This window comes from Tauraco erythrolophus, chromosome 6 (assembly GCF_009769465.1).
Source record: "Tauraco erythrolophus isolate bTauEry1 chromosome 6, bTauEry1.pri, whole genome shotgun sequence".
In the NCBI taxonomy this organism is placed as follows: domain Eukaryota; kingdom Metazoa; phylum Chordata; class Aves; order Musophagiformes; family Musophagidae; genus Tauraco; species Tauraco erythrolophus.
In genome coordinates this window covers 3,606,712-3,750,890 of record NC_141470.1, presented here as the reverse complement: position 1 = coordinate 3,750,890, position 144,179 = coordinate 3,606,712, and the positions used below count along the sequence as shown (strand labels likewise).

At 44.1% G+C, this 144,179-nt stretch overlaps 2 protein-coding genes across 3 annotated transcripts; both read right to left on the bottom strand.

Annotated features, from left to right (window-relative positions):
- Window positions 1–38,595: 38,595 nt before the first annotated feature.
- Window positions 38,596–94,106, bottom strand: TTC17 (tetratricopeptide repeat domain 17). The gene is given in 26 exon segments (XM_086613371.1): window positions 38,596–39,645; window positions 41,999–42,142; window positions 43,448–43,567; window positions 44,846–44,929; window positions 45,821–45,980; window positions 46,312–46,432; window positions 49,419–49,584; window positions 50,570–50,820; window positions 51,484–51,654; window positions 66,449–66,635; window positions 68,844–69,068; window positions 71,070–71,147; window positions 71,750–71,924; window positions 73,432–73,547; window positions 73,987–74,127; window positions 76,180–76,292; window positions 76,608–76,768; window positions 77,012–77,151; window positions 77,519–77,663; window positions 77,950–78,059; window positions 78,774–78,905; window positions 80,033–80,144; window positions 81,116–81,285; window positions 82,492–82,581; window positions 93,899–94,070; window positions 94,072–94,106. Coding segments are annotated over 26 exon segments (3,651 nt in total). The 3' UTR covers window positions 38,596–39,513.
- Window positions 94,107–96,851: 2,745 nt separating this feature from the next.
- API5 (apoptosis inhibitor 5) lies at window positions 96,852–111,516 on the bottom strand. Of its 2 annotated transcripts, XM_086613396.1 has the most exons (14): window positions 111,408–111,516; window positions 107,535–107,696; window positions 106,496–106,589; window positions 105,436–105,501; window positions 104,920–105,071; window positions 103,460–103,666; window positions 102,818–102,922; window positions 102,045–102,134; window positions 101,301–101,482; window positions 100,993–101,086; window positions 100,263–100,319; window positions 99,306–99,382; window positions 99,027–99,163; window positions 96,852–97,431 (listed from the first exon to the last, which is right to left on the bottom strand). In XM_086613396.1, the coding sequence occupies exons 1-14, from the start codon at window positions 111,474–111,476 to the stop codon at window positions 97,352–97,354; spliced, it is 1,572 nt and encodes a 523-aa protein (XP_086469522.1). In that variant the 5' UTR covers window positions 111,477–111,516; the 3' UTR covers window positions 96,852–97,351. The 2 variants fall into 2 exon arrangements, with proteins under 2 accessions (XP_086469522.1, XP_086469523.1); XM_086613397.1 differs by lacking the exons at window positions 107,535–107,696; window positions 111,408–111,516 and adding an exon at window positions 107,379–107,460.
- Window positions 111,517–144,179: the final 32,663 nt, after the last annotated feature.

The window sequence follows — 144,179 nt, the reverse complement described above, 5'->3', positions numbered from 1 at the left end:
GGGAGAGCAGAAGACGACCGGAAACGGAATGAAGCGCCACCAAGATAGATCAGGAACTCACAAAACTTCTCAGCTCTTTGAATATAGCTCATCTTGTATCAGGGCCATCAACAACTTATACCAGTTAACTCTTGTTACAGGAAAATACAGTACCCACCAGAGGAAAGAGCAATCACATTGAAATGGAAATAAATTAGAGCGACATCTATTCAACAATCTAGTGGCTATTATCGGTGGCAAAGTGTAAGCTAGTGACTTGAAGAAGAGTAATTGCTAGTTAAAACAGAGGATTAGGACCTAGATATTCCCCTTCTAATCACAAATTTGCTTCAACAAGTGTTGATCTGAAATTTCTCATGGAAAGGCTTTTTCCTTGAGTATTTTTGAGGTTCTCCTCAAATTTCAGGTGAAGTGCCCGTTGCTTTATGCTTAGTTTATCCACCCATGAAACGAAGATAAGACGATACCTACTTACCTAACCAGGATGTTCTTGAAGATATCTATAGCATCGAGATAATCAATAAAAGTCATCAGTAAGAAGACAATATTATAAATAATCAGAGAGATCAGAGCATACAAGGAAGCACAAGGAGGGAAAGGGTGCTTTTCCTCCAACGTCAGAACGAAAGGCTGTGCAGTATGTTAGTAAAGAAAATCTCACCTGTGTCAGAAGATCAAGGACTTATTAAGACTTCAGTTTATGGAATTTTTGCAGAATCAGGATGCACAGACCAGGAAACCAACAACATGGACAACTCGTGCTAATGTCATCTCACACTTTGAACAGTTGGGGGTTGAAATGCCAGTATACTTGGGTTGCTTTGTTATCTTTAGCTTTTCTGTTTACATTATAGAGAGATATCATGGCTATAACACGTGAAAGGACAGAAACTGGATCTTCCTCCAATGGTTGCAAAATCAGACCCCAGAGACATACTTCTGTGTAACAGGGGTGAAAAGAAGAAAACCATTAGCATAATGAAGCTGGTGGAAAAGAGTGCTGAAGTCTCAATATTGAGGATGATATTGAAAGAAAATCACACTACTTTTATTAAAAAGTTGAACCTATGGAAGAAATACAGTGAATAGGCATTACACGTCAGATACATGGAGCATAACCTTTGAGGAATCTTGCTACGAATTTGATGAGCCTTTACACTAAGATTTGATTTTCATTCGCCTTCGAAATGCAACTTTTCACGAATAAGACCCATGACCTCTAACATAACGTGCACACATATCTGGCAACCACCTTAAAGAAAGAGTTATAAACAAGAACAAAAGGATAAGACAACGCTTTGAGGTGCATTATACAGGATCTTGTACTGGTAGGAAAAAAAAAAGAGAAAGCAGTGATGAAGAAATGCCAAAAATCTGTGTCAGTCTTAACCTCACGCTAGCCAGTATCACAGCCAGTGAGAGAGAATGGGATATGGAGTGGGGTGATACTAAAGTAATTTAGGAAGAACTTATTTACTGAGATAACAGAACATGCAGCCAAGGGATCCAATCAAAGAAAAAAAAATCAAGTTCTCTCAAGGAAGAAGAAGACAGTGGGGTGGAAAAAAGAAAATACATTCATTTAGCTGCATTTCATAGATGACGAGGTGAAAGACAAGGTGAGATGCCTAGGGTTATGAAGACATGGCTTTGTGAGCTCTTATCCTGACCTATGATGCTCCTGTAACACTGTTTTTTCCTGGTTTGTTGCCTCTGATTTGTTCTTCCCTATGATGTAGTTCAATCTAGCTATCAAAAATTACAACATGAAATTGCTACTCAGCCAGAAAATCCAATGGATACTCAAACCAGGACAGGATGGCAATTTTACCAGTCACTTCTCCACTTACCTTTTGGGGTAAGAGAATCTCAAATTCACACCAGGCAGTGGTTCTGGCATTCCTATCTATCTAGAACCCAAACTTCCAGAAATCCACTTTCAGGAGGGCAGAAACATCTGGCAAAGTGGTTTCCAGTAACATGAGGGAAGATTAAAACATGAATGGAGCACAAGATCTAGATCACATACGGCTTTTTGTCTGAACATCTATTTTTATCATCAGTTCACATTTATGTACTGCGTGCTAATAGCAAGTTCAACTCTATAAACGGCACCAAGATCCAAGCTGTTTCTGCTTGGATCCAAGCTGTCTTTGCCATGCAGACTTCACAAATTAAGCCACCAGTAGCCTGACTGTGACTGGTAAACCATCGCTGTGTATAGAACTTGTGGAGGTCCCAAGAAGACCAGCTGGCCAAGCAGCAATGGCTTTTGTTTTCCCAGCTGCTGAATCTTCTCTAGAGAAACTTGGAACACTTCACGTCCTTTTACTTTGCCAAATAAATGACTATGGCTATTGGTACACGGCGTTATTTGATCACGGGTCAGAAGGAGGTAATTCACGTGACTGTGCATGGGAGTGGAAACATCTACAAGTTTTTACTGTTAAGACATGCTTCAGCTCCCCTAGGGAAAACTGTGACAGCTGCTGGACTAACAGCTATCACCGAGAAGACAGGATGTGCCATGAAATTAGCAGGAAGAAGGACACACTTCAATACTGGGAAGAGTGTAGGCCCTTAAGATGGTCTTCAGAAACACCACTGCATCGCATACACCTGATCACACCACCACCTTTAGCCAACGGGTGGCCAAAAGCGTGTAGTGGGACCACAGTGGCTTTCTCCGTGTTGTCCCCTCGTCAGCGGGCCCACCGAAGCAAAGGATGGGCAGCAGCTGTGTCCTCGCTGCAGCTACATTTGCGTTCTCTTAACGTCAGAAGATGCGTGTTAATACTTACCCAGCTCATCATGTGAACTGGATGGGGAAGTGAGCATCGTACATGACTTGCTGAGTATTAGTAGAATGTCTGGAGATCCATGGATGAGCAACAGAGAAGTGCAGGCTATTATCATACTGCTACAAACGCCTGCTGCAGAGCCAGCTGATGAAACACGTATACCTCTGCAAATCCCTCACAGCTCATCGTTTTGGTGCCACTTTTGCAGTAATTGCAAGTATTGTAGGACTATATGAACAGAGATACAAAGTCTGAATTATATTCCACGTAATGATTTTCTGAGCAGTTCAAGGTTTGCATATAAAAGCTGTCCTGAGTTGTTGTTCAAGACTGACAATGAGCACTTAGCTAAATTTAGAAACGTGTTTTTTTTTTTTTTTTCACTTCAATATCGTATCAGTTGATTGCTCCTTACATTAGCAACACGTGTCACAAGTTAAACTTTCAGGCACAAGCCTTATTATTATATATTGGCAATCACAGTCTAAGATCCCATTCTGTTGGGGTGCTGTGCAAACACAGAATCAAAAAGTAACCACGTGGGACATTTTAGCTCGGAGCCAACACCCGAAAACAGAGGTTGGGGCATTAAAACAAAACTGATCCTCATTCAGGTGGGGAAAAAAAAATAAAAATAATGACAGATTATGTCATTGTTACTTAACCACTCATGGTGTGGTGGATATTGTACAAAATAATGAACAAGACACAGTACCTGCCCCGTGAGGTTGAAATCCAAATGGAAGGGCACAAAACAAAGACTGAGCGCCATGAAGAACCGAGGAAAATGACTCATGTCCTGGCGTGGTTTTGTATTTTGGAAAAGATGTGGATAAATGAAATGGGGTATTTGCAGAAAGGTGTTCCCGCTGCGCAGATCATTTTTGTAAGGTTGCAGTGAGACAGACACAAAGTTGATAAGGGTAGAACAAAGAGGAGTGGAAAGTCACAAGTGGCCAAAATGAGATGCTCAGCCTCACAGTTGATCTCATTGTGGGAGTCAACGAGAAGCTGGTGACTAAACTTGAAATGTAGAAGCAGCTGAAGCTTCTACACACCGAGAATTTGCAAAAACGCATTGCAATAAGGCAAGTATCAGGAGTGAGAAAATCTTACAATCTTATTTGTGATCCTGGTGTTTCGGAGGACAAAATGTCATGGAGTATCGAAAATACTCCACTGAGTACGTGGATGAGTGGAGCCACTCATCTTGGCTTGATACTAGTTTTCCAAATGTGAAAGTAGAGGTGAACTAACCCGGCAGTGAGACTGCGCACGGGTGTCAATGAAATTTGGAGTGTCTGAGAGAGGTCTGCAATTAAATTGAGCCAGGGCAATACTTTGCTAGACAGTTCGTGGGCTTGTGCCCTATTCTTCATTTTTCTATAAACTAAAGGTGAGTCCAAGCAATAAACTGTTTTGATCTTCCATTTATCCACTCATAAAGTACAATATTTAGCACAAGCCTGATTGATCAATGGTCATAAACCAGCATATGATGTCTGATGAAAGAACAAAATATAGTTCCACCTCACCAGCGTTGACTTTTTGTCCAGTCCTTCTACTACACACATAGTCGAGTAGAAGGGAGAGTTTTGCTTCTCATTCCTAGAGAATGTATGGTAGCGTGGCATTGCCTCTCTGAAGGTTTCTCATGTAAAAGTGCTAGTTCAGCTGCCCATTTACTATGAAGACGACTGTATCTAGATCTCCAAGAGTATTATGCAACTATTTTTAAGATAATCCAGAGCAGTACTGTGAGAAGAAATGCAGGATTTTCATCTACATGGCTGTCCACCTGACACTCTTAATATGTTGCATGGTGGCATGTGCTACCACCATCTTGAATAAAAACTTCATTTTAGATTAAGCTCATGCGACCTCCTTGAGGTAAGTGGCATCACGGGACACAGTTTGAGATGAGAAAATCAAGACTAGCAGAAGAACACACTAAGCAGGAGGAGCCTTAATAAACAATATCCTTCAGCACAAGCATCTCAACCTAGATAAGCACTTTCAGGGGAAGATCCTGTGTTGATGCAGTCCTGTTCATTGTTGGACTAAGAGGAGAGGAAAGTAGAGAGAAAGGAGAGGTCAGAAAAAGAGGTAGTGGTTAGCTCTTTCAACACAGAGAACCCTTCTAAACCTGACATGAAAAGACACAGCATCTGGAATGCTGCAGGAAGGTAGAAGAGCTGCGTGCAAGCTGGAGAATTCCCTCTATCGCACAAGCTATGCAAATGTAATTGTAGGCTAGAAAGTGCAGTGACTCATAGGTGAAGTGGATGTGAGAATATCTGGGTTAAAAAGAGAGTTTGTACTGAGAAGACCATGTGTAGGACCTCAGAAGTTCCCGGAGAAGAGGAAGGGAAAGGAGTTAATGAAAACTCATTACAAATGGTCATCCTGTCACACACGGTTTCATTGAAGCAGCAAGCGAGGAGCTCCTGAAGCTGTTTAAACCTGGTGGCATTTCAAAGCACTCAGACATCCAGATCAGTCAAAGATTTTGGGGTGGGGTGCGAGGAGCAGACAAAAGAAAAGAGATGAAGCTCAAACCTCAGAAAACAAGGTTTGGGAACAACTTGCTTTCTTTTTTTTGGCAGGAGATGATACAGGTCATTGAACCAGCAATCAGAGGCACTAATGCATGTTATGAGGGCACAGGTTGGACCTAACCCAGCACCCCCAGGTGATGGACTCCAGCTGTTGCAATGCTATGCAGAGGAAAGAAGAGAGTGGCAGTGCCTCGTGGTGCTTCACCTCCTGCAGTTCTCACTAATCAGATGACCCCGATGACGTACACATCGAGATTCACAGCGATAAACCACAGGATTTCCACCTTTTCTCAGCTGGATAGGCAAATGACAGATCAGGGGTGAACAGATGGCAGTAGAGGTGAGTCAAGGCCAAGCTAACTTAAGATCTCCATATTTCTGCAGAGGAGGTGGACCGATGGTGCAACAGGCAGGAGAATTGAGAGATGAGGGCTCTGTAACTCCCGGCCCATTCCTGACAGATCTGCGCTTCGTGATAACGAGTGAAATTAGTGCACGAGCAAGCCAGAAGGGAAAATGCTGCCTCCAAACCACATCACTTTTGACTTTCTGCACCACCTGCCACGGCTTTGACTCCCAGTGCCACCTCACACTTCTGAGGCGTTTGGCCATCACCCTGCAACTGCATGTTGGGTCCCCTCTGAGGTCCACTGAGAGCCCTGAGGTTCCTCAGAAGAAGAGGCACCACATGAGGTGTGGAACATTACTCACACCGTGCCCTGTGTCAGTTATCACGTGGTGTTAGTTACTACTCTCTTGGTTACACCGAAGTTGAGCAGGGTTCTCTGAGGGGAAAAGGCTTTCCACTGGTTAGAGCAGTCGGTCCTCACAGCTATTTCGGAAACCTTCCCCCTCAGACGGTGAAGACCATCCAACTTTTCCTGATTAATAAACCCGCTTGAAATTAGCAATAAATCAAACCCACTCTTCTCAGGCAAGACATCTGTTGATAACCACGGTGAGTGCAGCAGCATGAAAGAAAACCAGGACATGCACCACAGATGGCTGCAGCCAAGGTGGAGACTAAGGCTCCGTAGCTGCTAAATCCTAGTTTCTCCCCAAGCTAAGAGGCTCTGCAATTTGCAAGCCCCCGAGAATTAGCCCAGCAGCTTGGCATCCTGGCGTGCACATTGCAGAGCAGCAAAGTTTGGAACACGTAATTCTCTTTAGTTTCTCTATAGATCAGCTATCAGAAATTACTATGTATAAAGATTTCCCTCTACAGGTGGTTAGAGCTTGTAACAGCCTCTCACTTTCCTGCATCACTTTAATTAGTATTTTGTCTCATCATTTATTTTCTTATTATTTTGCCTATCCCCCCCCCTCCCCTCCGCCCCCCACGGGCTTTCAGCCTATTCCCAGTGGTAGCAAATTCTCTATGCAAGAAATGTCAACTCCCCTCCACCCTCCTCAAGCTTTAACGCTGCTGACTATGACTCTTCTTTGCAATTAAAATTTAATTTGCAAGCTCGTTACCCGAGTGAGTCGATGCCTTCCTTCTCCCCCCACCCCTAAAATGTGACAAAGTGAAAGTTGCAACCTCTGCAAAAAGTGTAGGGGAGGGGTGGGGGGTGTCTTAAATACATAGCTCCCTGGCTGCAGTTTGAGCTCCCAAACTAGCATGCTTTCCTGCAGGAACATCAAATACACAGGACACACGACACGACAGCCGAGAGAACTCTTTTGCAAGGAGGGGGAACGCAACGTTGTCCAGTCTTTTCAAAGGCAAACAGCAGAACAAATCAGAAAAGTCTACTTCTGGTAAAAGCATCTCACAACTGAAAGCAGAAAACTTTGCGAAAAGCAAAAGCAAAACACCTGCACACGCACACACACGCACACATACGCGCACGCACACACAGAGGAACCTACCTTGCAAAATCTTCTTCACTTATTTTTGTATGCAAAGAAAAAAAAAAAGAAAAACAAGAAAAAAAAAAGCCCCAAACCAAAACAATCCCCAAACAAAACAAAAATAAATAATTCCCTCCCTTCCAAAACCACTTTCCCCTCTTCCCCACGCCTTAGCTGGATTTCTAGGGAATTTGGGGACGGGTGGGAAGAGCCGAGGGTGGAGGGGCTGTATAAATAAACTAGAGCGTTTCGAGCTGTGTATCGCGAAAGGCTGTGGGTTTCGCGTAATGTGTGCCTGCACTCTTCCAGGAGAAAGGCAAAAAAAAAAAAAAAAAAAAAAAAAGCTTTTTTAAAAAAAAAAAAAGAGGGGAAAAAAAAAAAGGCATCAAAAAAAAAAAAAAAAAAAAAAGCGCCAGTTCGTGTTCAGAGCCTGACTTGGAGACAGGGAGAAGCAGCTCCCTCCCTCCCTCCCTCCCTCCCTCCCTCCCCCGCTCCCCCCCGCCCCGCCGCCCACGCACCACCCCCGCACCGCCGAGCCCGGCACCTCCGGAGCGGCTGGAATCGCGCAGCCCCCGCGCCCCCGCCGCTATTTATAGCCCCGGCCGGGCACACGCGTGTCCCTGCCTGCCTCCGTGTGCGGGCACCGCCACCACCGCGCTGCCTTTCACAGGTAGCGAGGTGGTTTTGTGTTTTTTTTTTTTTTAATTTTTTTTCCCCGCTGCACTGCGTCTCGTAATATTTTTTTTTTTTTTTTTTTTTTTGGAGGTGGGGGGGATGCTTCGAAACGGCCCGCGGGGTGCGGAGGGAGGCGGCGGTGGGGGGGTGGTGGTGGTGGGGGGTGCGTGTGCGGGGAGCCGGGGTGTTGGAGCGGGCTCCCAGCCCTTGGCTCCCGGTAGCACAGTCAGTTCCTCCAGTGTGTGCTATTGACCTGCATTGACGTCATTGCGTCATTAGGTCTCCCTTAGAAACACTGACTTTCAAAAATAGTATCAAATTAATTCAACTGGCAGAGAGAAGCCACTAGCTGGAATGAGCCATAAAACTCCAGAATCTTCAGCCCGGCTTTGCTGTGCCGGCCCCCTCCCCCCCAATACCCCCCCCCAGCTGAGCGGGCAGAAATCAGATTGTATGGAAAATACCACCGATGGAATAAAAAAAGAGAGAAAGAAAGGGGGGGGGGGGGAGAGACCAAATTAGATTGCAAACCCTAGACCAGCCTCTCTCCCTCTCTTTCCTTTCTCTCCCTCTCTCTCTCTCCCCTCCTTTCCCTTTTCTGATCTAAAAATATCCCCCCTGCTTGAGCTGACTGCGGTATCTTTTGTGTTGCATCTTTCTGTTTTTAGCCTTTGCATGAGCCATTGAAGGGTGGCCCGCAAGAGATCAGGAGCACAAGATATTGATCTATCGATACCCTCTGGGGCCAAGAATTAATTTTTAAATGAAAAAGCTGCACCTTGATTTTTTTTTTTTGGCAGAGGGTGGGTGGGTGGGGTAGATGACAGGGGTTATTTTAGGATACCATACACATTCTCTGAAGCCGCAGCTTCCACTTTCTCCCTCTAGATTCATTTTAAAAATATCCTTCCTTCCTCACCCCACCTCTCTCACGTGGACCTGTGGGCAAGCACATGTCACCCCCATTCATACAAACACAATGCAACGGAGCAGCGGTAATTCGCAGAGATGGTACATTCACAAACAGCAGCCCAGTCCCTTTAATGCAGGTTGATTTCACAGAAAGGACACCGCACGCAGCCCAGAGGAATTCGATTAGGCTGGTGATTTAAATTTGCAAGCTGCTTACTGGGTTCCTTATTGTCTTCACCCTAACTTCGCAAAACTGATTTAATCTCTCTTTCTTTAGAAAGAAATAGGAGAAAAATTCCATTTACACTGTAGATGGGAGACCGAAATCTTAGAACCAGTGGTAAAGGACAGTAAAAAACCATGGATGGTGGTCAGCTTCTGAGTGCTTTGCATCAGAGCCTTAAGCAGGCACACACCCATGGAAAGGCACAGCTCTCTCTCTCCATGACCTCTGCTATGCAGAGCTGTGTGGACGTACCATACAGCAGATCTAATCCTGCAACGTTCACAATTCAGGAGAGCGTTCGAGGCTTTTTTTTTTTTTTTTTTTTTTTTTTCCTTCCCCTCATCGGTGGAACTATTCAGGAACAGAAGCACTGTGCTAGACAGTAATAATTTGCAAGATCGGGCCATAAATAGGGCTCTCACCCTGCAAACATTTATTCACGTGCCAAGTGTTAAGACTGTGACTAATCTAATTTGAAATCAAGGGGATTACTCATAGTAGTAACATTAAACTCATGCATGTTTGCAGGATCAGGGCCTAAATGATTAATCACCACTGCAGATAGGCACTATTGGGTACACCACCTCTTACTTACAGTACTCCAGCACTACACACGCTCAGATCCATCCCGGAGAGCGTGCATCTCCTGCTGGAGTGAGGAATGAGCACCGTATTCTGCTTAACGAGGAAGCACGCAACACAGCTCGATGTTTGTACGCCCCATCCCATTTCTGCCATGCGGATGAGCCTCCCAGAGGCCCTGGCAAATACCTCTCGGGGCAAATTTGGAGCCTTTTGAGTAAGAAGTTCTGGCTGCGCAGCCTGCCTCAGATGGGCATCTCACGTGTCAATTTTTTTTCCCACGTATGGTGGCTGCAACTGTATCTGCAGACTGATTACTTCAAGTTTAGCATGGATGGATGTGCACAGAGGCTCCACCCTTAGTTCTGAGGGGAAAAATCAGGGAGAAGAATGAAAGCATGGCCGTTACGTGAATCATTCATTCATGCATTCATTCATCTTTGTATTACTGTTGATATTATTACTATTTTGCAAAAGATGGTTTGGTCCTGTTCGGACTAATCCGTTCTCTGGCATTCATTTCTGCTGGTGCTCAGCACCCAGTGATGACACTCTACTGGAAAAGTGACTGACCTTTGAGCTTGAGTCCCCACATCAGCTTGTGGCCAGCTATCGAGTCAAAGAAAGCGAAGTGCACATGGGCAGTAAGACATTTGATGAGGCAAGAACGTTTCCAGGCAGCTTTCCAGTAAAACAACCGGGGTATTCCAGGTGACACGGGGTGTTGGTTGAACCTGAGCTGCACCCCGTGCCCTGTGCAGGTGACTTCACCTCTCGGCAGCTTTGGGGAGTGGAGTGATGGACACGTTTCTTGCATTTTACAAGGGAGCCTTTTGTCCAAACCCTGCTATCTCTGGTTGAAAAACAATGTTTGCGAGTTCTCTGAAATAAACAGTCCAATGTTGTTTTAGAAACAGAAGTAGTCAGGAAAAAGCAGTAATGACTAACTGAAGGAAGATAGTGAAAAAAAAAAAAAACAGGATTAAGTTACCTGGAGCATGGAAAGTGAATGCAGTCAAAGAAAAACAAGCAACTTGGTCATCTGCCCCAATAAGTCACTGATACAAAATCCCTTTAGCACAAACTGTTCTGGAGTTTCTAAATTTTATTTTGTTTTGGAGGTGGTGGTGGTGATCAGGGGGAAGGACCTGGGGCATGTGCACTGACTGAACAGGGGCAGGGTGGGTTGGTTGGATGCGGAGGGAAGAGGGTCTGGAGGAGAGTCTAGGGCTCCGGAGAGGTGAAAGGATTAGAAATGGGGGATTAAAAGGTGGCAGGAAATGAAGGCGAGGGAGCAGAGCTAGGGGCCTGGGCCCAGAATCGTGATGGGAGACTCGGTGGAGAATGAAGGCCAGGTGAGCAGTGGAGAGAGCGAGTTAGAAACTCTCTCCCTTCCCACCACTTAAGCAGAATAGGTTAGTCAAGGGGGAAATCCACATCCGTCTTGCTGCCCTTCTGCTGGGCATCAAGCCCGTCTCCAGCCAGGGCCACTTGGAGCTGTGCAGTGTTTCCCTTCATGCAGCGTTTTTGTCTGACCGAGAATGAATCTGAACTTCCATGGCTGTCAACCCCCTTCCCAATGCACCAGGAGCAGCCTGGGGCTGGACCTTGGCTCTCATTCCCTGTTCTGCCGCCCTGCACCTGGTACAATCATGCCTCATTATGCTGCCGTGATCCTACTTGTCCACAGGTCTCTCAAATTACCCCTGAGTGTGGGGTGGGAAGAAGTGGTAAAGCTGAGATGGACATGTGGGAGGAAAAGAGGGATGGGAGCTGCAAATAGTGCATGCACGGAGACGGAGAGGAAGGTGTCAGAAGACACAGAGGTACAAAGTATGGATGTGGTGGACGGGATTTCAGAGGAGCTGGAGAACCGTAGGAGAGTAAAAAGAGCCCGAAGGAACATAGTGGATGAAAGCAGTGAAGGGGAATGGGAGAAGCTGAGCAGTTGGGCTTCACCAACTTCACAACCAATGGCCATACCTCACGAGGCTTTGGAGTGCTTTGTCTCAGGTCTCCTACTCGTTGTACACGCTCCCTTCATGTTTGTCCTCTCCACCTTTCCAAGTGAGCTCAGTGGCTTCAGGCTACTCCCCAGTCCTTCCCCATCTCCTCTGTGGGGCTGCACGCTGGTACCTGCAAACACAGGAGGATGAAGAAGAGGGAAGCAACGCAGTGAACCAAACTCAGGGTGGGAAGCTGGGGTCTGCACACAGAAAAGGTCACTTTTTTTGGGGAAGGGACGCGACGACTGAAGAAGATGGAACGTTCCAAAACTTTGCTTACAAGGAATTAGATTTCCTTAATTTCCTTTCAGGAAGTAGAGAAGCAGCGAGTGGCTGAGAGCAAGCGCGGAAACCCTGGAGATACAGAACTGCGTTGCTCACGCTGTTCCCAGTGCGGCTTCAACTCCGCCACAGCAGGGCCCTCACCCCCACACCAGCACCCTCCCTCACCCGTGCTGGAAACAAGCACAGAGGGCTCCTGGACAAAGTCTAACGTCTCTCTTGCTGTGGCAAAACGCAGGGGAAGGTCACGGACGGCGAACGGGCACAAGCTAGGCTTGGCCCACGTTCACCCTGCTCACCTCTCCCAACGATCAGGAGATCACAGTGATGTACACCATCAGGGTGCAGATGGTTCCTGCAGCGAGAGATTACGACGGGCACATCGGCCGAGCCTCTGTTGGCAAACCAAATAACCTGCACTCCATCTCTCAACGTAGACCTTGCACCGTATCATGATATCAGCTTTTCCAAGCTGCCCCAACGGTTAATCAATACAGCTACAGTCAACACAGTTAACACACTCGGAATAGGTGCAGATAAATGCCGGATTTCCAATTTGTTGTCTGTGATTCTAATAATAGCACACCCAAAGACACTGTTTCAGGTCTATTTATTGGGCTCTTTGCTTTTTGCTGTGCCATTCCGAGGAGCTAATGACAGCAGGACACAGTGAAGATTGTGCTGGGGAGGGACATTTCTTTCAGCGTTTCGTTGCTGACTTCTCAGGCATTGCAGACCTGGGAGCATCAGAGTTTTCTAGAAGAGCAGGGAGACACCACATGAACTGTGCAGCAACAAACGTTCCGAGCACTAAACAATGGTGAAAGAAGGCGGTTCGGCGCGCACAGTGCTTTATGGTCAAGCATAGGAGAGCATCCTGTGCACAAGGAGATTACAGTCTAAACGAGGAACCACACAAAGAAGAACAATTAGAAAAGGGGAGGGAGGATAGACAAGGTAAATTACCAAATTTAACTGTAGGTGGGACAGACGCATCTTGCTATTTTCAGCTTTTTCATCAAATTGACGTCTTGTGTTTGAAGGCTACTAGGACTTACTGCAGAAGGTTCAGTCCTAGAAGAAGAACCAGGAGATTTTCAGTCTGGACAGGCTGCGTGGCACATGGGTTTAGGGGTATTAGAGGCCACAGGCATCAGAGCACACGAGCAAGTGGCTGTGTCTAGCTCCAGGTCAAAGGAAGATGTCTTTTTCCCATGTAAGGGAGGGCTACCTTTGCAACTCCAAGTCCAGAGGGAAATTTCTGGTCTGCACAGAGTGAAGGAGTTTGAGAGATGGGGGATTTATCTGGAATTTAACCAAAGCAAAATCATGATCAGCTATGGCACTACCAAAGCCCTGGTGAAGTTGTAACACAGTGAAAGGCGTCTGTCCTGCATCCCAGCTAACCAAACACGTCTCAGGGGTGACCTGGACTTCCCAAAGCTTTGCCCACGCCACACATAAAATATTGAACGGCATGGTGTTGCTGTCAGCATCACGAAATGGTCACACAGGTTCTGTCAGGAGACTCCTGTGCAGCAGCCTTGGATATGACGTCCCAGGCTTTGGCATATTTCAGGCTGAGTTTGTTTCTGCTGACCTCCCCAACAATTTTATCACGCACGCACATCACTCGAGCGTCAGAGCATCGTTCAGGACAGAAAGCCCTTTGCAGGTTCATTTCTACCTCCACTGCATTGTAGCTCAAAGTCTCAGAAAGGCCATTTTGGGCAAACTCATTCAAGAGCTAAATCTGTTTGGTATCCCAGGTAGATCCAGCCTGCTTCCCCTCTTTGTGTACAAAACCTCGCAGCACCTATGCCCAGCTTGTACCCGTGCAAGGGGAGAGACGGAGCCAGAGGGCAAGGTTGCCTTCTGACCTGCGTGACAGGGGCCTTCTGCCTTTTATAGGTGAGATGAAGAGAACTGAAGGCTGAATTGCTGAAGCTGAATAACGGTGGCTGTAGGTCTGGTCCTCCCCTGTGTGGTTACTGTAGGAGGTGCTCCCTGTGACGCACCAACTCGTCACTATGGAGCAATCCCATCTCTCCCCTCCGTGTGCTGTGGGGACAGCACTGGTACTTTTTCACTCTGCCTGGCTTTTTCCCTCCCCCTGGCCATCAAAGAGAGGGAAGGGAGGCAGGAAACAATTCAGAGAGTGGGGTCAGGCTCGCCCTTCTCAACCCTGCCCCTCATTGCAGTGCGGTCTGGTGGAAGAGCCCTCGACTGCACCCACGGTGGGTGATCCGACTGCTTTGCTCCGACACTTGGAGGGAAGGAGTTGCAGTGGACAGGCACGGGCTCACAGGGCAGGCAGAAGTGAGGGCTGCTTACCTGTACCTGATGCTGCTTAGGACTGTCCCGACCACTCCTCTGTGCCAAATCCGTCCTCGACTGAACTGCACTGCAGTCACTGGAGTTGCAGGCGGTGTGCTGCACGTTTTGACTCATATCCTGTCAAGTTATAAACTGACTCCCAGCACATCTGGCTCCATTTTGGATCGAGAGGATAGGAGCCTAAAAAGCCAACAAAACCACTATTTACTGTTAGATGCCCAGCCAGAAAAGCACCTGCTCATCTCACATTTTCTTTTATCCGTTGCATTGGGAAATCTGTTTGAAAGCAAGACTCTGCAGTGGTCATCAGCAGTTTCTAGTCCTTCAGCTCATCAGAGCACTCGCAGGCACCTGATGAGACTGTAGCAGAGCTGAGCTAAAGCATCCCCAGGGGTCCAGGGACCCTGTTCAGTGCTCAGCCCCACTTCTCATCCCTCTATACTCTGGTTGCCCTTTGGTGCAGCCCCCCAAACCCCGACAGAGTGCCGGAGGGCAGGAAGAGACAGGAGAAGCTGGGGAACTTACCACGATGAGGATGGGTTCAGTCACACCAGGCTAGGAGATGAAGGTGGGCGTCGAGTCTGCTTAGAAATAAATATTTTGCGTGTAAACATTCTTCTTAGCCATTAGTCTGCTCTTCTGTCTTGCCTAGCGGAGGAATTAAAAACGCTTGGCAGCTGAGCACATTTGCTACAAAACCTTAAAAAAAAAGACCAAAAAAGCATCCCCAGGGCCAGCTAAGGCTCGAGCCCGTGACTATCACTAACATCCTCCCGGCTTCGGCGTTACTGCCGTCGTTATTTTCGGTGGAGCCTGGGAGCAGAATTAGGCTCCCTGCCTCTCCCCCCACCAGCAGGAGAGAGCTACAGAGAGGCCACAGGTGCATTTATGGGCCCCCATTGCTCCTCCACGTCCTCCCCATTTCCCAGTAGACAAGCCCCACGGCCGAGCTCCCCCGTCACTCCCCGCGTGTTCTCCAGCTGCATTAACTTATGCACACACCATTCACCGGTTGTTCAGCGGTTTTTGTCAATGAAGGCACATTTTGTGAATTGGAAGAGCACATGCCCTCTTGTGGCTCGCCTTCCCTCCCTGCTCCACACCGCCAGCCCCCCCCCGCCTCCACACCCCCCATTCCTGCAAGGAGATGCTTGGGTGAAACCTGCACGTGGGTTAAAAATAGCCCACGGCACCCGAAGAGATGGCCGGAGTGTTTGAATGATGAGCTGAAAGGACAGCATGCAAGGAAAAAAAAAAAAAGAAAGAAAGAAAGAAAAGCCAAGCAGTTGCTTGAGGAGTAAAGGGATATTTATCTCTCCAGGGTTTTAAGAAGGGTTTAGCTAATTGAATTGAACTGCAAAGCGAGGCGGCTGACACATATGCAGAATGCAGTCCCCTGTTTCATCCATGGAGCAGGTACAGCCCAGCAAATGGCTCCTGCCTGACCTAGATGGCTCACACACTCGCTAGAGAACACAAGTGGAGCTGATTCTTCACAGCCTTTTCTCTCCTCCCCCCTTCCAGTCCCTAACATGGGATTTTCTGGGGTTGGCTATGGTAGCAGTTTAATCATCATTTAATTTAAACCATTTTTTTACTGACCTAATCCACAGACGGACTCCTGAGAGGACCTGGGTGCAACACTTTGATTTGGGGAATACAAGATGGAAGATGGAATACTCCTCATACCCACCAGAGGAGAAGAGGCAACACCATCAGTGCGGAGCCCACCCATGGACCTCATTTGCAAGTAGGGTCACATCCTGTGGCCATTATTCACGGCAAAACCCAAAGAGACAGAAGCCACAACAAACCTCCCAAGCCGGTGAGCGTCCTGGCGTCACAGGTTGTGGGATTTCTGTCTCCAGGACTGTGGCTGGGGTTAGGAACTGGGAATGCCAGGGCTCCGATCCCAGCTATCACATCACTCCTTTCTTAGGCAAGTCTCTGTAAAATGAGTAGTTAGTTCTCCACCTCCTGGGGGCTATGTGGCTGAATTATTGATGGTAGAAGGTGAAAAGCAATAAACAAGAAATCAGCCAAATTGCTAGCGTGAGGGAAGAACAGGTATTAATATAATTACGAAAAATAAAATCTTTGTTTCTGCCAACGTGGGAAGGAGTGCAGTCTCATGGTTACCGGAGACGGAGAGGCAGGACTCCTGGACTGCAATGCCGGCGTGTGCGTGGCAGCTCGTTAGGCTTGGACTAAACACTCGGGTCGGTTTGGTCTTTACTTGCAGCTGCACGTTCTTTGGTCGGGGATTTCCTTGCTACTTTTGGGGAAGCATCCAGCACTGTGGGGCCCACGGGGAATATTACGAAGAGATGGGATGCTAGACATAAGACACACACACACACACTCTTGTGCATGTATATTGGCGACCCCTATCCTGCATAACCACCTGTGTACATCATTAAAAGCATTTTGGGGGGGGCACCTTACCTTTACATCTGCACACACAAGGACCTCGATCATGATTAGGGCCTCTGAGAACGGACATAATAAGAGTTTAAAAATATATACGGTAGTGGGTGTTAGGAGTGACCTTTGTTTCTTCTGCCTTAGACAGAAAGCCTTGTTTTTCAGTAAGCCTTACACAGTCTTATATAGCTCGTGGGATTTTTTTACTTCATGTGGCTGTCAGTTTAAAATACTCGGGTGGAATATTTAACTTGAATGCTTTCCACCTTCTCCTCTCGCTTTTTGCATGAACCGGCACAGGTTTCTTCTCCTGAGTGAGCAGAACGTCTCTAATAAAAACTATGGCAGTTAAATCTGGGATTGCTGTGTATTGTCTTTCACAGGTCTTGGTTCAAAACATTCAGTCTTGCAGAGAAAGCCCCTTCACACACAGGGAGATGTAGAGCAGCCAGTAAACTAGATCATCACTCTTTCCTCCTCAGGAATGCAGAAGAAGAAAGCAGCTTGCTAAGATGTCTTTCCTGGGACCAGGGCCCAGCTCCCCTGGCTCCCGAAAAGAGAAGGGGAGTCAGGACTTGGAGAGAAACTTGTAACTGTCACCTGTTCACAGGAGAAAATTACCAGGACTGCAACCCAAATTTCTCTGTGATGCTTTCCAAAGGTATAACACACAAGATGCTATCCAGGAGAAGGCAAAGATGCTTTTGCCCTGCTGGATTTGGAGCTCCTCTTAGAGATGTCTGCAGGGTTACTCTAGTTAGCAAAAGCATCCTAAGGATCTGATACAGCCCCAAATACCTTTGGTGCTCCATGATACAGAGACATCAGCTCTGTTAAGTCCCTTGTCTCATGCCCACTAAAAGAGTGAGGAAATTAATACGATGATGCTTCTGCTGAGATACAATTCTTCCCTGATGTTGCTGGTGCCTCTCCTTGCCTTGTTTTCCAACAGAAGTGGGGGTGTAGGAGCGAGGTTGAGGGATTTTCTCCTCTGTTGACTGGAGTGGAATAACCTGCCCCTTTGAAGGAAAGAGTATTTTTCACCTGCATTTCCTCCTGCCCAGGCCTGAACCCCCATCAGGCTGACCTGCTGCAACGGGAGCTGGGGGGGGCTCAAGGCTGGTTGTTTGCTGGGGAGAGGTCTAGTCCTGCCGCTGCTGGCCACCACCGCTCCCAAGCGCAGTCCAAAGCAGTCCAAAGGTTCTTGCTCACCACGTTTGCTCTGCTGTGGACACCGTACACCAGGCACCCCGTCCCCTCTTTGTGCTGTTCTCCTGGGATGGCCAAGGTAAGACTCCTTGCCCACCCATGTTGAAGCAAAGGTGCTCTCCACAAGGAAATTTGCTCTCCCCTGCCCATGTCGCTGGCACACCTGGTAGCACCCAAGGGGTGATGCTCTCCAGGTCTTTGCATCGATGCAGCCTTAAACAGGGGGTGGGACGAAGCCGTCTGGCGATGGGCTGCAGAGCTCTTTGTAGCGATGATAGAAATGATGAATCCAGGTGGTTCATTCGTTCCCTACTCAGCGTTAGGAGAGTGGATGGCAAGAAAGCGCCGCAGAAACTGGGCAAAGCTACAAGCGTGGAGGATAAAACTGCCACTACCTGTTACCCTGCTGTAAACCCCAGTGGGGTGGGCGCAGCTGTATTGCCACAGCCCACCAAAGAACCAGAGCTGTGTTTTGGGATTTTCCTTCCTTCCTAGCTCCTTGTCACGGTGGGGATGTCATCAGGGGCAGGAAGGGGCACCAAGCACCGGGGCCGGCGGTGAGGAGGGGGGCTGCAGCGAAGCCCACCGCGCTTTCCCACCCCGCCACATTCACCTCGGGCATCCCCGACGTTTTTAACGGGGCCGTTTGGAGCTTACCCCCCCCCCCCCCCCCCCCCCGCCCCAGTTGTTGGGCTTACGTGCCCGCGCTTAAACACAAGACTCAGCTCGCCGAGCCCCCCAGTTTTGGGGAGGAGGGCAGAGGCGGAGCGCATCCCCCTCGCCCCCCCGCATCAGCCTGCCCGGTGCCGCGGGGGCGCGGACGGGGGCGCGCAGGCGGCGGGCTGGCTCCGTGCGCGGGGGGCACGCGGAGCCGCCCCCGCAAGGTTGGGGGGGAGGGGGCGGGGTGGCGGGGGGTGCGTGGGCGTCAGGAGGCGGGGGGGGGAGAGGGGGGAGCGTGGAGAGGGGGGGTACGGCCGAGCTGCGCTGAACCCCTTCCCAAAAATCTGCAGTTTGGTGTCTTAAGTGGGTTTTTATTTCTCTCTCTCCCGTTCCTCCCTCGCCCCGGAGTTCTGTAGTAGCCCTGAATTAGCATGTCACGTGTACGGCATGTGGAAATGAATCAGGGGCATGTGAGGAGGAGGAGGAGGACGCCTGTGTCTGTGTTTGCATCCAAGGATCTCCTCTCACTCGGTGTTTGCGTAGGTGTCTAGCTCCCTTCTCCCCCCCCCCCTCCCATCCCTGCCTCCCTCCCATCCCTCCATCTGGCCAGCCCAGCTCTCCCCTGCCAGCACAACCAATACCTCAAGCAGAAACTGCAGCTTTTTCCCTGCACCCCTTTAGGAAAATAGGGTAGCCCCGGACTCCGGACACGTACTCCCAAATGCGGGCTCCTTTCCCCCCTCCCACCCCCCTTTTCCCAGATTTTTGCTCCTTAGCACCTCAAGCCCTGCAGACACGCTCCAAGGGCGAGCTGATGAACGCTAACAACAAACCAGCCGCCAACCGAGCCCCAGAACCCGCCTCTGTTACCGGGCAGGTCGCCCTCACCCCCTCGGAGGGAGCTGCCGCTGGCACACGGCTGTCTGCACATCCAGCCCGGCACGAATCGAACCCACCCACGGGCAGGGAGGGGAAACGTCCCCGGTGGGGTGCGGGAAGCCGGCAGGAACCCCGGGGAGAGGGGCCAGGTGGGGAGCGGAGGGGGCGCCGAGACCCTCTCGGGGGGGGGGGGGGGTTGGCGGCTCTGCCCCTCGCTGTGCAATTTCCCCAGCCAAGGTCAGAGCCTGGCACCCCAAACCAGGGATGGATGCTGGGGAAGGGGTGAGGAAGCACACCCTGCACCCAGTCCCCTGTGGCAACCGGCCCCACAAGCCCAGAGTCCCCTCGTCCCAGTTAGGACTCTCACTGGACCAGTCGTCCCCTCCCCATGGCCCAAACCCCACTGCTGCTCTTTTTTAAACCTCTGCACTGGGCGAGCTGGGACGTTTCTGCATCCCCCAAACCCTCTTCCCAAGAGGCAGCTCTCCCTCTGACCAGCTCCCGAGCACTCCCACATCTCAGGCAAGAATTGCCCCAAGACACTTCCATTCCAAGCCGCCTTCCTAACCTGGGAATACCCTCCTCCAATCTCCCCCAAAAGCGATTTTGGATGTTTTCAGCTTCCATCCATCCCCCTGCCAAGCGCCCGAGACGGCTCCTCTGGGCTCTGCTCCTCTCCCTCCTCCTTGCACGCCGTGCCCCTCCGCTTCTCCTACCTCCTCTGCTCCTCTCCCTGCCCCTCCTTTCCCTTCCAGGCTTTCCCCCTGCCCTCCTCTCCTTGCCCGGGCCCCCGCACCCTGCCCTGCCCCATGGCCGCCCCGTCCCGTCCGGTCCTCCCCGGGGGCGGCCGCTGCTGCCGCCCGAGGTGCAGCCCGGTGTGCCGGGAGACTATAAATAGCTCCGTGAGCTCCCGTTGACACCGTTTGGACAGAGGATGGAAAAATAAACAAAGGAAACTCCCGTTGGAGCCGGGCTGCAAGAGGCAGCCGCATTCCTCGTGCTAAATCGTAACAGATTTGCCACGCCAAGGTGTGTGGGCAACACACAGATTGGCATATGGGGGGGGGGGGGGGGGGGAGAGCAGGAATCAAACCAAATTATCCACACCCAGTGCATGTCAATATTTTGGTCCCTCTCATGGTGCCCTGTAGTAGTTAAGCACACGCAGATTGTCTATATTTAGAAAAGGGTATATTTTTAAATGCTCCCGAGATGGAGATTGTTTCCATTAATAATGGTGGAGCGCGCTGGGGGAGGCAGACCTGGCCAGGAGCTGTCGAATGTTGCTTTAGTGACATATAGAGGCCTGAGAGATAAAGGACAGGGCAGGAGCAGAACAAATATTTTGAAATCAAGCAGTGATTACCCTGAAGTTTGCAGTTGTGTTGCTATTTTTACACAGGGGGCTGTTTGCACTGGGAGATTATTCACAGTTCCCTGGTGCAGAGGCTCAGGCAGTGGGAAAAGAATTACATTACCAGGGGTTTATTTCATTTTGTGGTGCTTTTTTTCCTTTTTTTTTTTTAATTGAGGACAGTATTCTGCAGCAGAAAGGTTCAGCTCAGAATGGCTGAAAGCAGGGAAGGACACACAAAAAAAGTAGCATTTATTACTCAATTTGGGGATGCTAACTCAGCCTGGCTTAGGAAGGGCAGTTCCTGTATTTTAACAAAATCTTTTATTTTTTTTTTTTCCCTTACCATCCTGTCCTTCCCAAAATAACCTCTCCCAATCTCAGTGTTCCTACAGGGATTTTATTAGTGAATTTTCGTTTATATCATGGGAGGAGGCAAACAACCAAAGAAGATCTGCACCAAAACATGCTAGGAGCTATATATGCCTGGTATTACGAGACTGCCCAAGAACCTTCATACGTGAAAAGAGAAGAAAGAGAAGACAAAGAAAATAAAGACAAAAGAAAAAAACTCAAATCTTTACCCTTACTTTGTAGCTGGATAAATGAAAGTTGGGTGACTCACCCAAGGCTGTAGAATCATAGAATCATATAGGTTGGAAGAGATCTTGAAGATCATTGAATCCAACTCTTAACACTGCCAAGTCCACCACTAAACCATGTCCCTGTGCACCACATCTACACATCTTAAACACCTCCAGGGATGGGGACTCCACCACTTCCCTGGGCAGCCTGTTCCAATGCTTGACAACCCTTTGGGTGAAGAAATTTTTCCTACTGGCTGATCTAAACCTCCCCTGGTGCAACCTGAAGCCATTTCCTCTTGTCCTATCTCTTGTTACTTGGGAGAAGAGACCGGCACCCACCTCACTAGAGCCTCCTTTCGGGTAGCTGTTCACAGTGACAAGGTCTCCCCCGAGCCTCCTTTTCTCCAGGCTAAACAGTCCTAGTTCCCTCAGCTGCTCCTCATAAGACTTGTGCTCTAGAGGGGGCCTGTGGCATTGCTGAGATGCAAAGACAGCTTTTCCATCTTAGCACAACACCCTTCATGTCATCGAGAAGATGCTTTAACTTTTTTTTCACCTCTATATTTTTGCGTAGCTATTTCACAAGTGGACAGGTTTCCAGAAGCAGAAATTCCAGCAATTTTCCTATTACTCTCTAACAGAGAGACATGTACCAGTTGGAGCCGCTGTCCTCAGCTCAGGCCCAGCATGGTGCAGGGGGACACCCCAAGCAGATTTCAGGGCCCCCTCCAAGTTACAGTCACTCCCACCCTCAGTCTGGCCAGGTGGGGGAAAATCCACTCGTGAGGGGCCATGACCCATGTCCCATCCCCACCTCCCAGTCAGGGCTCAGCCTCGCTCCCCAGCCACACCAGGTGGGGATGGTCATCTTCCTCAGTGGCCTTCCTAGGAGGGAGCCAGCCTTCACCACCCGTGGCAGCTCCAACCATGCAAAGATCTATCAGATCTGTGCTTGCAAATACAGCCCTACCTCCTGGCAAAACCCATTCAGGCACCGAGTTTTCCTCACACTTGTGTGCACAGAGAACAGACATGGCCTGACAAGTAGGAAAGCGCTGGGAGCAGATGCTCCTCAGGCTTTCTCTTGCTTCTGCCAGAGTCTGACCCAGGTTAAGGCGTGCTACCCTTACCCAGGATAGAGCAGGAGTAGCTGGGGAGGCTGCATGACGAGATTAATCCATGTCTTGCAAATGCTTCTGAACTCTGGGTAGATGAAAATGAGGTGATGGAAGATGTTGAAGAGTTTGGGAACGTGGGGGAGCTCCCAACTAGAGGCTTTCTTAACCTGCCCTGCACCACACATGCGCCCTTGCTGCTGGGAAAGGACTAAGCCCTTCCCCTTCTTCAGCTGGTCTTCACCAGCACTGGTGTGAACCTCAAGCTGTCAGTTCACTTGTGAGGATCTTGGCGGTTTTTTGGTTTTGTTACCTTTTTTTTTTTTTTTTTTTATCTTGGAGCGCTCAGCCCACATCTTTGAGCATTTCCCTCCCAACTTTCTTACAAACAGATGCGGTGAGAGGCAATAGAACCCTCAGAGGGAGAGGGATGGATAGAGTTGGGCATTTCAGGCTAAGCCTACTACACTCACTGAAAAAACTTCCCTTTAAATACATGTGTGGAGTCCAAATCTATCTTCAGCTAAACCTTTGAACAAGAAAATAAGCCGACAGCCTTGTTCCACCCATCTGATGCACACCCCCCTACACGAGCTAGGGATTTTTGGGGGAGAAGCAGTGGAGGGATTCCCATTAAGGAAACCCCACTCACTGTCTGCTCGGGTAAGACGCGGGGGAGGGCTCCTCTCCTTCCCAGCGCTACGAACATGAGATCAGTTGCCTCACAGTTGCATAATTCCCTCACTCATTTGGGAATTCATGTATTACTCCCATTTAGAGCCACTAAGAAGAGCCCCCATTTTTGGGGGATTAGGGGTTGAGGAGCGTGGTTTGAGCGATGTAAATGGGCTTGTGCTGACACCGTCCATCTGGCACCTCGAGCAAGCTCTTCCCTCTTCCAGGCTTCCTTCCTCAAGGGAATTGGCTGCTTCACCTGGGGCTGGAGGTGGGGGTGAGTTGGCACGTGTGGAGCCCCAGCAAGGGAACGGAATGAATTTGATCTTTTAGCACAACAGGGCTGCGATGTCAGCGTGCTGGTAAAGAACGGCGTAGAGAAGACCAGCTATTTCTGAAAAACTCATCTTGCCCTGGCAAACTCCCTCCGTCCTGCTCCTTGGCAACAGAGGGTGGGATGAGATGGACCCTGGTCTCAAATATGGCACAGTCCCAACTTTTGTATTTGCGATATATCCGTACCTACACCATCGGAGGTTTGGAAGTACACTAATTTACTGCAAGTCCTCTTCCCAAACCAAAAAAAGGCTCTTGCCTCCTTTTATGTTTTGGTCATGAAGGCTCATCAAGCTAATGGTGGTGGAAACGGCTCTAAGGGGGTCTTCACAGAGCAGCAGAGCTGAAGGGCACCTGTATTACTTACCTAATCCATCCTGCTAGCTGGAGCAGAGTCAACCACAGCCAGTGTCATTCCCAGCAGATGTCAGTTCAACCTTTTTAAAGGCTTTGCCAATATCCGTTACGCCACCATCTCCATTTCACAGAGGACCTCTCTGTGCTGCAGAGAGCAAGCACCATGGTTAAGCACTGGCCACACTCATGTCCCCAAATGGAGAACCTGACCAAGGTCTGTGGTCACATCACTTTAAAGGGACTTCATGGCCATGCATCGGATTGTTAATCCTGGCAGGTGGCAACCAGCTTCCCTACTAGCCCAGAAACATGAAGGCAAGAGTAGGTTGAACTCACACTGCAGAGCTGTTACAGCTGTGGCCAATATAACTGAGAGCAAGAGACTCGGGCACCGACTATGACTTCTTTTGAAAACTCTTTTCAGATCATGAAAATCCAACTGGGGTGTAAAGGCAATGAAGAGAAATACATCTATGGAAGATGGCTCCGAGGAAGACTTGCAATAGGAGGCTGGGGCGTAGGATGACTCTTACCCGCGCACCAGGACTAAGATTTCTATTTGCCTCGATGACAATAAGCCTCTAGCTGACAACGCAGGCTGCTGTTATGCTCTGAGATATCTACAGGGACAGTGGCACCACGCCAGCTGGGTGTTTTATTCATACTTTGCTACTCTTATAAAGATAGGCTCAAGTGACTCATATGTCACTGGCCACACACCATACATTTAAACTCATTGTCATGGGTTTGATTTCTGGGGGTTAGGTCGTTGTCGTTTTCCTTCTTTTTCTTTTTTTTTTAAAAAAAATTAATTCCTTTCCCTCCGCTCTCCTCAATTTAATTATGGCTGTGTAATCTGGAGATCTGTAAGGCTCTAGCATGAGGTCTCTGGCTATCGAGTTTCCATGTTCACAATTAGCAAATGGAGACAACAAGAAGATCAGCACTGGAAGGGAGGGGTTTTAACTTAAGATCCTTAAGAGGATCTGTGATGCTCTGGTCTCATCACTAACAGGAGGACCATAGAAGAGGAAGGTTTTAGGCTTCAAGCACAAGTTTCGAGACACTTAAACCAATATGAAACCCAGCCTTTGTTGGAATTCCTAGGGCTAAATGAACGTTAAGCAATTAGGAGCACTAAAGGGATATCAAGCCTTCCTCTGTAGTGTTAAAGAAACACTGAACCACAGTGGTGCCTGCTTGATCTTAGCTGAGAAGCTCTCATTTCTGGTCAGATGCCACCAAACAGTGGCTTTTGAGCAACACAACCCTGAAAGTAGTGGTTTTTTCACATTCTGATTGCCAGGGGCTGCTTTCTCCCTCTTTTCTTCCCCATCTCATGCCACAACACTCTCAGAGACTTCTGCCTCAAACTTTGCACTTGCTCCTAGGCAGATCCTCGTGGAGGGCGAGAGCCTTAGGCACAGTCAAGAGAAAGCAAAGAGGCTCAGAAAAGTCCAGGATGCCACCTTTGGTGCTTCCTCCAACACTTCTTCTACACTATAATGACGCGTGGAGAGCACAAATGCATTAAACATGAGGCAAACTGGTTAGCAAGATCAGCCAGAAACTTGCTGGTATGAAACTTGCTGGCATGATTCCTTATGGAATCCTTATAGCTGGAATTCCTTATCAGTCCACCATACTTCTCATACCATATAACACCTGGATATCTCATATGACATTCCTGCAAGGCTAACTCGGCATCTTCGACCTAGTGTTATGTTATTTTTGGATCAACTCAAAAGTATAGATTCAGAATGGTACCATCCCAGAATTAAGAAAAGTAGAGGTGGTGTTTTGGGAAAAGATTTCAATTAAGTGATTGGATACAGCTCATGAACATTTTCCATTTCTAGAACAGATGTGCAGACATGAGGAATGCCCTACCATAAATCCCTCCTCCCCAAGGAGCCATTTCCCCCCCTTCTTTTGAGGGAGAAATTTAAATTTCTTTTTTTTTTAATCTTCTTTTAAGTGAAAACTAGCAAATACTTTTCACTTGGCTTTCTCAAGGAAAACATCATATCTGTTACGACCTACCTGTCTCCAAGGATCTACCCTCTGTCACAAGAGTTTCACCACCATCTCAGATGCTATGGATCCTCTTGCTCAGGTCCTGTGCTGTACCACTGTAACTGGTTATCAGGGAAAGAGAGAGGAGATGTCTACATGTCTCCCATGCCGATACCAGTCAGGCACCTCAAGACGATACTCGTGTCCAGTCAGACCTGAAAGTAAAAAAAAAAAAAAAAAAGAGAACTCAAAATTTGCTGATTATGGTGAGGACAAGCTCATTTAGGCAATGTCGTGTCTTAATTGTCATGGCAATGGAAAAATTCTTCTACACTGTTCCAAATTTTTCTTGCTGCAGCCACAGATGAGCCCTGCTATGGGCGAGGGCTGCACCCCTGCGCAGGTGGTCCCGTGGTGAGACTTTGAATTGCTCACAGAGGCAGGGAAAAAAAAGGGAAATGGGAGTAGGTGGTACATCAGGAGAAACGTCAGCCCTTCTCACTGTGCCCAAACATGGGACAGATGCAGCGACACAGTACCCGAAGCAAGTCGTTTCTGTGTCATTCCCTCCTCAGCGATGATGCTCCTTTCTAGAAATAAAGGATAATGCAGATGATAGCCAAAAGCATGGATCTCCTAGTCCAGCTTTCTAAACAGCAACCTCCTAGAAAGGCAAGTGAGGGTATGGAGGCTTGCAGGCTGCACGTCCCTCCACCCCGGTGTGGTACCAAAGATGGCAAGAAGATGGAGGATGCTGTTGCACGTTTGATGCTGCAGTGGTCTGGCACTGCATGTTTGGGGAAAGGAGGAGACCTGACTTGAAGGTTAAAGTGAAAACTAAGAATGCCACCTCCTAATTTCTGTGCCAGGTGCTGCCTGTAAGGTGGCTTTACACAAATGCCCCCCTGTGGCTCACGGCCCCTCTTTGTATACGGGGGGTTAATAACACCAGCTATCTCCTAGGTGGGGGTACCCGAAACTGAACGAAGCAGGGGCTGCAAAGGGCTTTAGGAACCTCAGTGAGGGTAGCAAAATATTAACTGGTTGGTAATAGCCATGCAATAGCCTCCCTTCTGCATATTTGCTACGGGAAAGCAAAGGGGAAAATGACTCCAAGAGCTTCTCCTTTTTGTTTTGCTTTAGACTTCTGCTGCCTATGTCTTGCATCTGCTTCACAAGGGAAATTTCTTTGGATCTGTCATACAGGCAGAAAAATCGTGGACCAGGGTTGTGTTTTTGGTTTTTTGGGTGGAGGCAACTGCAGATAGGTACTAAGCCTGTACCTTTTAATCTCCCTATCTGGCTAGATTAAATACATTTATAGCACACAGAAGGTGCTGCAAAGTAGAAACTAGAAGGCTGGCTTTGCTGGGCAGGAGAGAGTTAATCCCTATGGGGTGCTCATGTACGTCAGAGCAGGTTCCTGTCTGTGCAGTGCTCAGCTAGGATTGAGAGCTTTTGTTCCTTGTTGTTTTTCATGATTTCTTTGCATTTAATAGTGTTTGGATTTTTTTTTTTTTAATACATTTTAAAGAGCATTTCAAGCTGGCAAATGGGGGGCAGACTGAAAGCCCTGTAGACTGCAGTTCCCTACGCATCCTAAGATATTCAAGAACATCATAAACACGAGCAGGACAAGTCCCCACCATGGCCATGGCTCGGGTACTTCAGCCTTTAGTGCCTGTGCCACACCCTGCAGGGGCAAAATTCCAGTTCATCTCCCATCGCCTTCCAGGGGTCTAAACAGGAACTAATAAATGGTGATGGGACTTGAGGTGGTGATGCTTGCACCACCTCTCCATCTCCGCCCCTCTAGGTCTCCAAACAGGCAGCCGTTACCTGTCTCAGAGGGACTGGTGTCCAACAGATGAGAAGCCTCCATGTTTCTCTCCCAGGTCCTCAGACAAGCCCGACTTGGGCTGTGGGGAAAAAAAAAAAAAAAAAATCTCTTTGATTTTTGGCTGAATTTAAATCAGCTGCAAGAAAGTGGTGTCATTGTTCTCCGAGTATGGATCCAGCCCAAAAGGTTTGAAGCTAACAGAGCCTGAGGTGGCTTCTGGTCTGAATTACAGACGTTTTCAGGACGGATCCAGTGCTGGATAATGCCTCTGGCTGCTCCAGAGGCAGGAAAGGTGAGCAGGGAACTCCCTGCACAGGGGCTGTCCCTGAGCTCTGGAGAGGTAGGCTGGTGTGAGAAGCTGGAGGGCACGCAGAGGTGAGGGACTGATCTGGTAAAGGAGCTGAGGAGGGTCATCTTGAAAGGCAAGATCGTGAAAGACATCTAGATTAGCCCAGCTGGAGGTAAGGTTTGGGCCAAAACAACAACCCACGGGGAAAGGCGAGGGAATTGCACAAAGGACGGATCGGCGTGAGGCTGCACAACGCAGCATTTCGGTGGGCTGGGAGATTCGCCAGGAGCATTCTCCTGATGGACACACACCTTCCCCTTGCAGATCTCGAGCTGAAGTGGGCAAAGCCCCTCAGAAATACGGTGCTGGACACGCACCTGCCCGGGAGGGGATCGCCGGTAACACCGCGCCGCCTCCGCGTTTCCACCGCCGGTGTCTTTTGGGCTGGATTCGTACTCGGAGAACAATGACACCACTTTCTTCCAACTGATTTAAATTCAGTTCCCCGCATCCCCCGCCTTAACAGCCCCGGTTTTCAGACGGCGTGGGCGGGAGGGAAGGTTCTCCCTCAGCCGCCCGGGGCCCTGCAGTGCCCGCGGGGGACCCCCGGCCGCCCCCGGGGCCGTTCGGGGAGGCGGGGGCGAGGCAGGAGGTTTCCCCGCAGCCAGAGCTGGCACCGAAGCCGGGATTTCCAGCCTGGCTGGGGGGCCACCGCCCGCCCGCCCGCCCCCGCGCTCCTCGTCCGTCCCGTCGCGGCGGCGGGGAGCGGCCGGCGGCCCCGCCGAGCTACCGGAGGGGCCGCGGGGTTTTTCAGCCTAAGGAGCTCCTCACACCGGGACCCCCGGGGCTGACGGAGCCGCTAACGCTGCTCGACCCGCCACACAGCTGCTCCTGGAGGGGGGCGAGATGAACGCAGCGCGCAGCCCCCCGCAGGGTGGGTCTCAGAAACACCACGGCAAAGCCTGGTTTCCCCCACAGCAGTGCCCACTGGCTCTTCCGTCGCTAAAAAGAGCCGACAGTGCCTCAGACCCACCCCCGACCCCGAAATGCCAGCGGGACAACCCAGGCCGAGGGGGGCACCCGTCGGGCGAGCGCACCTCGGTCCCGGAGGGGAGCGGGGGGGGCGGCAGCCGCCCGGAGCCGCTCTCCGAGGGCAGCCCGTTCTCGCCTCCGCTTTGGGCCGCGGATTTCGGACCTGCTGAGATTTCGGACCCCGGAAGGACCCGCGAACCAAGTTTCGGGGAAGCGCTCGGTGAGGAGGGGGCTGAGCACGGCAGAGGGACAAACCGACGGCAGCCGGGGTCCGGCGGCGCCGCGGAGGCGGGCACCTCCACCCCACTAGCCCGGAGGGATTGGGGGGGTCCCGCCGCCCGAGGGGCGCAGACAGCGGGCGGGCCCGGCGGCGGGGGCACGACGGGGCGTCCGGTGCCGCCGTGCCCGGCTGGGACGCGCTGCCCCGCCCGGGCCGGCCCCGCTGCCGCCGCCGCCGCAAGCCGGGCTCCGGCTGCCACCTGCAGGCAGCGCCGGGCGAGAGCATCTCCGCGCCGCCCCCGACTCTGCCACGGGCTCCCGGACGAGAGCGGGGGCAAATCGGGGCATCTGCGACATGATGCTGCCCACCCCCCTCCTCCACCCCCAGCGTGAAAGGCTCCTGCCCAGGGTGTGAGTTTACCCCAAAGCTGGGGGCACCGGGGAGGCGTCGCGACCGTCGCTGCGTTGCCCCCGATTGAGAATGTCCCGCTGGCAAAGGGTGGCCAGGAAAGAAATACAGGGGAAAGACAGAGCATCTCCACCCGGGGACCCCCTGGATGGGCGAGGAGGGGATTGTGTGGGTATCTAGGAGGCTCCAGAGGTGTAGGCACACAACTGCACTTCCAGGGAGTCACAGGGCTGGAGCTGGCACGCAGAGACAGGCAGCGTGAAAACTGGGACCTGAGAAACAGAAGCCAGTGGAGATCCAGACTGTGGTGGCAGAGGAGAAGGAGAAGTAGCACGACTGCAGGTTGGAAAAGCAGCTCAGGAAACCCGATGCTCCCAGATGGGCACAGAGCTGCAAGGCCCTCATGTCACACGGAGTCCCCAGGGAAGATACTGGGTCAGTCTGTGGGATAGGACAGGTGTACTGGTATGGGACAATTCTTACCTGCTCCTAGTAGGATGGACCATCAATCCATGTCCAGATATGCCTGGAGAGGAGGCAATAATAATTTTATCCTCGGGCACGTCTCATCTTTGCTTCAGCTGCCCACTCGGTAGAGGTATGGGGAGTAAGACAATGACAGTGCTGGAGTGGTTCTGTTTCAGTAACAGCTCCTTTCCTGGCATGGACAAATGCAGAAACATGGGAAGGGTGAGGGAGGTGGGGAGATGGACCCACAACCCACTGCTCACACCACTACCTGCTCCTCAGCCCCTTCCAGCTAACAGGTGGGTAACGAGCACGGCTGGATGGGGCTGCGAAAGGGAGCAGGCAGTGAGGCTGGCTCTCAGCCCCCAGGTGCTCTTCCCTCTTCTTCCTCCCACTCCTCCCACCTTCTTCCAGCTGCTGATGCTGCTCTTTCCTCCCACACAGCAGCTCTAAGAGGCTGGAGGAGATGGTAAGGAACAGGGGAAGCACTTAGAGGCTGACAGCTGCCACCGCCTGGTTTCATTCCAGAGCCCCATCTTCCTTCGGCCTTCGCTGTCTCCTCCGTTTGCTCGGAGCTGGCAGCAGTGCTCACAGAGGTGGCCAGGCTGCATGATGTGGACAAAGTGGGGAGCAGAGAAGTGTGGGTGTCTGGGAGCTAAAGCTGGTCACCACAGCCCTAAGAAGAAGCCACTTCGCTGCGAGTAAGGGAGGATGCTCGGATGATTTAAAACAAAAAATTAAAAAAATTGTGTAAACCTCATTGGTAGACCTCCTAAAACCAAGCCGTGCCGGCCAGAATCTGTTTTGATGGAGCCTCAGGAGTGGTGAGCAAGCAAGGGTATGAGATGGTAATGGAGGGCTGCTGTTGGCACTTTGAAGTGAAAGAGTCATAGGATGAATTCATTTCCATCTTACCCGCTGTGCCCTTGTCCATTCCACTAAATATCAACTTTTTAACTGATATTACAAATTCGTCCACACTTCTCATTCGCCTCTCAAACTTCCTAGTGCCACGCTGACAATATTAGAAAGTCTTGTTCTTCTTTTTCACCGACTTGAAGAGTTGCATGTTGAACAGACAAATCACAGTAACCTGATATGCTAGGACATGCTAGCCAGACTGAAGCAACTACAACTGCCACTCAGTCACTCAAAAAAACCCCCAAAAAGGCAAAAAAAAAAAAGAAAAAGCTCACAGCTAAGCTAATAAACAAAAAGGTGGAAAGAAAATAAAAGCCCTGTCCCTGATTCATGTAGCTGATGGGCAGGCTCCACTCCTCTGCCTGGCACTGAGGAAGGTTGAAACTACAGTCTTCTCTTCTGAAGAGTTCCTAAGGAACTCCCACCCAAGTTTGTTGTGTTTTTTTTTCTTTTTTCCCTTTTTTTTTTTTCCCTCTTGCAGGTCCTCCAGTTGAAGAAAAAAAGCCTTGCCTACACTAAAATATGCCCAATTGTTTGTTCCTCTGGTCAAAATGTCTTCGAAATGTTTTAGGAGAAAGTGGTTGATAGGAAACGTTCTGGGTTTCTAAAAGTACAAAATACCCTGTTTATGAAAGAGGACACGTGGCTTTTTCTCGGGATAACAGCATCGGTGCTACACTGATCTGATCTGCTCCCGAGGAAAGGCTATCCTGCTGCCTCAGCTGCAGAGGACTTCAGTCAGGTTGTAGCCACCCCATTGTTGAAGAGGTTTTCATGATGCTCCTGTTAAGGATGGCTGTTGTGTATGAGTGAAAGAGGAGCATCCCTATAAAAATTTAAAGGAAGGCCCACTTAAACCTATAACGTATTGGATAAGAACACTTGCAGAGCTCTTGTGACCTGATGTGCTGACCAAGCTGCTCCAAGTAATTAGAATTGCCCTATGATGAGAGTCAGGAATTAATTCACTAGGGCTTGGAAGATCATTCAGTTCCCCTCTCAGTTCACTGAAAAAGACCGTAGGAGCTACAGTCATCACCAGGTAACGTGTAGATTGCAAAGGCTGTAGTTCCAGCTTTTGTTGTGGCAGTCTAATAGTCAATGGAACCAGCTCAGCGAATGAACTGGTGGATTTATTTTATACCCCGTGGTCACAATTAACCACAGGGTTGTTTCTCACAGTGGTACAGCCATGCAATTGTATGCTGGTACGTAAAGACATCGGTGTGGCAGGGCAGACGATGCCACCTAGTACCAAGTCTTTTGAAAAGCGTTTGTGGTGTCCCCGCTGAGCTTGTGTGGCCAGATGCACGATCATAAAATGATCAGCAAACAGGTGTCCTGTTTTGGTCACCTGATACGGGAGGGCACGTGTCATGTGGTTTTTGTTACGCGAATGCGTGCATCCCTCCGTGCTTGGGGACACAGACACATGCCATCACGCCGTCCGCTTGCGTGGAAAACTCTTCCTCGGATGACCCCACGTGCAGACACGTCCCTGTGCCCCACAACCAGACACAGACCTCACTGCACCTGCAGGGCCCCGAGAAAGAGGGCGAGAGCCAAAAGATGCATCTGGTCCGTGGGCTGTAGATTGAGGGTGGTGAGGCACTGGCACAGGTTGCCCAGAGAAGCTGTGGCTGCCCCATCCCTGGAAGTGTTCAAGGCCAGGCTGGATGAGGCTTTGGGCAACCTGGTGTAGTGGAGGGTGTTCCTGCCCATGGCAGGGGGGTTGGAACTAGATGATCTTTGAGGTCCCTTCCAACCCAAACCATTCTAGGATTCTATGATTGCCCACCCCAGCGTTAACACCTCTGTTACCTGAATCACGTCCTGATCTTTCTTTTCCAGTAGTATTTGCAATCCAGGTGGAGAAGTAGGGAACACTGGAACACACAGAGGGGAGGGCTGTGTGTCAATGACAGCGGACCCACCGTTCTGTAGTGGTTTTGCAGTGTTGACTCATGGCTTCTCAGATGTCGTCCTCCTCCTTCTCTGACTTCTCCAGACAACCAGAAGAAACCATCCACCCAGGCCACCTCTTTGTCCTTGCTACCTTGTCCAGTCTGGCACCCAGGAACAGTCTCTCATGCTAGAAAAGCCAGACCCTCCACTTCCTCACTCTTACCTGGAGCTTTCTCCCCCTCCTCTGAGAGCCACAGCACTAAAACTTGGTTTCTTTTCCCTATTCCCAGAGAACGTGGTTTCCTACCTTAGCTCCTGGCGTGACAGTTGGATAAAACTGCCTTCATCTGGACTTCCAGGGGCAATGGATTTAAACTGAAAGAGGGCAGATTTAGATTAGATATAAGGAAGAAATTTTTCACTCTGAGGGTGGTGAGGCACTGGCACAGGTTGCCCAGAGAAGCTGTGGCTGCCCCATCCCTGGAAGTGTTCAAGGCCAGGTTGGATGAGGCTTTGGGCAACCTGGTGTAGTGGAGGGTGTCCCTGCCCATGGCAGGGGGTTGGAACTAGATGATCTTTGAGGTCCCTTCCAACCCAAACCATTCTATGATTCTATGATTCCTCCATCCATTTATTTCATTTGGATTGCATCTGCCCACAAGTTAGTGTCTCTCAATGGCTTTTAAATTTTCCTTCTTTTCTCCTCAGCACATGGATCACAAGGCAGGGAATAGCAAAAGGCACTCATAAGACATAGTGGTAACTCATGCTATCGTACTGTAATCTGAGACACCTGCAGCTCTAGGAATTTTTTTTTTTTTAAATAACAGTAGAATTAGATAATTGAGAAGACAAGACTGGATTCTGATCAAAAAGCAGAACAGCCAAAAATTCAGGTTTTTTAATCTTCCATTAAATGGTACTAGAACAATGACTGATTCAGCAGAGAATTGTATTCTCAGAGGAACGTGCACTGCTCTGATTCTAAAGCCAGCAGTGGTGTTACCGTGGAAGGACTGGTAACACCACTTTGACTCAACCCTGGCCATGAAATGAGCTCCACAAAGTCTGGAACCGCTGAAAGTCTACTGTGGGCTGATGTCTGGGGCTGTCCACCCTTCAGAGCAGAGACTGGCTCTTACACCTGGCATGCCATGGGCACAAATAAATACAGGGAAACTCTGTCAGATTAGTAATAACCCAGTTCTGAAGGAGACTGAACATGGGAGGAGCAGCCTGAAACTAGATTAAAGGCAAAAAGCCTCAACAAATCTAAACACCTGCCTTAGGACAATCCCTCTAAATACCACAAAACTAACTCTCACTCACCTGTGTTTGAAACTGTTCCTTCTGTGGCACCATCATTGCACCTCCTCGGGGACTACTGAAGTCAGTTACTATTATTTTTGCCCCCAGAAGCAGATCATCAGGTTTAAAAAGTTAAAAAAAAAAAAAAAGAAATCAACTACTTGCAAAAGTTTGAGGGACTGCTTTTTTAAGCAGTCAGCCTTATCAAAACACTGTTCCTAATCAGTCCTGGGCTTTTCAATACTTAAAAATGAGAAAAGCTTAAAGTTCTAGAGCTCTCTCACTTAATTCAGGCTTTCACTTTCTCAACATTGTATGCACAGAATATAGGTTGTATCACTCTTGTGCAGATTCCCTAAAAATAATAATAAAACCACATTGCCTTTAAGCTCACTGCCTGTCCTTTCCTGGTAGTCATTTGCAGGACAACCTTCTGTTGGCTCTCACAGATGACCAGCCACCAGACTTCAGCAAGAAGACCACAAATTGATAGGAAAGCTTCGTAAGCCCCAGTGCTCATAGACCCATTTGCTTTGTTTGAATCAATACTGGCACACTTGAGTACGTTCAGCAAATTAGAGGGAAAAAAAAGAATCAGCAAAAGCAACCCAACAAGTGACAACCTTACTCTTCGGGGACATTTATTTCAAGAGAGTCTTGTTGACCCAAACATGGCCACCTGGTCCTCTAAGAAATCAAGGCAACCTGCAGCACTCCAGAAGGACACCTCTAAGTGATGCTTGAGATAGGAGGACCACCCTGAACCTGCCACACAACATCCATTAGCTCCAGAGAAGAGGAGTTTGCATTTTTCTGAACGCCACGGGAAGTTCTTCTCAAGCATTTTCACTCTTTCAGAGCTGACACAGAGACTATTAAACTCTTCTACTGTTTGTATTCTCTGGCACTACAACTGTTTCTCATAACAAAGACATAAACTGCAATGAGTCCGGCTCCGAAAATCCTCTGATGTTCTAAAAAGACCTTAGACAACGTGTGAGAGGAAGAGAGGTCCAGCAAGCAGGGGACAGCCTAAAGTCATGCAGGAGGACAGTGACAAGGATAGAAACATCACTATCCATGAAGCAGGAGGTCCTAAATGCCACGAGTTCATGGCAGCTACTAAAAATTGCAGGAAGCGAAAGCATCACTAAAGTGCCACAGAGCTAAGAGTGTCCTTGCTGTATCATATGCTTGTTAGGGAGAGGTTATGGGTTTTCCGATTGGTTTTAATCTTTTCCCTGTAAGAGGGAAGGAGGGAGGGTTAGAGAGTGGGAAAAGAAGGTTTTAAGCTCCATCAGAAAACTTCTCTGATTAATATGTTCAGTCTGGTATGAAAATTGGCCATCACAGCTGATGCAAGGTGTCCACAGGTGATGGAAATTAACATCCCATCACATTGTAAAGCCTGTTGGTTGAATGTGATGCTACGGTCACACTGCGTGCCAACGTGGTATTTAGGGGTTTTCTTTTTTGAACGGCATCAGTGCAGCCCTGACCAGTACAACTATGCCATCTGCAGTGAATCAAAACCACCACTTGACAGATAGAAGTATCTGATTCTCTTCCTGTAGCTTGTGCCCTCAGAAGCCCCTGGATGTCAGTAGCCTGATGCTGTCTGCAAAGGGAGACCTTTTTTCCCCCATCTATACTTAATTTCTGGGTATGCTTTGAAAATAACTGAGAAAAACCCAACTTTTTTGGAGAAAAGAGGATTTTGCCATTTACCTATGGCTATGTCATCCATAAATTAGCCTACTTTGGTGAGATGTTCAGCTGAGCCAGTCAATAAGAAATGAGTTACTAAGTCTCATTATTAGAAATTATATTGAAGTTCAGTTGGTCCAAAGGTACCTCAACAGTCAATGGAAAGTAACAGGCAGTTCGAACAGGCAATTTGTCACGCTCTATGACAGGGAGGGTGGATCACCCTCTCAAGATAATAATCTTCTCCATTTACTGAAGCCTAGACAACTATCTTATTTTAAAATAGCTTAAATGGAAGATGAATGTCATCCTTAAATAGCTAGCTCATAGAATCCTAGAATGGTTTGAGTTGGAAAGGACCTCAAAGATCATCTAGTTCCAACCCCCCTGCCATGGGCAGGGACACCCTCCACTACACCAGGTTGCTCAAAGCCTCATCCGACCTGGCCTTGAACACTTCCAGGGATAGGGCAGCCACAGCTTCTCTGGGCAACCTGTTCTGTAGATGAGTCTGTAGGCTCATCCTGCAGAGAGTCGCACCATTGCTCTGTAAAATTCACTGGCTTCCCTTTCAACACGCTGCCCAACTTGTCTTCTTGCCCAACTTTATAATAATCAGCATAATTAGTTTGTCTTTGACTAATGTTTGAACATAGCCAAACCACTCAAACCCAACATCCTTGGCATTTATACAGGAGGGTTGAAGACATGGAGATGAGAGTCTTCCATTCATCTTCTCCAGGGTGGGAGCCAGCATTCCCCAGCAGATGGATCCATGGGTGAAATCTTTAAGACACATGCTCTGTTGATGGTGTTAGGTCAAGTTTATGCTCTCAAGTAGATCTTTTTGCTTCCCTGTTTCAGTTTTATGCACTGCTTACACAATACACTTAGAGGAACGACCTAAAATTTCTGAAAATATAGTTCAGAAGGAAGCATGGGCTATTTTAAAATTAGTTGTATGGCAAATACAGCACACAGTAGCTGAGTAGTAAATGAATAACTGTACATACAAATTTTATGAGAGTGAGGCAGTACACGTTCCCTTAAAGTACTTGGTTAAGATTCCGAAAAAAAAAAATTACATGAAGTCAGACTACTGTAGTTTTCAAGAACCATTTAGAAGGTGCAAGTTCTCTGGAAATGCCAACAGAGCAAAAAGAGCAAAAGCCTTCTGTCTCCTTGGTGGTAATACCAATTTACAGTATGGACACGCACACAAAACTTAGTGTTCCTGCCTTCTGCACCATGTTGGTACACAGTGCACCTTGCTGCATTTCTTAATAAAAAAATAAGTAAATACTTCAGTAAGCAAGATGTAAACCAACATGAGTATTAACAGCTAATTTTAAGTGCCCATCAGTGCTGTCTATGAGCATAATCCTTGGTGATCCAGGAAAGGTCTATTTTAATTCCATCTTTTGTCAAAGCCAAGGATGACCGTCTGTGCTCCACATATTGCTGCTTTAGGTTCTTATGGACCAGCCTTACTCTTCACTTAAATCCGGGCATTTCTCATCATCAGCGAGACAGAGGCAGCAAGAAAAGAGTCCAGCATGTGGCAATCACTTGATTTGACCATATGACACATCTGGAAACCAAGTACGGTGGATCCTCTGTACCAAGAGAAGTTTTTGCATATTACATTTTAAAACTGGCACATGTAAGAGAAGATTTACCAAATATATTCAAGTGACTCTCAAGCATTTATCAACCACTATAAAAGTAAAGCACATCAGTTAACAAAACTGAATAAAAGCAGCCTCTCTGCGCACTGCTTTAGTTCTATGAAAAGCTTTTGCTCTTTTTTCTTGCTCAAACAGAACTTCTTTCCATTTACTTGTACCTGCCTTACTGGTTTCTGCTCCCACACCTCTACGTGAGAAGTTTGTGTAATCCATTATCTCAGTCCACGATCCTCTGGTGGTGCATCGGACTTTCCAGAAGGTGATCTTCCTCTTGGAGTTTATACAGATACAGCGATGCCCATCTCCAGTCAACAGCATCCAGCCTTCCAGTAGCCTTGGGAGGGGAAGGCTTGGACATGCTGTTGGCTCTGTTGACAAAAATTTAACACGTTCACCCATTTTTAATAAAAATCTACCCAAAAGTAGCACTTGCTCATACCTTTCATAACTCATCGGGCTTTCTAGACACAGAAAAATTACTTGCAGTAAAACAGAGGTAAAATTTGCATGAGAACTGCTCATCTTCCACTACATACAAAAATATTCAGGGATCCTTCTATGAAGTAAAAAGTTACAGTATTTAAAAAAAACTATGTTGACATCATAAGTTTCCACCACTGCCATACTTGCTCTTAATTTGCATCACTGAAAGGGGAAAAAGACTGAAAAAAACCCCAAGAAGTTCATAAATGTTGTTAGTTCTTAAAAAAGAATCGCTAAGCAGTATGTTTAACACTAAAAGCTGGAGGGTAGGTTACATGATGGCTGATTTAGATAACTTTTCCTATTCCCTTCTGCCACAGAAAAGGAGTCAGGCACAGAGGTATTTTTCCATGGATCCACAGAAAATCGTTGTCTAATCAGGAGTATAAAATGCTTTCCTGCTTCCCAGCTCTGCCTGCTCCCGAAGCCTCGACTCTCGCAAACGGCGCGTGACACACAGATGAGAGAAGCTGTGTTTTGTTCATAAACAATTGGTTTTATTTCAAATATGTGCCCTTGTTGATTCGACAACGATGTCTGGAGAATCGTGTCCTCCACAACCAAAGAGAGAACTGATTTGGAAATCTTCCACCTGACTTATTTGCTGATGATACCTTGACACTGCTTCCCTCCTCCTCCTCAGCAGCTGAAACTATGGCTCAGGGTGAGCAGAAACCTGCACCTTATTCTGAACTGGCTAAAAATACAGTGAACAAAGAATTAGTAAATCGACCATTCAGGGAGGCAGAGGGCTATGAATATATAGAAAAAACATAAAACACCTTATTGGGATTTTTAGTGATTTTTTTCCCTGCAAGTCAGACTAAAAATGACTTTAACTTTAGTGTCTTCCTGTTCCCTCCTCATCCTCCAACAGAAATCCAAAAATGCTTGATGTTCCTAATTTAAAATCTTGTCCTTCTCCTTCCAAAAAAGCAGGTTATGTGGTATGGAGTGAACAAGACTGGACAAAGCCTGAGTTTCACATGGATGAACTGCTGAGTATCTCTTCTTACTATTTGGTACAGGTGTGCGCGTTGCGTTTCCGTTGACTTACATCATTAAGACATGAAGCAAGTTATTTTGGATGCTGATGCCAATCTGAGCATTAAGGAAAAAACTAACAGTGCCTGGGTCCTGGTACAGGTGGTCATGGACTCACGGAAGTTTCTTGGTTTAATATTTACACGGACGTTTTAAAATTATGGTCTGTGAAATATATTTTCCAAAGATGCTCCTATATTTGAGGAAAAAAAAACAATAAGAGAACCCTTGATCCAAATCTCATCTCTTTTTAGAAGTCTTGTTAAAAATTTTGGTTCATCAATTTATCTTAGCACACTTAAAAGCAGAATAGAGAAGAATGACATTTTTTAAAAAAAGAGAAAGATGCTGATCTCTACGGAGACCGTCGCTCTTTTTTCAGAAGTAAATGACACTGAATGGTGCGAATTCGATTCTTCGCTGGGGCAAACTCCGGCTGAAGTTTTAGTGTTGACTCATACCATTTCATTGCCTTTTCAAACTCTTCCTACAAAGAAAGAAGATTGCAAAGAGTCAGATTCTAAAAAAACAGTAAACACTCACATTTTCTATGCCTTTCGTGTCCTAAGTAGTCGAGCAGCGTGATATGCACAAAAGTAACTGAACCAATCCTTGTGGTTTAGGATTTTTTTCCTCCTTCCCCAAATAACTCTGATATTTTCTTGGGCCAATTACCCCATTCTGCACGCTCCATGGAAGGGAGTTAAATCACTGCTGAGCATTATTGACCAACGTTCTTGCCTTTCTATTTTAATAGTAGACCTTAGCATTCTTGCTGTAAAATAACTTTTAAAAACAGGTTTCAGTCAGAATTTACATAGATCAAAGCTTTAAAAATCTTGGGCAGTGCAAAAACATCAACTTTGCTGAGAAGCCAACAGTTTTAGAAACAACTTGAAATTATTTTTAAGAGATTACTCAATGTAAAGACCGTAAAAAAAAAAAAAAAAAGGAACAAATAAACCCCCTAAAACTTAAAAAGCATACAGTAGCTAGATGATTTCAGTTGACAAGCTGGACTCCAGAATGGTAATAAGAAGCATTCATACTGAAATAACATCTATTTTTAGACAGCTGAAATCTAAACACCTATGCCATCTCACTTTTTTATTAACTAGGAAGGCACACCAACATCAAATAGTGTATTAGAAGAAAAACGAGAGGGGAAAAGACCCAAAACACTCCGGGTTTTTCAGTCACTGTCAGCACTGGTTTTCTTAAGTTCCTTTTCTCATTAACTTTATTGGTACAGCAGAGATAATATTAATTTCCAGCCACATTATAAACACTAACTAGATTGATATAAAGCTGTAAAGTCTTGATTTTTTTTTTAAAGTATATTTTAATACAGTTTCAACAGGAATTACACGGAAAATTCTGTGTTAGTTTGAGGGAGCACTGATAAACAGCAATGAAAACAGAAACCAGATTTTTCCATTTTTAGATGCAATCATTTACATTTGCTGTGATCTGATATTATTTTGATGCTCCTTTAGATTCCCACATCAATAGTTCCTATAGCATCCATCCATCCACCCATCAGTCCTTAACAGGGCCAACTGTTTCCCCTTTGCAAGGTAACTTGCTGAAAAGTTTTGCAGATAATGTTGGCTGCTATAAAGCTGTACTATTAATTATTAATTAGCATGACATCTTCTACAACCTGTTGGTCAGAGCCAGCTCTCAAATACAGCAGGTTAAATACGACGTAAATAAACTAACTTGTCTTTACATTAGTACAATTTGATCCAGAAGTCAAATTTTGTCCTGTTGCTGCAGTCATTTCATATAATGAACATGGGGCTTCATGGAGGTATCTCCCAGATCCAGGGAGAATTATCCGTAGGCGCTGCGCTAACTTTAAAAAGGCATTAGCAACTCCAGGATCAAACTTCTACTTCATTTCTTTCAAACATCTGTCAGAAGTAACACCTTAATGGACCAAAGTCATGCTTTTCTTCAGTTTGTTTCCACTGTGTTTGACACTACTGTGCATTTCAGCTCTTCCCAACCCTGACAGCCATAATACACGACTGCCTGCTCAACTCGCCCCCTTCCCTCCGTGATCCCCTCAACCACAGGAGCAAAACATTAAGGATAAATCTCTGACAAGTGCTGAAAACTGGCTGGGATACACAGGAACATTTGTAATGGAAAATACTTTTGACACAGACAACTGTATCAACTATGTCTCAGTCTAACGGTGCCTTTTTTACCCCTCAAATATACTGGTCCCACTAAGGATGAAACACACAAGAACCAACCCAGCGTTAGTAAGATAAATGGAATGAACATTTTCTGTTCAGAGTAAGCACTGAAAGCTAAATTGTACATTAGTAAGTATGAAGAAATTTGAGTTCAATCTGTGAATTATTTTGGGTGCTGATAATCCAGATACTGAAATTAAACTTCCCTTCTGGGCGTTTGTTCGTCACAACTGTGAACTGGGTTTTACTCAGTATGCTAAGCTCAGCTCTTCAGGATAGAGACCCAATTTATCATTAATTTTCCAGTATTGCAAAAACATCCCGTGTTTAGGTTGGCAGACAACCACAATTATCAACTGTTTGCTACTCTCTTAACAAAGCTTTGCAGACAGCATCCTGAAGACAGCTTATAAAAATGCTGGCCTTCAAGTACTAAATGTGTAGTAAAATGAGTAACTAAGAGCTTTGGCATGGAAAAAACACTCTTTCTTGTTGATCCTACCCTCATTTCTTAAATGTTGCTCCTCCAAAATTATTTGTGAGAGTAAGATTTTATATATATATATGTATATACAGATACACACACGCACACTCTACCAAAGACAAGCTATAACCAAGTGACAGCACACTCACCATTGCTACGTAGACGTTTGCCAGAGTGAAATGATTAACCACAAAGTGTGGTGCTATTTCCACTGCCATAGATGCCACAATGATGGCATCATTCCAGAGTTTTGCGTTGTGGAAGATGTTTGCTAGGCTTATTAGTGGTACATCCTGGAAGAGAAGAGCAAGCGATAAACAGTGAGGTTCTTCCCATTGAAATCAAGACAAACAGAAGACTCCACCACCTGGCAGCTCTCACTTGGTTACTGCCCACTCCACTATCTGGTTAATTTGAAAGTGATGAGTCAGATCTATTTTACTATAACAGGGCATTTGGATCTGAGTTATAAATGAAAAACCCTCACATACACACATCTACTCACAATAGTAACAAACGCTACTGTCGCACAGACAAACAACTCGAAAATTAACTCACTTCGGTGTCCTAGTATGTACCTTTATTTTTTAAGATGCTCTTATGCTAGTTTTCTCCCCAAATGCATTCTCAGAGACAAGAAATGCAGTTTGTTTGACCGCTCTCCTTCAGCTCTTGCACAAAAGCAGAAGGAATATGAACAAAAGGGGACAGCATGGAGGTGAAAAAAGGGTCTAACCATTAGTGCAACCAATGCACTGGTTTTTATCCTGCCTCTGACACAGAATTCCTATCTGATGCTGGATAACATTTATAAATACAATTTTCTCAGCTAGTCACTGATGGTTTGTTTTTTATTTCCTGGATTTCCAGGCTGTGACCTTGTCTGACTGACAAAACTGTTGAGCCCTGACAGCCATAACAGACTCTGCTCAGAGTTGGGCTTCGCACCTTCAAAGGACAAAATGCTGCTTAGCAGCAAGTCGTAGGTGTCCTGAACAGGACAAAAAAAAATTTTGGATGTATTCGATCCCTGCCTCCTTGACCTCTACAAGGCAAGGAGTACCTTTGGTGGATAAGCCACTCGGGCTGGCAAAGCAGATATTCTGGAAGTTAGAACCACAAAAAAAGCCCACAGGAAAATTGATTACCTTTTATTTACATGAGAAAAGGCAAGAGAAAGTAGCAACAGTGCATAATATACTCCTCACATCTTAGGTTAGAGGACTGGTCCAGACAAATGCTGATGAAGATTCAAAGTCCTACATAACGGGAAAGTTCAAGCCCGCGTTGCCCAGCGAGGTGTCAAACTCACTGAACCGTGCAGGAAATTCCACTGAACCTCTTTAGCAGTTGTCTTTTTTTTTTTTATGATTATGATTATGATTACGATTATTATTCTTTTCGTAAAAAGACCCAGTCCACACTAGATAGGTGGTGAAACTCTTGAGGTTCCACCACAACTAGCTAATACCTAATACATGGTAGACACTCAAATTGCTTGCCTTACACAATGTTTGCCTTAACAACAGTCTCTGAAAGCTCTAGTAGTGACAAGCAAAACGTTATTTTATCCGAGTAGTGGGCACGTGTGTACGCACCTTCATGTGATGGGGTGCGTAGTGCAGCGCTTGCCGTAAGCAATCGATCGCCTTCTTTCCTTGGCCCTTCACCCTCCAGTAAAGAGCTGCCATGCTAGAGAGGACCCACGAGGTCTGATTCTGGCAAAAGCACAACACGAAAACCAATCATCAGTCTTCCTGTCTTCACTCTTCTGATTTATTTGATATATTGAGGTAGAGGGTGTTAGGCTTAAAAAATAGCATTAAACTATTTCAAAGCAGCAAAAAGTTTCTTATCTAACAATATATATGCAACAGCCAGGTAAATGAGATTGCCAAATGAAACCAAAAACTCCAAATGCAATATAATTTTCTTAAAAAAGGAATAGCAGCTGAAGAGCTTTAAACAGCATCAACAGCTTCTGCAGCCACAACAGCTTCTAACCAGCTGTCTGACGCTGAGCATCTAGATGTATATACACATTAGCCAACATAAAGCAAAAAAATTAGCTAAGTTTGGACTTGTAGCTCTCTGGAGTCACTGGAAAGAGAAAGGATGCTCTGAGATGCAGCTCACAGAAGGAGCCTGACAAGCTGAGCTGAATTAAGTTTGGTGCCTCTAGCTGGCTGACTCCCCTGTCACGTGTTAGAAAGGAAAATACTATGTGCTTGAATTCTATGGACTCAGATAGAGTAAATGAATGTTTATGCTCACATATGCAATTAAGATAAGTAGCCATCTTGATTTGTTTGATTAGCTCTTGTGAATACTGAATGAGACTGGTAGACAGAAGAACTGCATTTTAATTCCAACACAGCTAAGCTTACTGAGAATTCTGTTTCTGGTCTCAGCACTAAATTTTCAGCATATTTGGATAAAGCTTGCTGTCTGCAGGGGGAACTGCAGCAGGTAAGGGAAGAAGTTAGTACACATTTAAAGAGAAAAGAAAGTAAATCTTGTAACACGAGCTAACAGTAACACCTGGAACAACCAAGATATATTTGCTTTAGTTTCAAAGCACAGTCAGGTTCCTCAGATGGCTTCTGGTAGACTAGGCTAGGGGCACCAAACTGTTTTGGCTGAGCTCTCTATTCTACAGTAGTTTGGGATAACCTCCCCACCAGCTGTAAACATGTAAAAACAATCCCTGCATCCTTATCTACCTCGTAGATCCCGGGAAAATTACGTCCATGATCATCATCATCTCCTAGTATAGAGATACATATGCAAGACACTTGACAGTGTAAGCACAGGATACAGCTCAACCAAATACCTGTAAGGGCATTACAGATGCTGAATAGACACAAATCCCTAGTCCGAGTACTAATCCGTTCCTTGCCTGGGATTTCAGACAAACAGTTCCAGACTGGATTGACCAGCACACGTCAGTCACGAGCGGTAAGCCCAGACTTCTCATTTTTCTCATTTACACATACCTTTTCCAACGCTTTGGCTATTCGAGTACCAACTTGTTCTAATGACTGTGGTGAGTACTGGTCTTTGCCAAGATTTTGTAGCACCTGTGGAAAAGGAATAACAAACACTTAGATGCTGGAACCTTGTAAGAGATGTCCCTCACTTGTTGGTTGCTTTTTTCCCCAGCCTTTTACAAATGCTTCAACCTGTTCCAACCTAACCATCACTGTCTGTCTTGAGTTAACACTATATGTGTCACCACTCAGTGTCATAACTCCATGGCACTGGATACTAAGAATGGTAGAAGTTTATGTATGCTCAGATGGACTTCTCTTCCACTAATTCATCCAGCAAAAGCTATAAATACAAAGACACTAATGGTGCTTTAGGATTTCATAGAATCATAGAATGGTTAGAGTTGGAAGGGACCTCAAAGATCATCTAGTTCCAGCCCCCCTGCCATGGGCAGGGACACCCTCCACTACACCAGGTTGCCCAAAGCCTCATCCAACCTGGCCTTGAACGCTTCCGGGGATGGGGCATCTACAACTTCTCTGGGCAACCTGTGCCAGTGCCTCACCACCCTCTGAGTGAAGAATTTCTTCCTTAGATCTAACCGAAATCTCCCCTCTTTCAGTTTAAATCCATTGCCCCTTGTCCTATCACTACATGCCCTTGTAAAAAGTCCCTCTCCAGCTTTCCTGTAGCCCCTTTAAGTACTGGAAGGCTGCTCTAAGATCACTCCAGAACCTTCTCTTCTCCAGGCTGAACAACCCCAACTCTCTCAGCCTGTCTTCATTTCCCTCAGGCCAGATCATAGATGGCTGGGAAAACATTCTGGTAAAACACCGCTTTCAGCTTGCATTGTTCTTACAGTTTTATCCAAGCATTCACTTGCTGAAGGTCACTTCTGGAGACAGGGCACTGAGCTAAACACACTTTGAATCTGCGGTGGTACGGCCGTTTTTGTGTGAGAGCCTTCAGCTCTGGCATACCTCCTTCAGTTGACTTTCTCCAGTGTAATGCAAGCTGGCCCGACTAGAGACACCTTGCAGGTGGTCCAAGGTGTGCATACTGGCTGGTAGGTTTGGGTTACAAAGGGGCTCCACGGCTGGTTCTTGCAGCTGCGTGGCAAAATCGATGTGTTCTGTAATGCTACAAAGGTCGTAACACAAGTTGAATCAGTCAGGAGAAGAAAACAGATGAGTCGTTACAAAGTTCTCTAGTGAGTGTAAACTGCCCAGAACTTGGCAGAATCACATTTGGGTAGCTCAAGAAGCAAGAGAAACTGGATCTTCTGTCTGCACTTGCACTTTTCTTTGCAAGTCTATTGATGAAATACCACATAATGTTTTCAAACTTCTTTGAAATCCTGGCAGTTCCTTCTTAAAGAATTGTAAAATCTTCAGTTCATGCACCCTGAAGCCCATATAACTGTCTTGCTTTAGGAAGTAACTTATTCCAGGTTCACGTACAAGATACTTACTCAATGTTTTTAGCAGAAACAGCAAGCCATGTGCTGGCCACAGTTGTAAGCTCTACCCTACGGAGTTTCAGGCATTCATCAGGACTTGGCCAGCCAAGGCTACGATAGTCACGCATTTTTCCTTGAGAATGGAGGAAAAAAAAAAAAAAAAATCAAAATAGAAGAAACTGTCTGGAAGTAGAAAGACATTCTACTTCAGTACGATGATTTACAAAATATTTTACACCTGTGGATGCATTCCCTATGTTACAAAAGTCACAGTCTCGCAGCCGGATTTCTTTAAGAACATTCCCGAACGTAAATGGACTGAATGGATCTTGTGGGATCCAAAGACAGAACCAGCTCCTACACAAAAGAGATTAGGAGGTGGGGTTTTAAAACCTGTATCGTTACACTTTTTCAATAGCTGCACATTCAGAAAAATTAGAATCATAGAATCATAGAATGGTTAGGGCTGGAAGGGACCTTCAAAGGTCATCTAGTCCAACCCCCCTGCAAGGAACAGGGACATCTCCAACTAGATCAGGTTGCTCAGGGCCTCGTCCAAACTGGCCTTGAACGTCTCCAGGGATGGAGCATCCACCACCTCTCTGGGCAACCTGTTCCAGTGTTCTACAACTCTCATGGTAAAAAATTTTTTCCTAATATCCAATCTGAATCTACCTCCCTCTATTTTAAAACCATTACCCCTTGTCCTATCACAACTGGCCCTCCTGAACAGCCTCTCCCCATCTTTCTTGGAGGCCCCCTTGAGGTACTGGAAGACCGCTATAAGGTCACCCCGGAGCCTCCTCTTCTCCAGGCTGAACAGCCCCAACTCTTTCAGCCTGTCCTCATAGGAAAGGTGCTCCAGCCCTCTTATCATCCTCATGGCCCTCCTCTGGAGCCTCTCCAACTGGTCCATGTCCTTCTTATGTTGGGGGCTCCAGAACTGGACGCACAAATTGCCACTCTTGTTTACAGGTAAGGTCTCTACTTAAATGTCCTTAAAGAAAGTTCATAAGCGAGTCATCATTTATGTCCCACAGCTACAGTAATCACTAACAAAAGTTGATTGCTCCATCTTCTGACAACCCCAGGTGAAAATTAGTGCCATTTCTTTTCAATGATTAAGACAGATGGTGGCTTTTAATGCATTCTTACACTCAAGATAGCAACATTTCTGAAATTATTAAGCAAATACACTCCAGCCCTCCCATTTTGCAGGGAAGATAACCAAGGCAGAGAAAGGTTGAATAACTTGCTTTATGTTAAACAGCTCACTGGGATAAACAAGAACTTGATCTTCACATGTGAACCAAAGCCTACTGAAATCTACTGTACCGAGTCCTAGGAATACAGCTTGTGTTAACTGTTAGGAAACATTTTCCTCTCATATCAGAAACATCCGAACTGTTTGGAACATAAGAAAAATTCATTGGAGCTGTAAATTTGCACGGTGGGAAGCCAAGTTTAACAATGTGCCAGTCTCTCGTACCAGCTACACAGGCAGTGTTTCAGTATTTGTTTCTAGTTACCTGAAATTTTGCCCATTTGGATGGAAATCCTACTTCCCACCCAAGGTATAGTAAAACGTTTCACCATAATTTTGCAAAATAACGATGAAGTCTGTAATACCATGTCTTTTGGAAAGCATTCTGATTAAAGGAAAATTAACTTCAAGAAACACTTGGAAACTTCAGAGGGGAATGACCAGTTCTCACCACCACCACTGTGAACTATCTGACTGTGAGTTCTTACCTTCATGAACGGCAAAAGCTAGCAAGAGGTATGGAAACACCACGCAGGGACAGTTCAGCAGTCTTAGATAGTCAAACACAGGTCAGCTAGCATCATTTCCCTGTTCTACCAGGAACTTCCCAGGTGACCTCCAACATGTTACTCAGACTTTTCATAATTTAGTTCTTGCAAAGAGGATGTTGGTGGACCCGACAGAAGCGTTAGGAAGATAACTACTTTAGAGTCGAGGGATGCTGTGTAATAAAGCCACAAAAGTAGCTCAGGGGAGAGAAGATGTATCAAGGAAAGGATAGGTGTGTGCTCATAAATGATAATATCTTTTCCTGTAATCCCTCCCCCACCTTTAAATATTTAATTCAGTAACTTACATTTGTCGGTTGGTAAAAAAGAAGCGTGTTAAAGATTTAATGTAAAAAAGCCTTGAAAATGTGAAATCACTTTCTAGGTCATCGAGTTGTTAAGGACTGAAACGTACTGGGGACCCATCTTTGCTTATACATCAGCCCTATGACAAAGATTTTACCTCCATTAAAATCTATGTAAGATAAAAAGTATGGGGGCCAACTACTTTGGTTCTCTTCTTCGGCATCGTTAGGTTCCATCAGCTCTAAACTCCATCCCAAGCAATCACGTGCTGACGATTTCTGCCCACCTGAACACACCAGTGGAACTAGCTTGCCCCATAATAATAGACCACTCTCCAATTCCTGTTACTCAACTAGCAAAAACTACACTTCCCTCTCCAAATCGTCTCATCTGTGGGTGCAAAACTCTACTCTTCTGTAACTCCAGTCTTCTGGAAGACAGTATAAGTTTTCTCTTATAATATCACCAAACCAATTACAGCAGAACACTTAATTTTTAAAATTTATTTTATTTTTATTAGATCAAGTTTTCTGCCTTTTGTTTTTGAGTTGTGTGTCTCCTGTTTAGTCAGTAATCTATTCAAGCTCTCATCCTGCATTTGTCCCCAAAGGAGTGTCTCTCATCTGATTAAAACTGAACGGGCAGAGAAGCTGGTTTAAGAAAAAGATCACTAAAACCTCCTCTCTCTTTAAATACTTCTACTCACAACATCTACCTCTTCCATTCTCCACTCTTACCATCTCGTCCTCAGAAGTTCTGGGAATTAACTAGAAAGTTTTCACTCAGCAGATAAAGTTATGCTGCACGTCATGAAGAAGGTGCAGATGGAAGAGATTTCTGATTTTTCCATGTACTCATCTAGAAGGCATATTTCACTACTTGGGTTTTTGTGACACACGTTTATGGTAACAAACCAGTGTAATATAAAAGCTGCAAAGGAAATAAACCAGAGTAATACAAAAGTTGCAAACAACTTGCTTTCTCTAGAAGCAGCAGGTTACCTATTGGTCCAGGAGAAGGTATCTTTGGTCCACTGATCTCCAGGGCAGTTTGGTAAAAGTTTTCGTTTTCTCCATTAGTCCCCTCTTCCCCATGTCTCCCAGCTGGCTCCTGGAGATCCAAGCTTTCAGCTTTTGGTTTCTTTAAACGTTTGACCTGAAAAGTGATCTACCAAAAAACCAGCATTGGCAAGGTTAACGGTAAGAAACACCATGAATGTTATCAGCTCCAATAAACTACTTGTTTTAGCCCAAAGATTCAATTTCAATTTTCAATTCAAGATTCAATTTCTCTCTCCCTCCCTTCCCATCTCAAAGCATTGTCTAAGCCTGCTCACTTTCACTGCATCCCACCAAAGCAGACAACTTCAATCTCCAACATCGGAGAAAACCTATGTAACTGCTAGAGAACTGAAAGGCATTTTTCATTACATATTTTGTTTGCAACATGATGAAAGCAGGTATTTCATTGTTTTCATGCTCACTGGAACTTTTGGTTAGAAACTCTTCTGCTTTGTGAGCAAGAAGTTTGAAGGCAGCCAGCATCATTCAACACCTAAGCTCTTGCTGCTGATAATCAAGACTTGTGATCATAGAACCATTTAGGATGGAAAAGACCTTTAAGATCACCAAGTCCAATCGTAAAGCTAATACTGCCAAGTCTATCGCTAAATCATGTCCCTAAGTGCCACATCTACCTCCAGGCATGGCGACTCAATTACTTCCCTGGCCAGCCTGTTCCAATGCTTGATAACCCTTTCTGTAAAGGAAATTTTCCTAATATTCAATCTAAACCTCCCCTGGCGCAACTTGGCGCTGTCTCCTCTTGCCCTATCGCTTGTTACTTGGGAGAAGAGACTGACACTCACCTCACTACAATGTCCTTTCAAGTAGTTTAGAGAGCAGCAAGGTCCCCCCTCAGCCTCCTTTTCTCCAGGCTAAATGATGTCAGTTTTAGTAACGTGGGTCCTTTGCTTTAGAAGATGACTTGAAACTACTTGCTCGTTTCACACAAGCCATGAACCAGCTCTTTTAGGCCCCCAGGCGAAGTTCCTATATATATTCTAGTGTAAAACCCCCTGAACTGTCCTCATCTTTCCCTCCTCCGCAACAGTAAGTTGGTACAAAACTTAAATAAACCCATCCAAACTTACCCATTCAGCTTCATCATCATCACCGCAGTCCCCAAAACAGGAGCTAGCCAATCCATCCTGAGACCCCTTCTTTAGGACCCGGATCCCCTGCAAGTCCATCCGACGACCTTTTACCTCCAGTGCCCCTTCAAAAGCTTCCTGAGGCCAGGAGTTTTCAAACTCATCCACCAAAGCCAGCATCTCTTCGGACATCTGATCATCTTCTAACCCCTCCATGCCTTCTGAGCCGTTGCTTTCCGCAGTGACTGCGTCTAAGAGAGAATGCCATAAAAACGTCAAAAATTCTCTTCCTGCTGCTTCCACAAATGGTATAAAAAGGATCTTTTTTTCTGTGACTTGACTCTTCCACTCGCACAACCCAAGTATCGCTGACTACTCGCTGCAGGCTGCACATGGAGAGGGGGACTGCAGAATGCAGACTTCCTCACTGCAAAGAAGCACCAACTGTTGGTTCAAAACCCAACACCTTTAGACCACTTCCACCAGTTTCCTTTCCAAACCAGAATTCTGCCTGTTTGAGGGAGTACACAGGTGGTGTCTCTTCTCTACATATGTGCATTAAAGACTGAATAAAGTGCTCTGTACCTTAACCATAAACACTGTTTTTCTTCCTTCTGGCATAGATGATAGAGAATTCACAATTCAACATGTGTTTGTAGAATCTTGCAAGAAACCACATCCTTTAGCTTGGAAAGCACCTAAACCTTGATCTCCTTTTTTGATTTAAAGCATTTCGACATTAGACTTGGCGAAGAACAACGGCAAACAGAATGAAACCTGTTTTAAGGGTTACTTGTCACTTCACAGACCAAGCGGGGGGGGAAAAGTAGCTTCTTGGAGGAAGGAAGACAGCTCTTCTGAAACATCTAGAAACCAATTCATTTGCCAGCACTGATTCTGTAAGGCTGACTTACTTTCCAGTCTCAAGAAGGAGGGATCCCTCGCTGAACTCTGAGTAAGGACTTCTGGATCTTCTGTATCTCCCTCAGAGTGTCCTTCTGCCACTGCTGTAACTGACTCATGGTGGCCATCAAAGTATTTCTCCTTGTCATGACTGCCATCTGGATTTTTCTCATGACAGTGGCCTGAAAGAGAGAAGTGAACTGATTCACCAGTTAAGATCACTCCTCCTGGACACAGGCATAGAAGCTGTACTGCGGAAGCTACTCTTCTAGTTTTCTACACATGATGTAACAGAATAGTTCTACAAGGTATGAAAGACTTAATTCGGTGATTAAAAAGATGATCTGCCTCTTGACAAGGCAGGTCACCTAAACCAGTTACGTGAAACAATGTCATTAAGTCTACACTGTGAACTACTAATGAAAGCAAAGCCAGGTATCTTTGGAGGGAAGGTTGCACAGCGCGTAGAAAATGACTGTGTGCTGGCAGTCACTCCAATGGGCATTCCCAAGACATATTTTTAGTGATGCTGCACCATACATGGGAGATGCCTGCCACATGATCTTCACTTGGACAGCATAATGCTCACCGTGCTTACGTGCAAGAGAAAAAGCCAGCAACGGGTAGTACGTAGGTAAGACTAGCTCATTAAATAGATAAAAGCTACGGGTATTAATCTGTATCAAAAATCCCAAGTTTATTCAGCTGAAAATTGAACATCTGTAACTCTGTGGCCAGGTTACAGGCTCAGATTCCACCAAACACAAAGATCTAGGAACAGCATAATAATTATAATAATATAATACAATAATAATAACTACTCCATGCACATGGAAAGCATTATTTTTTTCAACCGGCAGCATAAAACATGAAGAATGTGAATAAAGTAGATCAATGAGTCCTTCCTTCTCCCCACAATGATCCCATGTTACAAAAGAGTATTTTTGGGTCACGCTTTTACCAGGCCTGCAGGACGAGAGGATGGTTTGAACTCTCGTGTAAGGGTAACCTGTTCCACCACTTCTCAGTGAAGTGAAACTACAGCTTTTTGCTGTGTGCTCTCTACTTTTGTGTCTGGGAACACTCAAGTGGCATCTTTGGAGGAGAAACAGAGCAACATTTTCTAAGGAGGGGTGTCACTAAAAATCAAACATAAAACTATATTCATAAACTCTCAGTGAAAACCATTTCTTGCCCTAACTTTTCTGCTGTACAGAAAAGAAGTCAAACAATGTTATTTTATGAGTAAATATACAAAACAGAAGCAGTTAACTTCATAAACTCTTCTAACATCTGCCATATAGTTATACTCTGCCTTTCCTGCTCTATCAGTCATTGATTTTATCTTTAATCCCCTCCTCACCTCCTCTATAGCGTCAATAAAAAAAATAATTGGTTTAATAATAAAAAAAAATCCACTTCAATACGTGGAGAGCCTCATGTTTAATTTATGAGAAATGGTGTGCACAGAACCCTAAAAGCTGAAACAAGTCCCCCTGCCTGACATCAAACCAGTCTGATTTTAATGCAAGTCAGGTACTTCTCAGTAATAGGATGACCACAATTCCTTTTGCTGAAGGTCAACTCATCGTTAGTATAAAGAAAAAAAGCAAAGGGGCTGAAAAACAGAGAACTATTTTTAATTGAAATAAAAACACAGAAAAGGGAAAAAAAATCTGGAAATAGCATGCAGAAGGAAAATAAAACTGGCTGTAGAATGTCAAGTCATATCATTGCAATGCTTACAGCACCTTTGCCATGTGAAGGACAAAAGTGACTGCCACCCTACAAATGCTCAGCTAGATTTCTTAACATAGAATCATAGAATGGACATTTATTATTAACATTTATTATTAAACATTTATTATTAACATTTATTCTGGTTGTCTAAATACGCACACGTGAATTTTAGGTGTAAAGTCCTGACGCAGTGACATTGCAGCTACAAAACTTGGAAGTCTAAAACTGCTGCATGGTACTTGATTAATTCAACTACTCCATCCTAAAAAGCTTTACTAGAGAAGGATCACTTTCTTGCTCCTTTATTTCCTGAGACCAGCTGTTGCCACTTTTCCTACAGGTTCTGCAGAGCTAAGAAAGCTCAGAGGAAAGTGGATCCAGTCTGTCCTACCGCGTGGATTAGGAGACCCGATCACCACGTTCCAGGCAGTGAAACAAAGATGCTACAGAGATGACACAAAATAGGTGTCTGGGCCTTTATTTAAGTGATGCAAATAAAACAAGTCTGATTGCGCCGGGTTAATGTAGAAATTCGGAGGGAAGAAAAGAGAATAGTTCCTAAATTACAAAGCAAATCCACTGGATAGAAAAAGCAAAAACAAATTCTAAACTGAAGCACTGAGACCTTGAAGACTAAAAGCAAAATGCAGTGTTATATATTAAAAGTCTCTGTCTCTCTTATGGTTCTAGTTTGTAACTTTTTGGGGCCAACGTGAACGCACTTGTACAGCATTAGCACAACACTAATATTTATGTGTGGATAAAATATTTTAAATATGGGAAAGATCTGCTAGATCATCCATCTCATCTAGTATTAACCTGCTTCATTTTCAGGACCTCTCCCAAATGTCCTCTGAAGTCATGGTACCTACTGCAGTTGGTAGGGCTAAAAAACCCCAAACAAAACGTCAGACTTAAGCTCTTGTTTAGGATTTGGATGATTCCAAACTCTTAAGTTGGAAGCCACTTAGTGTAAGGAAAGAAACACCCAAAGCGTTGACATCTGTAGCAAGGAAGGAGAAACAGTAGGAAGGAGAAACAGTAGGAAGGAGAAGTGATGCAGTAATTGATGTTGAAGACCTGTTCCATCTGTAAAGGGATAACAAATATTTATTCTGAAGCATACCTCTTATTGCCACATTCCTCAGAAAAGCCACACTTGGAAACAATTATGAACTTCCCTTATTACATATAAACTTCTTTGATACTACGTGGGTGTTTTTTTTGTTTAAGAGCAAACTTCTGTCAATTTAGGTGAATCCAGACCCTCAGACTGAAAGCCACTTACCTAGAGCAAGGAAAGAAATGTGTAAAGTATGGAAAAGAGGAAAGATGAACAAACAACACCCCCAGTGTATCACATGGAAGTGCTGCACCTTGAGGAAGGCCTTGAAAGTCATCAAATTTCACCATTAAAGAGGGCACTGTTTGTTTTAAAAATCTAAATTAACTGCCACTGCAGCTGTCTGTGTCTTGTGGAACACCTGGCAGAGAGAACGAGGCCTCACTAAGTATTTCCATTGTTCAATTCCTACATTCCAACTTAAGACAGATGATTTGGTGTCACCAACAGCACTGGAAATAAAAAGTAAAATTATCTCCAAGTATCTTTGGTCAGGACAGACTTTTTGTTCTTTGTTTGTCAGTGCAGAGCTTGTGAAATACGGCATTCCGAACTCCACCATCTGTGTCCCAACATACTAAGTTTAAGAAAATCATTGGCTCCTAACTTCTTACAACAAGACAAACTAATTTCCTTGACTTTTTTTTTTTTTTTTTTTTGGTACATATTTAGAAGTTACAATGGCAGACTAATGCTTCAAAACTAAAAGTCCAGTCATTTAAAATCCAGGTACTGACTTTTTTTTCCTACCACTTGCAATAAGCAGAGCTGGATTATCTCCTTAATGATTACAAGAGTCCAGTGACTATTGCTCTGCTCAGTGAGTTGCACTGGGTTATGCAAAATGCAAGTTTTCTGGAGGTAAGTGCCACTTAAATGATGTGCCCTTATACAGTTAAACAATGCAAAGAGACAACTCTACTTCATACAGACGTAAGGCAGCCTAATGCTTGAGTAGTCAGAGTACAGAACAAACTGAAACCAAGCTGCTAACAGGAGTTACTAACTCTGTACTTGTTTTTTGGTGCATGCTCAAAACTAGTATTCCCCACAGTGCAATTCAGTAAAGGTAGTTCCTTTTATTTTTTTTCTTTTAAATAGGAAGAATGGAATATCTCTGAGCTTAATGGAAATAGGTTTTAATCCCTGCATGTAGATGAATAGCCTCATCTCCAGATATTTTGGGAGTAGTGCATCAATAAGCAGTTGTCTTTTTACTTTTGCTTGTCAATGCTTACCCAGATGCAGAGATGTGAGTCAAAGGGGGTAGTATATTACCACTTAACAAATGAAAAAGCTTAAACAGTTAATGCTGCTATTAGGTCATGTGAAAACTTCAGAGGTGCTCACTGCCTGGGTGACACTGCATATTTAGATTTAGGTAAAAATAGATCCATTACAGAAATGAACCTGAAAACCAGCCTACTGTCACCCATCACTTTTATAGAACAAGTCTTGTTCAGTGCTTCATGTCACAGGCAGTATCATTTACCAGGGTTTAAAAAATAACCTGAAATGAACCAACTCACCTACCAGAACCCTCCTGTGCATCTGAAAATACTGGGATCTCAGTCATCAAAATTTAGGCCACACTAGCACCCTGTAAGGCAGTGTGATGTGCAAGTGCTGTGTGAGAGATCATCCTTCAGCCAACATGTAAATCGTGTCTTGACTTCCATGGAAACGTTAACACTGGTGATTAACACGCCACGTACCCGAATTACCTCGATGTTTCAAGGTGAACACGATAATTTCCTACAGATCTGGTGAGTCATTAACAGCAACCATATTATTCCAATCACATATGAACAAGTATTTCATCGCAAAACATTTGGTAAGGGAAAAAAAAAAAAAAAAAAAATCCATGCTGGTTATTTTGAGATGAGTTTTCAAAGCAACAGGATGAGCAGTAACTAGAGAAGAGACCTGTCTTTAGCAGCTATTGCTGCTCTGCTCACCTTCATTATAAATCAACATGGCTCTATGGAAATTTTCCTCTAAAATTCATGTGTTCCTTTTCTTACTGTTTTCCTGAAAAAAATACATATTTACACTTCAAAATGAATCCCCGTGATTAAGCTTTGAAAGCACAAACTGCAAACCACTTATGACCAAACAGGACTGTCATCAAAAACATTACAGAAAGGTCCCAAGCCAGAACTGCTGAACTGCAAGAAACGCTGTGCTCCAGAAGCAACACCAAAGAAAATTTGCTTTCCACACACACAAGTGTAAAAAAAAATACATATAACCAAAGAGTTCTGAGTTTATTTTCAGTGAAAAATGATCAACGAAGTGACAACCGAGCAGGGAGTAAAGGAAAAAGAAAAGTTAAAGTTCTTGATAACAACTACTCGCCGATGCAATACTGAGCTGTGAACGTTTGATAGGTCTATATTTAACTGAAGACAAATACACAAGTCCTACTGCATGTTCTCTGTGCACTACAGGAGCCAGGAAAGATCCAAAGCAGACAAAAACCTACACCTGCAGAAGCACAAAACTGTCTGAAGCCTTCTTGCAGACCCAAAAAGCCCAAGAGCCCACCCAGCAGCCAGTCTTGCTCTCTCTGAATCCAACAGTATCACTCCTAGTTTCAACAAGGCTCTAACAGTAACACAAATATCCCTCCAGTACCTTTTACAGTTGGAACTTACTGGATAAATCACTAAAAAAATGTATCTACTGTGCACATACTGTCACAGATACGATTCTGGAATAACGAAGGACAGATCGTAGTAAGTTCCCTCTCTGATCAAGTATTCCAAGTTAAGTATCAATATGGGTACTGGAAGAGAATGATGAGTAGTGGCCAAAATTTATACTAAGCTTTTGGTGTTTTTTCTCCCTACAGAGAAACACTGTTTATTTTTAGCTTGTTCTTTGAATTTAAACCCTCCTTGGCAAAACTGGAAGTTACAGGACAAAAATAAACATTTCCAAAGCACGGGACATACTGCTAACGAAAATAAAAGCTAAGTATAGAGAACAATAATGAAAAGCAATATGAAGTATTTTAAAGGTTGATGTTCATAAATTCCTACCTCTTTTCTAAATTCCTCCCTTAGATGAGCAGTCAGTGGCCCTTCTTCAGAGATGACGAGAGGGATGCTCAAAATCGAGTAGTCAGAAGAGTGTGCTACATAACAAGCCTTGGTTTGATGCACAGCAAACAACAGGATGATGATTTATGTGGTCAAAATTTAGACTCGAGCACACAAAATGAAGCATACAAAAGTGGGGTTTTTTTTATTGTTTATTCCAATAACAAGTTTTCAATTAAGAGGATTATATAGTAAAACAAATGCTCTCGCTCATATGGAAATAGTTTTAAAATCTGATTTGTAGCCAAAAGATGTCTCTAAATTGGCTTAGCTATAGATGTAAAGATTATCTATTTGTCTCACTACAGCAGTTCTGATTAAACCTTTCAAAACACACAAATGCCAACAATACACAACCAATTTCTTGATCGTATTAAGTGAGAGAAATACCTCACCATTGCATAACAGAACAGTCCCTGACGAACAGACCCATAAATTCCCCTAATGAAATATAAAGAAGTGATAAATAAAACACAGAAAAAAAAATTAAAAAGGAAGACAAACCTAATATTTAAATTAGAACACAATACTGTTTAATAAGGGACAGGTAAGGGAAGGCAAATAGCACTCCAGCCTAAATTTCAGCCTGTGCCTCAAGAATAGCTTGATTTTTTTTTTTTTTGTTTTGAGGAAAGATGGAAAGAAACCAAAAGGAACAAGCACATATAAGTTCTGAAGACAAAGGCTGTCCTCAGTGACTTCTCCTATGTGTCAGATTGTTTTTTTTACTGTCAGATAAGAAAATAGTTACTTATTAATTCCCTAACAATAAACACTCACCCACAGCAGATCACAGTATAACGTATGCTACGAATATCGGATGACTAATACTAAGTTTCCTGCACCCAGCACACTTCTGAAATCTGTTTCTGATTAAGCCATGGAAATTCTTAGTTTAAGGATCACCAGCATAAGCAAAGGCAACAGGGGCCTGCATTTGTTTTGCTCTCTTTCTAATCTTTCCTCCACCATAAGCCATATATACCCCTTCTTACTCCTGAAGATCAAAGCAGAGACACTGACCCACTCAAATAGCAACATGATGGGTGAACTGGTCAGGCAGTACGCTCCTTACTAATCTAAGATAGCTTTTAAGTGCTTTGCAAGTTGTCTGACAGGCCACGTTTTACACGATTCCACGGAAAAGCAGAGTTGTTGCTGTAAATAAGATTTAAAAAAAACCCCACAAAAGAATCCTGGTTTTGAGGGAGTGATGAACGAGGATCGGATTAGCCTTGAGTCCCAGTAAGGAATACCTGCTGAAGGTTCCGTTTGACAAGAATACTGCCAACCACCCCAGTTTAGGATGCAACAGGAAAATACTCTCCTCACACTGCCAGAATAACAGAATATAGAACAGTGCCTGCAGAAATACCAGGAGATTTTTGGAACAATGTCCTTTCTCCCCAAAACTGCTGCATTCAAGAAGCATCACTCTCTTCCTCTAGGGAAATTCTGAATTGCCCTAGTTTCAGTCACTAGTAGCCAGAACAAATGACAGATTTAAAGCTTTGAGGACAGTCAGAGCACAACATAAACTCACATGAACCAGGCAACCAACCTTAAAAGGAAAAACCAAATCAATAAAGTAGACAGATCAGGGGGTAGTTAAGTGCCTGGCACTCCGTGGCTCAGCATGCAGTGCTCATTTTAATCTGAGCACATGGCATTGCACGCTGCTTTGAGACAATCCCAACACGACTCATTACGGGCTGAGGCTGCACATCACCACTTTACAAGTTCTCAGATTTAAGCCAAATGAATACAGCCTTCAAGGTCTTGGCAAGTTGTTAATGACACTAAACTACCCATTGTCAGTTCTCCCATAAGAGGGGACCACATGTTCTTTCTCTTCCAAGCAGGCTTTAACCAATTCACTAATTCAGTCCGAACAGCTTTACTACGAAGTTGTTTGTGCAACTACATCTTCCTGGAGAAGTGGCTGGGGAATGACTATTCCTCCTAAATATGCTGTTGAACACAGGCAGTTGTTGGACCTTTTTAAAAAGGTCCAGCTCTAGGCAGTGCACACTACTGGGGTTCAGTAAGAAGTTTTAGCAGCTGCGTGTAAGAAACCACCACTGGCAAAAGCTGCCTCCTAAAAAGGGCTGAAGACACAGACAGCAGCAAATATGTCTCCATTTCTCCACATTCCTATCACAAAAAGCACCAAAAACATTGCAGAGAAACGTTAATATGTCTTGCAACCGAAGGTATCAGGTTTTGAAAAATTTAGTTGGAAAGAGAATCGCTTCTCTTCCCCTCTAACCCCTGATGATCCTCCTGCTGCTACACGAACATGTAGTTATGCTGAAGTAACTGAAGGATCCAGATAACATATCATGAAGAATCATTTACACTATAAAGTCAGATGAATAATGAGAAATGTCATATTATGTTTAGTTTAATACTGTACTGCTTTTAGTTTTGCATCAGTAAACTCTCACTGAACTCTCCTACAATTCTAAATTCCCTTCCATCATGCTATCCCCATTTCTTCCGTTACTCCTGCAGCTGAGGCCATGACTTTCTTCTCCCTCCTCTGCTAGCCTGTGGCCTTCTTTCTGATCCTGGGAAGAGACAGAATGAATACAGAACACCAAATATTGCAAGCCATACCATTCTTAACAGAGCACGATGCAAAGTGAGACTGGTGACTGTTGGGAGAAGTTGCTGGGGACACTGTCATGCTGTAAACAAGCAGAGTACGTAAGCAAGCAAGACAGACTTTGCATGATGTAAAGAAATCACCTAATGTCAGCCAAAAAAAAGAAGCTGCAGACTAAATTTATGCATTAGCATGTTTAACAAATGCAAAAGAGAATGACATTTGAGCAACAGATATACTTCAGCCACTCAGGAGACACTAGATAAAGACTTTTCAGGGAAAGATCTGTTTATACAGCAGGCACCAAATCAAATAGTAAAAAGTATCAAAAAGCCTGCGTCTTGTCAACTCTCTTCCAGATCACACCACTAAAATTCTAGGAATGCCTTGATTATTGCAGCAAAGGTGGATGGTAGGAACTGCTTCTTCCCTCGCTGGGCCAGTGGTGCAGAAACAGTAGCACAAAACTGCAAGAATAATTGGGTCACTTTATTCCCACGGAGCACATTCTCACCTAAGATTTCTCCAGGATCTCCCAGTCAGAGGCACGTCTGACGTCTCCTGATGCTCCCAACCCCTAGGGATGTCTGCCTCCAACAAGACAAAAAATAGTCCTCGTTCTCCCACCAGCCTGCATTCAGTAAGATGTTTTCATTCTACACCAAGTACAATTTAACCTCCTCTCACTCCTTTAGCACCACGGAGCCCAAACACACTGACCCAGGTTCCACCAGCAGACCCTTCAGGTGGACTGACACTCTATGATCTTTGTCTCCAGAGATGCTCGAGGGAGAAAGAATCCAGCTTGACTTTCAGATCCCGGGTGGAAATTGCTGGGTGAACAGTAGGCACGCAGGTGCAAGCATGTGTGTTTAGGGGGTAGAAATCAGCAACCCAATATTTCACTTCAAGCAGTAACACTGATTTTACAACTGCTACTATTTAGGACAGAAACCACTTTCTCCCTGCTACCATTAAATGACAATACAAACATTTGCCACGATGCGTTTCCGATTGCTCTGACAAGCTGTTCAGGTGCTTCGTAGAATTCTGCTTGCTTAAAAACCCTGCTGGGGTTGACTGTTCTGTTTATACAGATGAACTCTCCCATAAGGCAACGGAGAGAGAGTAAAAGCAAGAGACATATGAATGGTCACAGATCCCATCCCTTTCATTAATATAATCAGATAAATAAGAGTATTAACGTTTGTGGTAGTCTAAACGAGGCTCAGGAGCACTCAAGAATTCTGTCTTTACGTGATATGCAAGTCAAAGAAAGAAAAAGCTGAATTTTAAACACACAGTAGGGCTCAGTTCAGAATCCCATACAATTGGTATAGATCCTGGCCTTTTGCTTCAACTAAACCAAGATTAAATTCTGAGCTAAGCTCAACACCCTTTCCCCCAAGAGTAAACAACCCCTCTTTCCACCTATTAACACTAAGTGATGAGCATTCCTTGGAGGAAAGAGATACAGCAGCTTGAGGAGGAAACTAAAATGCTATTATGATAGGAATGTCTAAAAGGACCTCACGCTAGAGCAAATAGAAACAAAATTTAGCAGCCCCTTGCCAGGACTACTGAGTCAGCCACAGCTGTTAGGGGATCACTCAGTAAGTGAGGGGTACAACAAAGAGGCAAACTACTCCACACCTCTACGTGTTAACACACTATTGTAAAGCAAACGTACGTGATGCTTTTGCTTGGTGTTTGTGTACCTGAAATTGCTACAGGGAACTCAAAGTGACTGCAGCTGTTAAGTTAGAGTCAGAGGCTTAAACTGGGATGTTGATTTCAGCAAGTTATTTAATATGTCCATCAGTTTACTATCAGAGTTTCAAGCAGAGATTGTCCTTGCAGGTCAACCTCCCCTCTTCAAGTCAATTTGCTTAAAGCTCGAAGCGTATTAACTTTGCAAGAGCTTAAATACTGGGGGACAACAGAAACCCCATGCACTAAAGAGATCAAATAGCTCTTCCCCATGTCTTAAGAGGAAGTAGATGAAATAAATCAAAACTTTTGATTTCGTGTGGTATAGGGTACTTGTACCACGAGAGGGCACTAAAATCATACTCAAAGCGAATCATTAAGCTATTGCTGTATATATTACAGAACTAAGTCACCAACGAAGAAGTATGCAGTTTTCACATCCACATTCACTACATAAAAGTACCCAGATATCTTGATAGCACCCACATAACATCAGTCATGTACTGACACTGCCTCTACTCCCCACAGAGCGGCACACAGCTTTTTGTAAAAGGACTATCCTGCCAAGAAACGAAAAACAGCGAGACTAAGGAAACTGGAAGCTTGAAACAAGTTGTGCTTCATATTTCGAATGCCATCAGTCTATAATAAAGTTTAAGATTCTGAATTTTGATCTTGTCGAAAAGATGGTGAAGTGCATGAGCTCACAATGAACTGGAACTGTCACTCAGAGGTAGATGCTTACAGTCAGGTAAAAGTATTTTGAGCACAAACGACTTTTGTTTGTCCGAGCAGCAATTCTGTTCACACGCATAAGGAAAAGTCCTTAACAGCAATTAACAAATCAGCACGTTTCAACACTAAAAATATGCTTGTAACAAGGCTTGACAACGTCTGAATGTTCACATCAGCCAATAAAGGGCCACAGGAACAACCCCACAGGCATTAGTTGGGTATTCCTCTATGGAGCCTATCTCATGATAAAAGCTACTTGTAATTTTTTAAGCCATAAAGGTGCACAAAAAAAAAAAAAAAAAAAATCCTGGTGATGCACCATTTCAATATCAGACCAAAATAATGCTGGCTTTCTCTACTAGCTTAATGAGCAGCACAAAGCCAAAATTTCTGCAGTTCCAAGAGCTGATCATGTTGTTCACGTTAATTTTTTTTACACTTGTTACGCACGTCTATGGTCCTGTTATGCGTATGTCAGGTATCTGTCAAGCAACATCAAGTTTCTGATACATAATAGAACTGGCTGAACTCCTGCAGTTGCCTAAAATACATGTCATAGGTGATAGAGCTGTACTAAATTTTGGACACGTCATACACCTCCTCTGTAAGAAAAGAAAACACCAAAACTTCTTCAGATTGAGAAATCCTTTTACAATTAAACCAAACATTTATATAAATGTCAATATAGTAGACGAGTTAAATAGAAAAGTGTTGGTCTGAGGTTTTTAATTCCTCTTCTCACATGCATGAAGTGACTTGGGTTTGAAATACAAATTCCTGTGTAGGACAGAGGTAAGTTAGGGGAAAAAAAAAAAAAAGTACTAGGCCACAGTACAGACAGGAACATGTAAGCAAGAATCCAACAAATCAGAATTAGTGTATCACACTTCCAAAGTCCTGTGCTAACAGCAAACGCCCCGACACGCTTGAGAAAATGCTTATCAAAACGAGATATTAAACCAGCGACAACGTCTGACATTCCAATTTCTTGGTAAATTTTTCAGCATAACATATCCATCTCAAAGGATATAAATAGTTATGACACACCATCAAGTGCATAACACCAAGAGGACAAATTAAATTCAGTATCAGATGTTGCCATGATCTGAAAGGCTGTGAGAATCCCACGAAGTAACAACCCAGTGATACTGGGACTGTCACACGTTTGATCCATGTATTTACAGATCTGCTGCATTAGCTCTACACCTAAAGTCTTCTTCTGAAAGGTGTGTGAAAGTAGTGCTCCATCTGCCTCTTGTCATCAAACGTGCCTTCCAGTCCGTCATGGAGCCAAACAAGAGCAGATGATGTTGCTTTATGATATTAATACTTTAACAAATGCTGTAAGTGCAACAGGTAATGTTAAATATTAGCATCTAAATACAGTTGGCATTTTTTTTAAGCTTCTACGTGGTGGCTGAATAATTGTATACACTACTGCAGTATGTAGGTAAGGTCAAAATTCAAACTTACAGTCTCTTTTCACTCGTTTTCTTTGAACTGAAGGATGAATGGAAGAATCCCAAAATATCAATATACTTGTAAGTGCCAAGTATGATTTCTGGCTATGTATTCTTGAAATAATTTTGGTTTTGGAGACTCAACCTCACTTTGATACAGCCTGTCAAGGTTTCTCTTGAGTCAGCTGAAGTTTACAGTGGGGAAAAAAAAATATTTCCCCAAACCTTATGAAAGTAAGATAGGCAAATCTACCTTTCCACTTTTGAGCTCTGAGTTTTGACTTAAACCACAAATCATCATCAAGGTTGAATTAACCAGTACGTTTATTTTACACTCTGCACAAGAATGTACAACGAACATTTACACTATTTGCCAGGTTCATACTTCCATGTTTCTTGCACTCAGACAAAAGAAGACCTAACGGGTATTATAAATAGAAATGAAAAAGAAAGAAATATTAAGACAGGAAGAGTCCCAGAAAAAGGCAAAAATATAGAGCAAAATACTTAAATACTGCAATACTGAAATTCAATGAGCAAATTAACATGCTGAGGCATATTCAGTTCTCTCTTGATTTAGAAGCTTCACAGATTCCTTAAACAAACACAGCCTCAGAGCACCAGATGAATATATTCGTGCTCACTTTGTTAATCTGTGGCCAAGTCAGCAAAAAAAGGAAAGACAACACTTTTCTCATAAGCACTTTTGATATAGGTTTCTCCTAACATTCAAGAAACACAAACTTCCTGAACAGCATATGCAGAGTTATAGTTGACCTCAAAATGAACATCCTGGATCAGGAACCAATGCAAACAGCAGCCGAGAAACAGCCAAACTTAGAGGAGTATATTTTTAAGTATTATGACAAGTTTAAGGAAGAAAAGCTTAAAAAAGAAAAGAAAGAGGTAAAAAGATCAACTTGGGCTTCAAATACAGCCATTGCTCATTACCACCTCAGTTCTGTGAATAGACTTTTAAACTACTTTCTGCTTAACTTCAAAATAGAGTGGCTATTATAAAGGTTTGACTGGAACATCTTTAACTTTGTGAGTTACAGCCTTTTTTAAAGAAGATCTTAATAAAAAGTAAACATATATTGATTTTTTTTTTTTTCCAGAACAGTTGACAGTGTCTCTTGTGATGAAATGTGAAAGTTCCACCACTGCTTATGATATCTGTTGGGATTCTGAGAATGGCAATCTGATGTTAAGAGATTCGATGAAAGGTACCAGTGTAAGAGCTGATGTTATGGAATTCAGTAACAGACCCACCAGTTGGGCCATAATACCACTTACTACACTATGTTTAGCCAAACAGCATTCATTTCTCTGCACAACTCATGTGCTGTCAAGCAGAGCAAAATGCATAAGGTCATGCAAGATACTATCATTCTAATGGCATAGTCCTGGAATTTCACCTACAATGGCATCATCCATATTGCACCAGGGGATATGATGGCATCTAGACTATGTTTAGATAGCATAATTCTAGATACTAAATCAGAAGAAGTTTCTCCATGTCTTTCCACTGGAGAGAGAATTTAAAAATAATTCAGGGGAAGTCCTAGCAATATTGAAAAACAAAAGCATCTCTCATGTGAGGTTCTCATTTGAAAACAACGGGAAGATTAAATGAAAAGATACCTTAGTAACAATTTGAGAGAGAAGGGATTGCAAAACATATAATAAATGTTCTTCAAGATTGCTCATGAGCAGCCTATTAGCTGTATGCAAGTACAGACAAAACACTTGAAATATTCAGTGGGATGCACCAAATGAAAGACTCCACCTCCAAAATCTATTACTGGATTTTTTTTTTTTTTTATACAAGTAGCCACTAAGGACAAAAAAGCACTCTATCTCAAATATTTTCAAATTTTTTTGGGGAAGAGATTGGGTTCGAAGTCATTCTTCATATAGATTTTTGGAGGGTTAAGAGCAGTGACCACAGACCCCATATAAACAAAATATTGTTGACACAATAGAGTCTATTCTGTAAAGACTGAACACTAGAAAACAACATCCGAAGTCTGGAATGGATATGAATTAAACCCAAACTGCTCTTCACCAAATTCTTCAGCTTTTAAGAAAACATACCCATCTGACTGTAAAATTTGAAGGGATGTACAAAGGGGTTGTTGAGTAGCCTAGCAGTAGTAGCTGTGCACTTCCATAAATACCAAATCCAGCATTCCTCATTTACCAGTAAGACATATCAGTAAGGCAGTTAAGGTATTACTGACACACTCAGGAAGTAATTTGCACACAGTGGCAGCCCTCTAGATATTTAAGAAGTCATCCTCAAGCACTTCCTAATGGACTGTAAGTTTTCCATTAAAATCCGTGCCTCAACCTTGGTCCTTATAGGGAGAAAGCACTACAAAGCAAAAGGGAGGATCCTTGGAAAAAAAGTAGAGTAATCATGAATTTCAGGTGCAAGACCCAAGGCAAACAGACACTATTTCACTTGTGGTCCATCTTTCAGCAGTTGCTTACCACTGCACACAGAAGAGGTGATGTTGTACAGAAAAGGATAAAACTGCAAACAGCGGATCATCTTCAGGCTGCTTTCACACTCCAAGCACCTGGTCGTCAAATCCAGCGCGTGTCTGAAGGCCTGCAGGGCTCCACTGATGTTGTTCAGAGCCAGATATGCGTTTCCCAGGCTCAAAAAAGTCAGGGGCTGCAAAGAAAAAAACAACATATCCTGGTATAAGTATATTCACTATTTAAAATTGAAGCCGACTAGGAAAAGCCCCTGCCAATCCACACCCTCCCAAATCTGGCAGGAAGGAATTTAGAAAACCTCCTTAAATAGGGACTGCCTATTCTTAGAATGGAGAATTGACAGCTTGATGAATTGGTGCTAAACAAAAGCTGTTTTGACATAAGGTTGTGTTGGGGATTCCATCCTCCTCTGATGAAAACCAGCTGTTAAATACACACAAGCTGAAATGAAGCATTAGATACTTACTTATAACCCACCATGAACATAATGCTGGCTGCACAGAGTAGCAAAGAACTAAACTGGAATGCTTGAAGACATTATGGAATGATTAAGAGTCAGCAAACCCAAAAATATTACCAGCTTTCTAGCAGGACAGATGCATTTCATTTGTCAAAAGTGTTCAGGATTTACTGGAGCAGAACTAGGCTACTGAAAACACCACCGTCACGCTAGCTTAGGGGTATACATTGTGTTTATTTTCAATTCTTTATAAAACACAGTATTTTTTGTCCACTGTTTTGGCTAGTTTCTCTAAAATATCTATTTTTTTTTTTAAAGTACCAATTATAAACATCTTTTTCACCGGGTAGAATTTAGTTAGCACTTTAATACAGGCACATAGTAAAGCATTACCGTCCGTCCGTCGACTGAAAAGTCTTTCATTTACACAAAGTAATTTGCTGCAATTAACAGTATAATGCTAGGATAATTACTGTAATATTGTAATTTAGCAGTCATTTTTTCCACTGAAATAATTTTACATTCATTATCTGAAAATGTGGAGACTGATCAGTAGCTTCAGATTTTTCAAACTCATCTTAGCTTGTATTATTAAACACCATTCAGAAAAAGATGCAAACTGAGCAACAAGATTATTTTTTGGTTTAAAGCTTTTGCTAATATAGCACATCCTTCACTCCCCGTAGCTCTAATTCATTTTAATTTGTATTTACTTTCCATTACATTCCAGGAAATACTGTTCAAGTACAAACTCTCCTGCCAGATTTTTTGATACAATAGGTATTAGAGGACTGAGAATGCCCGAAAAAAATAGGAGCAGGCATTATTGTCATGAGGTAGGACTCGCCAATATTTTTGAGGACAAGCCCTACTCACACAGCATGGTCCTACCCCCTCCAAGGTGTGCCTTCAAGTGTTCTTCTTAACACACATCATTCAAGCACAGTTCTTTCTCCAATTCCTTTTTGCACTCTTACCTGCCACCCAAATGGACTAGATTCCTTTCCAACAACTACAAAATTGTTCTTGGATGTTATACTGAAAAAGTTTATTCTGTTTTCAGCTTTTTTTATGTGCTAGATGACTGGTGGCCCGGCAGGTTTAAGCTCTCAGTTTATCTAACTACAGAGGTAGAAGGACAGGAAAAAGTCACTTGAACTTCTTATTGAGGCATCTCAAATGTAAGACCAAAATTACTTGCTAGAGAAAAGGTGTCCCCTGCCACATTTCCCCCCTGCTCTGCTTCCTTTTCACAATTGTTCTAGCCAGTCCAGTAGTTTAAACAGTTCAACTTTCTAAGTGACACAGGTGACAACCTACAAAATGTTTATAGTGTTACCCTTCAGAAACTCAGAAACCTGTCTTGAATCTATGGCTGGAAGAAAAGTCACCAAATGACTAGAACACAGCTTTTCCTCTAGGTATATAGATGAAATCTGGAGACAAATAAAAAAGTACAGATAAAAAGTGGCATAGAAAGATGTCTATACACTCAAAGATCTCGGTGACATAAGTGCTACTTTAAGGGTTTTAAAAAAAAAAAAATCAAGATACAATGCTGCCAGCATTACAGATCTCTGTTTTAGATGAAAACCTTGCCAAAACACCAGGATTAGACTCCTTGGAGCCAATGCAGGTTTTGGAAGGCAAGAAGTCTGACGTCTAGTTTAGAAGAACTTCTGCTCTAAATGGTTAAATTCTCAGTAACCAGCATCGCCCCAGTGTGATCAAGAATTTAAATGACAATTAACATCTGTTGCAAATCACAAGCTGGAAGCCAAACTCCACGAACAGGTAAGTAAGCACAAGTAAGTAACGTGTTTAGAAAATAATAAATACAAAAATGTAGAAAATCATAAATTTAGAAAATAATAAAGGAAAGAAACATTCACTGCTGAATGAACACAAAACCCACCACCTTACCTCAGAGGCGTTGATGGCCAAAGCCTTCAGCAGGAGCCTGCTAGCATCCAAATGAAGACCATAATGAATCAAGAGGTTAGCAAGATTGACTAGAGGGATGTCCTGATACTCATGTGGAGCCAAATTAAATGCTTTTTGCAAACAGGTGATAGCAAAGGTGCTATTTCCAACTGCACGCCAGTACAATCCAGCTTCATTAAGCACAAGCCACAGAGGATCTTCCGGCTATAGGAGAGTCAGGGAAAAGGATGAAAACACCCACAAAGGTGTCTCAAGAAGACATAATTGCCTGCTCTTTGGTAAGAAACAAACAAATCAAGCTCACTTTTGCATACTACCTTATTAACTAGACACAAATTACACTTTGCTGGGACTGCTGGCAGATTATGCAATCTGCTCTGCTCTACTCAAACTGGTACGATTCACAGCCTGAACTGCAATTTAGCAGCAGCTGTTGCTCACACTCTACTCACAGGACTGCTTTATATCATGACCACAAAATCCCTTAAAAGATACGAGTGATAATGGTTAGCTTGCTTCAGGAAGAGACACTTGTGAGCCACTTCAGAGTCTTAAAATTACATTAATACAGATCTATGGAGAGATGTTACAACGTGAAAGGCAGATCTTAAATTGTAGTTAGATGTGCTTCCAGGTCCTACATCCAACATCAAGGTTTCCTGACAATTTAAGGTTTAGAGTTGTTTTTTCTTAGATTTTTTTATCTATTTGTCCTAAGAAAGTAGACAAGTGACATGCATTAGATACTGTTTAAAGATTATAAAATAGCAAGCAGCAAGTGAGGGCAGGAGGAAGTGTCAAATACACCCTGAACGTTCCTTCCTCCTCTTTCACCTATAACAGAAAAAACCAAACACTCATCCTAGAGGAGAAACAGCAAAACTTTAAAATACTGACAGGTGGACCCAGCTCTGTAAAACATCCACTTTCAGATGGAGCAGTATGAAATGGTTTAGTGCCATTTACATCCTAGTTTTTACTATTTTCAGCACTCCGTGTTACCCAATTCTACAGAAATTGTAAAAGCCACAACCGAAATGAATGTCTCAGCCAACCTACATGCCTGAAGCCCAAAGGCATGTGTGAGTAGGGAACGTGCAGCTAGGATTAAAGGAACAAACAGATGAGGATCTTTTCAGTAGTACTGTATTAGCGCAACACAGCCGGCATTAGGGTGATACTGTGTTGAAAAAGTTAACTGGTACAAAGATTTTTTTTTTCCAGATTTTATAAATCACCTCACACAGGAAGGTTCTACCTATGGTTCAAGATGAACTAGAAGATATCAATAGGACATAGTACCTCTTTGTTCGGGGTAATTTCCATATAATTGTAAGAGTATTTATCACTCCCATTTTGCAATGCACGTACGTAACATTACCGGCGTCTTACTCATGCCAAGCTCCTCGCTGAATTACACAGGTCTCAATGACCTTTCTTCAACTAGATCCTCAGCAAGTTATTAGCACTTTGTCTTTCCCAATACAAAGATACTGACTGCGGCACCTCTGCTCTAGAAAGTTTATTGTTATCAGAAGAGTCATGACGCAACAGCGTTCTTCCATCAGCACACAAATGACCACCAAGTGCAGACTTCTGGCATGAGGGCGACAGAATGCTACAGTTAAAACCAAAATACCCATGCACTGCAAGGGTAAGACAATGCATACGTGCACTGCCTGGCCACAACAGGTACAAGAGAGTTAATTTGAGAACTGACACGTCAAAAAGAGTCAACCTCTATCTCAATGCTTGCTGTCGTTTGGCTTGTGATGACTCTCCGAGGCCCCACGCGAGATGGAGGTGGCATTCCACAGGGTGTTATACAGATGTAGGTTCTTGGCCCCAGAGTGCTAATTATCCTGACAGCAGATTGACAGAGGGCTGGTTTCTTTGGAGGGGGGGTGAGGGGGAAGGCAGTGGGTAGTTGTATAGCAATACTATATTGCTGCTCCATGTCCTGCAGTCACAAGAAGAACAACTAACTACAGGGCTGTTTGGTCCACACTAAGCTAAATTAAAGGGATACTTCTCTATAAGCTTGTGCTTTGCTTGTAAACATGGATTTTTAAGTTAGTTTCATCTCAAGTTAGGGGCAGAAAATCAGCTTACTTCTTGCACATCATGAGCGACTTCTTTAGAAGCATACAAACAAACCTCAAGTAAGAATTCTGAATTTATCTCATGCTACAGTTTTTGACGTACCTTTTTCATGGCATGATCTAGAAACGCTCCTATCTTCGCCTGTGTAATAGTCTGATTGTTGATACGAGAATGCAAAACCTGGACAACAAAGACTTTAATTATTTTTTTTTTTAAACAACTGAATAAATTTTACAGTATATATATCTACATGGGTCACTCAAGTCTCACTTCCCTAAGATTTCCCTTTAGTAAAGGGTTGGGGGACAGAGAAGAAAAAAAATTTTTTCTAAACAGATGATGTGAACATGTAACAATTACAGCAGCCAACCTCCAGAAAGCAATATGAAGGCAATATTTAGGCTTTTCTCAGCCTGAAGTTTCCAACTTGGTGCAACACAAGAGTTATTTGAAACCCCAACGAGATTAATCATGTCAAGTGGCTGTTGGAAGTTTTAAAAGAAAGCAGTAATTTTAAACAGTAAATTAAATTTCCTATTCTATGTGCTTTTGGTCAGCATTTGAAAGAAATCAGGCAGTATGTCTTATGCTGAGTGACAAGTTCTCCCTTCCTCCAGCCCTATTAGAAGGCACTTGCTCCCCTTTTCTGGAAGTACTGCTTGGCTTGTGATACCACATAATCTTTTAAATATGAGGATCTTTCATGTTCTGAGGAAGATTTTTAAGGCAATAAAGAGGAGAATTTTAAAACAGAAGAGAACCAGCGACAAAACACCTCTTACTTGTCTTGCTTGATCATCTGGCATCTTGAATTTCAAATCTAGATTACTGTCTAGTTCCTTGACCAGTATGTTTAGAGATTCGTTGTTACGAGCATCAGTGATGGAAGAACAGTCTGGTGCCTGGGTTTCTCCATGCCCACCAGTATCTCTTGGGATACTCAGGATTGGCTGGACTCTAGCAATAAGGAGAACCAAGACAAATCAATAGCACATGCTGCACATCACTGATCTACAAACAAAAGAATCAGCTATCTGTCAACTGATAAGCCTTTTACTGTAGACTGCCACGAGACACGAGCTGCAAACCAGGAGAGTTCAAGAACCACCCTTCCCTTGACAAGTCATTAATAAATCAGATCTTTGCTTTCCATTTTAAAGCACAGAATACCTGTAAATAATGGACAATGCAGTAAAGACACAACACAGAAGGTTCTCCTATTATGCTAATAAGGATTGTACAAAGTTTAGGACTAAATAGGTGAAAAAGAAAACGCTGAAGTTTTTCAAACTGAAGTTTTATTTCAAAAATACCAAGAATTATTTGGGAAGAACATTCTAATTTAAATGCTGTTTTTTTCAAAGGAAGCTTCAGGACATCTGTAAGCAGGAACCTTTGCTTTAACACGTGCTCAATACTAGAGTTACACCGACTAGGAGAAGAAAGCTTTCTAACCATCACTATCACAATGTTAAGCAAGTAGAACATTAGGAAATTGCATTGATCTGTGTAAGGTAGCTATTGCAAAATAGACACTATTTTATCCTATGTAATAACAAATATTACTGACTATTCCACAGCTAAGCTGGTTTTCTACCTCTATCCCAAAGGAATGAGCCAGGGCTTTCCACTCCTAATCCTTCTGTAGTATTTTCTGGTCTTCCTAAGTTTCTGTTACCGTAACTAAGCGCACCTCTGCTATGGAGACAGGCTGAGAGAGTTGGGGCTGTTCAGCCTGGAGAAGAGAAGGCTCCGGGGTGATCTTAGAGCAGCCTTCCGGCACCTAAAGGGGCTACAGGAAAGCTGGAGAGGGGCTGGGGAGGGAAGAGTCTGTAGTGACAGGACAAGGGGCAATGGATTTAAACTGAGAGAGGGGAGATGTACATTAGATATAAGAAAGAAATTTTTCACTCAGAGGATGCTGAGGCACTGGCACAGGTTGCCCAGAGAAGTTGTGGCTGCCCCATCCCTGGCAGTGTTCAAGGCCAGGCTGGATGAGGCTTTGGGCAACCTGGTGTAGTGGAGGGTGTCCCTGCCCATGGCAGGGGGGTTGGAACTAGATGGTCTTTGAGGTCCCTTCCAACCCAAACCGTTCCATGATTCTATTCAATGTACAACAGTTAATTATATTCATTCTCTCCCAAGGTCTTTTTTTTTTTTTTTTAAATATACTCCACAAAACATTCAGACTTGTGCTTAAACCCTCATTCTTTTAGTAAGTAATACTGTAGATATTTCATCTATTCACCTTGTACTAACAGTCAGGGAAGAATCACCATTAAACTAGATCTGATAGTTACAGCAAAGATGACAATAAAGGAAAACACGCCCCTTCTGTGAAACAGCCAGAGAAAGAGGTCGTGCTGTTGGTAACTAATGGCATCTATCCTCTCCAGAAAGAAAACACTCATTGAGATGTTAGTGTGAAAATTTACAAATACCATTTTTAAAAATTAAAACTTGCCTGAATCCCCTATTTTCTGGAGGCAGGAAATAAGTTGGCAGTTCTTCTGGATCAGGAATTTTGGGGAAAGATTTCATGCACTCTGATCGCTGAGGCCAAAGAATATGCTGCTTGTCCTAAGGGGGGAAAGGAATTATTTTTTATTATTTTCTCAACATTTTTAATATTCTAATTAACACACTAATAAGAACACAGGGAAGAGTCTGGAGGCAAAAAAAAGCAGAGATCTTTAAAACTATTATTTTTCCATCTTTTCTGGAATATCAGCAGTTCAGTTTCCTATCTTTACTCAGCCATACTGCTTTACCTGCAGTAGATGCTTACAAAGGTAGCTAAGAACAACTCCCTCTGCATTGTAGTAGAGTTTCAAATGATGGGAAACCAACACAGAGAAACTACAGAGACAGTTATATGTTGAAGAAATTCAGAATACTACATTTTCCAGTGCTGTCATACATCGAAACTGTAGCCCAAATCCTCAACAGCTTCACATAAACAAGATTTACTCTTTCACAACTCTTCTTTGAAAGGGCAAAGCTTATGCTCCTCACTCACTCTGTTGGATTCTACACTCCACACCGAAACGACCGAACGAGCAACAGGGGAAGACTGCAAGGACTGGCTGTGGTCGCTTTGGTTTGCGTGAAGATCCAAATTCACAGATGTCATACTAGAAGTTGAAGAGTCTTCACCAAACTAGGAAAAAAAAAAAATAGAAAAACAATATTTAATAAAGAAAAGAGATGGTATACTACTGGCTAATTTTCTGCACGTTATTTCTCCCCCACCACCATTTAAGTAGTTCAGCCTCAATGATGAGCTGAAATTTGGGTAGCAGAAAAAAAAAAAGGAAATTTAAGCCTCTTGATCCACTCACACCATGGAAAAGTAATATTCATGTCATAAATAAACAAACAATGAAACCACAAGTGCAAATCAACAAAAAATAAAGCTAAAAGGTACCAAGCAAACATTTCTAACAGACTACAAAACAAAAAATAAAATCTACGTATCTAGACTGCGTAGCTCTAGTTCCAGTCAGAGTTACTAAGACTAATGGCCCACAAAATTCTCTTGATAATCTGAATTTATAATTATTATAATAGGAAGAACATCCAAGAAGAAAACATAGCATAATTAAAAATTATTATTCCTGTTTCTTAAACCAGTTAGGAGGAAACTCCAGAACACATTCCACATTGCAAAATAAATGAAACCATAACCTGTGTCTGTAGTTCTAACACAGCAGCAGTGCTGCCTGGGTGGCTGCTCTTTTGGATTTTCAGTATTAGTAGACACCTTGCTTCCAAAACTTCTCATTATTCCTCTACCAGAGCTCCTTGGTGCACTGTCTCACTCAAGATACACAATTAGCAAATATTCACAAAATGAGCCTTATCTTTGGTCTGCAAAAGCACTCACTAGAGTACTGAGTTTGAGGGTTGGGGTTCTGGTAGTGGGTGATAACATATTTAAGAAGGGAAAAAACAAGAACTGCAGAACCTGCAGCGGAGAGAGGAGGGGGATGTGAGAGAAACAACCTGCAGACACGAAGGTCAGTGAAGATGGAGCTGGAGGAGGTGTGCCAGAGCAGAGATCCACCTGCAGTCCATGGAGGACCCCACATCGGAGCAGGTGGCTGCACCCAAAAGAGGCTGTGACTCTGTGGGAAGCCTGTGCTGGAGCAGTCTGTTCCTGAAGGACTGCATCCCGTGGGAGGGACCCACGCTGGAGCAGTTCATGAAGAGCTGCAGCCTGTGGGAAGGGCTCATATCGGAGAAGTTCGTGGAGAACTGTCTCCCATGGGAAGGAGATTCTCTCCTCCCCGTCCCACTGGCGGGGGAAGGAGTGAGCGAGCGGCTGCGTGGTGCTTAGTTGCTGGCTGGGGCTAAAACACAACAACTGCTTCAACACCATTGAGCTCTGCTCTTCCATTTGTTAATTGCTTATGGCAGTTTTGTGCTCCTTCTGGTAGGAAAAAAGATTAAATTGGAAGGAGCGTGCAAAAGTTGCATAGCTTGAGTCACACAACAGGGTAATAAACAAAAGCTATGATCCATTTTCAGGCTGTAGAGAGAAGTGATTGATATAATATTGTTTTAAGGACATTTTTAAGCTGTTATGTTGGAATATTTTTTCCACTAAAGAATAATTCTTGTTCCATGTACCACACGTACATTAGAAAAGAAAACTAATTCCTTAGGAAACCTTTGCCTTTTCATTAACATCAGCTGCCTAATGCTTTTTCCTGTCCTCTTTGAAGGAAACTAAATTGGATAATTAAACGTGTTATGCTCCTGCTAGCATGCCTGAAGTGTAGCATATTTATGCAAGAGAAAGCTCTAATTCCTCAAGTGAGGATTCTTGTACTTCCTAGAAAGAAATACTTGACTGTTCTATGCAGGTTGAAAAAGCAATCTAGAAGTGGCTGGTAACTCACAGGAAACGAAGACTTTGGACTAAAGTAAAGTTTTAAAATTCAAATAATTCTAATAGTTCTCTTTTCTAATTAAAACAAATATAGAATATTTAGGCTTATACAATAAACCCTCTAAATTTCTAAAAGCCACAGTCTATCTCAGCTTGTATTACTAGCAAGAGAAACTGCCATTAAATACTTTACACTCTGGAAAAGAGATTAAATTATTTCTCACTGTAATTATCAGGCCCAAAATGTACCCCTTCTTTGTTGAGCCTCAAAAAAACGAGATGCAACTTCAAGCAGTGGTTATCAATTCACAGACAAACCTGAACATATTCCACGTTTTCAAAAATGTCTCCGCGGTGGTAACGAACGGGCTGGTCCCACTGGCAGTGCAAGCTATGCTGGTGGTTGCCCAGTCTACAGATCTGATGGTTCCCTGCAAAGCACAAAACTCTCTTTTTCTACTATATAAGTGAGGTTTTTGAGGAGACAAAGACAGCATACAGTCAACCTCTCCACTCCCAATTCTTTTTATTTATTTAATCAGCACAGACAAAACTCTGTCTTTGAAAGACTACCAAAAAAAAAAAAAACCCTCTTCGAGAACATACTGCAACCCCTTGTTTTAATAAGCAAAACACAACAGCCACTCAGAGACATCTCAATATATAAAGAAGTTATGTCCTGACCTTAATCTGAATATGTGTAATTCTTCATCGCTATAATGAGCATGCACTCTGAAAAGCTGTACCTAATTGAGCTTCTTTTGCCATCTGTGTCTCGTGAATGATGTTCCTCAAGATTTGTTCCTCCTGGATGAGCTTGTACTTGTCTAAAACATCTTGTTGCCTAAGGTAATGGTCATGCTGCTTCTGATATTCCTTCAATTCATTTAACGTTCGCTGAAGTGATCTTGAAAATTCAACAGTGGAAAATATTTAGTTTGAATGCTTTTTAAAACGCCAGCTTTTCCTACAGTCTTGCACATTTTCAACTTCGGCTTTCTTAAAGTATTCTTATGAAAAGTTTTATTGCATAGTCAAAGAAACACAGAAAGTTGAAAACGATTATTCTATTTGAAATTTAAATAATTGCTGTAACGGAACAATAAAATTGAGGTTGTATGAACTGCCACTAGGATGCTTCTTTAGTTACCTATGCTGGGCTTCCAATTTTTGCTCAAGTTTTTGCTGACATAGGACAGCGTGCTTCCTTTTCACAGCTTGCTCAAACCCTGGTTTGGCCTGCAGAGCGTGATCATAACACAGGACTGAGTGGTTGTACTCTCCAAGCATCTGAAGAATGACCAAGAGAGAGAATTAGCCATTGTTTGGTGATATTTAACAAAAAATACTTCATTTTTAAAGAAGTTATTAACACAAATTTTAGTTTGTGGTAACAAGCAGCCTGTAATTTCTGAAACTCAAGCCACTGTATCTGCAGGAGAATTTCCTTGAGATTTATTTCCAAGTGCAGATAAAAACCTTTGCTGAAAGACAGACTTTCGGATGAAAATATCTTGACAACATCTTAAACGTTAAGCGTGAAATGCACGTGGAACACAAGACAAATTGTAAAAGAGTAAAGCATTACAAGTCAAGCCAGAAAGATTAAATAATACTTGGTCTTCTACAAGTCTTGGAAAATAAAGATAGTATTTACTGCGTATATATTTCCCAAAGTGTAATAGCTGGTAAAGAAGTCACTGTAATCCAGCGCTGCATGGACCACAATAGCTGCATCTGCAGAGAAGTGAGCCCGGTGCAGAATATTTGCCAAATTTACCAGTGCAATATCTTTATTTTGCCTAAAAGAAGAAAAGAAAATGAAAAGAAAAAAAAAAAAACAGCATTAAAAGAAGGTCAGACTGTATAAGAATCATGCATAAGGATACATTCATTCATCAGTCACTTATAAAGTATGTAATTTGATACAAAAACTTCTAGGTTATATATATGCCCAGTATAGCACATAAAGGCTAAGAAGTAACACGGACTATTCCTTAGGATGCAGCCTTAGAAACTAAGACCTGTTTAATAATTAGGATAACCAGAAAAGCAATTTGCAAAGAAATCTCTATTAGCAAACCTTACCTTGAAGAAAAATGAAGGGCACGCATGGCACATTCTACTACTTGGTAGGGCTCATTCTTTATTCGCCAGTAAAAAGAAGCCATATTATAGAGTACCCAGGAAGAAGAGTTCTGCAGTAAAGAGGAACACGTGAACCGTACGAACTACTGAGACACAAACTAAAGGTTCATCAGGGTTTTAATTACTATGGGACGGAAAGCTGAGCACCAAACCTAAGTTTGGTTATCCTAAGTTATACTCTAAGGTTATCCTAAGTTATACTCTTGGTTACGCTAAGTTATCCTCTTCCTCTGGAAAGCTGCCATTTGGCAACAGCTGGGAATGTTCAGGAAGAATGAACTAGCATATAAATGTATTAAAGACACAGAACTTCTGTCTTCCAGACAGGTAAAAATCAGCAATGAGGCCTGACAGTAGTTTAAGTATCAGCAGCTTAGCTGGAGTTAAAGGAGGGTTCCTGCATTTTGCATGAAGGCATTTAATAAAAACACACAAATTTCAGTACCGTTGTTTCTTCTTTGTTCTTTAAGTACGTGCATTTTTGTTTAGAAGCTCCTATTACCTTGGCAGAGCCATGAATGGGGCTTGTCAGACCACAGAAATACACGAGTCACTAAAGATGACAGTAAGTGTCTATTTACTGGCTTTGCTGATGCCTTCTTCTGCCTCTGCCTAGCAGAAAATGGTTTTAGTCTGCCTTTTGTAACTGAAATGTAAACTGAAAATACATGTGTAAAACTGGGACTGGATCTGATTGCATGTACCAGGCGTACCTAATCTCGTGAGACCTTCCTGGCACTCTTTTTCTGGGTACAGTTTCATACCTTCATCAGCCCGTCATAGATACGATGACCTATTTCCTCTATACTTCTTCCCAGCCTCCGTGATAAGTACGTGAAGATTGGATCTTCTTTAGGCAATAAAGGTGCCGAAAGATTAACTCTTTCTTGGACACCCTAAAATAAAAATGGAATATAGGTATTTGCTGACGCTTTAGCTAGAAGTAGAGAAATATACATAAGAGCATGACTCCCAGGAAAATTTACAGCTTGGTTATTTTACATTCCTATCATCTTTTTGTATCAGGAGCTTAGGGACTTGATAGGATAATGTCACCTTTGACAGATGAATACTATATCCTATTATAGATAGGCAAACACTGGAAGCAGCCTCCGCTGTCGGAGAAACATTCATTTCTGGTAGCATTGTGTATCTGGCAGCTCTTGATTTCACTAATGACCATTGAGGCACTCAACTCGTGTTTGTCAGGTCACGTGTGCACTATGAAAGTATCCCAACATTTTTTTCTTCTCTTCCTTCCTTCTCCAACAATCAATGTACTCCTTTCAAAAGTACATTTGGACCCAGGAACGGAGCTAAAAAACTTCAGTACCCATTTTGTCGGTAAGAAAATCCTTATTTGTAGATGAGAAATTATTGTAAAGACTTGCAATAAAATAGATATCAAGACATAAGCACTAAATCTGGGTCCACGTTAGAAAATTTGCTCATATAATACTGTTGACAAAAACAGGTTTTGCACCACAGTTCCACTGAATCTTTCTAAAGCAGATGAACTTTGTAGCAGTAAAGAACAATTATCTCATCCTCTGGGTTAGGGCTTGGCATTCAGATACCAAAGAGACAGTCAAGTGTGTTAGGAGCTACCGACAAGCCTGCAAACAATTTTCTGACCCTGAATCTTCATGCAGCTTAATGACCCTGTTCAGCACTCTCCAATTTTCAACTGAAACAATTCGTAAGTTAGAAGCATTTCCAACAAAAGCTCCCATTTTACTAATGAAACGCGTGTTCTGAAAACAAAATACTTCGTTTTCCTAAAAATGTCCTCTAAAATAAGGCAAACAATAACAAAAGAGAAACAGGACCTGTATATCTGATGGAACTGTCCTCCTATAAGCAGGTACTTTAACCAGGGCACGATTGTGGTTTAAAAAAAAAAAGTCTGAAACAGTTTTGAAAGATTACAATACCTTTCAACCTTGACTGAGAACTGTTGGTAAGAGTTTTCTATTCCTCTTCCTGATGGGGCAAAAAACCATACTTGCATATGCTTGCTTACCCGTAAGTGCTGAAAAGCATGAATACTGTATGGAAGATCTAGAACTTTTGTACAGTCTGGCTGTTGCAGGTCTGGAGGCACTGGTGACTTTGTGTCTATATAGTCTTCAGGGCTGAGGATAAAACAACACAACACAGCAGGCTCTGGATTAATATACTGCTCAAGTTCATGAAAGCGTTGTAGTTGACAGACACAGTATTCTGATTTGACCGTTTCTGATGCCTTCCCAGTTTTCAGTTGTATGAGGATGTCATCACTATAGGATAAAGGAAATAAATTTCTGCCTGCTTTAGAGAAAATGTCAACATTTGGATAGCCTCCAAAATGTATCAGTGTCAACCCAGTGTATCGTTACCACGATTAACGATCTATCTGCCAGGCAAATGGCAACGCATGCAGGTTAGAAGACTCATCAACTGAAACAAACAAAACTTAAGTATTAGTGAGGAACCCAAATGAAGGTATCTGAGGATAAAATTAATCTTCTTCCCACTTGAAGTACTCATCTGATTATGTTAAAAAAATAAAACTACAAAACCAAAAGAGTCAGCCCTGCAGATGGATTACACGTGAAGCTGAACATCAAGCAGACTGTCCACACATCTTCCACATGCCAAACACAGGGGGTGGAATATGACCAGAAGGTTCAACAGCTTCATAATCAACAAAATTTAATCCAAATTTAAGTCAAGACAGTTCCCACTACAAGAAGTGCATCTAGCTCAAAACACCCAAAGCACACTCAAGCAAATTCAGCCCCTTTCTGTATGTTGCACTTCTGCTTAATTCACATGTCTGGTCTCATGTCAGCACCGAGTTACAGTGGTAGAACTGACTGGGAGCCTGGGAATAGAATGGAGAAGTTTCAGGATAGTGTTAACACGGCCAGTTTGGGGAGAGACAGCACTTCTGTGTTGTACTCTTTCATAATTAGTGGCAGAGGCTGTTTTGACTTCATTCCGCAATAACACAAAATAAAACAACTGCCATCTAAAGAATAGTCAGTGACAGTATTTTTCTTTTTAGAAGTTTTGTTGATTTTTTCATTCAGTACAAATATTAAAATACAAAGCATCTTCTTACCGGATATCTTTGCTCTCTAAGGTGATGTATGTGCCATCGTAGAGATCTAGGTCGCCCAAAGGCACCTTGGCTTTAATGCAGTCCGGATCCTCTTTATTATGCCTTTGTTCCAGCCCCGTGTCTCTGTCCTCATTTTCCTCTATATGAATCTTTTGAGCAACTAACTGTTTCTGAAGGAATAAAAAAAAAAAAAAGGAAACAGCATTCCAAATTCATGGTAGGCCATTCAGAAGAAGAAGAAATAGTGGTTAAGAGAACATCAACTTTTCCATGTTCAGACCTTATTCTTCCACTGCAAGACCTCATGGAAATAATGTTAGAGATTGCAAATAACATGAACTTCTGAACCATTTAGCACGCTATGTACAACTGAGGTAGCAGGCTACTGCAAGAACTGTGACTGATTTCTATAGATCAGCTTATGATGTGCCTTAGGAGCCACATTTCGCTCCATAAAGCTTGTAGGTATTGCTCATTATGAGCAGCGAACGGACTAACGTTCTGTCTCAGCACAGTGAGCTGTATTAAATTTTCCCTTAGATCTGCAAATTGAAACCCCATTAAATACCACAAGGATTTGTATATGTGAAATCGAGAAGGAAATTTGCATTTTTAATTAAAGCCACACACAATTACATGCTACTATGCAATACCAGAGATATATACAGCAGTAGCAACTTGTACAAGATCTTCCAATAGATAACTTCTGCTGAAAGTCACTTGCATGCCACAAATTGCACATCAGCAATTCCCAAACCCACAACCTGTGTCCTGAAAAGCTTACAACTCTCGTTCCATCCATAGCTAAAACGTCCCATTGCCACAATGATTGCCTCAATGGGAAAGACTGGCTGAACACTGTCACACAAGGGGCAGTCCTGCTTTTTTTCCTCCCTTCCACTTCTCCCATTCACATAAAGCTACCTCTGGTGCTCATCTAAGCTGTTAGCTCGCCCAGGCTATATTATATTTAAACTTTAGTTGAGGTTACCAGCTCGAAGTTCATTAAAGCCCTTTCAGAAGGGTGTTTCAGACCCTTTTTAATAATAAATGGGCTTGAAGGAAACCAGAGGTGACCTGCTCCGTATTCTTCTGGAGTACAGTAGTCAGCAACGCAATTCAGTACCTAAACAACTTCACTTAAAAATGTTAGGATTTATGGATAACAACAGGAATGATGCAACCGGGGACAATGATAACCAGTTGAGCAAACTGGAGGCACAAAGTTCTTGAGATCTGAGGAATTCTTCATCCTTTCACTGAAGCAGAATTATGCCAATAATGACTTCTGATCCCGATTTAAATCTGTCACTAAAAAGCCCGTGAAAAAAATTCTGCATTTTCAGAAAGTAGTTAGTACTAAACATTAAGCCTACCTCCAGTTCTTTGAGGTAGTTAACTGTTGTTTCTTGTCTCATTAGTATTACCAAGTCATGTGGGTTCCTCAAGTTCATTGGTGAATCCACCTGCAAGACATTTCAACAGTCCACCACGTAAGACATTCTCTTAATTAGAGTGACTTTAAAAGGTAAGAAGTTTATCTTTTCAGAGTTTATCTATTCGGAGGTTTTCTGTCCACTCAATATTCACAATATGTCCATAAAACAATTCTGCTGCCTGAAAGTCACTATGCTCAGGAAGGTTGTGTACGAGCAGCTGAGATGATCCAAAGGTTCAGCACAGCTGCAAAGCTCACCTCCAGGCTTCCAGCTCCATTTCCTCCGATCGGACAGTGTGACACCAGCTAGTCCTGCACACCAGCTCTGGTGCCCACCAGGCTCTCCTGTGAGCTAACCCAAACTCAGTAGTTGAACAGGACATAATCCCCTGTAGTTTTTTTTATCTGAACTAGTAAATTAAATGAGCTCGTGAAGGACTCAGCGAGTATGAGAACAGAACCAAGGAAATGACAGGAGTATGTGACGACAGGATGAAAGGACGAAGGGTGACAAGGACAGCAAGACCTCCCATTTTTAACATTATGACTGTTATGGTAGATGGTCTACACCAACATGTTCCTGGATCTGCTCAGTTTCCATTCAAGCTTTCAGGACACGGAAAAAGCTACTGCACAAACACGTAAGCACTGCCTGTGTGTTATTTCTGATAACTCTACATGAGCTGTCCACCCCATGATATCTGTCCAACCTAGTGACATTATAATTTAATATATACATGTGCAGCAGAACCTCCTGAGCTCCAGCTCTACATTTTTTGTCAACTTTCCAAACAACTTGGACACATTTGTGGGACTCTTACTGCGGAGAACTGCATCTCCAGCAGGACAACAGCAAATTTCACAGAACAGCATCATAGAATGGTTTGGATTGGAAGGGACCTCAAAGATCATCTAGTTCCAACCCCCCTGCCATGGGCAGGGACACCCTCCACTACACCAGGTTGCCCAAAGCCTCATCCAACCTGGCCTTGAACACTTCCAGGGATGGGGCAGCCACAACTTCTGTGGGCAACCTGTGCCAGTGCCTCACCACCCTCAGAGGTGGTTTCTTCCCTAGATCTAATCAAAATCTCCCCTCTTTCAGTTTAAAGCCGTTGCCCCTTGTCCTATCGCTACACACCCTTGGAAAAAGCCCCTCTCCAGCTTTCCTGTAGCCCTTTAGGTACTGGAAGGCTGCAATAAGATCACCCCGGAGCCTTCTCTTCTCCAGGCTGAACAGCCCCAACTCTCTCAGCCTGTCTCCATAGCAGAGGTGCTCCAGCCCTCGGATCATCTTCGTGGCCTCCTCTGGACTCGTTTGGTCACCTGGGGTCAGCTGTCCCGGCTGTGTCGCCTCCCAACTTCTTGCGCACCCTCAGCCTACTTGTTGGCAGGGTGGTGTGAGAAGCAGAAAAGTCCTTGACATGTAAGCACTGAAAAACATCCCTGTGTTATCAACACCAAATCCAAAACACAGCCCCATCCCAGCTACTATGGAGAAAATTAACTCTATCCCAGCCAAACCCAGCACACTTGCACTGCAAGAAATTATCAGAGTAAAGACTGTTACTAGCTCCTAAAAATAAAAATCTATTTTATGTGCAATAATTTCAGAAATAGAGTTTGAATGGAGAAACTAAGCAGCTACACTGGACAAGCGTGCAAGGTTTGCAGAGGAAACTTCAGGCAGCACATCCAATGTGTTCAGAGCACTTTTGGCAGCTGGTAAAAGTGAGCTGAATATCCTGCACCAGTTCTTGCACTCTTTGGTTTATACATTTACAGCACGAAGGCATTACAAAACGGTAACCGAGGAAATAGAAAGCATTCAGATCTGCAAAAAAATGCTGTATGACACAAAGGAAAATAGATTCTTAACTGAAAAACCACAGGAGATCTTACAGTATCATGCCTGCAAATGAGGAAAATAATGCCAACTTAGCCTTCCACAGGCATCATTTTGGAGGATGACGGTGTTCAAACTTAAGAATTTCATAGAAATTAAGGTGCAATTTCCTGATCTGCTTCAAAATATCACCCTGCTGCCAAGTAGGGGAATCTTCCCTTTTCTTACTATCTGTACTCTGATAGCTCCACTGAGAAACAGGCTAGCCAGTTCAGCTCAAAAGTAACTTAAAAGATTAAACAATTATTTTTCAAGCCAGATCAGCAGGCGAGTGATCCTTCATCATCCTCCTCTCTGTAGCGACTGCCGTGTGGCTCTGGAACTGCAACCTGTTCCACTGAGATCCCGCCAGGAATACTGTCAAGACTTCTGGTTCATTATCCACCTTTCAACAGCATCCCTCCTCAGATGGAACAAGTTTTCTTTTACAGTGCCAGCCATTCCTACAGCTGGAAAAGGACAAAGGTGACCTACTCCTCTGCGAAGAGCACGAATTTGCCATCAAGGGCAGCAATGTCAGCTCATGAAGAACTTAGCACATGATAAGATAAAGATGGCAAATAAAGATATAAAATAAAGATATAACATCCGCATAATCTACGTAGCAGAGGTAACAGTAGCAGGAGTGGTAAAGATAAGTAAGCATGTGCTGGAATCATGGATACGCACTCGGAGCCCTGCAGGGCTCCCACCTTGGTGCTCACACTTTGCCCCATCCTTACTGCTCGTGTTTGAGTACCACCTAGACTCTTCCTGCTTTCCGGTGCAGCCATATCCCAAAATCCAGAAAATTACACCCGAATAAAAACATAAGACATACCAGAACTTTCCGGTAGGCTACTGCTTAGAAAAACTCAAAGAGACGACAAAACACCTCGAAGATTTGGAAAAGCCCTCAGAGCTTCACTCACCTGTCAAATAATTCTTTAGTCAGAAATTGAGGGTGGTGAGGCACTGGCACAGGTTGCCCAGAGAAGTTGTGGATGCCCCAACCCTGGAGGTGTTCAAGGCCAGGTTGGATGAGGCTTTGAGCAACCTGGTGTAGTGGAGGGTGTCCCTGCCCATGGCAGGGGGGCTGGAACTAGATGATCTTTGAGGTCCCTTCCAACCCTAACCATTCTATGATTCTATAAAATACAATAGTCCAAATAAAATGTATTTGATGGATACCTGGAGACTGTTCTGGATTACATCCCTTCCTCGCCACAGAAAAATATTCTACAAACTCTAGGCAGAGTTTAGAAGATACTGGTTTCATTCAGTCTTATGTCATGTTTCTGCTCTTACAGCCACTCACCGCCTCTATCTAACAGTCACCCAGAGACTGTTTCCAGGTCTGGAAATGCCTCCAGTTTCAAGAAAGTATCTAACATCAAACAAGAAGAGGCTGGTTCTACCAGAGAAGTTCTACACAAAACATCAACTTGTTTTTCTTTTCTTTATGTTTGTTGCCTTTGCACAGCTGAACTCCATCTCCACGGTATCCATTAGAGTAAATTTGTCTTTAGGTAGAAACAGTAACATGAATGGTACCGGATCATTTTGAGGAAAAAGCACATTATTACCACAATTGCTTATGATTTTATGGTACTAACAGTATGTATTTATTAGCTCGTAGCCATAGTTCCCCTCTTTCACACCAGCTCAGGTATTGGCAAATAATTATGTGTTGAAATCCTCCTGGTTTGAAATAAAGGGGGTAGGTGGCCCCTGTCTTACTGCTCTGGAAACTAGCACAGGTCTGACTTCAAGAGTTAAAACTTTCCTAGAGGGCAGGTGTTATTTCCAAGGATGTCAAGATTTATTTCAGCACTGTCACAGCTGCAATCAAACACCCAGGTGTTCTCAGATGCTTCTTTTTACCTTCGGATTCCATCTACTGCCAGGCAGGGCTTGGTCTCCCTTTAGTGGGACACGCAGAAAGTTGCAGATACACCCTCCCAGTGTAAAAAAAAACAAACCACTTCACATTTGATGCTCCCTGTCGCGTTTAGGACGGGAGTGGAGGACGTCACCATAAATTCAAACTGCATTAGAAATGGCAGCTTTGCTTTACGCGATGTAGGACAGCGGGTTGATGATCCTACAGATCCTTTCCTCCTCTGTGCAAAGTCCGTTGTGCCTCATTGTCTGATCAGGGCAGTCAGATGCACAAAAACCAGACGGGTATTGTGATTTAGTTCATCTTTTGCAGAACGTAAGCGACTCGCCCCAAGACTCTGTTGAGATGAAACGCAACAGCCACCAACCTGCAGAGCCCTGGGACGAGCAGAGCAGAAGCTCCTGTGCCAGAACAGATGTTTGCTCCAACTTACTCATTTCCAACTCAAAGCGTGCGGCTGATGTCAAAGCACCACGTTCATTTACTCTTCCTGCAAAGTGCTGAACCTCTGACATTCAAGATGAAGTGCTTGACATGCAAGGATCTGACTCCAACTCAAAACACAGTAAACAGGAAAAAAATGGTGCTGAAAAGCTTTCCTTGAACCTCTGACAGCTGCTATAGCTGCGCTGCAGAGAGCCTGCCAGGAAACCACTTCTAGAATAAGCGTTCTCTGTTCAACTTTGCCCAAAGGTGAAAGTTTCTTTATAAAGCACAGTTCAAATTTATTCACTGTCACAAAGTACACCAAGAACCTGATTCAGCAACAAACATACAGAATTTGTGTAACAAAAAAAGGACACTGGAGTTGAATCAAACCCTGAGGTTTTAGAGAGTTTCCTGTGTTACCTGCATGTATTAAAGCCTCTGAATAATTAGACTTGTAAGTTTTGCCAAACCTTCCAGTATATTTTCCCCATGATCCAGTTATATTGCACTAGGAAGTAAATTTTTAAAATAAGAGTCAATTAAGGCCTCAGCCAACCATTTTTAGATAAGGCTTTTTTTAAAGCGCTGTGGAAATCCCACTGTTAACCGAGGCACAGGGACACCACAGAACAGCTGGTAGTGCCTCTGCACGTCCTAAAAGCATTTTACTACATGCAGAAGGCAGATTATGATAGCAAGAAGTTGCAAAAGATACTACATCAAATGACGGTGTACAGCAAAATGAAAAATTCACATAGAAAAATGACGTTGAATTGAGTTTTTATAGCAAATATTGTGCCATTTAAAAGCTCACAGCTGCAGAAGCTGTTAACAAACAGCATTAGGTGCTTGGCTATTATTAAAAGTAGCTGTGAAAATAGAAATTTGAAACACTTGTGGGACTTCAAACATAAAACCTAACAAAGTTGCAGTATTATTGAATAGGTCTGCTCAACTGAGATCACTTCCAGAGAGTGCACCAGCTATAAATATCATCGATAACAAATCTAAATACATCAAAGGGAATCAAGACTTCATTTGTAACACCATTTGTCTGCAAGGTGGTGTTGGTCATACTTAAGGGTACAAAACAAATTTCCAATGTGTATATTCTACAGTAGCAAAACAGATGTCAGCCAAACACTCAGGTGAATCAAAACAAGGGATGGAGAGATCACCCATCTACGTCTGTAATGAACAAGTACTTCTTTTCACAAAGGCAGACTGGTTCCTGCTGTGTGCTCACTGCCGAATCCTAAAAATATGACGTGTTCTAATCCTGAAAATACAGGAAAGGAAAACTACTAATTAGACTTACAAGATACCTAAAAAAGTTCAACCCTGAGCAGCAATTTCTTCAGCAAATGAACGGCAGACAACCCATCAGATTTTTCTGGTTAAACTTTAAGGGAAATTACTTTACCCAGTGATGTATTTTAAGGGCAGGCACTTTATACCATGGTTCTCATTTCCTAACTGGTTAGTAACAGGTTGGGGTTTAGTTTTAAATGTTGTTTGGTTGTTGTTTGTTTTGTTTTGTTTTTTTTTTAAAAAAAAAAGCAAAAAAGGAGTTCAGCTACATAAAATAACTGGATTTCACAGTCTCGCTGACTTTGCTCTTTTGGGCTTCGATGGGGCTTTAATGCAAACATGTGCTTGGGCCACTTCCAGGCCACCCTTTTGCTGTGAAGCTCACAACATGGGGAAGGTATGCCAGGCACCAGGCTTTGGTTTAACCCCAACCAAAACTAAGCACCACGCAGCCATTCGCTTGCTCCCCCCTCAATGGGATGGGGAGGAGAATTGGAAAAAAAAAAATTATAGTTGAGATAAAGACAGTTTAACAGGACAGAAAATAATAATGGTGATAACAACAATAATAATGGTGATGATTATGATAATAGAAGAATATACAAAATAAGTGAGGCACAACACAATTGCTCACCACCTGCTGACCAGCCTGTTCCCAAGCAGCAATCGCCCACCCCCAGCCAACTCATCCTGAGCATGATGTTATATGGAACGGAATATCTCATCGGTCAGTTGGAGTTCGCTGTCCTGCCTGTGCCCCTCCCATCTTCTTGTGCATCTGGTAGAGCATGGGAAAGCTGAAAGTCCTTGACTGCTCAGCAACAACTGAAAACATCAGTGTATCCCTCTATCCCAGCTGAAATCAGGACAACTTGAAAACCGTCATGCTTCAGCTTGTCACCCTGGGGCTAGATGACATCTCACGAACTGCAGTAGACCCACACCAACCTCCAGCTTAGGTCTCTTTGCACACACTCATAAAGAGGCACTGTTTTGGGGATGGCATGCTACTTTAGACACTTCAGCAAGAATGAACATTTTTATGTTGTTTGTTTAGCACACAACTGACTTGGGAGAATGAGAAATTCAGTCAAGAAAGAGGTCACACAGCCAAGCAAACTAACCTTTGGAGAAAGCGCAAAGCAAACATCCATCTGTCACTGTCAAGACAGGACTGAGTGACTGCTTAATATATTGCAGAAAACACTTTTGGAAGCAACAAACAGCTTTTTATTTGGCTGCACTAGATTTTCAGCTTTCCTTGGTTTTGGGTGGCTGCTTTTCCTCTACTCTTGAGCGTACGGACCACTATTCTTGACTCAACCTGCTAGCACACGCATGCAGTTGGGTGACAGACACCAGCGATACATCAACCAACCCTAAAGCCATCCATGAATCACCTCGCCTTGCTGCAACTTGAGGCACACTCACATTCAGATCTGCAACAAAACGAACAACTGCGAGGTAATGGTTCCCCTCTTTACTTGTACCAAGTTGGAATTAAACACACTACTGCACCGCTTGAAATTCAGACGCCACATTTATTGAGCCCCAAACAGAATAACCAGCATTGCCCGTTCACCTTCTCCTCCAGATCATCTCTAACAAACATCAAAAGACATGACAGCACGTTAAAACCAACGTTTTGCCAACTCAGATTCCTTGCCAGAGGGTCTCTGTTCCTGGCAACGCTTCCCCAGTCCTGCTTTGGACCATCTGCCTGGAAGGTTTCTTTGATTCTTTCAGTTTAGTTACTCAGAACTAACTTTTTTGGCACTGACAGTAGTCCCCATGAAGGCAGTCCTTTGAGTCCCTGCCAGCTCACTCGGCTTTAATCGCCCCCATCCAGGGATCTTTAGAAAGACTCCACCTCAGCTCTGATATGTCAGGTCTCCGAGAGATGACAGCAGCTGGTCCCCACCAGTTAAACCATGAGTGACTACTGAAACTGCTTCGTGCAGCGTGTTTAATCTGCAACTTTTTTGTCCTCTCTTTATGGCAAGTTTCTCTCTTCTCTTGCGGCACACCAGTATTTCTGCAGCGTGGTTAGTTCTCCTACTGGCAGACAAGCACTGCCTAAAATCAGTTATATATTAGCCTGAACTTTATACCATGAGTTGTGAAATTAAGAGGCTTATAAACACGTGCAGGAGCAGGCATAATCTCATTAAAGGGAGATGATTACTCAGTCCCTGGCTTTGCAGGGACACACATCTGAAGGTGGACTGAGCCGAAAAGAATATGAAATGATCCAGAGGACGACGTATTTGACCTGAAAACAGGCTACTGGAACAACAGATACAGCTTGATGGCTTTTCTCTTGATGGCTTACAGAGGCAACAAAATGTTACAGGCACTGCTGGGAATTTATTTGTTTCATCATTCAGAAATGCTCACTAGAAACTGGAACAGCAGGGCCTGCTTAGCAAGCACTCCCATTTACTAGACGAGATCTTGCTGATAGACAGAAAATTGTTCAGTTTGTGCTCCTGCCAGGTTGTTATACCACTAGGAACTCCGTTCGGACAAACTGAGGTAGTCCAACTGAGGATCAAGCCTTTTCCTTTTGTGAAGAGGTGACAAGCTTTAAAAACGTGTTTCAGACTGTTTGAGAATGCTAATATTTCTAAAACTAAATAATACAAATGCTAATTGATACCACCACTCTTAGCCACCTCCAGTTAGAGACTGCTGTGCTGGAAACGTGATCAGCAGTGCAAAGTCCAACAGTGGTTGATCACCAGCAGCATCCCTCAGGGATCAATACTGGGGCCAACGCTGGTGACAGGTGAAAAAAAAAAGGAACCTCAGCCAGTTTGGTGTCCTCTGCAGACACGGGGTGAGGGTGGCCATGGTGAAAGGCAGGGCTGCAGTGACACAGGCTGCCAGGGACCCCAGAAACTCAACAACAGTGAGCGCAAAGCCCAGTCCCTGGGGTGCAACAGCCCCGTGCATCAGGAAAGGCTGGGGCCGAACAGAAAACTGCTTTGCAGGAAAGGATGTTTAGGCTCTGGTGGGGAAAAAGTTGGAAGCGCAATGGATCAATACTTGGATAGAATCATAGACTGGTTTGAGTTAGAAGAGACCTCAAAGATCATCTAGTTCCAACTCCCCTGCCATGGGCAGGGACACCCTCCACTACACCAGGTTGCTCAAAGCCTCATCCAACCTGGCCTTGAACGCTTCCAGGGATGTTCAAAGGAGGAGTCTAGAGAACTACGGAAAAACCTGATGGGACAATATTCTTCTACAAAACAAAAGCAGATTAATTAAAACTAGTAGAGAAGCCAATGCTCTATGTACACCAAGAATCTGAAACGTCAGACGTTGCAGAGAAAAACAAGAAGCTGCACAGCCAAGGAGTTTACAAAGATGAACGTGGTCAAAAGCCCCACTGAAAAGGCACAAACAGCCAGAAAGAAAGACTGAATGGCTAAGTAGTAGTAAAATACAAGTTCTCACGATAAATATCAACTTAACAAAGAATATTCTGAAAAATTAAAACAAAGGGATGCTCTGCAGGGAAATTTTAGGCTTATGTTCTGTAAAGAAGTACTTAGGTCTTGGTAGTAGGAGAAGGATAGCTCAAATATTTTGGAATATTGTGGTTCTATCAATGAATTGATGAATGAATTATGAATCATCCCATAGCCAACGAATCACAGAATACCTCAGGTTGGAAGGGACCCATAAAGATCATCAAGTTCAAATCCCTGCTCCTCACAGGACTACCTAAAACTAAACAACATGACTAAGAGTGTTGTCCAGACACTCCTTGAACTCTGACAGGCTCAACACCACAACCGCTTCCCTGGGGAGCCCATTCCAGTGACAGACCACCTTTTCCTAACGTCCAATCCAAACTTCCCCTGATGCAGCTTCATTCCGTTTCCTCATTTCCTCGAGTCCTGTCACTGGTCACCGCAGAGAGGAGATCCACCTCCCCCTGTGCTGCTCCCCTTGAGGAAGTTGTAGACTGTGCTGAGGTCACCCCTCAGACTTCTCTTCTCCAAACTGACCAAGCCAAGTGACATCAGCCACTTCTCGTAAGTCCTATCCATCTTGGTCACCTTCCTCTGGACACACTCTAGGAGTTTGATGTCCTTCTTCTGCTGACGCACCCCAAACCACACACAGTACTAGAGGTGGGGCAGCACCAGCGTGGAGCAGAGTGGGACAATGACAATTCCTTCCTGTTGCTGGAGATTATCTGTTAGTTTTGCTTCTAACTACTGAACCACAGTTACGTTTTGGCATTTAAACCAACATTCCCACTCTCCTCGTTCCCCAAAATACAAGTAAGTGGAAAAGACGAAATTCAGAGGTGATCCGCAGGGACAACAATGGCAATAACCACAAATTTAAGTATTGTTTTCACAAAAGCCAGAGAGATGACAGTAACAGATGCTGAAATACATCTTACAAGAAACTCACTGGACAATTAGCAGCACTACATCCCAGCTACTGAAGAACTGGCTCCTCATATTCCAAGTAATACCATATTTATAATTTGAGTTTCCTTGCTGGAAATGGATGGATTAACTTTGATCAGGCAGGAAAGAGACATTATTCCACAGCTACTATTTTATCAGCTATAGACCTTGAGAACTTTATACATGGATCATGGGAATGCCCCTGCCTAGAAAGCATTGGCAGATGTAATAAAACAGCTTTCTGCGCAGCAATGGTCCAGCGGAAGGTTCTACCTGTACCACGGAAAGCCATTTCTTAACATCAGTGCTGAATTTAGGGAATCAGATTTTCAAGTCATTTTAGCTAATTAGATTTTTTTCAAGCCACTGTTGCTTTTCATGCAATAATCAAAACCAACACCCGACCCGCATTTGATAATATATAATTATTACACACGCACAGATGCTTCCAGACCACTATCACACATTCTCACCACTCCATAAAGTGGGAAAAGGAGGTGAGACAGCACCGGAATTGTTGTCGTTTATTAATTTATGATGCACTAAGGTGAGAGAACCATCAAGACAGCAGGGGCTTCCTGCAGAAAAAGCCAGTTCTCCCTACGGACCCTAACACTTTCTGGTGGAAGACCTGGCCAAAAATTCTCACAAAAGGAAGGTGATGTTAACAAATACTCATCTTCCCACGCTTTTTTTTTTTTTTTTTTAAGGGGGGAAGACCACACTGCCTGCTACAGCGATTAACTCCTCAGCTCCAGAGGGACATCGACCGGGCAGTTCTGCTCCAAAGCCAAGCAGATGTGCCATGAAAGTGGATTTCTGGAGCTGTTCCCCTTCCAGCAAAGGGGGAGCGGAGCGAGGAGGGAACAGGGCAAGGAACACCCTTCGGGTCTCTCACGCGCAGAAGGAACCAGAGCAGCCGGGATGCGAAAAATCGCCAACTCATGGGGAATTCGGGCTGAAAAAACCGCCGACTCATCGGGAATTGGGGCTGAAAAACCGTCGACTCATTGGGAACCGGGCCCGCGGGGCGCTCCGGGACGGCGCCGCCGCACGTTGCCGGGCAGCGCAGCCCCCGCCGGCGCCGGGAGCGCTCCCGATTCCCGGGCAGCTCCCGAGGGTGGAGGTGCCGCCGCTGTCGCCACCGGAGCGGGACGGCAGCTCCGCGCTCGCCCGGCGAAGAGCCGCGGGTTGTCGGGGAGGCTGCGGTCAGCGCGAACCGCTCCGCTTGAACGCGGTTCCAGCTCGAATCGACCCTTCGCCTCGCTTAGACCCACCGGCCGCTCCTCCCCGCGGGGCTCCGCAGACTTCGAGCCGCCTTTCGCACGACGCCCGCTTCCCGCGGGAGCCCGCCGCGCCGGGCAGCTCCCCGCGCCCCGCTCACCTGCTGCTGGATCTTCCCGTCCTCCGTGACCACCCAGTGGGTGGCGGCGGCGGCGGGCCGCGGCCCCGGGGCCAGCAGCGAGCACAGGCCCAGCGCCCAGCCGGAGAGCACCCACGCCCGCCCGAAGCCGCCCCGCCCGGCCGCTCCTGCCGCCGCCATCTTCCCCACTGCCCGCGCCACCCGGAAGCGGAAGCGCCGCCGCCGCCATTTTGGGAGGCGGAGGGCCGAGCGGGCGGTGCCGCCGCTGCGGAGGGACGCGGGCAGGGACCGGCCCCGCGGCGGCCGCGGTGTCTGCGCCGGCAAACGGGGCGGCCCCCGCGGAACGCTGCGCGGCGGTGGGCTGCGGGGCGGCGGCCGGGCAGGCGCAGGGGGGAGGAGGCGGATGGCGGCGGCCGCCGTCGTGTGGCGGCACCCAGCTCGGCGCTGACTAAACGCCAACGGGCAGCGTGTGGCGCCGCGCCGAACGCCTTCGTTTAAAAAAAAAAAAAAAAAAGTAGTAATTTTTGTTTGCCGGGACGGGAAAGGGCCTTTTCCCGAATGGAACCGAGCTGCACCTGCCCGCGGTTAATGCCGTTCACTGAGGAGCCGGTTGCAGGTAGCTCTGGAAAACGTCACTCGTTTTTCCTTGTAATGCTTTTCGGTTTCACAGAAAAATCCAATCTTCTCCTTTCCTATCCCAGTTAAGGGTGAGCGCCCACCCCGCCAGTTTCCCCAGTCCTGAGTGAGGTCTAAAGGTGCCAAATCCAAACTTTGGGCTGTTCCACCTTCCCAAGTTTGCAAAGGTTTCTGCTTCCTGGGGACACCAGCCTTCCCAGAGCCTGCCAAAGAGTAAAGTTTGCCTGTGACTCTAACAAAGGAAGTAGGAAAAAGAAAAAAAAAAAAAAGCTTACAAATGGTGGCAGAGTGGTTAAATAAATGCAAGGGATCCAGTTTCTTTCAGGATTGGGAACACATTCCTGCAAGTGTGATAGTTCCTTACTGCTGCCTGAGTCTTCCCGTTAGGCATACTACAGATTTCAACAAAAAAGGCTGCTGCTCCATGCCACTCTTGCTCTGTCATAAGGTATCAACAAATTTTATTGCACTATCAACACCTTAAGTTGAATAAAACAATGAGTGACTCCTTTTCATGTGATAATTCCCAAATAAGATGCCTGACATGCAGCTTTCGCTCAATACTTAAAAGTCCTATCCAAAATTTTGCATTTAAAAGTTGAATTACTTAAAAATTGAAACAGCTAATGATGTCTTGCTAAGATCTATTCCTCAGCTCAATACATCTATAGCAATCTAAGGAGTAAGTCACTGAAACGAAAAGGTACCACAGTATCTTTTTACTAAGCCAACACGAAATATTGCAGAGTAACTGTGAAACAATGAGCCAAACAAAATTACAAAATGAATTTATTCCAAGAGCGTAAGGGAACATTTACAATTCAACAAGATGGTAAGCAGGTGTCTCCACAAGAACTCACTGCATTAAATTTAAATACGAAACTGAAGGGGGGAAAAAAATAATCTACCTACTTCGGAAGCCACAAGAACTTTGCACATCACCTCTGAAAAACAGGAGTCCTGTAAAGAAATCTTCTCACTGAATTTTGAGTGAGTTAAGCTGCTAGTACCTAGTTATTAGTCTAAATACAAACTATGTGTGTTTAGGCTTTAAGATTACATTTTTAAATCCCCTCAAAACACAAATTACAGCCACAAGTGCAAAAATGTCTATTTTTTTCCCCCCAATAGAAGCTTATCACCCACCTAGTGCCTATTTTCAGAGTGACATTTTGATCTCACGAATTTGTCCTCGAAAGCTCTTTGCCAGGTTGGTGGTTACAGTGACAAATCTGAGTGCAGCAGCTGGCACGTAATCAGGAATACAAGGTCAGCTCCCAAGTCCTGGAATGTCCAAAGTTTGCTGCCTACTGCTCCAGTTCATCAAAAAGAGACTTCTAATTGAGCATCGATAATGTCTCTGACATAGTTTTGGTATTGTGGCCTTCTGATTGCAGTGATAAATATCAAAGAGAGTTAATGAAGACACCCAAGTCAGATTCACAAGCAAATACAAATGGAACTAAGTGGGGAGACATCACTTTCAGGCATTTGTTTGTGGATATCGAATGGCTGGACGAAAACAGGAGGGTAAGAAATAATTTTCATTCTTCTAAAGCCTAAGCTATTTTACATCAACACGCCCTGGAACACTTATTAAAATTCTTTTCCTCTGTCTCAACTTCTTTTTACTATCTGATAATTCCTTTACAATGTTGAATGACCTGAGAAGTAAAAATTTTGAGTGGTGAGAATAAAAAAAAAAAAAAAAAAAAGAAAGCATTGTGCTCTTACATTGTATTTTCTGGGTGTACACCAGTAAATAAGAATCCCAAGTTGCTATGGAAAAAAAATAGCATGGAATTGTTAACTTTTCCACCTGAATTGAACTACATAGCTGGAATTTTTCAATGTTACCCAAAATACAATTTTATTTATATATTTTTAAATGCAACTGTATTGGTAAAAAAAATTAAGAAAAAGCCCACAAACCAAAAATCCAACCCTCAAGTGCCAACTAATCCAGAAATCTGCAAAACATAGAAAAGAGCCAGGTGCTGCTCCGGTCCGGTCCCAGCCTAAGAAGCTTAATCACTGCATCACTCTTTACCCATTCCTGGAATAATTCTAGTCATTTATTGTTTTTCCTGGTTGTTTACTGAAATTTCACGGCATAACTATATGCACATATTCATATTAAACATTAAAAATCAATTTGCAAAAACATCACGTTTGCGTTACAATGCACGGAGAAGAGTTAAGATGTGCAAACCAAAAACCACCACGTTCTCCACATCTCTAAGTAAAAGGACTGCTTCATGCTACGAGCAAAATAAATTTCAATCCGTATTGCAAACTTTAAAAAAAACAGCGTGTGTCTCATTCAGTTCCATTAAAAAAAGGAAATCAAAGCAAATTTAACAATGGTACTCTTCTCCACATATTGCAAAATGTGGCTACGGATGAAGAAAGGATTACTGCAGCTGCTAAGCTCATCTGACGTGTATTTCTGCTGTCATGCCTTTCCTGTCCATTACTTAACACACAAACTCATTTATTATAGTCTCAGTTATGCAGTAGCTGATTTTTAGGTTAATATACAAACTGCCAAGGTGTAGCTTTGGATAAAACATCTATGCTCTTTTCCAATTTTGAATAAATCCTGAAGACACTTCAAAAATAAGAACCCAAAACTGCCGACTGTAAGCATCCAAAAATACAGTTGTAGTTTCACTATGGACAAGTTGTAGTCCCGTTAGAAAAGTAGATCATACATACAAAGGTAGAAAGAACATTTAAGTCAGTCTCAGTGGAAGGCAGTCCTCGAAGGAAACAAGACTCCAAACACACTTGCTGAGTAGCACTTTCAACTTCAGCCCTTCAGATTTAGTGGTCTACTCAGTAGATTCTTCCTCGGCTACGGTTGCCACGTCCTCCCCAGCCTCTTCCTCGTCCACCCCGGAAACCACCTCTTTGCTCTGAAATGAAAATCAAAGCTTTTCATCCAGGTTTTATGCTGTAAACAGATTAAAATTAAAGAGCAATAACTGGAGGTGCTGAAGGCTGACAAAGTCTCTGAGGCCAAACCTGCTTATATGCCATGTGATCTCCAAGCTGTGCTCTGAAGGACAACAGACCCCACTAATTAAAAGGAGGTGAGAAGAATCAGCCTCTCCAAACGAAATGGAGTCTCTCTGCATACTAATACTATGATACATAACTGTCCCAATTATTTTGGAACTACATTTGGGCCAAAACTGGTTTGTGAAGAACTTCACGAGGCTACCTAGCTCATCCTCTGTCCACTAACACCATGTTGATCTCAGAGTGTTTGTCTGACTTGCTCCTAGTGATTTTACAAAATGATGGAAAACCACAACTTTGTCAGTCTATGCCTTCTCCTTAAGGAATCCAGAGCATACTTAAGTTTTTTTTGCTGGGCTTGTATCTTAACTATATCCAATTAAAAATCTTAGACATACATGGATACCACACAAACTATTTGCATACTATAGGAATTTTTTCCTTTCCCTTTGATAAGGGCAAATCGATCACAGCAAGAAACCCACAAAACATTTCAATAAAGTTTCTTTGGATTTGTTTGAAAATACATCAAGCTCTCCTTCCCCTTCCCTGCTTTCTCTTCATGTACTGTCATAAAATACAGGTCGTATTAATCTACAAAGAGAACTGTGTGCTTATTTTAAAGAGTGCAGAAATCAAAAGCTGATCAGAGGCCTAAACATCTCCCTGACAAGAAACAATAAAATGTTTTTGGTTGAAAACTCCCTAATTTTTAGAACCACAGGACTACAAGCGTATCTGAAAAGACACAGGTGCACCACCTGAAGCCTGCAGTAAGAAATTTGCAGATTTTATCTTTTCTCTTTGTTTTATATATAAGACAGTGTTTTTTATCAGTTTTTCAACCCACGGGCATGGTGATCATTTGTTATGGCAGGCTGTTGACAGAGGTGGCACCAATGGGGCCTACAGTGAAGACAAGAACGGGTCACTGCAGTTGTTGGGTCTATTCATCCAGTCTGCAACTGCTTGCCTGTTTTGCCCAGAAATGTAACTTGCAGAGAGACAGAATCACTCTGACTGGGAGCACGAGGACATAACTGTGTGTATCCACAGTAAACTGGCAACTCCCAGGAGTTCTGGATCAGGTCTGCGACATCAGCAGTGGCTCTAACAGGAGGTCGGCACAGGTCCAGCTGTGTGACAGGAGGTGGCCCAGCTCTGCCACTTGCAGAAACTGGTCTGTCCAATGGGAAATGTGGGGAGCAAGTGCTGTTTGTCATAATAGAAACACAATGGTTCAATTACTAACTCTATATACTGAAGCACTGCTGAAACTAACTCGCAAATGACGTAGTTTATAGGCCGGTGACACTCAAACATTGTAAGAGATCAACAGGCAGAAAGAGCCCATTACACACAAAAATTGGTGACAGTACAACCTGATCTTCCGAGAACATGACAGTAAGTTGGCTTAATTCGATTGTTCCCCCCGCTCCAAGGCACAGCTGGCAGTAGGCAAAGTTTTTTTCCAAGCTGCCTAACTTACCATAAGAAAAACTCCCCAGGTTACTGCTGTATTTTCCACTGGGAGGATTATATATTTGCCTGGCATCCCTTTTTGGTCCTGCAGAAGCTTTCTTTGGGGGTGACCCTGAGGTGGTGTCTTCACTTGCTCTTTTTTGGCTGACAGAAGAAAACAAAACAGATCGTTACACCCCTGTGGTGACAAGTACAGGAGTAGCAGTTCAGCCCTAAAGATTAACTTTATTTTGTAAACAGCAAAAATTACCATCACTGTTTTTTTTTTTTTTTTTAAATCTCTTACCTTGCATCTGCCTTCTGTACTGGTTTCCAGGACAGTGTAACCGTACTTTTGTAAGAAGGAGGAATGTGGAAGAGATCCTATGGAGGCAAAACCGGACAGTTTATTCTACAGCTAAATTCATGTTGATGGCACTTCGAAATTTTAGCTACCTAACTGAGACTCTAGAATAACAGTTACTTTGCAACTATTTAAAGTCTTTTTGGAAGTCCTAAGGCAGAGGGAGAAGGCAGCAGTAGCTAACTGCCTTATCTGGCAGCTTTAGTCCAAACACTTTGCTAGGAAATTCAAACAAAAATTTATAGGAACAGAAGGCAGTTTTATACTGATATTATATGCTTTCTCTCTCCCCCTGCACACATCAAGCATCTTACAATGAACCACAGTGGCTCCTGCATGGGGACATCTGATAACCCTGTGATAGTAAAAGGCTTCTCAGTACTGGCAGCAAAGTTTTCAGTTTGTCATGGTGACTGAGGGGGAGATGGGAAGTGAAGAGAGGAAAAGGTGGCTAGAAGAAATCAAATGGTTTCAAGGGCTCTGGATGGAAGTCTCTTTCTGCAGCCCATCTCTCCTAGACTCTTTGGAGAAAAAGGTTCTGTAGAGCAGCTTGCTTTGCCTCCTCCCTCCTTTACATCTCCTTGCACCTCTTCAAACTATTCCTTACCCCTCCCTGCCATTGCAGGAAAGTGAAATGACACTAAAGCTTGGCCAGATTCCAGAGACTCCCTAAAGCAAGGTCTGCTGCTCCTTTGGGCAACCAGTTCTGCAAAAAAAGGGCCTCAACCCTCCCTCCCAGCAGCAGCAAAGGTTAAGTTAACAGTAAAGCAGGCAGCAATCCTGAGCTGGCTGATGCTGACTAACTTAATAACACCATACTACTTGTATCAAATCTATTCCTTTTTTCTGCACAGGTTACTCTACCGTGCGAATTTACTCCTTCATAATGCGAGGACTTACCTTGATTAAAACGTTAATGTTATTGGTTATTTTCAAGGCAACCACTTTAATCTTGTTCTGTAAAAAAAAAAAACCACCACTGAGCACCTCTTCCAGTAGCTTTACGTTATGCACGCATCAAACTGCATTTGGTGAAGCTGGTAACGTTAAACTGGCTGCTCCTCGTAGCAGCAATAATACTGAGAGGTGTCTACACTTCTGCATTTTCATTACAACTATTCTTAGGCTTCTGGCAGTTTCACACTAGTTGCTTTTAAAATGGTCCAGTGTATTTGCTACTAGAATTCCCTCTCCCCAGTAGATAAAAACTTCCCCTTCAAAACAAACCACAGAGCGCAGCTAAGCCAAATACATGTGGATGCAGAGAGCGGCAAACAGTAGGAACTAAAAGATCATCTAGAGAGGTTGTGGAGTCTCCTTCTCTGGAGATGTCCCAAACCCGCCTGGACGTGTTCTTGTGTGATGTGATCTAGGTGGTCCTGCTCCGGCAGGGGGACTGGACTAGATGATCCTTTGAGGCCTCTTCCAATCCCTGACATTCTGTGAGTCTGTGATCCTAAGCTTGTAAAATGCAGCATCAGTGAGATGCAGCTGCAACAGATGTGAGCAGTATTATCTCCTTAATCTCTCTGCATGCTTCCAACAGGCTGCAGCCCACCAACGTGTGCCACTGGTTATTTCGGTAGGCTCGTTTCAAAAAAAAAATCGGAATTCCTGAACAATACTTCACCTCCTCTGTTTTCAAGGCTTCTCCTGTTTTTCCTTGAAGGGCTAGACGAAGCTGTCGAATATACACCTGCAACCCTCGAGCAAAATACTGGAGCCTAGAAAATTTAAAAGCAATCCATTAATAAATTTTACATGTTTCCGTAAAATAAAAGCATAAGCAAAGGGAAGCTGTAATTCATTTTTTTTTCCTCTTTAGGAACAATGCTCAAAATAAGCCTTCTATCAGTCTGCTTTGTGCTTCTTTAGCGTCCAGACAACAATAATTCACACTTTCTAACAGAGCTCTAACACTTGCCTCTACATGATTACCTGATTTTGAAGTCTTTCAATTTCTCGGCGTTCAGCTTGGCTGTGAGGAAGTCGGGAAGTTTACGCCCCAGCTGATGGAAGCTGTACAGCAAACACTCCACGTAACTGAACTGCAACTTGGGCTCTTCGTTGCCAGCGTTCTCCCCGTTCTCTGCTTCCTCTGGAGGAAGGGGCATATACTCCTAAGGAACAGAAAGGAAAAAACAGCGCATGAGACACATTTATGCAGACTGACTGTTCTTTTCTAGTATTTGAACCGGAGGGTTTATTTATGTGGACAGTTTCAGAAGTATTCCCCAACGTGAGGAAGTGCTGCATGAAGTCCTGGTGCAGGCAGTTTGCCTACACTTCCTTGACTTGGCCCCTTTGACTCAGAGCACTGCTACTACAGGAAGCAACAACGTACTGCACCGGTGCTTCTGAAACAGCACTGAATTTCCTTAAATTGTCAGTGCAGAAATAGCCTTTAATGATATCAACGTGAGTCTCTCATGACTACACAAGTTAAAAAGAACAAAACCACATGGGTTTACTGGATTAAAAACATTATGCAGGTAACAGCTCTCTGTATCTACAAAGGCTTTGAATTGCGAAATGATGTTTGACGTTTTATTACGGACAGAGCTATCTTTGAAATAGCCACTTTAGGAAAAGGATAAATAGATTGACAGACAAAAATAACTTGTTTTGACGAAAAAATTTTTTTACAGTGTTTTACATAAGTAAAAATTGAATTAGTCTTACCAGTAATTTATCAAACAGCTTCTTCAAATTTGATTCAAGCTTTTCCATATCACCACAAAATGAACTCATTTCAGCAAGAAGCTTCAAAACCTACACACAAGGACAGCCAGGTTTTTGTGTGTTAACTGAAAAGTACAAAGGCTTAACTTTCCACCTAAAAGCGCTTGTCACATTGTTATGGCTGGCACAGCAGAGGTCAGCTATTACAGTCAACCCCCTCCCAAACATCAGGAAAGAATACAAGGAGGAACATGCCTAGTCTGTGTTTCATGTCCTCAGACAGACAAACAAAGGTTTGAGTATCTAATCCCAACAAGCACCATTAGTCAACAAGGAAACAAAACTTCATCTCCCAAGTCTGCAGCACAGCTCACCTTCAAAGTGGGATTCACAGAGATCTAACACTGATTATCGTGAGCAAAATTACAGACATCAAGCCACTCCCTTAGGAGGCTAAATTAGCACAAGCCATGCAACAGTCATTTCTGTAAATGCTATGTGCTTAAAAAAAATTGACAGTAATATAAAAATGATTACACTGATCTGCTTACTCTAGCCTTGCCTCAAAAGCTTGAGACAAATAACATATGCTTTAAAAGGCAATGCTCAGTCATGCCTCAATACAGCAAATATTTTTAACTCGTGTTGCTAGTTTTCCTCCAAGCCACCAACTGAAAACTAGTTAAGAAAGGAGTCTGCAATTTTTAAAATAGTTGTTTTCGTCTAAGATGCCTATTTCTTACAATTTGCAAGACACTTTAGCTTTGGCTTACCTCCAACTGGATATCAAGACCCTCCACTGGAGTCGTCAAAGAACTGAGGTTTGGCAGAACATGCTCACAGAAATAAGTAACAAATTTTGTGGAATGAACGTTCTTCTGCAAAAAACATGGCACATTATTCAGGTTACTCTTTGAGTTTGGAGGAGTTAAACGTTTTTCCCCCATCACTCTGCCACCCTTACGAAGGCCTACCACACAGCGATACTTTCAAGCTTTATTAAAGATTAAACCTCCCTCTGACTCCTCAAATGCAGAGGCCCTTCCAGGTATTTGAACTCAGGGGCTGAAAAGACGGCCCATAACCCAGGAACAGGCTTTTACGTGCTGCAATTGCCTGGCAGCAGACCTGAAATAACCAAACTCATACATGTAGAAACCCAACATGAGAATCTTGTCGTGATTCACTGTGAGATCTTAAATTTGAAAGAAAATGTTGAAGAGCAGAGAATAACATGAAAGCTCATTGTATTTGGAGAATTTATGGATGCCTTCCCACACTTAAATACATTAGAAGCTGAAGGTGGAAAAGTACTGATAGGCTGTCGTTCTAACATAATCACTGCGAACACCAAATGGAAGCTACAGCCACTAACTTTCCCCAAGACTCCTCGTGCCAAGCAAATAAATACATACTGAGAAGAGTGGCACTGCCTGCCGAGTACACTGCAGAAGTCTGTCCACACAGTCTGGATCAGATGGATTGAATGTTTGCTCCAGGTCAGCTTGTTCGGCTACCAGCTCCACGAGTTGCTGCCTCCCACTTACTGTCTGTAAGCTTTTTAATCCAGACAGTATTTTCATGAACAGAACAAATTCCTCGCCCGTCACATCTTCCAGCACCTTAATAGAACATCAGAAAACATATTTCTAGGGTGGTAATTTGCAAACCCCCACATCAAACCTCTCTGACTTGAAAAGGTAAAGCATGCAAATATTGAGCATTCAAATTTAGCTTCCAGTCATTTAAAAGGAACAAAGGAAAACACGCAGTACAATTGTATGCACCTCCAAATTGAAGTAACTGTCTTTAAGTTGTGCATAGGAAACATTTTGCTTGAGGTTCTAACCTTAGGAACAAATTTCTTGCCTGACAAAATTGCATGCTTCAGGCAGAATAAATGTTAAACTAGTATCCACTCGTTATTGATGGTTTTCATACTTTTTGTATCTTTCTCAGCTTGGGGAATACACAGGAATTTCATGAAATTCCAAGACAAATGCAAAACCCTGCACCTGGGATGAACTAACTTCCCTGCATCAGCACACGTTGGGGACTGAATGGCTGGGGCGCTGCTCTGCTGAAAAGACTGTGAGGGTTCTGGGGGACAGCAGGCTAAACCTAATTGTCAGCAGCATTCTCTGAGTGATGAACAATGTCCTGCGCTGCGACGAGAGCATAGCCAGTAGACTTAGGGAAGCGAAAGGATCGAGGATTCTCCTTTGCTATGCCCTCTATACACCAAATCTGGAATACTGCACCTCGTGTGGGGCCCTCCTGTAGGAGGAAGGTGTTGATAAACTTTAGAAAGCCCAGCCAACATGGTGGTCAGTGTCTAGAGCACATGACCTGTGAAGAGAACCTAAGGAAACTGGGCTTTTTCAGCCTAAACGAAAAATGTCATAAGAGGATGAGGTGACCTAACACTAATCTTCCAATACTAAGAGCAAGTCACCAAGAGTAGGAGCCAGGTTCATTACTGATGTGGACAGGGTAGAAAAGGAGACAATGATACAAAACTGAAACGGGAGGTTCCAAGGGGATAAAGAAGAAAAATAAATCATGTTGTAAACATTGGAGATGATTGCCCAGACAGCATGGGAAATCTTCATCCTTAGGGGTTTCAAAACTCAACTGGACAAAGCATCGAGAGATCTGATCTGAATTCCGCTGAGCATGGTTCACTGAGGTGATGGATCTCCCAAAGAGCCTAGCGGTATTCTAAGATTCCTACAAAAATGCTGCAAAGTTGGGATTGTAGCAGAACAGGATAACTAGAAGACCACACTTGTACAATGCTTAAATAGACCAAAGCAATGTCAGTGAGAAGGATGGTTTGATAACACTCAAGTTTGCACTGAAATACGACGCTCACCTTCTTGGATTCAGTCAATATGAACTCCTCCACCTCCTTTGTCATCACCTCCTCAGGCAGGGTTTTCAGTTTTGTGGAGAGGAACTTGATGGCTCTCTCTCTCACAATATCCTCCCCCTGAAGAATTTGACTGAATAAGCCTCCCAAAGTCCCTGAATGGAGAACAAATCAGGTAACACAGATTATTTTAGACATTAAGAGCTGAAACTTCTACGCAGAAGAAAGAAGTTTCCTCCTATAAGACTTCATGACGCATTTTAAAATAACTGCTACATTAACTTTTACGAAAAACCACAATTTTCACATATCTTGACATAAGAATCTGCATTCTTTTATTGGTCTGCATAACTCAGATCAATAATTACTGAAAAGGTCAGTATAGTTTGTAAAACCAAAAAATGTGTATCTCTAACTTTGGCATTGTACTCAGAAGACATAAAATTGAGTCCTGCTTTCATCCTACTAGAAACTGGGAAGTATAAATAAAAGACATTTACAGAAAAACGTGTCCTTTACCTTTGGCGTCCATCTTAAATATACTGAGCAAAGCATTGTTCACCAGATTGAATTCTGCAGAATCATCTGAAGAGAGAAAAAAAACGGATACACATATCCTTGAAAAACCGAAGACAGGTTTCTGCTATCACATAACAAGATATTCTACCCTCAGCATTTCACCATAAACAACATAACTTGTATTTTTAACGACTACTAGGCAGGGGAAGTAGAAAGCTGTGTTTCTGAAAGCCCAAAGCAAAACAAAAAGCTGTTTGTCCCTTTAGCCTCCCTGCCAAAACTCTGACATTACAAACTTGATAGGACTGGAAACTGGAAGGGAAGTTACCAGTCAAGATATTTAATCGTTTTAAGGAACAGCTGAATAAACAAGCTGACATTTACTAAATTAAGGTCAAATAAACAGTGATTTCTTTTCAAATTCTTAAGTAATCTACAGTATTTCTAGGAGGGAGAAACAATTTTCCTCTTGAACTAAATGGAGAAATATTTTTTTTTTTAAAAAAGTCTCTTCTGAGAAGCCTACAGACCTAATAATGTATTTTTAATATAAATTTGAACATCTAATATTTAGCACCCTGTAACTTACTGAGATTTAAAAAAAATATTGTATATTAAATTCTGAATTTTGCACCAAAAATGCATTGTGTGGAAGAAAATGCCCTCGGGATTCTTAAAGTCCCTGAGTACCTGGATTAGAAATCCAGTAACTGTAACTCTTTTCAAAAGGCAATTTGTTGCAGTCCATAACTGGAGGGATTTATTTTTTTTTTTCCCCCCTCCCTTTTTCTACAAATGCTTTTGGAGAACTTGAATGGAAAAAAAAAAAAAGGTATATTTTAAAGAAAGATTTTCAGTTCAGATTAGGACAATCTACCTTTCAGCAGAAGCAGTGGCATAACTGTACGGTGAATATGAAGGGGGGTAAAAAGAGCAGAAGCAGGACATGAACGGCACCGAGAAAGACTCAATCAACAGAAAATGTTTTGCAGAACAAAATTGCCCACGTTTCTAGGTGTGCCACAAGGAGATCAGCCAGGAAACTCCCAATGTCTCCTACCTGACTGGAGAAGCTGGGTCAGTATGTCTGCTACCCGAGGAAGATTATCTCCAGTGGCAAACTGAGGCAATTCCTTGATCGCTTGTCGCCGGATCTGTCAAAATTGTCAGTATTGTGGAAATAAAACAAAAAAATTTAAAATAATTACTAAAAAAAAGCAAACCCAGGCAATTCAACTACCAGTTTGGCAGAAAAATCAGCCAAATTTGAGGAAATGACCACATATTCTTTTAACATAAGTATGATGTTCGGAACGTGATGTTCAAATTTCAGGCTTTAATGGCAGTTCAAACTTCTTATTTGCTATGAAACTATTATGAAGTATTTATAAAGAAAATAATGTATTTTTCTTGGATCTCAGCAGCACTGGAGAAAAACCAAATTCAAACATCCCTTCTGTTCACAAAGGTATTCATTTGCTAAACAAAATAAAGGGCTGGAATCTGCATTATTATGGAGTCTCAATTGCTAACAGGAGAGAGAGTTTTACAGTTCTGCACATGGCTGAGAGAAACTCTAGGTTTTATTCCCAGCACAGACAAAAATCCCTGAATGATCTGCCCCAAAACTTCCAAGATCTGATACCCAAAGATGCTTCAAAGGTACAGCTTCTGCCCAAACCACAGAAGCAGCGTTACGCGTCTCAAGACTTCCGCAAGAATAATGCATGCAGAATTGCATCCCCATGGTTCTCAGGTGCAAACTAAATTTTCTGGCCTCCAGCGGGATTTATTAGAATGAATTACCACAAAGTGCTTTGTGAAAGGAAAAAACGTAATAGATATTCAAATAAACCCTATCTAAGTTTCTTTCTACAGAGTTATTCCTTTGACCAACGACGGGAGTGAAAAAGAGAAAACAAAACTGCTGTGTCTTCCCATACCATCGTGCCATGAATTCTCCGATTGCACAAACACACCTAAGTTTTCCAAAGACCAACCCTCCCCTCCTGAAAGACAAAGTCTATTAAAAAAAAAAACAAAAAAACCCCAAAATATAAATTCAATGAATCAACTTGCTATAATGTTCTTATTCTTACAGATACATCTTCATCCTCGCAGAGGTCCAACTGGGCATTGATAGCCGAGTCGGCGAGCTCAGGAAAATGCTTGAAGAACTTGGGAATAAACTGGGCTGCCAGTCTCTTCTCCTTGGCACCTCCTTTCACACCGTCCAAGATGGCTTGGTACGCATCCTTATGCTGAAAGAGGAAAACCAGAACACATGAAGAGAAAAACCTTGGGGTATTCTCAAGACAAAGAAAGGTGTTTTCTCACCCATTCACTTCGGTGAAGAAATAAATTTCTCTCTTAGACTGGGCCAATTTAGCAAAATTTGCTTCTATTGACTGTTTTTTACCCTTACTCTGTTTCCTCTGCCCAAGTGCTTACTGTGCCAGCCCCACGGCTCGGCTCTCGCACACCACTTGTGATTCGATGAGTGCACACTCAAGGAATGACACAATCACTTTTACTGAACCTGGGCGTTTCTTCAAGGAGTTTCTGCCTTCTGTCTGGTCGTTTACTGTCTCTTAAGTAGAGGTCACCTCTCCCAAAAATTGGGCTACTGGAATGGACCACAAATGGTTTTTAAGGTATGTTGTGCTGAAGCATCTTTGGCATCTGTTCAAGCAGTTAATCTGACATAAGACTCAGCTCTTAAAAGATTTGTTAACAGACACTAGTTTAAAAAAAAAAAAAAAAAAGAAATCGCCAGTTGAAATATAGAAATAAACACTTTGGCAACAGAGGAGAATACGCTTTAGCTGCTCTAATGAGCATCACACAGGTGTTTCAGGTTTTGTGCCTGCAGGACTGAAACTTTAGAATAAAAGGAAGTCTCTGTTGTTGTTAGCCACGTGTTGGTGACGTAAAAGTCAGTGCTACTGGGATGCCAGCAGAAATCAGAACCCTCTCTTGTTAATTTTTCTCATGGTTGTGAAAAGAATGCTTTAGACAACTTATCCTGCTTTGACCAGCAACACCGACAGCTCAGGACACTTCGTTTACACTCAATATCCCACAGCCAAATAGATCATCACCCCTTCTCCCCTTCAAAGTTCACCCGTAGCAAACAGAGACACTGATTTACAAAATTAGTAACTTGTATTACAAGTAGCTGCAGGAATTCCCTCTAAACTGGGATATTCTGGAATTAGAATCATAGAATTCAATGATTCAATGTTGCTGACAGCACTCCATGTTGCCAGATTCTGAACTGGACTGGGACACTGGTCTGGAAGAACAACAACCACAGAAGAAATAGTTGCTTCTCAGCTGATCCCCAGCTGGTTTGCTCTGGCACTGTGCGACACAGGGCACTCCACGGCACAGGCAGGAATGAGCCAGCACAAACCAATGATGAAACACGCATTATTTTAGGCACAGGTTCTCCGGCTGCACATCAAGAAGAACTTTTTTTGTGGAACAAAAGATGTGAACTTAATACATCTCAAAAAAGCATTCACACAGCAGACTGTGTTCCACGAATGTGAGTCGCTACATGCTAACTGCTCCAATTATTTAGGCAAAACACCGCTCAGGGAGGAGTTTGTTCCACCCTGTACCTGGCAGCACTGAATGCTCAAGAAAACAGCAGCAACTGCAGAATCACGGAATGGTTTGGGTTGGAAGGGACTTCAAAGATCATCTAGTTCCAACCCCCCTGCCATGGGCAGGGACACCCTCCACTACACCAGGTTGCTCAAAGCCTCATCCAACCTGGCCTTGAACACTCCAGGGATGGGGCAGCCATAACTTCTCTGGGCAACCTGTGCCAGTGCCTCACCACCCTCAGAGGGAAGAATTTCTTCCTTATATCCAATCTAAATCTCCCCTCTTTCAGTTTAAAGCCATTGTTCTGTGTCCTGTCACTACACGCCCTTGTCCAAAGCCCCTCTCCAGCTTTCCTGTAGGCCCCTGAAGCAGCGTGACCCTTCGGTTCTGCACATTTCCTCCCAGTCCGTAACACAGGGATGCCCTGAGCCAGAGACAGTGTCTGGACCTTTATTTTTAATAACTGTCAATTGACCAATCATCTATTAATTTCTCTAGATTAGTTCTTGAACCAATTCGTACTCTGCAATGCCCTGTGAGAAGCTGCACAACGTGTTATGGAGAAAACTTTGTCTTCCTCTTTATTTCAATCCTGCTTCCCAACAGTTTTTTTTCAAGGTCTCACCTTCTTTGCACTCATGAGGTAGCCTCATCACACCCAAGCCCTCTTAACTGAAACACTCTTTCACAAGCTCAGTACTTCCAGACTTTCAAGTTACTCCTCTTGATGTTTTCTGGCTGTCTCTTTGCTCTTCTCCTCGTGTTGAAAGTTTCTTTTTTGAGAGAGTGTGACTAAGACTTTTTGAAGCGAGAGATCACGTTCATAAGGTTGTTAAGAGATAATAAAGCAGTAAGTGGGATAAAACTGGTGAATAATGAACAATTACTCACGGCTTCTCGGAATGCAAAAATTGGAGGCATCAAACAAGATTATGGAATGACAGGTTCAAAGGAGGTAACTCCTTCACAAAGGTTAATGAAGTAACGGAACATTTTGTCACAGAACGTTTGTATGCCAGAAATATAATCAGTTAAAAAAAGCATCAGAAAAGTTTGCTGGAGAACAATCCAGCAAGATAAAAAAAATTACAAACACGCTGAATCTGTAAGCCCACAAGCTGCAGAGAGGCAAAGCTCGGAGAATGTATCAGGAAACATTGATCTATACCGACTCTTAGAGGCTCTTCCATCTGCTAGTGGTCCCAGGCTGCATTTCTTAACTATGCAGGAGTTTGTTCTACCTAAGATGACCATTCCTACCTTCCAAGAGGTACCCATAATAGTCAAAGCGATGATGCACCACGTATTTGTGAAATGGCACAGTAAGAGCATCTCTCCCCACAGTTCTGAGCGTTTTAGTTGCGTTTTTTGTTGGACTGCCTACAGGGATGCTTTGTTTCTCAGGGCATAACTACACCAGCAAAGCCAATGGATTCAAATTAAAAACAAAAATCTTTTTAAATCTCCCCCCCCCCCCCCCCCCCCCCCCGACCAACCACCATGTTATTTGTCCTCTTAAAACACTTCCCAAACGACCCTGCACAGCAGTATCCAGTTTCAAATCCACTGCTGGTTTATGCAAAGCTACTTTCCTACTTATGTACATGATGACCGTGGTGGGGGGAAAAGTATCTGCTGCTTTTTCAGGTGGTCATTCAGTAAAACGAGAGCCTAATGCGACCCAAAAACTAGTTTTAAGTAACTTCAATATTTTGTATTGGTAAGTCATCCTCTTTTTCTGGAATAATTGGGTAACAGCATAAACAAACAGGTAAAAATCTCCTTTAGCCATGAGGATGGACCTTCTGTTCCCGCCTTACAGAGGGCTACCGGCAGTCATCCAGCCGTAGCAGACCTCGCCTTCCTCCAAGAAGCCTTTTGGCCCAGCCAGCAGCGCCCCGGGGCTGGAAGCGCTGGATCAGCCCTGGATGACCCTCGGTATCTTCGGCAAGGCCCGAATTCGCCCGGTGAAGCTCCCCGCCCCCGTGCAAAAGGCACTCCGACTGGGAACCAGTGAACATCCGCGACGTTTCCAAGCAGAGCTGCCGGCAGCACGGGAGGACGAGGCTGCTGCGAAAGCGACCGGAGCCGCCGCCGCTGCAGCACCGCAGGCGCGGAGCTCACCGCCCCCCGCCCCGCCTGCCTCCCCCGCTCCGCGCCGTGAGGAAACCGGCACCGAGCACAGCCCCGGGGGCCACCCGGCTGTCCGGCGGGGGGAGCAGACCCCTTCGGCACCATCCCGTCCCATCCCGCTCGTCCTCCGCTCGCCCCGGCTCAGCCCGCGGCGGTACGGCCGCCGCGCTACTCCAGCCCGAGGCCTGGCGAGGCCTTGCAGGCCGCACCGCGCCGCGCCGCACCTGGCCCGCCGTCTCGGTGGCGTCCGCCAGGATGCCGTAGTTGCGGTAGAGCTCCTCCACGGTGGGCATGGCGCGGCGGGGAACGGGCCGAACCGCCGCTGCAACCGAGGCCGCCGCTGCCGCCGCCGCCGCTCGGGCCGCCGTTACCGCTCGGGCCGCCGCCGGCGTCAGCACCACCGAGGCGGAAGTGCCAGAGCGGCCGTGTGCCAGAGCCCGCGAGCGCCCCCGGCCGGCTGGCGCCGGAGCCGGCGGGGCGGGGGAGCGGAGCGGGATCGCGGCGCGCGCGCCGCTCTGCGTGTGTCGTGTACCGGCGGGGCGTCGGCGGCGTCACACGTCATTCCGCGGTGTCACGCGTCACTCAGGGACATTACACGTCATTAGGTGGTGTTACACGTCACAGCGGCATCACACGTTACTCAGCGATTTGACACGTCACTCAGCAATATGACACGTCATTCAGCGATATTACACATCACTCAGCGATATTACATGTCACTCAGTGACATGACACGTCACTCAGTGATATGACACGTGTCACTCAGTGATATGACACGTCACTCAGCGACATGACACGTCACTCAGCGATATGACACGTGTCACTCGGCGATATTACATGTCACTCAGCGATATGACACGTCACTCAGCGATATGACATGTGTCACTCGGCGATATTACATGTCACTTGACGATATGACACATCACTCAGCGATATGACACGTGTCACTCAGAGATATTACACGTCACTCAGCGATACGACATGTCACTCAGCAATATGACACGTGTCACTTGGCGACATGACACATCACTCAGCGATACGACACGTTACTCAGCGATATTACATGTCACTCAGCGATATGACACGGTCACAGCGACATGACACGTGTCACGCAGCAATATGACACGTCACTCAGCGATATTACACGTCACTCAGCGATACGACATGTCACTCAGCGATATGACACGTGTCACTTGGCGACATGACACATCACTCAGCGATACGACACGTTACTCAGCGATACGACACGTTACTCAGCGATATTACATGTCACTCAGCGATATGACACGGTCACAGCGACATGACACGTGTCACGCAGCAATATGACACGTCACTCAGCGATATGACACGTCACTCAGCGACATGACACGTGTCACTCAGCAATATGACACGTCACTCAGCGACATGACACGTCACTCAGCGATACGACACGTCACTCAGCGATATGACACGGCTGTTCAACGCAAACAGGGGCGCGCTGGCTCCCACGGGGCCCTCGGCTCCGGGTTCTCGGAACCGGAGCGCGGATCCCGGCTGCTCCTGCAGCCGCCCGGTGGCAGAAAGCTTCCCGAAGGACGGGTTTTCTCTGCTTCGAGCCGAGCTTTTCCCGGCGCCGGGAGAGCCGTACGGGATGGGTGTGTTTGCTCAGAGATGTGCCGTGTCCTTCAGCTTTTGCTTTTTTTATTTTTCCTGGATTTTCTTCAAACTCCTTATTTTCCTGCTTGCTCCCTTTGCCCCGTTACTCATTTCCACACCTTTTTTTTTTTTTTCTCTTTTATACACAAATAACACAAACGACGTGCAGGAAGCGTCTGTCATACGTCAGAACTCCCGGTGCAAAAAGCGGACGGTTTCCCGTGATTTGGTGACTTTTCTTTTTTCCTGCAGGGGAAAAACGCTCCCTAATTCCAGCATTTAGAAACCAAAGTGTCTGCCGCCGATGCCGGCGGAGACAGCACGCGCGCCGTGGGCTTGGAAGATCTAAACATAAATTGTGGCAGAAGCTGTCGCAGCATCTTCCCCTCATCTCATGATGTTGTAGCATCCCACTGATTCCACCGGCGCTCCAGATGGAAGAGGATTTCCCTCTCGTCAACCTGAAAAAATATAAAAAAAAAAATATTTTTATATTTATGGACTAGCTTACTCCAACTTTTCGTTTTCCAGGAAGGGCCAGCTTCCTCAGGCGGCCGGGCGGATGTTAGGAGATGTCAATCTCTTCCCTTCCAGCATCTTCCGGGCAGCGCCGCATCCGAATGTAGATTTTAAAACTCTTTGTAATCCTCTATACCAGCAATGCCACGGTGAGGCTTTTCCAGCTCGGCCAGAAAGGGGGAAAGACGAATTTAATTGCTTTTTAAGCCCCTCAAGATGTTTACACAGATGGAGACACCTCGTTATCTCCTTTCCGTGCCTGTTTGCTCGGCAGCAAGCTCTTCAATTGTGATCGCATTCCATAGCTAATATTGATAATCGGATAAATACGTGGCGTTTATGATGAAAGCCATGGAGAAAAAAGTGGAGGAAAAAAGAGAAGGAGGCATGGATGGAAGTGGGTGGGAGAGGGGTTGCGTGCCTTCCGGGAAGGACACAAGAACCTGAGGTGCCAGAGAGTGGTGGGGAAAGAAGGTGAACTCAACTGTTGGACTTTTGATCTTCCATGTGTCGTCTTTTGTTTGTTGGTTTTTTTTTTTTCCCTCACCTATTTTCTTGTTGCTTTGCGTCATTTTTCTCTTCGTTTTTGGTTGTTTTTTTTTTTTTCTTCTCCTCACAACAATTTTCATCTTCCAGTCTCTGGTTTTCACCTTACTCATATAAGAAATATTTTTTTTATAATGAATCTATTTAAAATTAATCACCATTAGTCTTTGGCATTAATATGAATGAAGAGCCACCAGTGTTACAAGTTTGAAATTATTTTTTTAAGTTTGTCAGGGATCTCTTGGTTTGTTATTACCCAACCCCAACTTGGTTAAAGTTGGGATATTTTTGGAAATGTATCTTTGGAAACTCAAAAGCTTGAAACGCACATTTGATAACGACAACAGCCTTTGCAGTGCAAGCCTCGTCGTTTAATGAAATATGATTAATCTGTCCATGAGTCAGGATTTTCCTCTCTTCTTTCTGGATCTCCTCACATGTGGAGATAACCCTACGATAAGTTACAGACTCATTTGACAACAAAGTCTTATCATGAACGTTTGACTTCTATTCCTGTACATGGCCCACTGATCTACGCGCACTGGAATCATCGCACATCTCCATACAATTTTCAACAGGTTCTCCAGAGGAAGAATAATTTACTTGTGAAATCATAGAATGATAGAATGGTTAGGGTTGGAAGGGACCTCAAAGACCATCTAGTTCCAACCCCCCTGCCATGGGCAGGGACACCCTCCACTACACCAGGTTGCTCAAAGCCTCATCCAACCTGGCCTTGAACACTTCCAGGGATGGAGCATCCACAACTTCTGTGGGCAACCTGTTCCACTACCTCACCACTCTCAGAGTGAAAAATTTCTTTATCTAACCTAAATCTCCCCTCTTTCAGTTTAAAGCCATTGCCCCTTGTCCTATCACTACACGCCCTTGTAAAAAGTCTCTCTCCAGCTTTCCTGTAGCCCCTTTAGGTACTGGAAGGCTGCTATAAGGTCACCCCGGAGCCTTCTCTTCTCCAGGCTGAACAGCCCCAACTCTCTCAGCCTGTCTCCATAGGTGCTCCAGCCCTTGGATCATCCTCCTCAGAGGCAAAAATTGCTATTCCTGTCCCACCACTGCCCTGGTCTTCGGTGAAGGACGGACTTCAGACAGAGCCATAGACAGGGGCGATAACGGACTTCTGTCATGAGCATGAGAGCAGCAGAAGACATATTTAATGAAGATGTCACACTGGATCAGTGGTTTAATCACATGGATCCTCAGGTACTAAACCTGAGAGGTTTTTGTGGGCTGGATCTCCCCTGGGTAATAAGAGTCCGTTTGTCAGTTTATGCTGGATGAGCAGTTGGTCCCGAATTCTTCTGATTTTCTGTTTCTCGCTCGGTAGAATTGCGCTTGAGCCACTAACGCTTGAGCTCAGCTTTACAAATGAAGGGATGTACCAATTATCCCCCATCCAGCTGAAAAAATTCGGTGTCGGGATATCGCAGGGGAATACAGCGAGCGCATGGAAACGTTCGGAGGCGCGAAGCCTTTCCCTGGCGCACATTAAAGGTATCTTGCGTGGTTATGAGCATCTGACTGCTGCCTTCAGCCCTGCACAGCTTTCCCCCTTCAGATTCCTTCCAGCGTAACCTGATTTTCCTGCAAAATTCCTTGCCGGGAAGGCTTCCCGCAGCATCCCTCCCGCGCGCCGGCAGGGAGCGCTCCGCCCCCGCGGATGCAGCCGCGGTTCCCGCAGATTCCCGACGCGGGGCCTCATGGAGTGATCTCTGTTCCCACCGACAGAACAATCCGAGCCTTTATTGAACGATTTCCATGCCGTGTAGCTTTGCTGTCTCAAAAACGTTTTACTGTTCCGTAGTTCCGAAGCTGCCGTAGCCCCGATGGAGCGTTTGTGCCCGGCGTGGTAACTGTCAACTGGCACGATCGTCCGGAATGCCGTCGTGTGCCTTTCCACGCCGGCGAGGTTGTGCGAAGATGGAAAACTCAGCCCTTGCCGGAGTCGGTTTGGTTCTCTTGTTTGTGTGGAACATTCACGCAGCGATAACGGAGAGGAAACGTCTCCAAGGGTGGAAAAATGCAACTGTGAAATACGGGGTTTGGCGAGAAGGCTTAGAAGTGGATGTAGCATCTACAAATTGTTCTGCTCAAGGAGCATCTACGGAAAGGAGACAGGTGACTGATTTATACCGAGTTTATTCTACTTTTGTTGAAGAGTTCCACACGTATACAATGTTGGTTAGGGCAAATTATGGGCCAGCTAATGAGTACTTTCCTTCTGAAAAGATATAAGATGATTGGGTTGTTAATTTTCCACAGGCTGAAGTCCAGATGCACTGTGCCTCTCTGATAGCATGGTCATCACTGACTTGTCACGCCATGATCCCTGCTGCCTCCTGGGACATTCAAACAGGAGCCCACTGCTTCTCTGGGCTCACTCTGGGCAGGTCTTATCCCTGAATTCTGTCTCTGAGCGTTTGCAATTCCATGCTGCCAGTTCAGGGTCAGTGTAATGGAGCAGGACTGCAGTAGCCCAGCTGCACCCACTGTTTACTTTTGGCCAGTTCCTAGACTCCTGGCAAGAAAGAGGTCTGGGGACCCTTGGAAAGGCGGACTGGGAGGAGGATGTTTAGAAAGTTGTAATGAAAAAGGCAAGGGGAGGCTAAAGAGTAAGGATATGGAAATTGCAACAGTTTGTAGGAAGACCCCTGGAAGGGCAATGCAATACCAGCAGCTCTGGGACTGACTGTCACGCTGACAAGGAAGAGGTCCTGGTCATCCAGGCATGAGAGCTATTGCTGCAGTGGCAGCGTGCTTGCGATGCTGAAGGACTCCCCTACGAGCGTCAGGGAATGAAACTCCTTCTGTACCCATCTGTCTTTTCATTGTTGCTGTTCATGGGATGAGACATCAACGCCCTTAACTACTGTGATTAACTCTAGGATTTTCTGTCATGTCATTCCAGCCTGTATTTCACTAATGGAATGACTGGTTTTGCTTTTCATACTGGTCGGAATACTCTTTTCACCTCTACACAATCATCAAAGAGAAAGTTACTGTTTTCGAAAACGTTCTGAATTAAACGTGAGCGTAATTGAAAAGTGGTAGCAATATCTTCAGGAAACTTTCAAAAGGAAAGTTCCATAAAACACGCTTTCCAAACATTGGAGTGTGGCTGGACATGAAACTTTTAATGAGATTTCATATGACTATTCATGGAATATTTCATGAAACATTCCCTGCCATGCCAATGAAGTATTTCCACAACTCGAGTAAGATATAACTCTGGAATCCCACACATCAGACCACACAAAATACTCATTGAACGTTTTGTGAAATATTTCAGATAACTTCATAAAATATTTGTGCTACCATCCGTGAAGTATTTTCTCTCAATACCTTGTTACTTGAAATTCATAGCAATATTCATGGAATATTACACAAAGGAAGCAACACAGCTGTGGGTTTAATGAAATGTAAGAACAGAATCACCAAAAGCAGGAACATAAGGCATCCCTGAGTACATGTCCCAAGCAACTGTCACTTTGGAGAAGGAATTGTGCACTGCTACGTCCCAGCACTCACGGAGTATTTCCACCTTGTTCTCACAAGCATTGGGCTCTTTGGATAACAGCAGGCAGTGTCCACGGCATTTCCTCTTACTACAAAGCAGCAACATCTCCCCTTTTGCCAGTTGGGTGCTTCCTGATGTTATCCTTTAGCTACAAATAATTAAACAACTTCTTTCCAGCATGCGTGTTATCAAGAAAAAGATCGAATCGCACATAAAGGATGAGCAGTGTCTCCAGAATTACAGGGAGAATACCAACAACATTAACGTCTGTTACGGCGGTAGGAACAAATACGTAGCTTTGTTGAACACGAGTTTGAGAGTCCCTGGCATTATCAGTCAGGACTTTTTCTAGACCATCTGCATTTGTATTAGTAAGTCTGCCATGGTGCTCATCCAGGTATTGCAGCCCATTTCTACTAACAGCATCTGAAACCTGGTGTGGCAGAAAGAGAGGACAGACGTCCGACGTTTCTGTTTTTCAGACTCCCAACCATGCTTGTACAAAGCCCTCAACAAGCTCTGAACGTTGGCCAACCTTGTAACATCTGCTGATGCTACCTTTTTAATGCCACCGACCACCTCCAGCACAGAAGTCCCATCTGTCTGCACCACGCTGAGCCGGGGCAAACCAGGACAGCGTGCTTACCCGCAGGAACTCTGGTGCTTGGGCAGGTGGCGGTGACTTTGAGCTGAACCCTGCACAGACATCCAAAAATTTGGTCTGTCTTACCCAGAAACTCAGTAGGTGCTGACAGCTGTCCCAGGACCTTTACTACCACCTGCCTCTTGCTCGATAAATTCAGAACCAGCGTTTCAGCCATGGATGCTGACCGAGCCCCCACGCTGAGCAGCCTGACGCCCTGTGCCTTCCAGGGCTCCCGAGGCTCCTGCTGGTGAGACAGCTGTTGCCACTGCTTCCAAAACCATGCGAGAGCTGCTCTGCAGCACAGTGGCAGATTGGCAGTGCTAAAGCCACATGGCAGCAGGCTGTGAAAACTTCTCCACAGCTTCTATGTATTTGTAGTGGCATCGACAATGGCAGGGAGCACTGTTTTCATCTCCGCTGGCTGATAAGAGTCTGAAAATTACACTGGCTACACAGAAGGAGCTAGACGGTGACAAAAGAGAGAGAGGAATTGTCAGGATCCGAGGTTTGTTTTTAGTTGCTTTTGGCAATGTTCTCCAGAGGTGCTTCAGAGAAATCCCAGCAGTGAGGGTAGAATATCTGGAATACTTGGGATATATGTTCAAAGTAGCACTTAATAACAAAAGGTCCCTGCCACCTGGATGAAATCCTGTGGGCTGCAGCAGGCTGTGGAAACATGGCTGTGGAAACCACAATCTGCAGCACTTACTGTGCTCCAAATCATCGTTTGAAATGGGATCTCTGAGTAGCTGATCCCTTTCTGCTTGGAACTTGACTAGATTTGAATTAAACAGTATCCTTCTAACACTCCGAGCCACCACTCTAATGAGAAAAATCATCCGAAGTAGATTCAGGCCAATTACATTGCAAAAAGTTTGATGGTAATTTCTACCTCCAATTACCCTCAAAAAGAAGCAAAATATTCTTTTCCCATCTTCCACTTCTTGAAGCAGGGAAATTAGCCTGCCAAAGAGTTTTTTTCTGGCATAGCTCTAAGACTTTTGTTGTCATGGGGATGTCAATTAATGGGGTAGTTATGTTCTTAACCTACCTGTGCCAGCTAAACTTTTGCATGTAGACCAGGTCTTACATTAATCTAAAAACTCATCAAAATAGGAACTGGGCTTTCTGTTTAACCAATTGTCTTCTGAAGACTTCACTGTACTCATGAATGTTTTTCTCCTCAACACCACACTGTTTTAAGTAAACGACACGTACAGATGTGTTGCATACGTGCAGATTAGGAGATGTGAACCACACAGATTTTGCTAATGCACACGGACACAAGCAATCCAAACTTTGTTGGCATAGCTGGCGGAGTGCAGATCCTGCAGGTGCACATTGTAAGGGGCAGGCTGGTCCTGTGCCTCGTGTGATCTGCAAAGATGCTCACGTATAACATACTGCACACATATGTGCATATACAAAGTGTCTGGCGTCACACACGTGCCAAATAGATAGGCATGTGTGTAATGCACGCCTGAGTGTGTGGTTATCCAACACAAGAAGGACATGGAGCTTCTGGAGCGGGTCCAGAGGAGGCCATGAAGATGATCCGAGGGCTGGAGCACCTCTGCTATGGAGACAGGCTGAGAGAGTTGGGGCTGTTCAGCCTGGAGAAGAGAAAGCTCCGGGGTGATCTTAGAGCAGCCTTCCAGTACCTGAAGAGGCTACAAGAAAGCTGGAGAGGGGCTTTTTACAAGGGTGTGTAGTGATAGGAGAAGGGGCAATGGCTTTAAACTGAAAGAGGGGAGATTTAGATTGGATCTAAGGAAGAAATTCTTCATTGTGGGGGTAGTGAGGCCCTGGAACAGGTTGCCCAGAGAAGCTGTGGCTGCCCCATCCCTGGAAGCGTTCAAGGCCAGGTTGGATGAGGCTTTGGGCAACCTAGTGTAGTGGAGGATGTCCCTGCCCATGGCAGGGGGGTTGGAACTGGATGATCTTTGAGGTCCCTTCCAACCCAAACCATTCCATGATTCTATGATTCTATGATTCTATGATTACATATTTTGTTGAGTAAGCACAAAATGTTTTATACTTTGCATACTCATTTGTCATGAATGTGTGGAAGTGCGTAGAATTCCATGAAAAGATTTTAGAGCGTGCAATGTGATGCGTACATGTGACTCTGTGAGCATGTCCAACAGTACTGCACTGGCAGCTCCACCTTGCCCATTAAAAATATTTTTTAATTATTTAAATACTTTATAGAGTTTTCCGGTGCCTACCAGGGAAGTTAGGATTGCTAAAGGACTGCGAGAAACCTTGGAGAGGAACAGATATCACAGCATTTTCCTAGATGTTTTGCACTGGAGCTCTGCAGCTGTCTCCTCTACCCCAAGAATCTGTGCTCCTTGGAGCACATGAATATTCTGTGCTGAGCAGAAACCCTTGCTGTCTGCCAGCAAAATGTTGACAGTGCCCTTTGTTGGCTTCCCCAGGGAGTTCATGCAAATCACTTTGAAATACAACAAACCATAGGAGCCCTAAATGCTTCTAAACAAGACCAAATTAGAAAAAGGCGTCATATTGAAAACATAATTTTCAATTAGTGTCTATTCAGTGGGAATGGCACGGGGCGGGGGAGAGCTGGCACGCGAGATAAGCCGGATTTGTTAACATGCTTTGAAAATGCTTGCTGGCTAGCGTGCCTTTTTTCCCTTGCAAATGCTCACCTTGCTGTAATCCGGTGACATTTCCACAGCTGCACTATGCTCTGCTCTTGGATTTCGGATAGAAATGAACTCTGCCCAGCAGGAGGTAGACTTGAGACAACCATCAACTGCATGTATGTGTCGTGTACCCGGGTGAGCATTGCTGCGCAGGCTGGCAGCTGGGAAAGAAGCAAGTCGTTTCGCTCCTCAGGCCATCCCTACCAGTATCAACCAGTGCATTTATGGGGAAGCTGATGACTGAATGGCCTGAGACCAAAGTGACATCTCACTCCCTCCGGAACAGCGCTGATGTGGGAGGTGGTTTATAGACAATGAGGCTGAGGAGGGAAACCAGTGCTCGAGACAAATGTGCAGTCTGCTGAGTTGCACTGAAAATGTTTGAATATTTATTAAGTATGGCTAGTATTTTGTGCTACGAATCGAGATCTTTGGGACTGTTACCATTTTTTTTCCTCCTGTAAATTCTCTGTGCTGAATTTAGATGGAATATGCCATCGAGGCTTTTGGCAACCTGGTGTAGTGGAGGGTGTCCCTGCCCATGGCAGGGGGGTTGGAACTAGATGATCTTTGAGGTCCCTTCCAACCCAAACCATTCTATGATTCTATGATTCTATGGATAGACAGCATTAGTCTGCAGGAAAGGCACGGGGGACCCTTCGCTACCAGAGTGCATTTTGTCAGCATGCCTCTCTCCCAACAGAGGAAGAGGAGCGAGCTAGTTGCTGCTGCAGCTATAATAAGGAGAGGCATGAAGTACATCATGATTAGCTACTGTTTCTTTTACCCCTTGTTCTTTTATTCACTCTACTCTCCAACATGAGGCAGCATTGAGTGTTTTTCCTAGTTTTATGAATAAGGGTGAATGCACCTGGTCCTTTTCTCCCTGCTTTAGTTTGCTTACTTTGGCTTGGACCTCCTTTAGAAGACTTCCTTGCCTTTTCTCATTTTATCTTTCCCTTCTCACCTTGTTATGTTACTTGTTGTTGCTCTTTTAGAAATTATCCCTTCCCTGCCTTTAATCTCGGGAAATATCAGCTTTGCCACCTCTTGGCATGGCTGTGCCACAATACTTGCCCATTCCTGTGTCCTTTTGTACATGCTGTGTAGGTCATCTGCCCTCTTTCTTGGATTTCAAGGCACTATGCTTAAGATGCTCTTCCACATCCATCTGTGTATCCCTGGGACCACAGGAACTCATCGGACCAGTGCCTTTCAGCTTATCACCTGGCCAGCTGCTCAGTCCCTGCTCACCTCACCACCGCCCGCCCCTGAGATGAGGAGTGCTGCCTCAGGTGCATAGGATTTATTTCCTCACCTTCATTTTCTGTTCTGGCATTGGGGAGTGAGACATTAATGATATTTGTAATGATCAGGACAATCAGCACTGCACTTATAGGAATAAGCAATCTAAAAATTCCCTTACCGAAGTCAAGGCCAGCTAGCATCTGGTGTTTGCAGGGTTTTTCTGGGGGACAGCACAGCAGGGCAAAAGCAATCCAGGAGGTTCCTGGGACACACCTCCTTCACCAAGTCGTAGACCACCTGGTGTAGTGGAGAGTTTTGCTGCCCATGGCAAGGGGGTTGGAACTAGATGATCTTTGAGGTCCCTTCCAACCCAAACCATTCTAGGATCCTACGAGCTGACAATGTGCACTCGTAATCCAGAAAGCCAACTGTATCCTGGGCTGCATCAAAAGAAGTGTGGCCAGCAGATTGAGAGAGGTGATTCTGCCCCTCTGCTCTTGTGAGACCCCACCTGCAGTGCTGTGTTCAGCTCTGGGTCCCCCAACATAAGAAGGACATGGAGCTGTTGGAGCGAGTCCAGAGGCTGCAAAGAACATCAGAGGGCTGGAGCACCTCTGCTATGGAGACAGGCTGAGAGAGTTGAAGTTGTTCAGCCTGGAGAAGAGAAGGCTCCGGGGAGACCTTTGGACAGCCTTCCAGTACCTAAAGAGGCTACAAGAAAGCTGGAGAAGGGCTTTTTACAAGGACATGTGATGATAGGACAAGGGGCAATGGCTTTAGACTGAGAGAGGGTAGATTTCAATTAGATCTAAGGAAGAAATGAGGGCAGATTTAGATTAGATATAAGGAAGAAATTTTTCACTCTGAGGGTGGTGAGGCACTGGCACAGGTTGCCCAGAGAAGCTGTGGCTGCCCCATCCCTGGAAGTGTTCAAGGCCAGGCTGGATGAGGCTTTGAGCAACCTGGTGTAGTGGAGAGTGTCCCTGTCCATGGCAGGGGGGTTGGAACTAGATGATCTTTGAGGTCCCTTCCAACCCAAACCATTCCATGATTCTATGTTTTTTCTGTCAAGACATGGAAGTTACAGGTCACTCACTAGTTACAGCCTCTGTGGTGAAAGTGTTAAGATTTTGTGACACTGTTATGAACACTGATCGTAGTTGAGTTTCCCTACTTTTTCAAAGAGAAGGAACTAATTAAAATATGGACCTAAGCAAGTGACAGGGAAATGTAGGGAACACACATATGTTTACCAGAGAGTGAGAGGACTTTTGTAGGATATGTGATGAATACACTTGAGTGAAGACAATGGAACCCCTTAATTTTTATAGTGGAAGTGAGAACAAAAGAATCTTATAATAAAAAGTTTTTAAGGAAGTACTTTTAGCTTTTTAAAATGTTTAAAAACTTTTGAAGAAGGACATACAGATATATTTTAAGTATTTCTTAAAGAAATCTGAGTATTTAATAGGCTTGCCTGCTGCCAAAGCCTTTCTTAAGTTTGCCATGTGCGTTTGCACTCAAATGTTCTTTCTGCAGTCAGTTTGACAAAAACCAGGCTGTTTTGCTTTTGAAATACTGTGTGCTTTCCACCTCTAAATTTCTTGATGTCCCTTAAAAACGTGCGCTCTCTGTGCATGACTGGTTTGGGTCAATTTTGTGTGGGCCATGGAAACATGCAAGGGAATTGTTATCAATCTGCCCAGCTCATTCTTACGAGAAAATAAACTAAAATTTACCTTTCAGAAGAGGACAGGAACGTTACAGAAAGGTTAGTCTATGAGTATAAATATCATGAAATTATTATCGTACACATAGACAGAAATACCAACATTGTATTTTGAGCAAAGTAAGTCTAAGAGGAATTTCCTGGCAAGTCAGGCCATTACAGGAACATTCCAGATAAATTTAGCACTAAACTTCACTTTTCTTACTTGTTTTATTCCCCTGGCTTTTCAGTTCCATCATTTTCCTTGGCATATCTGTACTGCAAAAAAAGGTGCTGAAACCAGAATGGAAGTTGTTCGCTTATCATTTTCTGTCAATGCTTTTAACTCTTAATTCACTTCTCACATTGCTTCTTTGTTTGGCAACTCTTTTCCAAAGCTCAGAGGCCAGAGGAGCTCATTATGTTCACCCTCTTGTTATCTTTAACATCTCTGACAGAGTGGTACCTCAGCTCTATAAACTGGCCATTTTCCTCCCTCTGCCAACATCTCACCTGGAGTATATTCCAAACAAGCACCAGCTCCTTGATGTAGTGCCTCTTTTGTCTCTGCATCCTTTAGAGAATCCCAAACAACTGGGTCTCTAGTATAATTATTTCCTTTTATAACGGAAATCTGCAATTACAATAGAATCTTACATATACTATGGATAACTGAGTATAATACACAGCAAAAGCACAATATTCACTGGAGAACAACGTTACAGACATCGTGTTATCTCACGACAGTTTGCGAGAGGCACAGTGGCTTGGCCTCAATTCCCACTTTGTCTTTTTCAAAAGGTGTGAACCAGTGACCAGTGAAGCTATCTGAGAGTGAGCGAAGCTCGTGGCAAAGTTTGTGGACTGGCTAAACTTCTTCCCTTCCCAACTCCTCATTCCCCTCTGAGTTTGTGACAACAGGGAGCCACTGAAGCACCTTCTCAGCTTTTACCTAGTGTTGACCAAACCAGCCATTTCTCAGTCCAGACTGAAAGACGAGACGATCCTCTGCAGCTGTAGATCTATGCCTCCTTTGTCCGATGCAGCACTGGGAATCGCCTCCTGTAGGGAACAAGCAGAGAGCAGCCCTCTTTAGCTTAGGAAACGATCTGGGCTTCTGTTTCTGGCATGGATTCAAATGTCTTGATTATTTACTGCTTATAGTTCGGCTAGGAATACAGTCTGGAGCGTGAAGAGCTCTGAAAGAGAGACCCATGCTTCCCCTAGCGAGCTACAGACGGAAATATCAGCCACTGGCAAGGAAACAGCAAAAGGTGAAACTGCTGGTTCCAACACAGACTGTTTCCTTATTAGTCTTACCGGTCCCAGCGAGCCATTCCAGCTAATCCCTTTCTCTTGCTATTGGATTTGGCCCTTCTGGCAGTCAACTCAGGTAGCAACGGGTTGTCTAGATGCACCTCGTGAAGAAGCAAGACAAAATTAAATGTCTGCGCCGCAAATCGAACAGAGACTTCCAAGTTTCTGGGAAACGCCTGTGGTTTTCTCCGAGCTCTCCACGCCACAGATGAGTGCCTCTGGTATCCTGTGCGAACCAGAAATTAAGCTGGTCTGTTCTCTCTTCTGGATTTGTACAACCTCTCCTGGAGCCAGCAGGCGATCTAGTCAAATGTCATGGAATATACTTCAAATGGTATGTGAAGGGGAATTTTCAACCAGTCTGGATTATTCAAGATCCATGGGAATGTTTTGGCCACGCTGGTGCTCAAATCAAATCTCAGTTCTCATAGTCCCTCTTTATATGTGAAAGAGGAATGTCAATCTCTTGCATCAGGCACTCCCACGTAACCCTTTCCCACCTGGATACCGTGGAAGTTTGTAGTCAGAGATGAGCTAAACCAAACTTTTTGCTTCATCCCTATTAAAAGCCTGTACAACTTCAATTGCATTTTTAATTGTAAACAGACTGTGAGGGTTTTTTTGGTGCTTTTATGAACAGCTGCAGTGTTCTCCCCTGTGTTTGCTGCGTTTCATTGGCAAGTCAGAGGATTTATGAAAGGGATTATAGGACAATGTTGCCTGCGATAGCAGAGGACTGGACTCAATGGCCTAGGCAGACCCTGCCAATCCTATGTCCCTATTTTCCTGTGATTCCTGTAGAGTATGTAAATTATATTAGGATTTCTGGCATGGAAGCCACAATGCTAATCTTTTTTTATTGTTGCTTTATCCATTTTGAGCTGGCATATCCATATCACAGTGCTTGATTTTCTGTTGTCTTGCTGCTTAGGCTGTCATTTGAACTAACCCATAAAGGGTGTCAGAACTCAACCGAATCAGAACGGAGAGGCTTGAAGTTCATTTTGCACAGATGTAAAATGATTACCTAGGCAGGGGGAGACCAGTCCCCCGTGTATATTTTGATACACCAAAGCTCCAAAGCCATTTTTGGGCTGCTGGTCTGTGACGTATCCTCTTTCAACGATTTAACACTTCAAAGTATAGACACCCCTACACAAACAGAGGATTAGGATGTTCCAGGCAGAGGATTATGAACGCAGAAGAACTTTCACGCAATGAAGACCTTCTTTGCAAGAGAATTACCATTGTAAATAAGCATGCAGTTCCGAGAGCAAATGGACTGATGAAGTCTGACTTCCTATGGTTTTGTGTATTCTGGTTGGATTTTCTGGTATCTGGTAACGTACAAGCTGCAGGTGAGGTGTTTCAGACAGCCTTCTTCATGTGGACCATCTAATGTTGAGTGAGGATGAGCATATCTCAAAAGTCCTCGTTTTCTCAGACAGGAAAAACACCAGATAAGAGCAAAATTTACTTCCCAGCCATTCCCCGTTGCCACTGGGGCATACTAACCATGAGAAAGAAGCCGCAGCCTTTCCTCCCATCTGTCCATTTATGTGGCCTGGTGCAGCGCGCTACCATTTGATTCAGGAAGAAATGTGCTGCTACACAGCCCACCTGTATCACGGGCCACAACCAGTTCTGCAGCTGGTTAGCTGGGAGAAGCTAATAATTTAAAGACAGGACCGCATGTACTTTCTGTGAGATGTTGGCTGCTCTTACAAGTGCTTTTATAAAGCATGCTCTGCCTGCTTTCTGTCACCCTGGAACTCATCACAGAAGAAGCAGTTTTCTGTAATGATGAGGGTGTAATAAAGCACCCGTGACCCACTCAAACACGTGAATCTTCAGCATGGCTATAAATAACTCTTCAAGTCTTTCATTATATTAAAGCCCCAAAGTGAGCATTTTGTTGGCCTCTGTGGAGTAGGGAAAATTAGATTGCTTTACACTGTGTGTCTATTTTATTATAATAAATGCATTGAAGATTGAGCTCTTTAATTAATATCTGGAAAAGAAAGGGAAATATCTACTACTGAAGCCCTTGGGCCATTTCAAGGAGAGGATGAGAGTCGGAATAATCCGGAGAAAAAGAAATAAAGCAGCTTCCTCAAGGACTTCCTCCTTAATACTCATTTTAGGTCCAAACACCATGGGAAGCAGGATGCTTTTTGGTGGAGGACACATCCCAGAACCATCACAGAGAGAAAATGATGGTGTCATTGGGGTCAGCATCACCTTTTGTCTTTCCTGAGTCACTTTCTCTGAAGGTTCCCAAAGCGACTGAACAATGACAGTTTGGCATTCCGTGCTGTGAAAGTCTATGTGCAAACGTTGTGGTCTCTTTTTTGTAGCTGGCAAAACGAAGCACTGCAAGGTGACAGAGCAAGGTGACAGCAAGGAGGTCAACAGCCTCTGAAAACAATGTTCCTGCACTCTCTCTGCTTCTGTCTGTGGTGTGAATGCAGCTTGCCAGTTATTTGTATTTGCAAATTTAGAAAAAAACATACCCTGTTTTTGCTGGAGAACCAGAAAGTTGGACTTGAAACATCCACAGTTTCAACTGGAAAGTCTGGGAGATGTTACACTTCTGACACAAGTAACCTTTCTCCCAGACCGGGTGGCCAGTACCATGTAGGGCTCTTACAGATATAACAAACATGGCTCAAAGACACAGAAAATTGGGAAGATTAAATACCTCCCAGTGGAAATGTCAACAGGCAATACTTCATAGAATCATAGAATCATGGAATGGTTTGGGTTGGAAGGGACCTCAAAGACCATCTAGTTCCAATCCCCCTGCCACGGGCAGGGACACCCTCCACTACACCAGGTTGCCCAAAGCCTCATCCAACCTGGCCTTGAACACTTCCAGGGATGGGGCAGCCACGACTTCCTTCATAAACATTGAGCTGGTGTATAAAGTAAAAGTGTAAAGGAAGAAAGGGCACAGCTGGTCTTTGCTCAAATACAACAAGTTAAGAATGTGTGAACGATAAGTACAACACAAACTCTTCAGTCTCTTTGGCAGCTACTGTTCTTTCATTCTCCCAACTTGCCAGCACAAACACTCAACATTCAAGAAGCCCTTTTATACTCCTTTTCCCCTTCCTGCTGCTGCGTCCACTTACAGCTTGATGTCAGATGTTATAATCTAAAGTCCAGGGCTACACCTAGGCTAGTTCACCTTGAGCTCAGAGGAAGACTGCTGTCTGATTTTTATAACGAGATGTTTTGGTGTCAACAGTGTGTGGTGTCTTGCTGATCTCACCACTGGGGCCCTAGAGCTGCCCACCATTTCATTACGACCTCTGGTGTTGGACCCATTACCTTGTAGGTCATCTCTACCCACTGCTTGTCTTGCTGTGCTATGTGTCAGTAGCACTAGCATCTAGCCAGCTTTTGCACATCACAGCCCTAAGGTGGTGGTGGGTTATATCCCCCTGTTGCTGCTACTGTTACCTCAGTATTAATGAATTTAGCTATTATTGATTCACTGAACTGGAGGAATCCATCTCCTCATCACTGCCTCTAGAAGCGTCTCCACACCAGTCCCTTATTCATAGTGGTTTCAGCTCCAGTGACTGTTGGATGGTACTACGAAAAGTGGTGGTGGGGACGAGGTTCTTACAGGCTTTTCATTTTGGTTGTATTTTTGTATATATTTCATTTTTAACTTAGGCCAATTAGACAGAACAGCTACAGTGCTTCTGGTCTTGGTGCCTTCTGTGCAGGCATTAGTGGGGTACAAGGCACAAAACGGCACCGGCCAGTGCAGAGAGAATTCAGTCATTCTCATCCTCACATCCATGGGCTCTGAAGGAGCTGTTTCAGCTTGGCTGCATTTAAGGCAGAATCAACCAAAAATGTTCATGCTACCAGGCTGGGTGAAGTTTAAAAGGGCTACAGCCCAGACCCACAGACTTGATTCAGATGAGCTCTTCCAAGGGCTCTCTCACCTTTGGGAAAGCAGGCTTGCAGCTCCAGCATGGACAGTTTGGGAAAAAGGCACAACAACTTGTCTTTTTTTCCAAGCATGTTCCAGAGAGACTTGAGGAGGGGCAGGATACTCAGGGCTGACTTGAAGTAGCACCCTTGGGTAATGAAGATCTGTCTGGCTGAAGGACTCTGCCGAATTTCTGAAGCACTGAACTAAAGGACCAGGAGCAGATTCTCTTTTGGCATGCTAATACAAGCCTGTGCTGCAAGCGGCTCCGAAGAACCATGTAAATGCAAATGAAGCCAGAAGATGGGTTTATGGAACAAATACTAAGTTTGTCTCTCATTCTCTTTGCTTTGATTTCTGCTACCAATTAAAAGATAAAAAAAACTTTTACAGCACATAGAAGTCCAATTAGATCTTGTAATGAAATCCTCAAGTGCTACTGAGGTGGAACTCGCAATAATTAGTTTTGATACATAAATAAAATTTCCAGATGCAATTTGTTCTTTTAAGCCGTGTTCCTTTTTCAGTTCATAGTGTTTTATTATTTCACTGATATGTGAGAAGTAGCTTCCAATGTTTCTGTTCCCTTGGTTCTTACAGCCTCTATGCTAATGCATTAAAAAGAACCAGAATTAATGACAAAACTAATAAGTAATTATTCTAGTGGCAATGCCGTGAACTGGAACTCTAATTTTAAGAACAGGTGAAGAACATTCATAGCCCCTTAGTTTCACACCTTCATCCATTCAGGGAAAGGCAAAGAGACTGCTGATCATCAAGGCACTGAAGCCATGACATAGATTTTGCAAGAGAATGGTCAGAAGCCATGGCTGGCTATGATGCTGTGCCTGGAGTTATGATGAGTGTTATGAGCAGCTAATAATTTCACAGGCTTCAGTAAGGACCCTCTGCTTGGAGGGGTTATTTGTATAAAAGCCCAAATATCTGTCCCACATCCCCTTTTTTTTTTGGAAAAGATTTAATAAAATTATACAGGTAGAGCTTAAGCTATACATGTTAAGGATAACTTTTTTTGCTTGCTACTTCACTACACTCCTTTAAGACTTATTTCTGTGTAGACAAAATAAGATACAGTCTTGTAGTTTAACTGGAACACCAATACACAGGAAAGATGGGTTTTTTTTGGCTAGGAAATGGCACAAGAAGTTGAGATTGTACACGCCCCCTTTTCCACATACTGCACATGTTTCTGAGCTGATGTAGATCATTACTTAGGGTGAGATTTTGGGGCATTTTCCTGTCCCTTCAGAGAAGTGATACTTTGTGCTGGTGGTTTAGGTCCTTCAGGTGCTTCAGTCCCTGTTTTGAGTTAGACATCTATGTGATCTTAACTGCAGGCATAAAACTGCATCTCCTGAAACGCTCCTTACTCACAACACGGAAATAATAATACTTCTGTACCTTATAGCTGTGTTATAAAACTAAACACATGCATATTTATAAGAAACACATGGAAATCCAGATAAAAATTGATTTAGTCGTTCTTAAACAGTAATGTTTGAAGGTGTGTGTACCGTGGTACTGGGAACTGAGGGACTGCATACAAAAGATAGGGAGATGCTAACTGCCATTGCTCCTGTTCTGCTTATCTTCAACAGCCATGGACATCCAAAGGGCAGGGGCCCTCAGAGTCCTGCAGTATTCAAGGCATCATATTCAGATGCTACCAAGTCTGCCCCTTCTAAAATGCTCTGTCTCCAGGCTGCTGCATTTCCACCTCAAAAGGTGCTTCTCTGGACTCCAGTCTTGGCTTCCTTATCAGTGTACTTCTCATGCTGTCTTCTTGCTTTCTCCTGACTGACATTCAGGGCAAGTAATCTTAGCTCTGTCAAAATAATTTAGTGCTGCATCCTTTCTGCATGTCTCAGGTTTTATCTTTGCTGCCGTGAAGGGAAGCTCAGGTAAGTCTTGGGCATGTGCATTCCAGATCTCAGTGAGTGCAGACAACAGGAGAGGGAAAGGCCAGACTTATCACCCCGCAACACAGCCTATGGCCACAAGAAACCTTTCTGAGAAGCAATCCATCAACCTGCAAGGGGCTGGAAGAGGTGGAGATGTAACAACAATGTGGCTTACACTCCATGATAGCCTCTGTTGATTAAAACACCTTCCTGCCCCAAATACCACACAAGTCTAATACGAAGGTCTGCCCACCTGATTTGTTCTCTAACTATGTTTAAAGTTAATACAAGGAGGGCCAAGCCACCTCTGAACCAGAGACAATGTTTGTGCCAATGGGAATATTTTCAGCATCCCGAGTTCTGGATCCAGCCCGACATATGCTGCCCACTTCAGCAAGCTTGCTACAAATTGCACAGTCTTAAACTCTCTGACCTCATCAGGTTTGCATCAATTTCCACAGCTCTCAGTGGAGATGCACACAACTCCTTTCATTCCATCTAGTCTGAGATGCTTAAGTCAGGTAATTCCACTGGGGATCAAGAAATACCAAGATATCTACAAACAAGGCGAAGAAAGAGAGGCACCTCCAGAGGATAACTCAGATTTAGCTAGTGAGATGCAGTTTTGTAGGAATATCCCTTAGATTAACAGAACATGACAGCTGACTGCGGTAACACCTGTAGTCCGGAAGCCACGTAGATGCATCAACACGGCTTTGTATCCCAAATTTACGACAAAAGCACATCTCTGAAACGTGGCGGGTTTGAATGATATACGGTGTTGATGTGCTCCTTCCGAAGTACAGCTGGAGCCAAGCCAATTTACAATGTTGTCTCAGTACCTTGAAAAGAACTGTCAGTGAATTCCCAGCTCAGAATACAGCTAATTGCAACGTGGTTTACAACAGGCTGCTTTGCTCACAGCCAGCAGACAACAGGCATTCTTCATCCCAGCACTGTTTAGGCATTGATGATATCAGCGTTGCAATGCGATGCTCCTTACTGTAATTTGCCATAAATTAGTGAAAACAAAAGAAAAATCTTGCTTATGATCACTCTCAGCAATCATGACCATAATAAAAGGCCATTTATAAAATGGATCAATCAAAATCTCATTTCTGAGAGGGCAAAAAAATATCTAAGCATTAAAGATACTGAATCCCATAAAAGACGTGTGCTAAGAATAATGTTACAGGCCACCATTTATAGGATAATCAAGTTTAGTTATCTTAAGAATTGCAGGGAATCTGAATATTCGCTGCCTGTCATCCTCATTGTGACCCCAGATCTGCCAAACCAAGGAAGGAAGTTCCTCAGCTTGGAAGAGGAGGTACACCAGCAGTGGGCATTTCCAGTGTTCTCAAGGAGAAAAAGGGAACTGGATGATAATGGCCCAGAGCAGAAATAATATTTTTCTTTTTTTTTTTTCCCACTTTTTAAAAACGCTCAGAGTCGTAGCGACACACAGCTTCCCTGAGTCTGTACCTCCCTAGCGAGGCCTTTGGAGAATGACAAGATGGGTGGCAGAAGGCATCAAGAGCAACAGTGCGTTCAGTCCCTGGGTGATGACGGCACCCAGTCTCAATCAGCAATGGCAAAACTCCCAGCTCACGCTCCGTTTCCCAATGTCCTTGGCAGGGCAGTGCGGACACGACGCTGGAGAGGAGCTGGACATCACGCTGCCAGCCAACGGCAGCGTACCGTGGTGCCTTATCCCTTTGGTCAAATAATGGCAGAATTAAAACAAGAGTGGAGGTGCTAGTAGACACAGGGAATAGGACTTTTTTCTTTACACATGCTGAGCTCTTCCTTCTCCCTCATCACGGAGATTTGCTGAAACCTGCAAACATTCTTTTAATTGAAGAGTCTAAACCGTCAATCTTACAAAGGAGCTTGCCACATTCTGCACTGCCTACCACCTGCTTATGAGGAAAAAACAGAAAGTGCCAAAGGAGCATATGAATTGAATTGTATCGAAAATTTACTCAGTCAATCTTTCGGGACCAATTCTTGTCTCTCAGAACTGATTTCACTGCACTATTTGTCTTGGTAATATAACCAGAAGTGTTTTCTTCCTTCTGGGAATTGAAACGCCTCTTGCTATAACCTCTCCTGCACGGCAGCTGAAAACACAGGGGCTGTATTTCCTACTGGGCAAATTCTCAGCCATTAAAACCTTTTTCTTCTCCATCATGGCCCATTTTAAGGTACCCTCTGTTCTTAACAGAAAAGACAGCTGTCGGGCCCATTAAACCATTCTTTCAGAGATGCTCAATCCAGCGTATGCCAGAACCAACATAGAATCACAGAATCATAGAATGGTTTGGGTTGGAAGGGACCTCAAAGACCATCTAGTTCCAACCCCCCTGCCATGGGCAGGGAAACCCTCCACTACACCAGGTTGCCCAAAGCCTCATCCAACCTGGCCTTGAACACTGACAGGGATGGGGCATCCACAACTTCTCTGGGCAACCTGTTCCACTGCCTCACCACTCTCAGAGTGAAAAATTTCTTTCATGCCCTACTGTCCAGTGGTGGAAAGAGATAAGATCGTGACGGGCCACGAAACAGCAGCTTTTGCACAGAGTTTGATCCTCAGAGCCACCTAAACGTTGCTGATATTTTACTTTGTTCTTGAAGAAAACCTCACTTACATGTAGCTAAAGCCTCTACGAAGAAGCGTAGTTGTGAAACTGCAGAGTTTTGGTGGCTGTTAGCACAGAACCAGGAGTAGGATGGGAATTTCTGGATCGCTGTCAAATTTCAGTGTGATGCCTGGGCCAGGCTGGACTCAGGCAGCAGTAATCTGAAGATTACATTCCTAGATCTAAGCAGCATGGGCCTCTTGCGTCTTGGGGCCACCCTCAACGGGCTGTTGTAAATTACACTCATAGAAACTGCTTTGCCAGCTCAAGAGTGCAGAAGGGGGGCTGGATCAGCTTGGAGCACTCAGGAATTTTCCTGCGTAAGAATCATTTTTTTACTGATGAATACAGCCCCAGCGTATTCAAGAGATTGAAATCTCAAAGAGGTTTGGTGGAGAGAGGAGAAAGGGGCAAGAGTGAGGCAGTCAGATCAAAGCAGCAATGCAGAGAAATATGGCCTGTGTGGACTGGAGGATGCAGGTGTTTGAGACACCAGTGAGAAAGAGTCATTAAGACCAGGAGGGTCTGGTGTGCAGGTAGGTGACACTGTTCAGTTAGCTCTCAGCTCCCGGTATTTTTGCAAAGACATATCTTCTAACATATCTGTATTGATCTTTGAAGTACAAGGAAAGCCTTATGACAAGAACCAGACTTCCTGTCTTAAATATTCCCCCCCAAAGGGCCTGTTCCCAAACATCCCCGGTATCGTTTCTTGCCTTTTCCTGATACTTCTTTCGAGTCCTATGCTAGAAGATTGATTTGTCTGTAGTGTGCATGGGAAATCCTCCCATGTCCACTCTACACAAGCCTCTAGTCCAAGCAATTTCTCACCTGCCGCCACTGTGATCTATGGGAACAATATATATTGATTAGTGGCTGGACATGAAACTGTGTAAGGCTGAAGGACGCTTCTTTTATTGAGAACCAATTCCCTGCTTGCTCCATTTTCCTGTTATGAGCTCCAGAAGCAAAGATTAATGACAGCCGTTCCACTTGTTTAAACAGCTGATGTCTCAGGCCCAGATCCCACCTGGGGCTCCCTTCTGGACAATAACAACAGACCATTACTGAGCTAAGCAAAAAAAACACCATAAAAAATAGCAAAGTTTTAGCTTCCAAGTTGGCAAAGAAAATAATTTCTTCGGGAGTAGAAAACTCGTTGAAGGGCAGAAAATGAGAACCACTATGGGTAGCAACAGGATTTTTGCTATAGCCCATTACTATGGTATTATCACAGATGCAGACTGCAAAATGCAGACGTCGCCGGGGTGAGATGCAGCTGTTGGATATGAAGAGACTCAATTGCCATAACTGTGAGATAGATGTGTTCGCAGTGAATGAAACGTAGAAAATGACAGGGTCAGTGATAATAGATGTGTAGATACAGAGGAAAAAGCTGGAAGAATGTAATGACCAAGAAGAATAGGAAAAAAGGCACATGGAGATATTTCAGGCACCTACAGCAAGTGTTTTTGACACAGAGAATAAAGGGGATATAGACAACAGGCCAGCAGAGCTGAACCATGGATTAAAACTAGTGCATTAGTAAACAGGGATAGAATCATAGAATTGTAGAATGGTTAGGGTTGGAAGGGACCTCAGAGATCATCCAGTTCCAAGATGATCATCTGGCTCCAAGATTAAAGAGAGGTAACCTAGGAACAAGCCTGGCATTTCTTGCTCCACACCCAAAGACCTGGATGAAGATACATATGGCCCAAAGAAAGGACACAGGTTGCTTTCGTGCTTCTTTGGCACCAAGAGAAAGAAAGTGGCAATAATAATGATGGAGAGACTGTATTGCTGCAGCGTGTGCTACAGTTGTTCTTAGGTTAGTGGATTTTTGGTTCCAAGGTTCTTGTTCTTTTATTTTTTACCAGTGCAAAATTAATTTATTGGAAAAAGTGGTCAAGAATAAAAGCCGATTATAAAGGTCTACTCGAAATACTCCTACGAGCGAGTACTAAGAGTTCACGGCTTTCTGCTTCTTTAAAAGCTCCACGGTCAGGTTTATTGGGCTGTTACTATGACATAACATTTTTTTAAATGCAAAATTTCACACTTAACTCTCAGGTACAATCAGAGAAATAAGAAATAGGCATCGTGCAGCCACAAAGCCTCCCCATTACATTTTCTTGCCTCATTGCACACAAAAAACACCGGCGGAGCCTTGAGTTACATTGCAAACCATTGAACTAACAAATGTTACACCTCGTAGCTGCCATTAACTTGCAGAGATGGGGTAGTTTCGAGGGTGTTATTTGGCTGCCTAAGGAACAAAAAAGGAAAGGAAATACGGCACTCTCCACCCCTGCCGTCACCACTTTGTCTGTCTCCATCTGTCATCCACACAGGGTCTGAGTGATGAAATTTATAAACACTTTCGGGCACATTGAGTGAGCACTGCTGAATCAGGAGAATCCCAGTCTTGTCTCAGCAATGAGTTAATCTTTTAAGCCTCATGTTAGTTAAAAAACTTTTACAGGTCATTGGTAAAAACCCAGCTGTTATTTTTAGAGAACTTGTGAGCACCAGAGCAGAGGACCAAGGTCTCAGATCCCAGTTCCTGCACTCTGGGGCTTCAGGAGGATGAATGAAGCAAAGGGTATATAGTGACAGGACAAGGGGCAATGGATTTAAACTGGAAGAGGGGAGATTTCGACCAGATCTAAGGAACGAATTTTTTACACTGAGGGTGGTGAGGCAGTGGAACAGGTTGCCCAGAGAAGCTGTGGCTGCCCCATCCCTGGAAGTGTTCAAGGCCAGGTTGGATGGGGCTTTGAGCAACCTGGTGTAGTGGAGAGTGTCCCTGCCCATGGCAGGGGGGTTGGAACTGGATGGTCTTTGAGGTCCCTTCCAACCCAAACCATTCCATGATTCGATGATTCTAAATGTGATTTCTCAGCAGCCACCTTGCTTGCCTCCGTTTCCTTGTTTTGTGCTAAGGAAAGCTGCTGAACCTCACCGATGAGGGGAGGAGGCCACGCTGGTTTGTCATAGCCCCTCTGAAGTGTTCCAAAAGACAAACAGAAGAGTCCAGAGGGGGCTTATTCTGGGAGGCATTGCAGTTTTTACTTCTATGTCAAAGAAAACCCTGGCTTTTGTGCTTACTCAAGACTGTTGCTTTGGGCCTTTTTGCAACTATCAGGCTTCTGTGTGTACCCTGATGCATCAAAGAGGCAATCTTGTAAAAGTCAAATCACGCATCCTCAAAAGCTGAAATTTTAAGACATCAGCTGAACAGCTTTAAGGAGAGAAGGTGGTGGCAAGTTGCATAAAATCCGCACATATTCTGCTGAGAAACAGCTCGAGAGCAATTTCGGGTAAAGCAATCCCGCTCCTCCAGTTGGGATTGTATGAAATAAAGCTCCGTGGATCCCTCCTGAACTGCCTTGCTAAATCTAGTCCGACTCTTCAAACAGCACGCTTCAAATAGCTCCCGATAAAATGGAGACTCGGCCTCCGATGTAAGTCTTTTACCCACCCCTTTCCTTCTGCAAACAGCACATAAATGTCAGAGTGGTTTTACTGCCCTCCATAAACGCTCGTGGGCAGGCGAGGACGAGCCAGGATGCTGCCAATGGGAGGCCATGAAGATTCATGTTCTGTTTCCATGGCCCCTGTCAGCCAGGAGGACCTCCAAGATTTTACAGTTGCAGTCTGGTGGTGATCAGGCAAGCGACCAGGGCTGGGGGAAGCGTCAGGGGGAAGGACAGGACGTTGCCTTCTTGTATTCCACGTCATACAGTCAAGTGGGATAGTGGTTGGAAAAAGCAAGGTGAGAGGGAGAAGATGCAGAGATATTGTTCTGCTTCCCACTCCATACCAGCTAGCGGAGCTTGCTAGTTGCATGGGTGAGGAGAAGAATATGCTCTACTCCAGGAAGGATTTTAGGAGCAGGTGTGATTCCTTGCACGCCAGAATGCTTTGGCTGCTTGCTTTTGAGTCCTGAGGGGCAAATTTATCTCCAACGTGAGTCAATGGATTTTCGCCAGAGCTGAATAATCATAGAATCATAGAATGGTTTGGGTTGGAAGGGACCTCAAAGATCATCTAGTTCCAACCACCCTGCCATGGGCAGGGAAATTCTCCACTACACCAGGTTGCCCAAAAATAAGCTCCACTCTCTTTTGTAAGAGGAATAAGAATGTTTCCAGCAGCTAGGCAAAATAAAAAAAGGCATTTTAGAGTGAATCAGGCTGGAGTGAGGCAGCCAGGGCATCCTGGCCGTGTTGCTTCCCTTGCTGAACCTTGTAGCATTTATTACTCGCCCAGTTTCCTGGTGCTTACTTTCAAAGCCTCCGCAGCAGAACTTTGCTTTGCTAGTCTGTTTCTAGCACTGCCCTCTCATTTTGGATTTCCTACTGTACTTTACAAGGATTAGCAGAAAGAAGGTTGAGCAGAAGGTGAGAAAACAGGTTGCTGGCTCACATTTGTTTGTGAGAGAGGACATCTGACCTCAGCTGGAGAGCAATGACTCCTGTAGAGGGATGGCATATGAACACTGATGCTTAGGAAACCTCAGATTATTTTCAGTTTTCTGTCCCAAGAACAGGAATCCCATGCTGCAGGTAGGGACTCTCTCTGAAGATGCTGGACCACTCAAAATTGGCATGTACATTTACGCTGAAGAAATTTTGACTAAATGTGCTAAATAAAGCTGGATTCTGCTCTCAGTTACAGCAGCAAAAACTCGAATAGGCATTCTGATGCCAAAGGCATCATTTTGGATTTGTTCCTGAACACTGAGCCAGTCTCTGGCCCTCAGTCCTCCCTCCTTTATGTTCACAGGAACCTTCTATTGAGCATATGCATTAGTTTGTATTTTTCTTTTCATCTTGTTTTCAGCATTAGTTTGTATTTCTCTTTTCATCTTCCTTTCAGCGTGTAAAATATCTGCCTCCAAGTAGAACTTAGAAGTAGCAGTCAAGAAGCAGATGGATCCAAAAGGACACACAGAACTCAAAGCTTGATTTTATCGGTACAGATATCAGCATACAAATTCTACAGAACTTGGTGAAGGTCCTTTCCAAGTTTATTCCAAAGGCTCCCAGTACTTTGCGGAAAGCTGGTTTTGGCCATCCCTTCCTTCTTACGCTGTCTTCCCTTGCAATCCTTTGAAGTCCTTCACTGTTTCACTGGAGCTTTTCTCAGTCTAAGACATTGTCTTTGCATTTTTGAATGGAATTTGAGCATGGACAAGGTAGAAACAATTGCCATTTCTTCTTTTGGAATCAGAGTGAAACTTACTTTCCAAGCAACTGCACTTTGCCAGCCAGGCTGTGGGTTTGACAGACCCGAGGAGCAGAGTTTCCTGGGGAGCACAGTTCTGTGTTAAAAAGCAGTGACTCTTCAGAAACCTGGAAAGAAAGCTTTCCCAGAGAGGCTTTCTCGTGCTGCGTCTCATCTTTCAGGGAACTCCAGCTATTTTATGTTTTATCCTTTCTCAAACTTTTTTTTTTTTTTTTTTTTTTTTTTTTTTAAGGAACAACTGCTTTGGAGGAAGCATTTACTTCTTCATGTTTTAATCTAGTTTAAGTCAACTCCCTGATCACAACACACTGATGTTAACAATGCTTGGTGTAGGCTCATTTCGGATTGTTTTCAAAGACTTCTAATATTTTGAGAAACTTCTAGTTTAGCTGTATCTTCTTTCCTATTCTTTTCCTTTATACTTTATTTCTACTGTTTCTCTACCATGCCAAAATGCCACATCTGAATCTCCTTTACATTGTCCCTTTCTGCCCCCTCAGTCTCTGAAGACTGCTGTTTCATAGATTTCTAGGTTGGAAAAGACCTTAGAGATCATCGAGTCCAACCATCCCTAATCCCCATTAAACCATATCCTCAAGTAGCTCATCCACCCTATTCTTAAACACTCATCCTGGTTTTATTTTTAACCTCTCTGGCGATTTTGAACCTCGGCATCTCTGGCCCTATGTAAATGACTTTAATAAAGCCGTTTGCATATGGAAATGTGCTAAATGATTTATCTCAGTAGCATTATGCAGCTGCAGCAGTTCCTCCCTTGCCCCAGACAGAGTCCCCAGCCAACAATCCCAAGAGGGCTACAGACAGCCAAAAAAATACACCCAGATCCTGGGGAATGTGAACAGATGGAATTTTATGAGCATGTTCCTCATGGGGAATGTTGTTGAGACTTTGGGATCTATCTGTATTTTAATTAATATGGTTGTCCTACATTCTCTGCTGGGAGAAGGGCGAAAGAAAGCAATTTTAATGAGATCCCATAGGGTTTTTGCCAAGGTAGGTGATAATATCCAAAGACAAAATTCAATGAATTAAGTCCAGGGAATCACAGGAAAATGTCTGGTTAATGGATCTGGTTTTGTGTAACAGGGAGCACAGTTATAGCTGATCTACTTGGAGAAACTGTGGTAGAGCCTTAAAGCTTTGTCTCTGGCAGTAGTGGGAAAAAGGGAAGAGGTATCCATATGAGCTTAGGCGATGGATAAGAATGGAAGGGTAAGAGAGCTTTCAATGATGAGGCCAAGAAGATAGGAAGTAATGGAAGGAAAATGGTGATGTGTCTTGAACAAACTTGTGCTAAGATCTAAAGATGAGGAAAACAGGAGTGAAGAAGGAGTGTTAAGGTTGATGAAATGCACCATCTGTTTTGTGTATGTTGGTTTATTTGAAACACATATTTTCATGTAGTTTTTGATTTATGTTTTCCTCTGATTTTCTAAGGTAACGTATTTTTCAACAGAAATTGGAACAGAATAATATTCTTTAAAAAAAGATACACCCTTTCAGCTGAAAAAAAAGAACTTTTTTGGTAAACATTGTCACTGAAAACAATATGGACATAATTTCCCAATGGAGAAAAAGCCTTTTAAATTCAGAAATAGTTAAACCTTCTCAAGGAGTGAAGAAGAGTGCCTTAGCTATACAAGGGGAGAGAGGACTTGGAGCACTAGGAATGGGACTTTGGACTGGATATTTGGCATATGTATATGGTCCCCTTGCTGACTGGAATCAGGCATTCAGAAGTCCTTATTCTTGAGTGGCAAGAGGACAGAGGTTGCAGTGCTAATAAGTGGAGGCTTATTCTGAAGTGCACTTTGGAGAAACTTTTGATTTTGAAGCAACTGTCTGACTGTGCACGCATTAGTCACCAAAGGGGTTTTAACCTGCCAGACCAACAGGACTGGTACACCTAAAGACAGACCACAGCACTTGCAGTTTGCAATGTCAAGTTCAAAACTGCTATGTATAAATCATTATGACCAAACAGCTGCTTGCTGATGTGGCTAATTGTTTGGCTTATTGAGTTCTTGCAGTCTAACAGCAAAGCACAGAAATCAGAAGTAGGAGATGAGAGGGTCCCTGTGGCAAAGCAATAAACTATCCAGTCAGTTGGGTCTATGTGAACAATTAAGATCATAATTGATGTATTAATTTGTTGGATCTCTTCAAAAACTGTTCTATTTTAATATATGTTTCTGTATAACGTGTGATAGATTTTGAAGTCAGCTTTGCTTTACTCTTTATTGCTCTTTATTACACCTGAACAAAGCCAAAAATATCCATGAATGATTCTAGTTCAGTAAAAATCTCAAGTATATTAGTCTAAACAAAGAAATTTAGCTTAAACACAAGAGTGAGACTTGACAAAGTTGTGGCTGGAAAATGAGGTGTTCACATTTTCCACCTGGTGACAAGCTCTTGCAATAGGTGTAAAATAGGTTTCCCTTGGTCCTCTCAGTTTTGGATAACCTTATTGCATCTGGAGTGTCTCTATTCACTTTAAAAATTGAAAGGTAATGGCTGCAAAATGCAAAGTGTTAAAAGCTGTGGGAGTGAAGATGAGGACCTGTTGTTCCAGAGACCAACCAGGGAACATGGAGCTCTCCATCATCTTCTTCTTCGCTTCCCCTTTACCTCCCTTCCAAAGTTTAACCAGAGTTTCAGGATTTTGTAAAAATTAAATGGTTGGGCACGATGTTTCTGAAGCAAACTGTCGTTGACTGGAAGATTCATAGTGCCACAATTCAAGCCCATAACATATGATATGGATTCTTATGAAGCTTTTTCCACAAGCGACATAAAGCATTTGAAAGGTCAAAATCTTCAAAACTTAAATGTTGTTGCTCATTCCTTGCTTTGCTTCTGAAGAGACTGATTTTCTTATTTCCCCTTTCTGACCTTCATTCCTCCATCTGCTTCTATAATTTCTACAGCTGTTGTGATTTGTTTTATAAACTGCCTCTGTCTGGGCTGCTTCTGTCCCGGGTGCATTTTGTTTGGGGCTGATGTGTTGCCTAAACCATTCGCTGTTCTTTGATGATATTAAGAAATCGAGTTGCCTCACTGGATTGACTTTTCCCCTCATTTATTTCAGAGAGCCTTTTGGACTGAAATCTCCAAACCCATCACAACTGCCATTGTAAATCAAGCTGACAGCCAATTACAAGATGGACTATGTATTTGAACAAGCCCAGCTTTGAAAGCCCAGCCATTTCTAATATACTTACGGACCTGCAAACGTTCTTCGCTTGCAGGACACACGAGTGCCCACTGCATGTGAACAGCTGGCGCTGGGGTGGGGTGTAAAAAATCAGCAGAACTGCTGGAGAACTCAGAGGAGTTTGGTCAAAATGATAAGAAAAACGTTATCTGCCTCCCAAGGAATAAACCTGAGCTGGTGGGGGTGCTATTTTTCGTGAAGATTTGTGGTATGTGATGCATTAAGACATCTGACAGGTTGATGTCAGATGCTGACAGATGGCAGCTGGGTTCTGACGTACCAACACGTGTTTCCAAACCAGCAGGGCCCATATTACCCATGCAAAGGTGTTGGAAGCCTGTTATCCATGAAGAAATGCACAATAATGCATCTTGCACCATTTTTAGTTTTAGTGGAAAAATATTGCAGCGAGACAGTTTGTGATATGGGCGTATGTGTCTGTGAGTAAACTCCAGATAGCACTTGGCACAGTTTAATTCCTCTCCAGTTGGCAAATCATCTGGTATTCTCCCTTCTGTTGTGTATCCCAGAATAAAACAGGAGAAGCTGTCTTCAAGCGTACAAAAAGAGTGTGCTGAGGCTGCACAACAACCGTGTTTCTAATACATCAGAAACAAAGGTAGTTTTGTTTGATTTACCATTCTGTTAGTGTCATCAAAAATCTGCAGAGATGTGGAAATGGCACCAGCTGGGTAATTGCTGCAGAAAGCATGCCATGGTACCCAGCGTGGGCTTTCCTCCTGAGGACTGCTGCAACCAAGAGGTGGTGTGTATAACTTTGTATAACCTTGCGCAGAAAAAGGTCTGCAAAAGGAAGAAAAACAAGCTTTTACTTCGGGGAGGATGGAGTCAGTCCAGCCCAGGCATGGTGGAACATAGGAAATGCACACTCTGTGTGGGTCTGCCAGTCTTCCAGCTCATGATGCCAGTAAATCTGCTGCCTTGGTTTGAACAATGATAAGAATAATACAGAAATCTGAAGAGAGACCGAAGTTGTGAGCTGGTGGTGTTGGGTAACACTGGAAGAAACAGAAGATTTGTGTTTTCAAAAATGTGACTGTCGAAGCAGTTGAGGAATATCTTGCTTTGAGAGTTCACACATATTCTATGACTCAGGGACCTGGACTAGAAATAAAGATGAAAGTCACAGCTCACATGCTGTGCTTGTGTCACAAGCCATCCTTTCTCCCTTGCCTGCAGGAATTGTAACAGCACAAGGCAAAGCCCAGGAAACGACGTCGTGAAGATCATACCAGCACTAGCGAGGAACAGGCCTGTCCCCATCTGCTTCTTTGGCCCCTGCGGCTTTGCAGGAACATCCTGTCTCGGTATTAGTTTAGTCTGGGAAACTAAGACAAGAAAAAAGGAAAGACAACCACAACATCGACACTTGGTTAACTGCAGTAGCTGCAGGGAGTGAGATGGCCAAGTTCCCTCTCTGGTTTCTGAGTTAGCATTCCGACATCATGTTCGATCGACCAGTTTGGGTATGTCATGGCGTGTCGCAGTGGGCTTAGGAGAGCTGAGTTGTGCTTACTCATTCTATTCAATCTCTTCTGCTTTTCCCTTCGTGATCCATCTTGCTCCCAACCCATCGCTTTCCTCCCGTTCTGTCGTGAAGTTGGCAAGTGGCCTCCTTCGCACGCCAGAATAACGTGCCATTTCATGGGATAAGTAGTTCCTTTCTTATATGGATCTTGTTTCATGCAGCAGCCAAATCCACTCTGTCTTCAATTACATCTTTAAGGGAAACTTAGAGAACACCTTCTGTTGCTTGATTGTTTTAAGGGGACCTAATTCTTCAACTGTGCAAAGGAATTCTTCAGCAGCAAAGGAATGGGCTGAGAATCGCCCATGTGCAATGTGTACACACGTGTTCCTGCATACTTAGACTGCTTCTTCTCCCAGGAAGCGTGAGCCTGGGAAGCATCGTGAGGAGTCAGTGGCAGTCAGCATAACCCACTTCTTGTGTGAAGTTCTTCCTCTTTCACTCAGGTGTAACTTGGATTTAGGACACGTGTTCTGCCATCTGAATGAAAGGAAGATTCACCCTTCTTGGACCAACAGTGGTTATTCCGAACTTGCCACAGGTAGAAGTTGTACATCCCACCTTTTATTCTGACGAGTTTGAGCTGGCCGCTCTGGCAGGCAGTGCAGTCTGGC

Coding starts and splice junctions, on each gene's coding strand:
- API5 (XM_086613396.1), bottom strand. CDS start 111,476: ATGCCCACCGTGGAGGAGCTCTACCGCAACTACGGCATCCTGGCGGAC. Junction 103,667..104,919: donor TATTGACTGAATCCAAGAAG/GTGAGCGTCGTA, acceptor TGTTCTATTAAG/GTGCTGGAAGATGTGACGGG. Junction 101,087..101,300: donor TTGAAAGACTTCAAAATCAG/GTAATCATGTAG, acceptor TAAATTTTCTAG/GCTCCAGTATTTTGCTCGAG.